General features: G+C 48.7%; 5 protein-coding genes, 2 long non-coding RNA genes, 1 other non-coding gene and 1 pseudogene across 33 annotated transcripts; 5 read left to right on the plus strand and 4 right to left on the minus strand.

The window, feature by feature from the left end:
- Nucleotides 1-3,623: 3,623 nt before the first annotated feature.
- LOC102547047 (uncharacterized) lies at nt 3,624-27,193 on the minus strand. Of its 16 annotated transcripts, none has more exons than XM_006247223.5 (4): nt 21,201-22,514; nt 20,829-20,909; nt 10,777-10,970; nt 3,624-5,919 (listed from the first exon to the last, which is right to left on the minus strand). In XM_006247223.5, exons 3-4 carry the CDS (start codon nt 10,829-10,831, stop codon nt 5,186-5,188), a joined length of 789 nt encoding a protein of 262 aa, XP_006247285.1. In that variant the 5' UTR covers nt 10,832-10,970; nt 20,829-20,909; nt 21,201-22,514; the 3' UTR covers nt 3,624-5,185. The 16 variants fall into 16 exon arrangements, 12 of the variants coding, with proteins under 12 accessions (XP_006247285.1, XP_038943320.1, XP_006247283.1 ...); XM_039087392.2 differs by lacking the exons at nt 20,829-20,909; nt 21,201-22,514 and adding exons at nt 17,040-17,103; nt 17,657-19,403; XM_006247221.3 differs by lacking the exons at nt 20,829-20,909; nt 21,201-22,514 and adding exons at nt 16,747-16,948; nt 17,040-17,570.
- A 9,643-nt stretch (nt 27,194-36,836) lies between these two features.
- Phospho1 (phosphoethanolamine/phosphocholine phosphatase 1) lies at nt 36,837-44,372 on the plus strand. Of its 2 annotated transcripts, none has more exons than NM_001105833.1 (3): nt 36,837-37,051; nt 40,881-40,992; nt 42,700-44,371. In NM_001105833.1, the coding sequence occupies exon 3, from the start codon at nt 42,707-42,709 to the stop codon at nt 43,574-43,576; it is 870 nt and encodes a 289-aa protein (NP_001099303.1). In that variant the 5' UTR covers nt 36,837-37,051; nt 40,881-40,992; nt 42,700-42,706; the 3' UTR covers nt 43,577-44,371. The 2 variants fall into 2 exon arrangements, with proteins under 2 accessions (NP_001099303.1, XP_006247246.1); XM_006247184.5 differs by having other exon boundaries at nt 37,023-37,051; nt 42,818-44,372.
- Nucleotides 44,373-44,597: 225 nt separating this feature from the next.
- Abi3 (ABI family, member 3) lies at nt 44,598-55,588 on the minus strand. 3 transcript variants are annotated; one of them, NM_001013118.1, is made up of 8 exons: nt 55,179-55,588; nt 49,775-49,942; nt 48,123-48,299; nt 46,736-46,821; nt 46,421-46,516; nt 46,055-46,215; nt 45,432-45,557; nt 44,598-45,056 (listed from the first exon to the last, which is right to left on the minus strand). In NM_001013118.1, exons 1-8 carry the CDS (start codon nt 55,302-55,304, stop codon nt 44,893-44,895), a joined length of 1,104 nt encoding a protein of 367 aa, NP_001013136.1. In that variant the 5' UTR covers nt 55,305-55,588; the 3' UTR covers nt 44,598-44,892. The 3 variants fall into 3 exon arrangements, with proteins under 3 accessions (NP_001013136.1, XP_038941999.1, XP_063125183.1); XM_039086071.2 differs by having other exon boundaries at nt 44,600-45,056; nt 46,055-46,212; nt 55,179-55,310; XM_063269113.1 differs by lacking the exons at nt 46,736-46,821; nt 49,775-49,942; nt 55,179-55,588 and having other exon boundaries at nt 44,600-45,056.
- Gngt2 (G protein subunit gamma transducin 2) lies at nt 49,943-59,007 on the plus strand. Of its 8 annotated transcripts, none has more exons than XM_039086881.2 (4): nt 49,943-54,951; nt 56,983-57,065; nt 58,302-58,386; nt 58,738-59,007. In XM_039086881.2, exons 3-4 carry the CDS (start codon nt 58,303-58,305, stop codon nt 58,861-58,863), a joined length of 210 nt encoding a protein of 69 aa, XP_038942809.1. In that variant the 5' UTR covers nt 49,943-54,951; nt 56,983-57,065; nt 58,302; the 3' UTR covers nt 58,864-59,007. The 8 variants fall into 8 exon arrangements, with proteins under 8 accessions (XP_038942809.1, XP_006247270.1, XP_006247271.1 ...); XM_006247208.5 differs by having other exon boundaries at nt 49,949-54,951; nt 58,297-58,386; XM_006247209.2 differs by lacking the exon at nt 49,943-54,951 and adding an exon at nt 55,455-55,584 and having other exon boundaries at nt 58,297-58,386.
- A 12,397-nt stretch (nt 59,008-71,404) lies between these two features.
- On the plus strand, nt 71,405-74,265 carry LOC134480858 (uncharacterized). The gene is made up of 2 exons (XR_010055752.1): nt 71,405-72,366; nt 73,248-74,265. It is a non-coding gene; the product is annotated as an uncharacterized LOC134480858 (long non-coding RNA).
- Nucleotides 72,455-72,526, minus strand: Trnaq-uug1 (transfer RNA glutamine (anticodon UUG) 1). The gene has a single exon. It is a non-coding gene; the product is annotated as a tRNA-Gln (tRNA).
- Nucleotides 74,266-76,364: 2,099 nt separating the features above from the next.
- On the minus strand, nt 76,365-102,765 carry B4galnt2 (beta-1,4-N-acetyl-galactosaminyl transferase 2). The gene is made up of 11 exons (XM_039087862.2): nt 102,744-102,765; nt 102,308-102,563; nt 101,558-101,695; nt 99,295-99,401; nt 93,816-93,853; nt 88,356-88,536; nt 86,140-86,226; nt 81,288-81,475; nt 80,309-80,449; nt 79,158-79,377; nt 76,365-78,654 (listed from the first exon to the last, which is right to left on the minus strand). Exons 1-11 carry the CDS (start codon nt 102,763-102,765, stop codon nt 78,449-78,451), a joined length of 1,584 nt encoding a protein of 527 aa, XP_038943790.1. The 3' UTR covers nt 76,365-78,448.
- A 2,340-nt stretch (nt 102,766-105,105) lies between these two features.
- Rpl15-ps8 (ribosomal protein L15, pseudogene 8) lies at nt 105,106-105,835 on the plus strand (annotated as a pseudogene).
- Nucleotides 105,836-120,408: 14,573 nt separating this feature from the next.
- On the plus strand, nt 120,409-133,841 carry LOC120095180 (uncharacterized). Its single transcript, XR_005490440.2, has 4 exons — nt 120,409-120,993; nt 124,914-125,044; nt 131,754-131,934; nt 132,286-133,841. It is a non-coding gene; the product is annotated as an uncharacterized LOC120095180 (long non-coding RNA).
- Nucleotides 133,842-136,355: the final 2,514 nt, after the last annotated feature.

The following is a 136,355-nucleotide window of genomic DNA, read 5'->3' on the forward strand; positions in this document are numbered from 1 at the left end:
GTGCCCAGGCTATACTTCTCAGGAAGCCACCCAACATGTGTCATATCTCCTTCGTGTTGGTACCTCTCTTGTTCTGTTCTCCAGAGAACATTAAAAAAAACCCTCGCCTGTCCCTCTCACAGGGACTGAACCGACATGAGAGGAAATGGTTCCAAACGCCTTTTTAGTGCCAGTCATCATCCCATAATTGCATGGTGAATGCAACACCTTCTCTCCCAAGCGGGGACTGCCTTGTGCTAAGACGCTGGTTTCCTCTGAGCACCCCCTGCCAGATGGCAGGAACCACAAGTCTGGAAAGTGCTTTCTCTGCCCATGAGTGAGCCACACACAGTCAGGAAGCAAATGTTCAGATTGGCCAGGCTACAGTTCTGGCGCCTACAGACGGAGAATTAGATGGAAGCCGTCCCTCCTCTCCTCAACTGGGACAAATGGAGCAACCAGACCTCCAACAGCACGGCTTCCATCAGACTGTGCCAAGGCTGAAAGAACTCGCATTGTCCCACCAGTGCCTTTGAAGACTCTCCACCCTAGCATCCTCAGAAAGCCATCTCAAGGTGTGAGGAAAAGACTATGTCTTGGTAGGGTTTCTATGGCTGGAATAAAACACCCTGACCAAAAAGTAAGCGGAAGGGGAAAGAAAGGATTTATTAGGCTTACACTTCCATATCACTGTTCGTCATAAAAAAAAAAAAGTCAGGACAGGAACTCACACAGGGCAGGAACCTGGAAGCAGGAGCTGATGCAGAGGCCATGAGGGATGCTGCTTACTGGCTTGCTCCTTACAGCTTGCTCGGCCTGCTTTCTTATAGAACCATGACTGCCAGTCCAGGGGTAGCACTACACACAATGGGCTGTGCCTGCCCCCATCAATTGCTAATTAAGAGAATGCCTTACAGGCTTCCCTGCAGCCCGATCTTATGGAGGTTCCCTCCTCTGTGGTGACTCTAGCTTGTGTCCAACTGACATAAATCTAGCCAGCACAGACCAGGTGCTGAAGGAATAGCAGCCTGGAAACTGGGGCTTTCATGCTGCATCCCACCTCACCTCTCTAGGTCAACAATTCATCCTTCTGCACTCAGCTCAAGGACTGGATGATTCTTTCCCAAGCAGAGACGGCCCCTCCTCTGCCACCCCACACTCAATATAATAATTGTCACAGCTTTGTGCAAGTTGTCTGTTTTGAGACAGTAGTCCCAGTTGGCTTCGAACTCCTGATCCTCCTGCTTCTGCCTCCTAAGGGCTGGGATTCCAGGTGTGTTCTACCACAGCCAGTTTAACTCTCACAATCCTAACCCAGCCTATCATAACTAGTGGCAAACTCATCTGTCCCCTAGTCCTGTGAGCTCCTTGGAGAAAGAAAGTTATCTCCAGTCTCTCAGTCTAGCCAGAGCATGACAGTAGGTACGCAAATGAGCACTTAAGGAGACTCTCCAATTGGGCTAGGCAAGTTATTGTAGTCACAGAGGTACATGACCATCCAGAAAGAATTTAGAAGTCAAACGCACCTCTCTCTTGCTCCTCTATGGGCATAGATCAAACACCTAAGGACACTCTGGGACCTGTCACTCTGGACCCCCTGAGGGGTCTCTGCTGTCAGGGACTGAGGATATTGGTGTTTTGAGATGAACACTCAATATTGTCCAGACAGGCCTGACATTTAATCTTTAGATCAGGCTAACCTGGAACTTGTAACAACACTCCACTTGCCTCAGATTTCCAAGGGAACTAAGTCATCTTGAAGATCTCTTTCTTAACGCAACAGTCCATGATGAAGCCAGGAGTGGTGGCTTCTGCCTGTGGTGTGAATACTCAGGATGCCCAAGAGGGAGGATTGGCTTCCTGTCCTGGGCTAGCCTAAGCTGCAAGAGTAAGACCCTGTCTCAAAGAAAATGACAGTCATGAAGAAGATTCAGTGGTGATTCCCAGTCACACTTCATGACTGGGCTGTCATGCCTAGGGGGTGGTCATGGAAGACCTAGAATTTCTAAGCCCTCAAACCAACCTTGCTTAACCCAAGCATCCTAACTTAGTAGTCCTTGCTCGCCAGAACTTAAAGAAACTACAACTGCACATCACATATAGAGGTACATGACCGTCCAGAAAGAACTTAGAAGTTGAGCACACCTCTCTCTCCTCTGTGGGCATGGATCAGACGCCTAGTGGCACTCTGGGACCTGTCACATTGGGCCCCCTGAGGTGGTATTTCTCTGCTGGCTGGGACTGTGAGGGTATGGCTCGGTTGACAGAGTGCTTGTCAAGCATGCACACTAAGCCCTCAATTTTCTTTTTCCTTTCTTTGTCTTTTTGAGACAGAGTCTCACTATGTAGCCCTGGCTGCCTGCCTCTGCCTCCTGAGTGCTGGGTTAAAGGCATGTGCCGCCATGTCCATTTCAAGCTCCCGATTCTGGAGAAAGTGGGAAAGCTGGTCTTGAAAAACTCAAAAGGAGGGGAGGTATTCATATCTATTTTATGTGTATGAAGGTATTACCTGTGTGGATGTCTGTACGCCATGCACATGCCTGGTGCCCTTGGAGTTCTGAAGAGGGTATTCCCTGGAACTGGAGTTGCAGACGGTTGGGGATCACTACGTGGATTCTGAGAACCCAACCCGGGTCCTCTGGAAGAGCTGTAAGAATAACAAGCACCTTTGACCACTAAGCCATCACTCCAGCCTCTCAGTCCTCGATTTAATCTTCTATACTGTGTAAATCTGAACGCAGCGCTCACACCTACAATCCCAACACAGGGAGGTGGAAGGAAATTGTTTATGATCCCCCTTGGCTACATAGAGTTCGAGGCCAGAGTGGCTTCTCTGAGACTCTGCTCCCCCTCCCCCACGCCCCAAAATAGATCAAGCAAAGAGTAAGAGCGACCAATAGCTCAGTCAGGCTCACATATTTAGAGAAAGACCTCAAGCCCTCCCCTGGTACCCCAGCTTCTTTCTAGGTCACCCTAAGTACCTACCCTGGGGTTTGCAGTTAGCCACGGCAAGAGCGAGTGGCCCTTCCCATGGGACACCGTTTGCGGGCAGAGCAGGGATGGAGAAAGAGCTACTTTTGATGTGTGCCATCGAAGCAGAGGATCCTCCTTGGTGTGGTTTGAAGCACTGCCACGGTGTGTTTGGATACTGTCTGAATTAGCCCCTCCAAAGAGACTGGAAGTGAAGCCACATCTAAATATAACCACGGAGAACCTTTGCAGTGGACACAGGAGCAAGATGGCAATTCCAGGTCATAGGACGAAATGGGCTCAATTCTGCCAAAGAAAATGGCGGCCACACCCTGCTTTGCAAAAGTAAAAACCATCCATGTGAGAGAATGATACTGGAAAGGCCCCTGGTGCAGACAATGTCTGTGCCTTCAGCCTGCACCACACACAACCGACGTGCATGAGGCAAAAGAGAGAAATAACAAATCAGCCCATGGGACAGCCCAGAGCCATCAGTGGCTAAATAAGGAAGCTTGGCAGGCTGGAGAGACAGCCTAGTGGTTGAGAGCGTGTACGGGTACTGGTCTTGCAGAGGACCTCGGTTTGATTCCCAGCACCCACAGCAGGCAACTCACAACTGCCTGGGACTCCTCCAGGCTCTTCAGGCACTTGTACATAGCCACAATTAAATCTCCCTTTTTTCAAATATTTATTTATTTATTCTATATGAGTACACTGTTGCTATCTTCAGACACACCAGAAGAGAGCCTCAGATCTCATGACAGATGGTTGCGAGCCACCGTGTGGTTGCTGGGGTTTGAACTCAGGACCTCTGGAAGAACAGTCAGTGCTCTTAACCACTGAGCCATCTCTCCAGCCCCACAGTTAAATCTTAAAACAAGAAAGAAGGAAAGAAAGGAAGTCATCTAGAGGCATGAGACAGTAAGGAAAAACAGTAACATCACCCCTTCTCGTCTCTACCTTCCAACACGGGGCATTTCAGATTTAATTAAATTAATTAATGTGTGTGTGTGTGTGTGTGTGTGTGTGTGTGTGTGTGTGTGTGTGTGATACCATATGCACATGGAAATCAGAGGACAACTTATAGGACTCATGTCTCTCCTTCCATTCTGTGGGGGCATCTCCACATGGTAAGCATCTCTTGTAAGGGAGAGGAAAAACATGGCTGTTGCAAGTTGAGTGTTAGGATTTTCTTTTGAAGTGGGGTTTGGTTGTCTTTGCTTTTGTGTTTTGTTTTACTTTGACAGAGTTTCCCTGTGTAGCCTTGACTGTCCTGGAACTCAATCTGAAAACCAGGCAGGCCTCAGACTCAGAGATGTGCCTGCCTCTGCCTCCCAAGTGCTGGGATCAAAGGCCTGTGCCACCATTACCCTGGAGTAGGCAGCAGGATTCTTGTAAGCCGTGATGAAGAGATGTTTTGGGCTTCGGCCAAAAAAGAGGTTAATAATGGGACTAGGGATGTAGTTCAGTTGAGCTAGTGCTCCCCTAACACAAACAAAGCCTTGGGCTCAAACCCCAGCATCCCATAAACGGGGCATGGTGTCGCTTGAGAAGTGAAGGGGTTCATGGTCGTCCTTGAGTACACAGGGAATTTAAAGCCAGCCTTGGCTACAGGAGACCCCGTCTCTAAGGGGCTAGAGGGTGAGGAAAGGCTCTGTGGCTCGACACAAGAGCACAGTCGCCTGCCTGAAGACCCTCATAATGTAGCACGGATGAATGGCCCTTAGGAGTGGGTCCTCTTGGCGACACCAAGTCTGTCAGGAGATACCACAGGGGCCTCCCGAGCTGGTTCGGTGCAGCTATTCTGAGAACAGAAAGAAGGGCCCTACTGGAGTAAGGTCACATCAGGTCCCTGGGCATTTCTTCCTCTGGACGCCAAAGAAAGTGTCATTGTGTGTATGGACGGAGCTGCCAAGCTGCAAATGTCAAGCAAGGTTGTGCAGGTGAGAGGGGGTGTCAGCGGGCAAGCTGGCCCAAGAGGATGGCTTTTATTAGAAACCTTTGGTGGTTTTTTTTTTTTTCAGACTTTTTTTCTAATTTAGTCTTGGCAAAGTCTGGGTGTCCTCAGCCTCAGGGCACTTCTGATTTAATGCAAGGTGGGCTATGGAGTGTAAGAAAGGAGACAGCAATTCAAGACAAAGGCAGGAGGACACTAATCGAAACATGTTAGTTACACTAAAGACTCGAATAAATCAGCGCCCCACCCCCACCCCCAGTCGGGGCCTCAGTTTCCTCATCAGCGAGACACAATGAATTGGTCCAGCCGTAGGCTCTGTGTACCCCTGGACAGAATGCCAGGATCAAGCATTCCACGTCCTATCCTCTTGAGACAGGAGAATAAGCCAGCCTCCAGAAACCCTTTAGAACAGACCCAGTTCTGTGCAGAAGACTGTAGTTGAGGTTGCTGGGTTCTGGGATCCCTCCACCCCTCAATGCACGCCCGCCTCGTTGCCAACTCATAGTTGATCAAGTGTCTGGGGGTCTTCATGTAGGTCCCACAGTAAGTTGTCACACTCATGAGCAGACAGACCTCTGCGGTAGGGGGCGCAGGGCTCAGAGGTCCTGGTCCCCGCCCCATCCAGCTCCAAACTCCGGCGCTCTGGCAGCCGCAGTGGACCCTTGAGGGCGTCGGGCCCTGACGCGCCCGGCTGAGACCTGGCGCCTTCCGAGGCGTGACCGGGGCTGGGCGGTGGCGCTGCCCAAGGGACGAGGGTCCCCGCCACGGATCCAGGGCCCTTCTCGGACATGCCAAGCTCAGCATTCGCCCGCCTTTTGAGGCCATCACGGGAACTCCCCGGGAAGCCGCGGCACGTGCAGCGGGGCCGGGGCCATGGCAACCCTGGTGCGCACCGCCCGGCCCCCGCGCCACCCCCGCGTCTGCCGCTGTCTCGGCGGAGCTCCGCGTCGGGGCTGCTGATTGTTCACCCGAGACTGGCTGGCTCTGCTCAATTTCCAGACGCCTCCATGGTCCTGGGGGAGGAGAGGAGGAATCTGTGCTTAGAAAAAACCAGGCATAATAACCTGCTGCTCTTTGGATGCAAGTGTGGCAGGAGCAGCCCCATTTCACAGATGGCAAAGCTTGGGGCTCACAGCAGGCGGTCCCGGGAGGCCCTCCGCCCTCTGGATTATAGGGCCAATTCTCTTCACCTACCTGGCTGTGGCCCCTGAGGAGGAGAGGGCAGTCTTCAAGGGTCTCTGACCCCTGTTGGAGCATACTAAAGAGGCTTGGGATCCCCTTTAGGAAAGACCCCACCTCCCTGGCTCCCCCCATACTTCTCAGAGCCCATAGTTTAGCTACAAAACACGTGGTATGTGGTGGTGGACATCCATAGCTTACTGTAAGACCTAGGTCTTAGTTTCCCCTTTCATTCCACCAGAATTGGAAGCCAAGGACCAAATTCCCTGTCTTCTCCTTCCTAAGTCCAATTAGAAACTATTTGAATGCCTCCGAGTGTGTTACTTGAGCGAGCCCCTTCTCTCTTGTGGGTTCCTTTTGTTTTGTTTTTGGTGCTTACATGTTCCCAACCACCCGATGTATTTTATATTTTAGGCCTCAATTTCCCTATCTATTTAGGGACTAAATTAACCCCTAAGATGCCTCCCAACGGTGTTATTCCAAGATACTAGCATTCACTAATTTTCTTCGCAGGCCTAAGCAAGGGGTTTCTTTTCATTTTTGCTCTTTCACGATTGGGTTCACCTCCCCAGCACTGTGTACCTATCGCACTCAATAAGAGATTGGGAGGTGGGGGAGCTCAGCAAATAAAGGCCAGGACACCAAAGCTGATTGATGGGCTGAGCTGCAGTCTCAGGACTCAGTGGTATAAGAAATGAGCCAACTCCCTCAAGATTTCCTCTGATCTCCATCCATGACATGACCTGTACACACACAGAGGGGGGGGAGAGGGAGGGGGGAGGGAAAGAGAGAGATGAGACAGGGAGGGGGAGGGGAAGGAAGAGAGGGGGAGGGGAGGGGAAGGAAGAGAAAGAGAGACAGGGAGGGGGAGGGGAAGAGGGAGGGGAGGGGGGAAATATTTGGCTGGGCAGAGGTGGCACACACCTTTGATCCCAGCACTTGGGAGGCAAAGGCAAATCTCTGAGTTCGAGACCAGTCTGGTCTACAGAGTAAGTTCCAGGACAGCCAGGGCTAAACAGAGAAACCCTGACCCCCTGTTGGGGGTGGGGGGAGAGAAAAGATTAGGGGCCCGGAGATAGCTCAATCTGGATTAGTTTGCTAAATAAGTACAAACAAAGCCTGTGTAAAATAGACAAGCATCACCGTATATACTTGTACACTTTTGTCTTTTAAAAAAATATTTACTTTGTAATTTCCTTCTGTGTGTGTGCCTGAGTGTATGTCTCTGTGTGTGCCTGAGTGTGTGTCTGTGTGTGTGCCTGAGTGTGTGTCTGTGTGTGTGCCTGAGTGTGTGTCTGTGTGTGTGTCTGAGTGTGTGCCTGAGTGTGTGTCTGTGTGTGTCTGTGTGTGTGTCTGTGTGTGTGCCTGAGTGTGTGTCTGTGTGTGTCTGTGTGTGAGCCTGAGTGTGTGTCTGTGTGTGAGCCTGAGTGTGTGTCTGTGTGTGTGCCTGAGTGTGTGCCTGAGTGTGTGTCTGTGTGTGTGCCTGAGTGTGTCTGTGTGTGTGTCTGAGTGTCTGTGTGTGTCTGTGTGTGTCTGTGTGTGTGCCTGAGTGTGTGCCTGAGTGTGTGTCTGTGTGTGCCTGAGTGTGTGTCTGTGTGTGTGCCTGAGTGTGTGTCTGAGTATGTGTCTCTGTGTGTGCCTGAGTGTGTGTCTGTGTGTATGCCTGAGTGTGTGTCTGTGTGTGTGCCTGAGTGTGTGTCTGTGTGTGTGCCTGAGTGTGTGTCTGTGTGTGTGTCTGAGTGTGTCTGTGTGTGTCTGAGTGTGTGTCTGTGTGTGTGCCTGAGTGTGTGTCTGTGTGTGTGTCTGTGTGTGTGTCTGAGTGTGTCTGTGTGTGCCTGAGTGTGTGTCTGTCTGAGTGTGTGTCTGTGTGTGCCTGAGTGTGTGTCTGTGTGTGCCTGAGTGTGTGTTTGTGTGTCTGAGTGTGTGTCTGTGTGTGTGCCTGAGTGTGTGTCTGAGTGTGTGCCTGAGTGTGTGTCTGTGTGTGTGCCTGAGTGTGTATCTGTGTGTGTGCCTGAGTGTGTGTCTGTGTGTGTGTCTGAGTGTGTGTCTGAGTGTGCACCTGAGTGTGCACCTGAGTGTGTGTCTGTGTGTGTGCCTGAGTGTAAGTCCGTGTACCACACATGGTGTGCAGGAGTCCGAGGAGGTCGGAGGACATGTTAGATTACTTGGAGCTAAGCAGTTGTGAGCCACCCACCACGTGGCCATGAGAAAATAAACCTGGTTCCCCTGCATGAGCAATTAAGTATTCTTAACCAGGAGTCATGACAACCTGCCTCTTAGGCAGGGTCTCACCATATAGCCCTTGCTGGCTGGGAACTCACTAAACTGGCCCACAATTTACAGAGATCTGCTGACCTGTGACTACAGAGTGCTGGGATTAAAGGCCTGCACCACCATCCCTGGCTAACATTTGTAATCCCAGTACTGCTGAGGGAGAGACAGTTGGATTCCTGGAGCTTGCTGGTTTATCAGACAGTTTAGCATGCTTAGTGAGTTCCAGACAGGGGCATAGCCTTTGTCAAAAAAAAAAAAAAAAAAAAAAATCCGTAAGGAGCTGGAGAGATGGCTCAGTGGTTAAGAGCACCTGTTGCTCTTGCAAAGAACCTGGGTTTGGTTACCAAAACACACATGACATCTTACAACTATCAGTTCCAGGAAATTAGAAACCATCTTCTGGGGGGTTGGGGATTTAGCTCAGTGGTAGAGCGCTTGCCTAGCAAGGGCAAGGCCCTGGGTTCGGTCCCCAGCTCCGAAAAAAAAACAAAAAACAAAAAAAAAAAACAAAAAAAAAAAGAAACCATCTTCTGACCTTATAGGTACATGAAAGCAAAATACTCCTAAGAAACCAGTCGGTGGTGGTGCATGCCTTTAATCCCAGCACTCAGGAGGCAGGGGCAGGGGCAGGGGCAGGGGCAGGGGCAGGGGCAGGGGCAGGGGCAGGGGCAGGGGCAGGGGCAGGGGCAGGGGCAGGGGCAGAGCAGGGGCAGGGGTAGGGGCAGGGGCAGAGGCAGGTGGATCTCTGAGTTTGAGGCCAGCCTGGTTTACAGAGCAAGCCAGGGCTACACAAAGAAACCCTATCTCAAAAAAACAAAACAAAACAAAAAAACAAAAACAAAAAAAACAAAAAACAGGTTGGGGATTTAGCTCAGTGGTAGAGCGCTTGCCTAGCGAGCGCAAGGCCCTGGGTTCGGTCCCCAGCTCTGAAAAAGAAAAAAAAAAAAAACAAAAAAACAAAAAAACAAAAAACACCACCACTCATATGCATTAAATAAATCAATCTAAAAAATAAGTACATAAATAAGTAATAAAAGTGGTGGGCGCCCAAGGATTACCACCAAAGATCATCCTTTGCCCGCCATGTGTAGTGTGACCATGTGTTGTACATGTGACCCACATGTACAACTTAGGGTGCTGGGGTTTGGACCCAAACTTTGTGCCTACGAGGCAAGTACATGCATCCCGAGTGCTTTTTGTATTTTTAAAAATATTTTGTCATTGCGTTCCTTACTTATTTATCTGGATTTGTTATTGTTGTTTGTTTGAGACAGGCTCTCACTTGTTTTGTAGCCCTGGCAACACTGAGATTCATTGTGTAGAGTGGGCTGGTTTCAAATCCACATTGCCTCTGCCTGGGAAGTCCTGGGATTGAAGGAGTTGGGGCCACCGCCACACCCAATGTGTGTAGATGTTTTGTTTGCTTGTATATCTGTGCACACCTGGGTCTGTGGAGGCCAGAGGAGAGCATCGGGTCCCACAGAACTGAAGTTACAAAGGTTGTGAGCTGCGGTGTGGGTGTTGGGACTGGAACCTGGGTCTCTGGAAGAGCAATTAGTGCTCTTAAGCACTGAACCATCTCTCTAGCTACCACTCCCCCAGCCCCGGGTGCTTGTGTGTGTGTGTGTGTGTGTGTGTGTGTGTGTGTGTGTGTGTATGCTAGTGCATGTGCCTGTGTGTTTTTCTTTTCAAGACAAGGTCTCACCACTAAGTTTTCCAGATCAGCCCATTGTCTTTCCATTCTTTTGCCTTAGCTTTCTGAATAGCTGGGATTACAGCCCTGTACCACAAGACCCAGCTTCAATGAAGACCAAAGGTACCTTGGGCCACCCCTTTTCTGTTAGCACATTTCTAGAGATGACCAAAACCAAGATGGCGCACACCTTCCATCCCAGCACTTGGGAAGCAGAGGCAGGCAGATCTCTGTGAGTTTGAGGCCAGCCTGGTCTCCATAATGAGTCCTAGGCCAGCCAGGCTACAAAGTGAGGCATCCCCCCAACACACACACATACACACACACACACACACACACACACACACACACACAAAGGAAAAAGAACAGGTTTATTTTTTTTCAACTCTTTTTTTTTGTTTTGTTTTGTTTTGTTTTGTTGTTTTTTCCAGAGCTGAGGATTGAACCCAGGGCAAGCCTCTACCACTGAGCTAAATCCCCAACTCCAAAGAACAGGTTTATTAACCATATGAAAGACCTGAGAGTCTCTGGGGGTTGAGGGGGGAAGGGGTGGAGACTCAGGGGAATGGAGGGCTCCTGAGGCTGGTGGGCAGCGATAGAATCTCTCTGTTCCTTTTTCATTGGCTCTTGTCACTCGAAATCCTGGTTCTTTATCGTCCCGATTTGTTGAGAACAAGGCCGAGAAACAATGGCTTATGTCTGATAGATAAGGAAATTTAAGTACCTGACTTGGCTAAGAGCACGCCACAAGATAGGATACAAGGTACTAACAGCCCCATCAGGGCTCACCGTGTGCCGAGACAGCAGCCAACTGGGTGACACCCCAGCTCCTTCTCCTTGTGTGGTAGGATGACTCTGCACGACTCAGGCCAAGTCTTGGGAGCACGTCACTGGCTCTCCTGTCGTCAGTCTCTTTATCTGTGTACGAAGGTTTAAAACCGTGAATAGGTACAGCAGCCTCTGGGAGTACATAGAGAGCTTTGGACTGGGACAAGGTTTCAGATGAGATCAGTGTGCTGGTGCACACCTATAATCCCTGTACTCTAGAGTCTCAGGCAGGAGGATTGCTATGAGTTTGAGGCCAGCCTGAGTTATATAGTAAGTTTCAAGCCAGCCTGGACTAAATAGTAAGACCAACCGATTTAACAAACTTTAAAAACCGAGACAAGGCTGCTGGACACGGTGCGTGGCGCATGCCTTAATCCCCAGCACTTGGGAGGCAGAGGCAGTGGGTCTCTGTTTTGAAGCCAGCCTGGTCTGTGTAGTAAGTTCCAAGCTAGCCAAAGCTACACAATGAGACCCTGTCTCAAAAATAAAATATATATTTTTTAAAATGGGGTTGGGTGGGGATTTGGGAATGTAGATCATTGGCAGAATGTTTGCCTATCTTGGATGGGGATCTGGGTTGGATTGTGTAAGCCAGATAAAATGTTGTAGACCCATGATCCCAAAACTTGGATGGCGAAGGTGAGAGGATGCTACTACATAGCAAATTTGCAGTCACCTAGTCATTTGATATCCTATTTTTTAAAAAAAAAGTTTCACCAGCAAAACAGTTCAGTGGATAAAGGGATCTGCCACGCAAAGCCGATGACCTTCAAACCTTCAAACCCCTGGAATGCCCTGTGGAAGAAAACAACCAATACCTAGAACTTGCTCTGTGACTGCCACACACACACACGCACGCACGCACACACACACACACACACACACACGCACGCACGCATGAACACATACACATGCATGCACACATATACACACACATGCATGCACACACACATACACACATACACACGTGCACACACACGTATGAACACATGTACACACATACACACACACGCATGAACACATACACACACATGCATGCACACACATACACACACACATGAACACACACGCACGCACACACATACACACATGCACACGAGTTTTCACACTGATAGCAAATAATCTGTTTTATTGATTTGTGTGTGTGCAGGTGTGCACATGTCATGCCACAGTGGGTATTTGGAAGTTAAAGGACAATTTTCAGGAATCAGCTCCCTTCTTCTACCCTGTGAGTCCCTGGGATTGAGCTCAGGTCACATCGGGCTGGGTGACAAGTGCCCTTACCTGCTGAGCCATCTCACCAGTCCATTAAATAAATATCTATTTTAAAGTTTCAAATTTACAATTGAGATAAATTTACAACGACAAAGGTTTATTTCTTTGCTGTGTTAATGCCCGTGCACCATGTTTGAGCATTGCCTGGGGAGGCCAGAAGAAGACGTCAGATCCCCTTAGAGCTGCAGTTACAGGCACTTGTGAGCTGCCTAGTGTGGGCGTTGGGAACCAAACCAGGGGCCTCTGGAAGAGCAAGTGTTCTTAACTGCCCATCAATCTTTCCAGTCCTAAATATACAGTGTTAGTAATGGCAACAGATTGAGGTATGTGAGACAGAACTCTGCAAGTACAAAGGATAAATACTCTGAAAGTAAACTCTTCTCAGCCTCCGGGTGCCACTCCGACCAGAAGAGGGCATCAGATCCCATTACAGATGGTTGTGAGCCACCATGTGGGTGCTGGGATTTGAACTCAGGACCGTGGGAAGAGCAGTCAGTGCTCTTAACCACTGAGCCATCTCTCCAGCCCTCTTACTGGTTTCTTAAATGTCCCGCAGAATCCAAAATGCTCGCTTTTAGAGATTTTGTTTTTTAAGTTTTAAAAATGACATTTATTTTGCGTGTGTGTACACATAACACACAGCATACTTGTGAGAATCAGATGACAGTTTCTGGAATTGGTCCTCTCCTATCCTGTGGGTCCGAGGTGTTCCAGGCTTAGTGGCAGGTACATTTAACCCCCCAGGCCATCTCACTGGCCCTCTTTAGAGCAATGTATATCAAGATTTGGTTGACAGGGCACCAGTCAGAATCAACTATATCACAAACACTAGAAGGGGAGAGACTGCTTTAAAGAACTTGCCAACTGTGTTTTTCCACAGTAGAGGAGAGAGGAGGAGACTTCTGAAGGTCCCCCACTTCTACATAGGGAGGGAGACTGAAGCTATGCCTGTTCAGATTCATGCTTGGTCTAGAACCCAGGCTACTGGCACTTTGCACCTGACCAGTGTGGTTGTTTGAATAAAAATGGCCACCATAGACTCACAGGAATGGTATTATTGGAGGCGGGGCCATGTCATGTCACAAGGGGTGGGCTTTGAGGTTTCAGACGCTCAAGCCAGGCCCATCGTCTCTCTCCTCCTGCTGCTTTCTGATATGATGTAGAACTCTCAGCTACCTCTCCAGTACCGTGTCTTTCTGCGTGCCACCATACTTCCCACCACAGTGATAATAGACTAAACCTCTGAATCATAAGCCAGCCCCCCAAGTAAATGTCTTCCTTTATAAGTGTTGCCATGGTCGTGGTGTCTCTTTCAATTAATCTTTTTTTTTAAGATTTATTTATTCATTTTGCATGAGTACACTGTAGCTGCCTTCAGACACACCAGAAGGGGGCATCGGATCCCATTACAGATGGTTGTGAGCCACCATGTGGTTGCTGGGAGTTGAACTCGGGACCTCTGGAAGAGCAGTCAGTGCTCTTAACCACTGAGCCATCTCTCCAGCCCCGTGGTGTCTCTTTACAACAATAAAAATTCTAAGACATCCAGTATTGTGTAGCCTCCATGTGTGTGCCTGTGTGCCTGCCTTTGTGGGGGTCCTTATTAACAAGCACCTCTTCCAAATAGAGGTTACATGTGACCTGGTAACACACATGTGAAATAAAGCGGAGTCCCTTCTGTTCCAGTGACCAGGGTGGACAAGGGTGTCGCAGCACCTCCCTTCCCCCACACTTCATCATGAAGAAGCTTAAAAGTAGTTCCTCCAGTTGGCAGGATATTTGAACCTGTCTCCAGTTAGGGCATGGCACAGCCCTTAGCACACACTTTTAATCCCTCTGGCTGAAATACAGACACAGGTAGAAGAGAGTACAGCCCAGGAATACAGTTCATAGAGAGCAGGGCAGTAGAGTTGAGAGGGAGGGCAGAGCAGCACAGAGAGGAAGGAGGAGAGTTTTATCAGGAGAGTTCTACAGAGACGGACTGAAGAAAGACACAGGTGAACACAGAACACACAAGAGAATGAGAAGGAGCCAGATTAGAAAAGATTGCTAGAGTTAGTTTGAAGCCAAGCAGAGCGACTCCGAAGCCAAGAGAAAAGCTTGATTGAATCAGTCACCTGGAGAGGAGTTTGAACCAGAACAGCTGAGTTGAACCAGCCAGCCAGAGTCAAGAACGAACCAGAAAGGGTGAGCTTATTCAGCAGCAAGTCTCGGAGGCTGAAAGCATTCTGTGCCTAGATTAGCTTATACAGAGGCTGGAAGCTTCCAGGCCTAGGCCTAGGTGAGCAGTGAGAGGCAATAAGCTTCAGAGATGATGAATGATACAGGAGAATAAAGGCGCCATTTGCATCCTCCCCTCAGTTCAGCTGGAGAGAGAAGAGCTACAAGGTAGTGACCTTTGTTGGGTGTGAGAACAGGGCCAAAGAGAGGTGGGAGCAGGTGAGTGGTCTCTGATGCCCCCACAGAAGAGGAGACATGAGGACAGAGAAGATATGACCCAGCCCCTTTGGGCCCCAGATTGGAGTCCGAGCCCTTGCCCCAGCTCAACACTTCTAACTGGTTTGAGGGGCAAGGGTCAGAGTTCACAATAACGTCACACCAAAACTTTCAGTCCATCATCCATCAGCTCTATGCTTCCTCTATGTGATAACCCCATCCTTCCCATGGCTCCCTGTGATCCAGGTTGAGTCCCCATGGCTCTTGAACACCCCTGGTGGGGGGCATTCCTGCCTCAGCCCTTGTACTTCCCTTTGCGGAAAGCCACTTCCCTTCATTTCTGCAAGGCTGCACCCACTTCTCCCCTGTGCTCAGCATCCTGTCAGCGTGGGCACTTCTACTTCTCTATAGGTAAGGGTCACCTGCCCTTGGTTGCTTCATGTTCCCACAGTAACTGTGATATCCACACACTTCCCTTTGGGCAGGAGCTCTCTGGTGTCCAGGGTAGAACCAGTTACAGGTGGTTCACTCAGAGCATTGGCTCCTGAATAACATAATTGACTCCCCTTTAAACTGCCCCCTCGCCAAGAGACTCTTCCTGAGCACTCCGGTGTCCAGGAGCTTGGTCACATGACCCGGGCATTCCTGGCGTATGTTACTGAGCCACAGGCAGTTAGAACGGCACAAGGGTAAATCTCGCAGGACAGTGTCGGGTGCCTGGTTGAAACAGCTCACCGTGGGGCTGATAGGGAACCTAGTGGGAGGGGGAAGGAAGTCCTATTGCAGAAAGGGAGTGCCACAGGGCTCCTGAGGAGCAGGTAGAGAGAGGGTGTGGTCCCTGCCCTCTGCCAGCTCACAGCACACGCCAAGCTGGAGATTAGAGAACAGCTGTCAAAACCCAGCGTCTGCAAAACTTCAGACCTGGTATCCCCTCCCGTTTCCGGGCTCCGTGCCCTTAACCTGCCCTTGCTTCCCCCAGATGAATCAGCAGGTTCCAGCCCCTAGGGTTCCTTGCAGCACATCCCTAGGGGAAGTTGAGAGGCTCAGGCGTGACGTTAAGAAATACACATCGGAGGGCAGGAGGCTCTAAAACCATCAGCAGCCTGGCTGAGGGTTACCCAGGGCCCAGTCTGTGCCCGTGAAGCCTCCAGTCTAGGAAACAAGCAAAGCTCAGCTGAAAACCAGCAGCTTGGCTGGGAGGCAGTTTGAAGGACAACAACAACAACAACAACAACAACAACAACAACAACAACAAGAATGAAAGCAGGTGTGTACCCTGCTTGAAACTACCTCTTCGATGAAAACCAAAATATAAAAGGGAAGAGGACAGCGAGATGGTGTAGTGGGTAAAGGTGCTTGCTGCCAAACCCTGACAGCCTGAGTTCAATCCCTGGCACCCACACAGTGGAAGGAGTGAAGTAACTTCCATCTAGAGACTGCACCATGGTCCGTTTGCATACATATAAACACACACACACACACACACACACACACACACACACACACACTAAATAAATACATAAACGAAATAATAAAAATGTTAAAAAAAGATACACAAAGGCAATACTTCCTCATTTTAAAGATGCTGCTTGGGACCTAGGTGAGCTCCCCTGGCAAGTTGGGCATCACTGCCCCTCTTAATACTCAACCTCCATGGGTAGAGGGATGGCTCCACAGTTAAGAGCACTGACCGCTCTTCCAGAGGACCAGGGTCTGATTCCCAGCACCAATATGGTAGCTCTCAACCATTTTCAACTCTAGTTTGAGGGGATCTGATGTCCTCTTCTGGTCTCCATAGGCACCAAGCACATAGGTGGTGCACATGCAGACGACACACCCATACTCAGGAAACAATAAGTCTAAAATATCTGCCTTCCTCATAAGTTGCATTATGGCTAGATCTACCCTCAAAGATTTGAGTACCTTGGCTAAGGGTGTAGCTCAGTTGACACAGTGCTTGCCTGGCAGGTTCAAAGCCTTTGGTTCAAGCCCCAGCCCAGCATAAACCAGGTGTAGTGGTCCATACTTGTAATCCCAGCACTCTGAGATACAGCAGAAGGATTGAGAGTCCAAGGTTTTCCTCCACTATATAATAAATTTGAAGCTACCCTGGGGCTACATGAGACTGTCTCAAAACAAACAGCAAAGCACTTACATAGTTAAAGCATGCATGACATCAGACTCCCAGAGGATCCTATGAAGACCCACAATTCCTTCAGCTTACAATAGGGAAACAGGCTCAGACTGGATAAGATGCATCTTAGACTACTGTTAGGACTTGAAGCCCTCCAGAACTTGCTACTGTCCTGGCGTGGCCACAGCTCTGGAAGGCCAATGCTTCAGTCGTTGTTCGATTGCTATGAAGAAACACCATGAGCATAATGACTCTTATAAAGGAAAGCATTTAACTGGGGGCTTGCTTACTGTTTCAGAGGCCCAGTCCATTACCATCATGGTGAAGAGCACGGCGGCAATCTTGATCTGGAGCAGTAGTTGAGAGCTACACCCTGATCTGCAAGCAGAGAGACTCTGGGCCCAGCACAGGCTTATGAAAACTCAAAGCTCACCCTCCCAGTGACACACTTCCTGCAGACCACACCGCCCAATCCTTCTAATCCTTTCAAATAGTTCTACTATGCGGTTAACTAAGCACTCATATATATGAGCCTATGGGGCCATCCCCATCCAAACCACCAAGGCCAGTTTGAGGAAAGTGACCATGAGCCTATGAGACAGCAGAAGGTTGAGACCCGGCATGGTAACCAGCTGTCACACCTGGGCGGGGTCTGAGTTACCATGTTAGGTCACATGATACGTTTTTTTTTATTTCTAGGGCTTTGCTTTCCATGTTTGTGACTGAGGATAAGAATACTCACATCAGGTAGCACTGGAGAGGAGCTGTGATGTGTGTCACCTCTGAGAGCAGCCTGACACACGTCTGCTACTAGTCTGCCTGTCATTCTGCTATTCTCAGAGGATCTCACACTTCGATGAAATATCCACAGGGACATTTAAGGGACAGTCTGCTCCCCTCCCAGGGGCATCCTAGACCTTCCCTCACTCACCTGGCAGGTCTCTCTCTACCCTTACGAGAATCCCTGCCATGACCTGGCTGGCTGGGCTGGACAGATCTTCATACACACCACAAGTCCATCATGTGGTCACTGGACTCGGCTCCAGTAGTGGCTGGAGCCCAGACATGCCAGGCAGGCTGCCAGGACTTCCTTAGTAGGAGGCCCCGGCCACTCCCTGTGGGCCCCTCTATTCTGGGAGCTGTAATTTACACATGCTTCCCCACCCTACTTGCTATCTGTAGCCACAGTCACAGCTCCCAAGGGCCCTGCCCATCCCCAACTAACTGGCCTTTCATAAACAGCTTTCAAGCTGCCCTGCTATCTTAGACACTAGGGCGCTGGGAGGGGGCCTGCCACCCTGGGAGGATCTCAGGGAGAAGCTGGTCTAGTGTGGGCTGCATAGAGGAGTCCTTAGCCACAAGAGACAGGGATAGCATCTACCAAGCCAGACCCCAATGTCTGCTGAGCTGGGTGGGGTGCAGAGCAATTGAGAGCCTGTCATTACCTGCCCCCAACCCCTACCCCAGCACACACATACACCCTGTACCCTAGGAACTGGGTTCCTGCCCGTGTTCTAGAGTTCCAGTTTGCTCAGCCATGGGGTCATGGAGAGAGAGAGAGAGAGAGAGAGAGAGAGAGAGAGAGAGAGAGAATTTGTGTGTGTGTGAATGTGTAATGTATGATGGATATGATATATGCGTGTGTGTGTGAATGTGTGTGAATAAGTGAGTACATGTGCGTATGTGTGTAAAAGGTATATGTGTGAGTCTGAGTGTGTATGAATGAGTGTGTGATGGGTATGTGTGTGAAAGTATATATGAATGAGTATGTGACAGGTGTGTGTGTCTGACATGTGTGTGAATGTGTGTGACATGTATGTGTGAGAGTGAGCATGTGTGTATAAATGTGTGTGAGAATGTATATGAGTGAATGTTTATGTGAGTGTGAGTGTGTGACAGGTGTGTGTGTATGAATGAGTGTGTGATTGGTATGTGTGAGTGTGTAAGTGTATGTGTGAATTAGTGTGTGGGACATGTGTAAATGAGTGTGTGGGAAATGTGTGTGAGTGTGAGCATATGATGTATGAATGTGATGAGTGTATGTGAGTGTGTGTGACAGGTGTGTGTGACATGTATGTTTGTGAGAGTGAGCATATGTGTGTATGAGTATGTGATAGGTATGTATGTGAGTATGTGTGTGTGTGACAGATATGTGTATGTGTGACAAGTGTGTGAATGAGTAAACGGGTGTATGAGTATGTAAACAGGTATGTTTGTGAGAGTGAGCATATGTGTGTATGAGTGTGTGTGTGAATGAGTATATGTGTGAGTGTTATGTATATGTGTGTAAGTGTGAATGAGTGTGTGTGTATGTGTGACAAGTGTGTGAATGAGTAAACGGGTGTGTGAGTGTGTAAACAGGTATGTTTGTGAGAGTGAGCATATGTGTGTATGAGTGTGTGTGTGAATGAGTATATGTGTGAGTGTATGGATATGTGTGTAAGTGTGAATGAGTGTGTGTGTGTGAATGTGTGTGTCCTTCTCTACCACCTCTGTCACCTCAGGACCCTTCCCAAGCTCTCCCTCCCCTCAGCACTCTTCCCTCATCTGTCTCCCTCTTGCTCTCTGGGTCTCAGCTTAGAGGCTGCTTCTCATGACGTCACAGCACATGCACACATCTATCCTGACTGGGATGGGCATCGCGTCTCAGCTCCCCAGAGGCACAGTGTTCTCATCTGTGCCCTCCCTGGGCAACTAGGAACAAGCCCGGATGGTTCCTCTTTTGGGTTTCATTTGTTTCCCTAGCACTTGGCATACAACAGGCCTTCAAGGAACGTCTTGAAAGAAGATGTATAAATAAATAGATAACCGAGTGCTCTGGCCACTCTGGGGATGGGGACTTGGGATGGCTCTTGGTTACCTTGTACCCTCCATTTTCTAGGAAAGCCTAAGTTTCAATGGTCGTGTCTTCCCGTTTGCTCCATGAGATAGGGTCTCGTTTAGCTCAGGCTACCCTCAAATTTGCTTTTCCACAAAAAAAAATAATGATCTGTAATAAATCCTCCTGCATCCACCTGTGTGCTAGGACTGCAGGTGTACACCTCTATGCTCCAGTTTGTGTGCTGACAGAAATCCCACGGATGTGCTAAGTGTTCTCCCTACCACCGGGCTACATTTCTAGTCTCACTCCTCATGTCCTTCTGACTTCAGTGTTCTGTCCTCCTGTCCTAGAACTACAACTGCGGGCTCGCCACACTCTGTCTATCCTGACCTGCAAAACACAGTTACTCGGGCCATGGGCTTGCCCAAGGGAACCCCAGAGTTCCTGAGAAGTTGCTACAAACAGACAGGCATTTCTAGATTGAGAGGGGGGCAGGTAGAAAGGGGACCAGGAGTCACCAACAGGAAACCCATCCTCATGTCAGCTTGGATGCCCAACTGACATCACACCATGTTCTACTGCAGCTTCCTGGAAATGGACTCTCCTCTGGGGCTGGAAAATGGCGTCTTCAGCAGCTTCCAGCATTGGAGACCATGACACCCACTCCTGGGAGTGAAGTCAAGGAGCCAAGATGTAGGGCTCCAGCCTTTTAAGGAGACAGCACAAGAGCAGCGAGGTCTCTGTACAACACTTTCCTCCCACTTCTGCTGGGAGATGTTCAGAGTTAAGCCCAGTGAGGACAACAGAGTTGACGGCAAAATACATAAGGCGAGAACAGCCCTGTGACCAGGCTGTGTCCGCATCTCAGGACCTCCGCATGCTCAACACCAGCATGCTCCTCCCCTGACCATGCTTTTCTCCGCCCCCTTTTCCTCCTCCCTCCTTTGTGTGTGTGTGTGTGTGTGTGTGTGTGTGTGTGTGTGTATGTGTGTGTGTGTTTGTCTTTCAAGACACAGTTTCTTTGTGTAGCCCTTTCTTTCTTTCTTTTCTTTTTTTATTTCCCTCCTCTCTCCTTATTCTTTCTGTTTGACTGGGTCTTTTTATGTTGCCCCCAAGCAACTAGGTTCAGGGATCCCACAGCCTCAGCTTCTGGATGCTGGGACTCCAGGCACATGGCACTGATTTTGTTATCAATCGTTCTACTATTTCAAGTGTTCATCAACTAAGTTATGCCATCACCCTTCCATGCATGTTATATCTGTGTGTATGAGTGCAGACTCACCAGGCTATGGGATACGTGAGGGTCAGGGGACAGCTCCCAGGGTCAGTTCTTTCCTTCCACTATGGCTTCCGGGAATTGAACCTATGTAAGCAGACCTACCGTGAGACAAAGACTGTAACCGGATGAGCCATCTTGCTGGGCCCAAGTCTTTGTTTAAATGGTCCCTGTTAAGTCAGGTCTTCCTTGATCACTCCACTTTAAGTCATCATCCCTGCCTCATGTAAGTGTGTGTGAGACAGGTCTCACACATGCAGCCCAGGCTAGACTTAGACTCATCTTACTTCATACTACCTACTAAGTGATAGACTCACAGGCATATACCCCCACCATTAAATCGAATCCCCACCCCTCCACCTCCCCCCTGCTTCTCACCAGGCCTTTTCCACGATGCTTGCCGCTGACTGGCACACTGGGTTGACCTTAAGGATGAGTGTTCTTGCAAGTCATCTATCTCCTTTTCGGTTCCTCTCAGAGCTCAGTCAATTCCGTCCAGACGGAACTCTGATGTAGCTTTCCATTACCGTGTTACAAATCCAACCCCAAATTTCGCAGCTCGCACAAGCAAGTATTTATCTCTAAGGCGTGTGAGTCCCCCTAGGACTGTGGCCCTCTCAAGGACAGCTTGGGTGGAGATGTGTCCAAGTTTATTCATGAAGAACCAGCAATCCATGGCCCTCTCTGACGAGGTCCTCTCCCAGGACTGTAGGGTTCAGCAGCTGTTTGCTGGCCAGGGCAGAGCTGCAGCCTTGTAACTCAGCTTTGGGAGCCATGGCCCTTCACTTCATGCTGGAATGGACACCAGAGGGTGAGCACGTCAGGGCGTCTGGGAGACTGTCAACTCTGTCAGCAGCAGCATGAGGCATAGAGAAGGCTCCCAGGAAACAGGGGTAGAAAGAGAATGAAAAAAAAAAAAAAAGGGAGCTGTCACTGGAACTCATGTCTGTGATCCCTGGATTCAGAAGGCTGAGGCAGGAGAATGAAGAAGTGTCTGGCTTGCATTGAGAATTTGTGGTCAGCTATGGACATACACACACACACACACACACACACACACACACACACACACACAGAGAGAGAGAGAGAGAGAGGGAGAGAGAGAGAGAGAGAGAGAGAGAAAGAGAGAGACAGAGAGAGAGACAAAAAGAGAGAGAGAGACAGAGAGAGAGAAACAGACAGAGAGGCATTTTAGCATTGTCATGTGGCATTTAATTTTTAGTTCTCTTGGGGATTTAGCAGCCGTGACCATTAACTTATCCCAAAGGACCTTAAAGCACCCAGTGTTCTCCCCACCACCCCCTCCATGCTCTTATAGTCCACCCCACCCCAGCAAGTGAGTGACTGTGGGCACATTCCGAAACACACTGGCCTATTGTGTAGACGGAAATACACACAGATGTAAACAAGAACCACAGTGCAGGGCACACCCACCCCCAGACGGAACCATGGTGCACAGTCGTGTGTGTTCACACCCTGGAGATGACCCACACAGCTCCCTGATATCACAGCATTTGTGGGTCACATGGAGTGACCGAGTGCCCATGGCCAGTATCCTAGAGTGTTGCTTAGCCTAACCAGAGAAGCCACCCTGGGGTGGCACCGCCTAGCTGGGTCACATGGCCTAGATATCAGGTTTATCATTTGGGCCAGAGATAGTCATATGCTTCAGGACCTTGCAGGCAGGGGACAAGACACAGGGGCTGTTTTCTGTTTACTATAGAACCTGTATTACCCAGCAGGGTGGTGTGTGTGTGTGTGTGTGTGTGTGTGTGTGTGTGTGTTTTCAAACCTGACTTATCTATCAGCTTTCAAACTTTCTGCAGTGAAGAAAATTGACAAGAAAATTGATTTGCTGGCTGGGTAAGGTAGTGCACACCAATCCTTGCACTTGGAAAGGAGAGGGTAGAGGCTGAGGAGTTCAAGGCCAGCCTCAGCTATATGAGAACCTGTCTCCAAATATATATGTATATTCTTTATACACTAGTAACAAAACTATATACACATATATAGATTTTATATATGCATATATATTTTATACATATAGTTTTATTATACATACAACACACACACCCCGTCTTAGTAGTTAGGGTTTTATTGCTGTGAACAGACACCATGACCAAGACAAGTCTTATAAGGATAACATTTAATTGGGGCCGGCTTACTGGTTCAGAAGTTCAGTCCATTATCATCATAGTGGGAGCAGGGCAGCGTCCAGATAGGCAGGCACAGTGGCAAACTCTACACACCTCCATGTCTGATGTCAAAGTGGTCTTCAGATTTCCAACTCCCTTTTCATCTTTGTTGATTTCAACAAAGTTCTACTGGGCTGGTTCTACTCTCTGTTAGCAGCTTTGCTCCGCAGACAGCCCACAGTGCTGGCATCTCCAATATCTTGGGGTCTCTGGGGCAACTTCAATGTTATGGCTTCTTGTTTCAATGCCTGGGATTCACACACGAGCTGGGCTCCTCCAAAGGAGCTGGCATTGCTTCTGCAGCTCTGCCCTCTATAGCGCTCTAAGCTCAGGTGGATCCACTCCACTGCCACTGCTGTTCTTGGTGATCATCCCATGGTGCTGGCCTCTCCAGTCTTCTGTTGCAACTAGGCTTCACCAATAGCCTCTCACAGGCTCTCTTCATGGTGCCAAGCCTCGAATCCTTTGCATGACCTCTTCTGTCCTGGGCCATCAACTACAACTGAGGCTGCACCTTCACCGAGGGCCTTCCATGCTCTCTCACAGCACCAGGCCTCAGCTGTGCTTCATGACCCTTTCATGTTTTCACAACCAGTACCACCTGGGTGACTCTCAGCCATTAGCAAGTACAGCTGCAGCATAAGGTACAACCTTGGCTAACACTGAAACACAGCTTCTTTGTTCTCTTAGGAAACACTTCCCAGAAGATTCCGACTCAGTAATGCTGGTCTCTCCTTAACCTCTCCTAATTTCTTAGCTCCCTCTGACCAGCATCAATTGTCCCAGTCGTTCCTTTCATTTTTCACTCTAAAGTCAGGGCCACATGGCCGAAGCTGCTGAGTTCTGCTGCTTGCTAGGGCTGGAACATGGCCCCCTTGTTCTATTACATTATCACCAGAGCTTTCTGTTGTCCAACCCCTTCACCACCTAAGCTTGGCTGTCCTCGAACTTGCTCTGTTGACTAACTTTGAACTCTGAGGTCTGCATGCCTGTCTCCTGGGATTACAGGTATGTACCACCATGCCTGGACTTAAGCTTTTTTTCACCTAGAACTTGTTCTGTCCCAGGCTGGCCTTGAACTCAGAGATTGGCTTGGCTTTGTCTCCTGGAATTAAAGGTGTGTGCCACCATGCCTGGATCTAAATTTAGTTGGGTAGGATCCTGCTCCAAAGCCCCTCTCCCTTTATCTGTCATCTCCTAGAACACAGGATTCAGCTCCGTTTCACTTCCTGGTGCCCCTTTAATATATGAACCAAATATTTTATATTTTTCCTTTCTAAGCTTGCTATGCACATTCAAAATGCTCTCCATGGGGCTGGGGATTTAGCTCAGTGGTAGAGCGCTTACCTAGGAAGCGCAAGGCCCTGGGTTCGGTCCCCAGCTCCGGAAAAAAAAAAAAAAAAAAAAAAAGAACCAAAATGCTCTCCATGAGGAAAAATGTCTCTGTTTGGGCTTTTTTTTTTTTTTTTTTTTTTTTTTTAAGAATTATTTATGAGTACACTGTAGCTGTCTTCAGACACACCAGAAGAGGGCATTGGATTCTATTACAGATGGTTGTGAACCATGTGGTTGCTGGGAATTGAACTCAGGACCTCTGGAAGAGCACACAATGCTCTAAACCGCTGAGCCATCTCTCCAGCCCCTATCTGGGCTTTTTTTTTTTTTTTTTTTTTTTTTTTTTGAGAGTTCCTTTGTCAATGCAATTAATACAAATCTATCTTAGCCTCAGGTAGACTCCTCAGACAAGGGCAAAAAGCAGCCACATTTTCACCAAAATATCACAAAAACAGTCTCTCGGCTAAGCATTACTACAATCCTTCTCCTCTGAAACCTCTAGAACCAGGTTTCCACAGTTCAAATCACCCTCAGCAACAAAGTCTTCCACATTCCTACTAGCATGCCTATCTTAAAGCACTCCACTTAAAGCATTCCATGGCTTTCCAAATCCACATTCTTCCAAACAAAAGCATAAGCAGGCCTACCTCAGCAATACCCCAGTCCCTCGTGCCAACTTCTTAGTTAGGGTTTTACTGCTGTGAGCAGACACCATGACCAAGGCAACTCTTATAAAGGACAACGTTTGATTGGGGCTGGCTTACAGGTTCTGAGGTTCAGTCCATTATCATCAAGGTGGGAGCATAGCAGCATCCAGGTAGGCATGGTGCAGGAGGAGCTGAGAGTTCTATGTCTTCATCTGAAGGCTGCTAGTGGATGACTGACTTCCAGGCAGCTAGGATGAGGGTCTTAAGCCCACACCCACAGTGACACACCCACTCCAACAAGGCCACACCCCCTAATAGTGCCACTCCCTGGGCCAAGCATATACAAACCATCAAATACATATATTACAACACACACACGCACACACACACACACACACACACACACACACACACACAATTTCAAAGGATTTGTTTACTTGTATGTGCATGGGTGTTTTATCTACATATATGTTTATGTGTCACTGGTGTGCTGGGTGCCTGCAGTTACAGATGATTGTTAGCCACTGTGTGGGTGCTAGGAATTGAACCTGGATCCTCTGAAAGGGCAGCCAGTACTTCTGTCCTCTAGACATCTCACCGGCCCTAGAAAGATTTTTTTTTTAAGTTTCATTTATGTGTGGCTGAGTGGGTTTTATGTGCACCATGTGCAACTCAGGTGCCAAAGAGGCCGTGAGAGAGCATCGGTTCCCCTGAAATGGGAGTTACAGGCAGATGCGAGCCATTTAGTTGGATGCTGGGAACCAAACTTGGGTCCTCAGCGTGATCAATACCACTTTGTTTTTGTGACTTTTGTTCAGTTGGTTTCTTTGTATATCCCTCGCTTGCTGTCTTGGAACTAGTTCTGTAGACCAGGCTGGCTTCTGCCTCTACGTCCTGAGTGCTGGGATTAACGGTGTGCAACATCACTGACAGCACATTGGGTACTTTTCTATTACCCTAACAAAACACCTTGACCAAGGCAGTTTCAGAGGGCGAGCCCATCCATGCCTAGATGCTGCCATGGTGCCAAGTTGAGAGCTTATATCTTAATCCACAGTGAGGAGGGGAGGAAGGGCAGAGGGGGGAAGGGGAGGGGGAAGGGGGAATAGGAGAGGGAGAGGGAGAGGGAGAGAGACTGAGCTGGGCTTGGTGTATGCTTTTGAAGCCTCAAAGCCCATCCTCAGTGAGACACCTCCAACAGTAGCACACCTCCTAATCCTTACCAAATAGTTCCACAGCAGACGGGGGGGGGGGGCACCAAGCATTTAAGTATATCAGCCCATGGGGGTCACCTTCATTCAAACCACCACATGTTCTTAACCACTGAATAATGTCCTCAGCCCCTGCATTGTCTTCTTTTTCTTTGAGACATCTCATGTGGCCAAGTATGTTCCCGAACTCCTGATTCTTCGGCCTCCAACTCTCGAGTATCGTGATTATGAGTGAGTACCACTGCCCCTGGCTTCAGCACAAAGTCTCCAAAAGGAATCTCCAACACCCTCAAGCCCTTTCCAAGCCTCAGAGTCAATGCTAATATGAAGACAATGGCTGGAACCTGTGTCTCATGAATGAATGAATGAGAACAAAGGAGAAAGTAATACAAGGCCAGAATCCTTGCTAACCGGCACATCCCTTTTCTTGTATCGCCGCTTCCAGAATACCAGCTGACTTCAAGAGCCCTCACCCCAGCCGAACCTTGTGCTACTTCCTCACTCTCATGACCTTAGACTCATCACTGCCTCTCAGCCACATGCTCCCCATCATGTGTGTTCTGTAGCAACAAGGCTCCCAGAATACAAAAGGCTCTTATTCTGGATGAACTCTTATTTTGGTGGGTGTATCTGGGGAATCAGGTCCATGGAACTGAAGGTTCAGAGCCACCGGTGCTGCTGGCTCCCGGTTATCATCAACATCAGCTCTGCCCTGCCCCGGAGAGGGGAGCTTCTTGGAGAAGCACCTAGCTCAGGGGAAAGTATGAAATGTCTCAGCCACCCCTTCCTTTGTTAGTGCCAGCCACCCCAGTCAGACTGCTGGGTGTGACCTGACGGAGGCCAGCAGTCTCTTTCCGCATCACTCACGCTGTAGAAATGGAACCAATGAGTCTTCCAGTCATTCGGGCAACAGTTTTTAATATTCGAACAAGAAAATTTTAATTCTTTTTTTTTAAAGATTTTACTTATTTACTTCATGTGAGTACACTGTTGCTGTCTTCAGACACACCAGAAGAGGGCATCAGACCTCATTACAGATGGTTGTGAGCCACCATGTGGTTGCTGGGAATTGAACTCAGGACCTCTGGAAGAGCAGTCAGTGCTCTTAACCGCTGAGCCATCTCTCCAGCCCCTTTAATTCTTTTTTATTGATTAATTCTGTTATTTGACAATTTCATGTGTGTATATAACTTATTTTATTTTGTTGTTTGTTTTTTGAAACCGTGTCTCGCAGTGTAGCCTTGGCTGGCTTGGAGCTCTGTAGACAAGGCTAGTCTTAAACTCACCGACCATCTCTGCCTCCTGTCCCAACTATTTAATGTATGAGCATGTGGAGGTCAGAGGGCAATTTGTGGGAATCAGTTCTCTCCTGCTCTGGGTTCAGGGGGATGGAACTCAGGTTGCCAGACTTTTCAGTGAGTATCTTTACCACTGAGCCATCCATCTTACTGGCCCAACATTTATTGATCAGCTCTTCTAGATCAGGACTCTGATGAGAGTAAAACCAAGAAGGTCTCTGCATGCTGTGGGGTAGGTAGTCTAGGAGTGAGGGATGACTCATCAGGAGAAAGACAGGGGCCTGGGGAGATACGTATGAGGCCCTGCTCTTGGGAGTCAGCAGGATAAGCAACATTACAGACATCTTACGTGAAGAGCTGAGTCCTAACCCCAGGCAGAGGCTACAGCACATGCAAAGGAATGGGAGTAAGAACCTTAAAGTAATTGAAAGAAGACAAATGTGGTTGTGACTTCCACTTATGTATGGAATTACAAAGCATTGCAGACACCTCAAGGAACACATGCACGGGAGAGGGCAGTGGAAACCAGCTCCCTTAGAGGGGACACTTCTCAGGCAAGAGCTGGGAGGGTGTGAAGGCTTCTAGGCATGCGTGGAAAGAAACACATGTGTGTTAGTCAGGGTTCTCAAAGGAACGTGACAGACAGAATGAACTAATAAATGTATTAAAAAGGGATTTATGGTGCTGGAGAGATGGCTCAGTGGTTAAGAGCACTGGCTGCTCTTCCAGGAGTCCTGGCTTCCATTCCCAGCACCCACATGGTGGCTCACAACTGTCTGTAGCTCCAGTTCCACAGGATTTGACACCTTCACACAGATGCACATGCAGACAAGACACAAAGGCACATATAGCAATAATAATAATAATAATAATAATAATAATAATAATAATAAAAACATTTAGAAAAAAGAAGAAAGAAAGAAAAGCCAGGGGGCTGGAGAGATGGCTCAGTGGTTAAGAGCACTGACTGCTCTTCCAGAGGTCCTGAGTTCAATTCCCAGCAACCACATGGTGGCTCACAACCATCTGTAATGAAATCTGATGCCCTCCTCTGGTGTGTCTGAGGACAGCGACAGTGTACTCATTTATATATAATAAATAAATAAATATTTTTAAAAAGCCAGGTGGTGGGTTGGGGATTTAGCTCAGTGGTAGAGCGCTTGCCTAGCAAGCACAAGGCCCTGGGTTCGGTCCTCAGCTCCAAAAAAAAAAAAAAAAAAAAAAAAAAAAAAAAAAAGCCAGGTGGTGGTGGCACACATGTCTTTAATCCCAGGAGGCAGAGGCAGGCAGATCTCTGAGTTTGAGGTCAGCAGAGTTCCAGGACAGCCAGGGCTACAGAGAGAAATTCTGTAAGGGGGAGAAGAGGGGTAGAAAAAAAAGAAAGAAGAAAGAAAATGACCTTTTTAAAGATATTTCTGAAAAATATGTTGTTTAATTTCCCAGTGTACCTCTAGCCCTTGCCTGTAGGTCAGCCCCTGAGAGACAAACTGTTTGGTTTCAGACTCCAGGCCCAGCTGCATATTTTACATATCAAACAAGACCTCTAGGATCTCCCAGCATCCCTCAGTCCCTGGCTTCCCTGTCCCCAGCCCTGAACTTTCCAGCCCAAGTTCCCCCAGAGGCTCTTCCCTATATAATCCATTTTGGTCTCCTCTTCTTTTTCTGCCAGTTTGTTCTCTCTCTGTCTCTCTCTCCCTCCCTCCCTCCCTCCCTCTCTCTTCCTTCCCACATCGACTCACCCAAGAGCAGCTTCCCAGTAAACCTGCATTTAATACAACCTAATCTGACTTGAATTGGCTCACTTCTCCAGCGGAGACATAACTTATCACAAACCACTACATTAACGTCAGGAAACCACGTGAAATTCTGTAGTGGAGAGTGTGTGCACAAGCAGTGTTCCCTTAGCATCGCTGCTCCAGAGAAAGATGTGGGACTGTTAGATGCAATGTTCCCTCCTTCCACACTAGTTCTCCCACCTCATCTTACTGTCTACTGGAAAGCGTGCAGGGCAGCAGCAGACCCGTTTAACAGCAAGCAGTACACAGTTTCCACCTGAAGCCCAGAGAGAGAAAAGATCAAATGTTCAGCTAAGGCAGCCCAGCCAGTGGGGAATGCCAATCCCTGGACCTGCCTGCCTGCCTGCCTGCCTGCCTGCCTGCCTGCCTGCCTGCCTGCCTGCCTGCCTGCCTGCCTTCCCTGGACCTGCCCTGCCTGCCAGCCTGCCTGCCTGCCTGCCTGCCTGCCTTCCCTGGACCTGCCTGCCTTCCCTGGACCTGCCTGCCTTCCCTGGACCTGCCCTGCCTGCCTTCCCTGGACCTGCCTGCCTTCCCTGGACCTGCCCTGCCTGCCTTCCCTGGACCTGCCCTGCCTCCCGCCCTGCTTATTCTCCCCCCTCTCCACCACCTATCCTGAGGAATGATCCAGGGGGTTTAAGATAGGAGAAGGAGCTGAAGAGGCTGGGACAGGGAAGGCAGGCAGGGAGGGAGGGACACAAATAAACATTAGGCAGAAGGTTCTCCTAGAGTGACTCTAGGCTGCCAGGGGAGGTGAGAAGAGAGATGGAGATGGAGACGGAGACGGAGACGGAGACGGAGACGGAGACGGAGACGGAGACGGAGACGGAGACGGAGACGGAGAGGGAGAGGGAGAGGGAGAGGGAGAGGGAGAGGGAGAGGGAGAGGGAGAGGGAGAGGGAGAGGGAGAGGGAGAGGGAGAGGGAGAGGGAGAGGGAGAGGGAGAGGGAGAGGGAGAGGGAGAGGGAGAGAGCCATTTGCAGCAAAGTACAAGAGTTCAATGGGGCAGAAGTGGAATGGTCAGGATGGGACTTCTCAGGGAACCCACAGCCTGAGTGATGGCTCTCCCTTTTCTGCTGGAGGGAGGGCCCTCAGGTACCAGTTGTTGGACCTGCTGAGACACAGATGACATAGACATCCCCAGGGGGGCAGCAGCAGCCCAGCTAGCTGTTGAGCTTCAGTGCCAGATCATAGGTCCCCACACGTGCTGGATAAGTACTTTACCTTTGAGCCGTCCTCAGTGCAGCCTTCTTCCCTGTTTTAAGACAGTCTCATGGATGAAGCCCACGTCTAGCCAAGCTGACCTCAAACTCATTAAGTAGCTGTCAATGACTTTGACCTTAGTTATTATTATTAAAAATTATGAGCCTAGGACGGTGATGCATGCCTTATTTACTTATTTATTTATTGTTATTCTGGGAGAGAGTTAAGACAGGGTTTCTTTGTGTATGCCTGGCTGTCCTGAAATTCTCTATGTAGACCAGGCTGGGCTTGACTCAGAGGTGCTCAGGTGAAACCCATGTGCCACCACCGCCTGGCCTTGATGCAGGCCTTTAGTCTCAGCACCCAGGAAACAGAGGCAAACAGATCTCTGTGAATTCGAGGCCAGCTTGGTCTACATAGTGAGACCTTGTCTCAAAAACTGAATGAATGAATGAATGAATGAATGAATGAATGAATGAATGAATGAATAGAAAGAAAAGTTTGATCAAACTATCTGACAAATGACAAACTTCTGTCCCTCTACTTCCCAAGGGCTGGGATTAGAGACCTGCTTATCTAGTTCCCCAGACCTTTCAAGTTTAGTTTTTATTTTGAAACGGGATCTTACTAAGTTACCCAGACCAGTCTTAGGCTCACTCTACAGCCCAGGCAGGCCTTGAACTTGCCATCCTCCTGCTTCAGTCTTACAGAACTGTGCTACTAGGCCTGGCTCTCCCTGACACTCTTTTTTTTTTTTTTTTTTTTTGGTTCTTTTTTCGGAGCTGGGGACCGAACCCAGGGCCTTGCGCTTCCTAGGCAAGTGCTCTACCACTGAGCTAAATCCCCAACCCCTCTCCCTGACACTCTTAAAAGGCCTAATTTTTTTTGCCCAGTCTCCTTCAGACTGTGAGCTAACCTAGGACAGGGTTTACACCCTATTGAATATCCTCTCCCAGTGCCCTCCCCAGTAAACATTTGCCTAATTTATTTTTATGAGTATGGATATTTGGCCTGCATGTGTATCTGTGCACCAGGGCATGCCTGGTGCTCTGAAAACCAGAACTGGAGTTACAGAGGATTATGGAGCCACCATGTGGGTGCTGGGAATCGAACCCAGGTCCCCTGAAAGGGCAGGCAGTGCTCTTAACGACTAACCACTGAGCCACAGACCCAACCCCTGAGTTTTTGTTAAAAAAATAAAAGAGAGATCACAAACAAACAAGCCTAGAATGGTTGGGATACATGGCTGGCCAGAGAATGCACACTGTTCCCAGCTTCTGAAGGATCTGGCTTTGAAGATCTGAGCCCTGGCCTACGCTATGTTGTTGTCCAATTCCCTCTGTGGACCAGTAGGCATGGGACAGCCTATGTGGATCCACAGAGGGGCAATTCAAAATCAGACAGGTTCCCGTAGTTTAATGAGAATTGCTCAGTACAGAAGCCTGTGAAAGCCACAGCCAGAGGATGACGATTCAGAGTCTTCTCCTCGGGGATTGGGGTGGGGGCAGATTTAAGCAACGCTCCACGTGCCACCAGGCAGCCACCAGCCACAGGCTTCTGCATGTTTGGGTGAGCCCAGGGACTCAAGCCAGAATATTTCAAAAATGCTCCTGGCCATGCCCTCCTGAGGTGGCAGACCCAGGTGACTAGGCAGGCTGGTGCCTGTGCAGAAAAGGGTACCCCACCCACCCAACCCTGCTCTGCTCCTAACCATGCCCTCTGGACCTGGCTGGGATCCGAGGGTTCCAGGGTAAGAGGAGGAACACGTAAGACTCGATCTCTGGTCTCCATTAAATAACAGCCAGCCCTTAAAACCTGCAAGATCCTGATAATCTGCCCTAGTCAGGAAAACAAAGTCCAAAGGGACCTGATGTCATGAGAGTTCAAAAGCAGATGTCCTCGTTCCTAGTCAAAGTGTTCCAGAGGCTGGAACTTAGGGGATGTTCAACCTCTTAAGGTAATACATAGTAACTCTAGAGGCAGAGAGGCTGATCTCCGAGTTCTGGGCCAGCCTGGTCTACACACTGAATTCTAGCACAGCCAGGGCTCTGTAGAGAGACCTTGTCTCAAAACAAAAGCAAAACTAAAGCAGACTGTAGTGGTACACACCTTCAAGCCCAGCTCTAAAGAGGCAGAAGTAGAGAGATCTCTGAGCTTGAGGCCAGCTTCATCTACAGAGAGTTCCCAGACAGCTAGAGCGAAACAGAGAAACCCTGTCTCAAAAATCCAACCAAACGAACAAACAAAACTAATAGGCCCAAGTGTGCTCAGAAAAGAAAGTATTTAACTCAAGAATATGAGCTTCTTGCCAGACCTGGTACTGTAATCCCCAGTGTGGGGTGTGGGTACATGGAGGGAGGATCGGGGGTTCTAGGTTAACCTCAGCAACAGGTAAACTAGGGTCAGGCTTGGCCTGCAAGAGACCCTGTTTCTAAACACATACACACAGACACATGCGTGAGCGCGCACGCACGCACACATGCACGCACACACATACACACGCACACGCATGCACACATGCACACATGTACACGCACACATGCACACATGTACATGCACACACACACATATGCACAGAGAGAGAGAGAGAGAGAGAGAGAGAGAGAGAGAGAGAGAGAGAGAGGTCAGCCAGGGCAATTTTGAGACCCTGACTCTGAAAAAGAAAAACAAAAAACAAAAAACAAAAAAAAGAAATAAACATGCCTCTATATCATCTTCCTATCCTCTAGGGCCAGCACCTTTTTCTTGACCATAGTGGACATTTCCTTCTCATTAAGTGCAGCTGGAGAGATGGCTCAGTGGTTAAGAGCACTGGCTGCTCTTCCAGAGGCCCCAGGTTCAATTCCTAGCACCCACATGAAGCTCACAACTGTCTGTAACTTCAATTCCAGAGGACCCAACATTCTTACATAGACATACATACAGGCAAAATACCAATGCACATAGAGTAAAACTAAATAAGTCACTTTAAACCTGCAGTTGAGGTTGGGGGTGGGGGCAGGACTAAGGATGTGGCTCAGCTGAAAGTGGAGCTGTTTAACATGCACAAAGTCACACCCCCAGCACTACATAACCAGATGTGGCAGGGCACACCACTCCTATGGACTAGACAGGATGTTTTCAGTCCTGGTAACAACTTCTAGCACACTGCTTTCCAACTGAAATGCCTCGATGGAACACTTGGCCACATCTCCCGCCTCTCTGTCCTCTCTGGCTTCACCAGGAGTCCAGATCTGCATCTGACCACCTACGACTGGTACATCGTGCCTTCAGGCAAGGTACTTTCTCAATGTCCCTGGGTTTCTGCCTCTGTAAAACCGGAACAACTAAAGCCCCCTGCAGAAGCAGTTGTCCAGATCACATGACCAAGACCCAGCTGTTCCTGGAGAGGTTAGTGGGCTTCCTCCCTCAGGTGGGCCATGTCAACCGAACCATTCCTTCCTTCCTAAGAGCTGGTCGTGACCTTGGATTCCTGGCTTCTTGACTTTACCACTGGAACCTTGGGCAAGTGACTCAGCCTCTCTGTGAGGACCAGTTGGAGAGTCCGACTCCGGCCACCTGAGTCAAGGGTCACCAGAGACTTGAGCAAGCTCTGTCACCTCCGATGACTCTTCACCCCACAAGCTCTCTGCCAAGTCAAGAGACCCAAGTGCTAAAGTGAACGTTTGACCCTGTGCTGAGCACATGTCTCTGTCCTCTGGACTGGGGCTCATTCTTCCCTTCCATTTCTGTCATCTTTAGACACAAGGCTGATCGTCCATCCGTTCACTCTCTGACAGTTAAAAGGGAAAGTAAAGAAAATGGAAAGACAGAACGTTTTACCCCAGGGAGAACAGAGCTGGGGTGGAGAGACGCCTTAGCAGTTGAGAGCGCTTTATGGAGCTCACAGAGTACCAGAGTTCAGTTTCCCGTACCCATAGAGGGCAGCTCACCTCTATTACAGTCACTGCCTGAATCTCCAACTACTGAAGCAACTGCCGCCATGGCTTCCGTGGGTACCTGCAGGCTCGTGCACGCACCCACACCATACACACATAGTTGAGAATAAAATAAACCTCTATATTTAGGCCTGAGAACATGTCAGAGGTAGGGCAGTTGCCTAGCATGCCCAACGCCACCCTCCAACGCTGCTACACTTCTTTCTGAGGTCCTTTGCAGGAGGCAAAAGTGAGCATCCCTATGATGGGGCTAGAAGGAAGAAGAGGGGAGGGAAAACTCATCAGTGGGGGCCAAAGGTCATCTGCTAGAACTCCTCAACCGTATCAGTGAATTTGGAAATGAGGCTGAAATTGCACCAGAGATTTCGGATTTTTTTTTTCCAAGACAGGGACGTAGCTCTGAGTGTCCTGGAATTCATTCTGTAGACCAGACTGACCCTGATCTCAGAGATCTGACTGCCTGCTTCCCAAGTGCTGAGATTGAAGGTGTGTGCCACCAGACCCAGGAGAACCTAAGGCCTATAGCTATCCAGATTATATCCTGGGTCCGAGTCACAGTGTCAAATAAAACAGACATGAATTGGGTGGTGGTGGCTCACATCTTTAATCCCAGCACTCCAGAGGCAGAGGCAGACTGATTTCTGAGTTCAAAGCCAGCCTCATCTACAGTGAGTTCTAGGACAGCCAGAGCTACCTGGCCTTCTGGAAAACAACAAAGTCAAGCATGGTCTCTGCCCCCAATTTACTTAAAAGAGAGCAAAAGTGACAAGGAAGAAGCACAGTAGGAGGCCATAGGTAAGCAACTGGGTTGGAACCCCAGCACTCCCATCCCTCTTGGATAGCCCTGTGCAAGCTCATTAGCTCTTCCTGATTCAATTTCCTCAGAGCCTTGCTGGCATCGTTTTGGAAGGAGAGTAAGGGTCAGCGCATGGATCCAGACATTCAAATCTGTTTAGTCACTTACCCACTGCCCTACAAGTACACCCAGGACTGGTCTAAGGGCATAGTGACACATGCCTTTAATCCCAGCGCTCAGAAGGTGGAGACTCAGGAATTGACGGTCATTCTGAACTACACAGTAAGGCCCATACTAGCCTGGGCCACATGAAACCGTCTCAAAGGGTCGGAGGAGGGGGGCATTGCAGGGCTGAGGACAGATGCAACACAGACGCTGAAGACTGTGTGAGCCTGTCTTAGGGGAGGGTGTGGAGACCAAACTGCTTCTGCAAGGGGAAGGATTGCAGGGTTTGGCGTGGCGACTCAGGCCTTTAATCCATCAGACGGAACAAGGAGGCAGGAGATTTAGGAGCTCAGGGCCAGACCTAGAATAGGTAGGAACAAACTATAAGAGGCCCACCCTCCCATCCCCGACTCAAGATTAAAAGCCAAGCTGAGCACCACTAGGTAGAAGCAGCCCAGGTACCTGGCAGTTGCTCTCCGACTTCAGCGAGGTAAGAGGTGAAGGGGCGCTGTCATAGAGAGGGAGCTGGGGCAATGGAGAAGTCGCCCTCAAAGGTTTGGGTGGGTGGTCCATCAGGTTGGCAATTTTTCTGCCTATCCGCCTTTTGCTGGTGAAAGCACGGAGCACTGGTATCAAAGCTAGAGGACTTTGGGAGAGTTGAAGTTAGACCCAGGCCTGGGTGCATCTCCTCACAGATTCTGTTCTGTGACTGAAGTGAGATGTTCTTGTGTTTGAACTCTTGGACAAGTCTTTTCTCCTGGGTTCGTCGCACCGGCTCAGAAAGTCCAGGTTTCACCCCTTCTCTCTTAATCATAACCTAGTGTCCTAAGGGTTGGGAAGCAAGGGGAAGCTCTCCAGAGGGGAATAGCGGCGGATGGGGGTCCAGGAGCGCACTCCCAGCACTTGGGAGAGAGCGGGATTTTTTTTATTTGCACCACTGTATTCCCGAGTTTGGGCGGATTGGGAGAGTTCTTCCACCGGCAAGCCCGAGTACCCGGTAATCTAGGGACAGGGTTCCGAGGACTCGGCAGGATGCCGTGACTCCTCCCGGAAGGGCAGAGGGCACCGGGCTTGGCGCACGTGGAGGGAGTGCTGCTCGGCGGGCCGGTCACCCGGCTGTCCGGTGGCGCTCCAGAGCCAGGACTGCGGGGCGGTGGAGTGGCAGCCTGAAGATTCCTCGCGCCGAGCCCAGCGGGAGGCGGGCAGTGTGACACTGACTCACGCACGTGCCCACGCGCACGCAGAGGGTGCCCCGCACCCACGCTCCTCGGACGGGACGCGCCACGCTCCACCCGTCCCGCCCGCCCAGTCTCCCCGCCACTCGCGCGGCCTCCGGGACAGCCCGGAGGCGTGGCTCGCTGGCAGCCCGCCCCTTTGATGTGCGCCGGCGCCGCCGTGATTGGCTGGGCGCTTGTGACGTGCGGGGACTGCGGTGGGCCCGGGTGCTGCGGCTGCCGCAGCGCCCGCCGCGGCTCGGGCTCTGGCTCCCCGGCATTTAAAGGGGACGCGGCGGCGGCCCCGGGGATGGGGGGCAGGTGGAAGGGACGGAGCAGAAGCACATCATCCACGGTCCCTCGGGGCTGGAGGGACGCGTGAGCCGGAGCTCAGAAATCCGGGGGTGGATAAGACCGCGTCCCCCCCAATTCCCGTAAGCACCCCTTGCTCCATCCTGTCCCCAAATCCCTTAACTAGCCCCCTTCCCACTACTTCCACTCCAAACTCAGCTGGGACAGACAGCGCGACCGCCGCTGCCCCGCATGAGTCCTGGGCTCCGGGAGGACCGCGATCTCAATGTTGGGGTGGGGGCCGTGTGGAGTTTGAGGGTGTTTCATGCGCTTGATGGTGGGGTAATCCCCTGGGGCAGAGAACCGAACCCTCTTCCCCCCTTTTTCCCAGGTTCATGGTGCCCAGTGTCCCTTCATCTCTGGGGACTGTCATAGCTCCCCGCCACCCACAAGTCCTTCCTTCTCCCCGAGCTGCGCACCCCCCGCCCGCATTAGAGCGAAGCGCCCGCCAGCTGGGGGTGTGCCAGAGTGCCTGCTTTCCAGTCACCTCTAAAAATATCTCTCCTGCTACCCCATCGGCAGCTGCCATCTCCCTGCCCCTACCCAGGAAGAATCACCTCTGCTTGTCCACTCCAGGCAGGAACCCCCAGAGGTGATGCCTAGTCCCAGATTCCTCTCTAGCACCAGCGCACAGACCATTACTCCCTAGGACCGGGAAAATTACAGAGCCTCCGGAGCAACGGAGAGTTCAGCTAGTTTAAAAGGCAGTAGAGACCCCTGAGTTTTAATCCTATTTCTGGTGCTGTGTGATGCCCAGGATGCAAGCTGGACCACTCTGCCATCAACACCCCTTCCCCATTAAGGGTTAATGAACAAGTAAGGAGTTTGTAAAGTTGGGACTGTTAGGGGCAGGAATCCTAGCTTAATTGTCAGATCTAATTTCTAGTGATGGACATACTTATTCTTGGGGCAAGGAAGGCTTGACATTTTTGAAGTCCTCACCCCCATTCTCAGCCTGTATGTTTCTTGTGAAAAACTCCCCAAACTTTCCTATGGGCTCTACCCTCTCCCCATTAGGAGAATTTCAAGCTTAGAGCTTCACACACACACACACACACACACACACACACACACACACACACACACACACACACGAACTCCTACCCCACCTTCCCACAGATTTTTTTTTTCTTTTTTTCGGAGCTGGGGATCGAACCCAGGGCCTTGCGCTTGCTAGGCAAGCGCTCTACCGCTGAGCTAAATCCCCAACCCCACCTTCCCACAGATTTAACCTAAAAGTATTTGTATCAAAGGAGAGAGGGAGCAGGCAGAGGCTGTGATATAAAAAATTAGGGCCACAAACATTATCTTAGGTGGAACTAGAGAAGGACTTCCCTCGGCCCCAGAAAATTTGCCTGCTCTAGCATGTTGGAGAGTCCCATTCTCCACAAGGGACTCTGGTGGTCACACAGAATTTTTTTTTGTTGTTTTGTTTTTCTAGACAGGGTTGCTCTGTGTAGCCCTGGCTGTCCTGAAACTCACTCTGTAGACCAGGCTGGTCTCAAACTCAGTTCTACCTGCCTCTGCCGGGATTAAAGGCAGCGTCCTGCACTGCACAGGACTTTATCATTCATCACCTGCCGGAAGTGAGTGACGTTTGGGATGGTTTTTATGGTGGTTGTTTTGAAGCCGGAGGAATTTTCATGTAGTTCAGGCTGGCCTCAAACTCAGATTCTCCTGCTCCCCACTCCCTACATCACCAGGCCAGACAGTTGCCACTGGCCTTTTCCAACACTATAAAGCCAGAAAATAACCAGGGATGAGTCGGGCAAGGACCAGGTGTCTGTGAGGCTGCCTCAGTTTCTGGGAAGAAACCCAGGGTGCCTGGCTTTCTGCAGAGAAAAACAGACAAGATCACCAGAGTGGTGGCTCTGGACTTTAATCCCAGCATTTAGGAGGCAAAGGCAGGAGGATCTCAGTTCAAAGCCAGCCTGGTCTACAGAGAGAGTTGCAGGCCAGCCAAGGTTAGGTAGGGAGACCCTGTCTCACAACAATGGAAAAGATTTCCATAAACACTGGTATTAGTTAAGAACATAATTGTGTCTATCTACTTCTATGAGCCATGAGAAGCTGTCAGCATTGGGACTGATACAATTCTTTCAAAGGAACACAGGCAAGTAGTTGACCCGACACCCCACCCACCCTGCCCCAAGAGATGAAAATTGATCTTGTCAAGAGTATATATTATGTGCCTGGAATCTCTGAACTCAGGAGGCTGTCCAGGTTGGGCCACCCTGCCTCAAAATTAAAAACAAAATACTGGGTTAAGGGTATGCTGTATTGTACCTCTAAAGCTCTGGGGTCAGGCATGACTGGAAGGAAGGAAGGGAGGGAGGCGGGAAGCAGAGGAAGAGAAGAGAAAGTTGGTCTGTGTGGTTGCTGGTGACCCATCTGTATCTTTGTGTCTGTCACTCGCTTCCCTCCTGGCCTGACACTTAATCCCTCTTCGAGATTGCTTTTATAATGGGTGTGGCACCCTCTGACCTTTCACCTTTAACTCTCAACTTGGGACAAAGGTTATATCAGAAGGGATTCCAACAGTGACAGTTCCCCCCAATATCCCTTGCTTGCAGTTCCCTTGCCTACCATCCCTGCCCCCTTTTCTCTCACAAGCTTGACAATGTTGGGCTTCCCAGAGCACTGCTAATTTTTTTTTTTTGTTTCTTTTTTTCGGAGCTGGGGACCGAAGCCAGGGCCTTGCGCTTCCTAGGTAAACGCTCTACCACTGAGCTAAATCCCCAACCCCGTAATTTTTGCTAGTGAGTTTTAACCTCTTTCCAATTACTAGCAATAAGTTCTTTGGGAGTGGGGGACACCAAAAGCTACTTCCTATTCCTACTGATAAGCTTTGCTGTGAGGAAGGGAGGGTGATCTGGATACCTCTCTATAAAGAGGGTTCCAGAGCCTGTGTCCTCTTGGTCCTACCCTAGTCTACTCTGGAGGCATTGGCTTTGCTGCCTTGGGATGGTCAGGGAGTGTCACCTTGAGAGTAAAGAGTTTACGGTGCCACCCATTGCTACCACTAGAGGGCAGCAGCCAGCTAGATTTTTTTTTTTTTTTTTTTTTTTTTTTGGCTATCTCTGCTCTGGTATCTTTCCAATTCTAAGAGGTTGGCCTCTGGTCTCATAGCCTGGGGGTGGAGGGCTGAGGGAGTAGGGAGGCACTCAAAGCTGTAGGTGGTATCTGTGTAGATGCACTAATGAAGGCCCTAACCAAAAGATCATGACCCATGACCCGATCACCTAAACTCCTGCAGAGAGTTCTACCTGCCCCGTTGGTGAGAATAGATTGGTGCCAGAGTCTCCTATATCCTGAAGGGCCCAGGGCTCTCAGTCTCTAGAGGGTAGGGAAGTGTTTATGAACCAGCTGCCACCCTGCTTAAACAATACAGCCTGAAGGAAGTGAGTTAATCTCTCTGTTCTGTCTTCATGGGTGTGACGAACCATGAATGAGATCAGGAATAAAGGTGATTGGTAAACTGTGTTGCGCCCTACTACTCGTGTGTGGGCAGAAGGCCTTGCCAGACCAGCCTCTGAGAGCTGAAAAATCTCAGACACTTTGAGTGTGTGGCCTTTAGGTGAGTCCCTTACTTAATCTGTCTTCGTCTACGATAGCGCCCTCTGTAAACCCTCGGGTAGGCCAGAGCACTGGCCAAAATGCTGTTAACAAGGAACATGGACTCAGTGTACACGTGAGAACCAGGGAGGGGCTCATGGGCTTGATGGAAGAGATCCACAGTCCGGCAGGATGAATATGGACAGGAAGGCCAGTGAGCAGGCTGTCCTTGAACTCACTCCATAGACCAGGCTGGCCTCAAACTCACAGAGATCCACCTGCCTCTGCCTCTCAAGTGCTGGGACTAAAGTGCTCCAAATAAACAGGTATGGACTTTTGTGTTTTCCCCCTTCCCAGGAGCTCTGGATGACAACTGGAGACCAACCAAGTTTCTAAAGGTGGAACTCAGGATAATACACTGACAATGAGTGGGTGCTTTCCGGTTGTTGGATTGCGATGCCTGTCTAGGGTAAGTGGTGCCCTTCAGGATGAGGCCTCAAGCCCCTACTTTTCCACCCTGGTGTAGGAGAAGATTTGCCCTCTCCACTGGAGCTTTATGAATCCCCTGAAAATTTCTCTGCTGTAGATAGATCCTAGTGTGGCATATAATAACAAGGCAAGTCAGAGATTCCTCAGGCTGGTGCCAAATCCCCAGGGTGACTCCTGCAGGGAGAACGTGGAGAAGACAGTCCTCTGGGGGAGACAGGTAGCCAGGCTCCAATACAAACTCTGAAGTGAGCTTGAACTTTTGTTTTACAAAGTTGTGCCAGGCCATCAGCGCCCCAGAGATAATAAGGGTAGGGGTGAGGTCTTGGGGATGTCGCTCGGTTGTTCTGTTAATGCCAGCACTGGGAAGGTGGACCGGGAGGTTCAGGAGTTCATCTTCATCCACACAGCAAGTTTGAGGTCAGCCTGAGCTATAGAGGACCCATTCTTTAAAAAGCAAGAAGCAGGTGTGTGGCGGAGAAACCAGGTTCTGTGTTGGATATTTCCTGCATGGGCTAGGTAGTGCATGCTGGGAGACAGAAAGGCAAGGTGTGTGATGCGTGTTCTAGGATTTACAGGATCTGTCTCTCTGCCCCTCTCCTATAGCTGCTGGCAAACAAAGGTGGCAGGGACACGCAGATGGGGGACCCCACTGTGTCCGTGTGCTCGCTTTTCTTTTGTGTCCCAGTCCTCCCATTGTATCCCCATCTCCCAAGCTGTTCCTCCTTTGCCAACTTCCCAAAAGATGACTCTGACCCAAAGTCTCACTACCTACAGCACCCCCACTGCGATCCAGCAGCCTACTCTACCCTCCCTGCCTGACTTCACCTCAGACATCCCCTCCCCTCACACCCTCTCACATAGCTGCCCACCCCTGCCTCCCTCTGCCCTTTTAGCCACTGCCGCTCTCTTCCCTCCCCCCCACCTGTCTCCCAGGTATGCCGTGGCCTGGTGAGAGGGGCTCCCACCACCTCCTTAAGCCCCATTGCTTCTCCTGCTGCCTGCTTGCTTCGGACTCTGGCAGAAACCCCACCTGCTGGCACGTGCTTCCCAGGGAATTGGCAAGTGATTAGCATAGGCAGAAGCACAGGGCCCCTCCCACAGCTCCAAAAGAGCCTCCCTGGGTCTTGTGTGGTCTGCATATCTGTAATTTCAAGGGCTAAAATCTAGTTCTCTGGCCAGGCAGGGGCACTTGGCTTCTAGGCCTGGCACTTCTTGATATCCAGGTCCAGGAAAGACCTGACACTCATCGACCACCTGCCTTGGTGATGCTAATGACTTCCGCTGGAGCCTGTCTCCTCCATTAATCCTTGATCCCACAAAGATCACAGGGAAAAGGAAACTGCTCCCAGCCCTGGGCACATGAATCTTCTGTCCACTCTGCTGTGTCAGAGCAAAGGATGTGGGTTTGCCTACTATTGTCTAAACACCAGCAGAAGTCTCCAACCAGTGGAGGAGTCTCAAGGAGTGACCCTTGATAAGTCATCCCTTCTCCCAAGTTGACCGTTGCTAAGCCCCCAGAGATCCTATGAGAGCAGCAGAAACTGAAGCCAAGGAAGCCTTTGGCTTCAAGACTAGCACGGCCCCTTTGCGTCGACCCCAGTACGATTGAGAGACAGGCAAGGGATGGCGGGATGTGGGTAACACATTGGTTCCATCTCCAGCTTAACCAGCCTTGGGTCCTCCTCAGGTCTTGGATGTGCCAGCGACCCTGGCTGTGGCCCGCTAATCAGCCTCTCCCTGGCCGGCTCCCGCCGCGCCGCCTCTCGCTTGCCCCCTCCTCCTGCTCCTCTTCCCCCTGCTCCCAGGACGGCAGGATGGCCGCGCCGGGCGCGCCTCGCTTCCTCCTGACCTTCGACTTCGATGAGACCATTGTGGATGAGAACAGCGACGACTCGATCGTGCGTGCTGCGCCAGGCCAGCAACTGCCCGAGAGCCTGCGTGCCACCTATCGGGAGGGCTACTACAATGAGTACATGCAACGCGTCTTCAAGTACCTGGGTGAGCAGGGAGTACGGCCCCGGGACCTGCGCGCTGTCTACGAGACCATCCCCCTGTCGCCAGGCATGGGCGATTTGTTGCAGTTCATAGCCAAACAGGGCTCCTGCTTCGAGGTTATTCTCATTTCGGATGCCAACACCTTCGGTGTGGAGAGTGCCCTGCGTGCCGCTGGCCACCACAGTTTATTCCGCCGCATCCTCAGCAACCCGTCGGGGCCCGATGCGCGGGGACTGCTGACGCTGCGGCCCTTCCACACGCACAGCTGCTCGCGCTGCCCCGCCAACATGTGCAAGCACAAGGTGCTCAGCGAATACCTGCGTGAGCGGGCCCGCGACGGCGTGCACTTCGAGCGCCTCTTCTATGTGGGTGATGGTGCAAATGACTTCTGCCCCATGGGGCTGCTAGCGGGCGGGGATGTAGCCTTCCCACGCCGCGGCTACCCCATGCACCGCCTCATCCAAGAGGCACAGAAGGCTGAGCCCAGTTCCTTCCGCGCCCACGTGGTGCCCTGGGAAACGGCCGCCGACGTGCGCCAACATCTGCAACAGGTGCTGAAGATGTGCTGAAGACCATCGCCTGCAAGGGGTGCCCGGGACAACCAGCGGAGGAGGGGCGGGACTGGGAATTGGTTAGGACCACCTAGTTTTACTACCCTCCCTCTTTCCTTTCCGCTTTGCTGTGCTCCTCTGGTCGGTTCTGAAATTCGGTCCGCTTGTGGCTGGGAGCTGGGGCTTCAGAGCCGTCCCTGTCTCTGCAGTTAACACAGCTCAGCTGCCTTCCCTCCAGGGAGGTGAGCACCCCTTGGAAGGCAGGCAGTGTCCCTCGAACTGAGAGGAACGGGCTCCTAGAAGTTGGGAGAAAAAACATCTCCCACTTACTTTAGCTGCTGCATAACCTCCTCTGCCCAGCCTTTCAAACGGACTCAGGATCCCCCAATCCGCATGCCAGCACCAGATTTCCTCGCGGCAGACCTATGATGCTCTCAGAAGACAACTCTAGGTCTCTCGGTCTTGCTTCAGCCAACGCAACCCTATACTGCCGCTGCGCTGGCTGCGCCTTGTTTCCTTCCCACCCCCCCACCTCACCCCCGCCAGACACACACACCCCCCCCCAAGGAAGAAAAAGCCAGAAGGAACAACCGCCTCTTGCTGGTGGAACGAGGTAAAGCCAACCAATGACCTCGGAGAGTGTGATGACAAATCCTCGCACTCCGGCAAGAGACCAGGGACTTCACCAAAGTCGTCCCCGCCTCATCCCCCTCCACCCCTATGGAACAGAAAGCCATGTTTTTAAGCAGAGCCAGGGAAACCCAAGCCCCTCCCCTCTCTGGAGTTTCAGACCAATAAAGGAGGTGAAGGGGGACACAGGGACTCATTCTCTCTCGAGCCAAGGTGCGGGGGGAGGGGGGAGAGGTGCCTCTGCTCTCAGGGAGCCCCATTTAAGTAGTGGGGACATGAGGCACCCAGAGAATGGCTGCTTGTGATTGTCAGAGGCCTAGATGGAGAGTCTTGGGGCGGTTTGCAGGGCTCAAGCCTGTTCCTTTTCCATCACTCCCTGTCAGGCCCTCTAGCCCTTTGGGGCAACTACCAGGAGGTCAACAGTTTTATTCAATGCTGGCGATCGGTGCATGAGCTAGGGGGTCCTCTGGGCAAGGTGCTTAAACTTAACTTCTTGGTTTGTTTTGTTTTGTTCTTGCCATCTGGAGCAATCGTCCTCAGTACCACCACTCTCTAGCCCATCCCATACCCCTTCCTACTGCTGTGTGGGACTGAACACAGTTCACAGCCCAAGAGGTAGACAGGTCCTTAGTCCAGCTTTGAGTGGAAGGTGGCTTCTTGGGGCTCAAGAGGCCCACCAAAGAGGCAGGGACAGATCTGGGCTGTCAGCAGCTGGGCTCCACATAGTTCCCTGGGAAGAATCCAGTGCCCTCTGAGCTGACACCCTCACACCAGCCATCTGAGTAGCGTCGAGTGACACAGATGACGGTTCCTTCAGAAAAGGAGAGCTCATTGTCCTTCTGCCGGGTGTATGGGTACAGCGTCACCACTGCGGGGGCAGGGAAAGAACCTTGTGAGGTGTCCCCTCTGTCACACACACCCACCCACAATGAAACAGGAACTATAATACTAGGCTCCAGGGAGAATGTGGGGAGGAGGCTGCATGGGGACTTTCAGAACGGTCACACCTCTCCCAGGTACTACTCAGTACCAGGCCTCCCCGCTCTTTCCTACCCGGCTTCAGAACTCAGATCATCAGAAAAGGAGGGGATGGAGAACAAAATAGGGTCACTGAGGCAGGGAAGCGGATGCCTCTGGGATGGGGAGTGAAGGTCAAAGTATCGTTAACCAGAAACCTGCCGTTAACCAGAAACCCGCTGCCGTTGGATTCTGGTGCCTTTCAGTCCTGAGAGTACAAAGGTACCTTTCTCCAAGTAGGCAGCAGGGACCCAGCTGGGCTCATCCGGTCCAAAACCTGGTGGAGGCGGAGGCAGCAGCCCCAGTTCATCCCCCTGTAGAGCCGGAGGAGGAGGCAGGGGCAACTCTGTTTCTGGGAAGAAGATGAAACATGTAAAGGTGCCCTGGGTCACCCTGCAGTGTCCTTAATATTCCTGTCATCACTCACAATGTGCTAGCCCACTGCTGGTGGACAGTCAGTCCCTAGGCTTAAGCTATAAAGGTCCTATTGGGTTTTTAAAGAATTATTTTTTCAATATATATATATATTCAATATATATATTGGAAAAAATATATATGCTTATATATATATATATAATGAAAGCTGCTTTCAGACCTACCAGAAGAGGGCATCAGATCCCACTACAGATGATTGTGAGCCACCACATGGTTGCTGGGACTTGAACTCAGAACCTCTGGAAGAGCAGTCAGTGCCCTTAACACTGAGTCAGCCCCCAAAGGGGCCTGTTAAATGAGAAGCTTTGAACATAGTGCAAAATAGTCTTGGTTCACTGCTTCCCAGGGGTTCCTGAAGGGCACAGAGCTGGATGAGAGACTCAAGAGGAGTTATTAAGAAGATGGGACACTTACCCGGAGGGGGCTGGGACTCCTCCATCGGAGGGGGCAGCAAGAAGATCTCAGCAGGCAATGGTGGAGGAGGTGGAGTTACAGGCGCTATAGGTGGAGGAGGCGGGGTTGCAGGTGCTACCTGTCCCTTGGACTGGGGGATCCCACTGGCACCTTCTGCACTGCTAAAAGACCAGACCATATACTGATGAGGAATGCCTTCTAGCCCAGCAGCCCGGAGGGTCCCCACCCTTCCTAGCAAAATCTAGCCTAAAATTATTTTCCCCAGCCAGTGGTCCTTAGTTTTCTCAACCAGAAGTCTGGGTGGAGATCTCCTCTCAAGATCCACCTACTGTCTACCCACCCACAAGGCTAGACTCAAGCGCTCACCCTGCGGAGGCCAAGGAAGACACAGAGGAGGCAGCGGAGAGCTTGCCGTCTGGCACCGCTGGGAGCTGCACCGGCTCAGGGATCCGGGGTGGTCTCCTGCGGGGGTGGAGTAGGGTGGCATGAGGAGGGAGGGGTCTCTGCTTTACAGGGTTTAGGATTGAGGAAGGGCGACTCGCGGAGGGAGAAAGAAGCTGGGCGCGAGGCGCCGGAGCATCAAGGCGCCAGGTGCTGGGGGAGGGAGAGGGGGAGTGGGGGAAGCAGTTGAGAACCACGAGTGGCTGGGCAGGGCTGGTTGGCATGGCCTTGAGGCCTCACCCCAGCGTGGCAGAGGCAGGTGTAGCGGGCGCCTTTATGCTCTTGCGAGACAGGGTCCCGGTCCGTGACAGCTGTGTGCTCAAGTCCTGAAGGGAGAAGGATCGGGTTGACATCTGGGACAAGGGGAACCATTCTCACCCTAATCCCTGGGAGGAAATGGGGGAGGGGAGGGCGAGAACTGGGAGGGCTAGCCAGACTCAGCAAGTTCCTACTTCCACTTCTCAGCGCTCCTCCCGCCCTACCCCTACCCCTACCTCCACCCCTACCCCTTAAGCCTGCAGCAGGTCCCTCAGAGCCATCCCACAGAAATAAACCCACAGTACAGACGCGTCTGAGAGCCACTTCCTCTGCATAGCCACAGTGAGTGAGTTGGCCTTTTGCACCCCCACACCTTCTCAAATTCCCAGGGGGCTGGGTGACTTGGTGGCCCTTAGTTCTTATTAGGTTTGTGCTCTGGCACGAGCTGAGGAGCGGACAGAGACAGGACACAGGAAACTCATCATTTTCTATAAACCTCCCACATTCACGGCATAGGCATGGCAGAACCCAAGACACTTAGGAGTGACAGGGTGCAACTCCTGAGGCAAGAGACACCTCGGTAGCTTTGGGACTTCCCGCAGCATGAGCACCTGAGGCTCATGCTCTCTGTCACCCTGCCCCACTAGAGATAAGACTGGGACAGCGGAATAAAGGGTAAGTTAGAGGCTGGGCATAAAGCTCAGGGGTGGAGCTTCTGCTGAGTTTGTAGAAGGTATGGGTTTCATCCACTGCCCCAGCAAAAGAAAAACAAAAGATAAGACAGCTAGACAGGAAAAAAGGAACGTATAGGGACCTGGGGACTGAAGGAAAGAGCTATTTTCTCTTCTGGGGTCTGACATGACATCAAGGGGTTAAGACCCAGGAAAGCTTCTAATCTAATCTGACATGAACCAGTGGGGACAAAAACGTGATAAGCCCCTCCACCAACTCTCCTTTCTGTTGCTACCTCCTGTCCCTACCACCAGCATCCTGGAGTGACTTTTTAGAGCAATGACCTCAAACCCCCAGACAGAGGAAGTTGCTGTTCTCATGTGGTTGAGGAGTGGTTCTCATGCACGCCCTGATTCCCTTCCCCCTCTTCCCCTTCACACACACACACACACACACACACACACCACACACACCACGACCCATTCGGGGGGTTGGGGCAGGAACAGCTCATGATCTTCCAGGAGCAATGTCGGAGTGCAGGGTAGTTAAGAACTTTGAGAGAGCATGGAGTTTAGGCCATGCGTCCTGGAGTGTGAGAGAGGAAAGGGGGCTGTGAGGTAGTACAAAAGCTCGGGAAGAGGGAGGGAGCTACATGGCAGACAGGGTGGGCAGCGGGGAAGAGCAGAGTTCTCCTTACCTTGACTCCATGGCCAACATCATCCAAGCAGGCAAAGTTGAGGGGTTTTCTGCAGTAGGGAGTGAGGGGAGGCAGGCTCTCAGGAGGGATGACCTTCTGGCTAGGGGGCAGCCGCACGACAGTGGCCAACGTGCCAATCTCCCTTCTGGCTACTTTCTCCAGGTGCATGTTCACCATCTACACGACAAAATTGGGAGGGGGAAGGGGACCATGAGAAACAGCCTGTACCTCACCATTTCCTTTAAGAGAAGGAGACTGCTCCAGAGGCAGAGGCAGGTAGGTAAATCTCTGGGAGTTTGAGTCCAACCTGTTCTACATGATGGGTTCTAGACTAGCCAGTGAGACCCTGTCTCAAAAGAGGGGAGGAAGAAAGCATGGGGACTGTGGGGGGACAGGGAATCCCAAGAATTCCTAAAGAATCCCAAGGCCATACAGTAACTGGAGAAAGAGTAGCAGGGAAGGATGAAGCCACTTTGGAGCAACTTCCTGAGAGACGAGAATAAGGGTTATTATTAGCCATGCAGGAACCAGAAGAGAAGGGAGAAAAAAAAAAAACCCTAGGGTTGCTGGGAAGGGCTTGAAGGACAGCCCAGGCTTTGGTGCAGAAGGGCGTACTGTGGAGGTGACAGAGAAAGGTAACTAAATCAGCTCTCCCCTTTAGTGGACTAGTGTGTGAATTAACTTCCTCTTGGAATGTTCCCTCCGGCCTTGAGGGGTGGGACCTTGGGCCTCTTCAGGAAGAAGAGGAAAACACACCCCACACACTGACACCCTCCCCCTTGGGAACATAACGGTCAGGCCAAAAGTCTAACTCTCATATGCCTTGTGGGGTCAAGGATCCAGGAAGGAAGGCTGAAAGTATTTATGAACCAAGGGTAGGTATTTATGAGCCAAGGGGTAGGGACTCTGTACATTGTTAGCAGGGACTCCTGTGGGGCCAAAGATGGGCTGGTCTACTTGCCTAGCCTGAGTGGAGGGCATTTACTAATCATTGAATATATTCCAATGAAGACAGGATGGCCTGTGGTCTCTCCTGTTCTCTGCAGGTATTATGAACAGCAAACAATTAGACATTCAGAATCACATTCAGAGAGAGGAGAGAGATGGGGGGGGAGGGAGAGAGAGAGAGAGAGAGAGAGAGAGAGAGAGAGAGAGAGAGGAAGAGAGGGAGAGAGAAAGAAAGGGAGAGAGAGAGAGGGAGAGAGAGAGGAAGAGAGGGAGAGAGGGAGAGAGAGGGAAGGAAAGGGAGAGGGAGAGAGAGAGGGAGAGGGAGAGAGAGGGAAAGAGAGGGAGAGAGAGAGGGAGAGAGAAAGAGAGAGGGAAGGAGGAGGAGAGAGGGAGAGGGAGGAAGAGAGAGGGAGTGAGAGAGGGAGGGAGAGAGAAGGAGAGAGAGAGGGAGAGAGAAAGAGAGAGGGAAGGAGAGGGAGAGAGAGAGGGAGAGTCTACTTTCAGAGAACCTTGTATCTAATGGGGTAGCAAGAACCCCACTAAGACATAGCCATAATAGACATCTCCAAAGTTCAGAACGTGACAACCTTCTGTAGTCAAATTGACCAGGCAGACACGGAGAAAATCAAGGGACCTTTGTCACAGAGGCTATCTGAGTTAGAGGAAGAGCAGGATGGAAAGGGGACGCCTTCCCACGTCCTTACCTGGCCCAGTGTGCTCATCTTGGCTTCCACCTGCCGCAGGGCAGCACCCTGTAGATCCAGCATTCGAAGCGTGTGCCCCGCCAGGTTACCCACTTGATAGGCTACACTGGCCAGGGCCTGGGTGGTGAAAGCCATCGTCTCTTCCAGCGCCTTCCGCTTGTCTGTGGCCTGAAATACACACAGCCTTGGCCCGAGGCCAGCACATACCACTGCTTCCTTAGCAGAGTAGGACGGAGCCAGAAGAGAATCTAAGGAAGGCGGAGCTGAACTCGGAGAAAGCCGAGGTCCTTGGATGCCAGAGGTAGCTTCCGGAAGGATGATGTTGTAGTGAGAAGGACATGGGAGGACGGTGCAAGGAACGTTGGGAAAGCAAATCACAGCCTGAGAGAACTGGAGGTGGGGGTCGGGGCAGGAATCCTGTCCTCCAGTAGTGGAGCTGAGGACAGAGTTGAGAGGACCCTACTGCCTTCCTCAGCAAATGTCTCCTGGCAGGCTGGCTGGTGAGGGGAAGGTGAAGCTGGCTGGAGGAGACATCCCCCACTTAAAAACCAACCAGCCAATAGCAGGGTTTTACTTATAAACCAAAGTCCCCAAACCAAAGGGAGGCCAGAAGTGACAGCCCCTGTTGACCTTACTTCCTTAGCCCCAACCCTCAGGAAGGTGTGTGGGAACCGAGAGAGGGGCACTGTGTCCTCTCATTCCCTCTGACAGATTCCTAACATGCTTCTCTTCTTCTCTTTCTTCCTCTGTTTCTTTTCCTTCTTTCTTTCTTTCTTTTTTCTTTTTCCATTTTTGGAACAGGGTCTCGTGTATTATAGGCCTCAAACTCTTGTATAACCAAGGCTGGCCTTGAACTCCTGATCCTCCTGCCTCCAGCTCCTAAGTACTAGGATTGCAGGTGTGTGCCAGTGCAGCTGGTTCTATCATCATCATCATCATTGATGTTGTTGTTGTTGTTATTGTTATTATTATTACTATTATGTTTTTTGAGACAGGGTTTCTCTGCGTAGCCTTGGCTGTCCTGGAACTCACTCTGTAGACCAGGCTGGCCTTGAACTCAGAGATCCACCTGCCTCTGCCTCCTGAATGCTGGGATCAAAGGCATGAGACATCCTCATCTGCCCGTGAACCGTTGGCTTTAAAATACCATCCTTCCCCTTACACACATCCCTCCCTTCTCTCCAGCCACACTGGCTACTGATGTTCTAATCCCTGGCAAGCGGGATTGTTCCTACCTCTGGGCCTTCGCACCTACGGTTCTTAGAGCTCTTTTAACCTGAGGTTCCAGCTTCTCCATTTCTCTCTGCGCCCTAAGCTTTTACCCAGCTCTCCTTTATGACATACCATACTTGCCCTGTTCTTTTTTTATTTCTTGTCACCCCTTCCCCCATCCAAAGACAAATACCATGAAGACAGAAAGCCAATCCATCCTGTTCTGCATCCTATGCTGACATAGTCCCTGACACACAGAAGATAGTCAATCAATGTGCATTGGTAGGATGATTGACAGGTCAAAGGGGAACCAAACGTTAGCTGGATAGCTTCCTACTGCTTGCCAGACACTGACCAGTGCCACACTGCCAGTCACTGGGAAAGGGGTGGCCAGTGAGTGGCTAAAGACAAAAATGGACTCTCTCTCTTTTTTTTTTTTTTTTTTTTTTTTCGGTCCCAGACCAGACCTTCAGGGCTGGGTAAACTTGCTTCACCAAGCAGCTTCCCCCTTCCCCATCAACCATGGGCTTGCTGCACTGAAGCCTGTCCTTTTGGGCGGTGGTGGGAGGCAGAGGGGAACCCAAGGCAATTTGGAGCGGCAGTGATCTGACGGACAAGGCTGCACACCCATGGCTTGGAACTTTGTGTACTCCATAGGACCTATCACTGGTGCTATCAGAGCTGTGTCCTCTGTGAGATTTCTCTGTATTCCTCTCACACGATCAGAACTAGAACCTTCTGGAAAACCAGCACCGCGGTCCTTCCCTTCCCCACTTTTCTGTTCTGACAGCAGGAGAGCGATGTTCATTTGTGTGCTGATTTACATGTCATCTGCAAATGCGATACATTTCTCATCCCATCAGCTATGCCACCCAGAGCACTGGCTAGGCAAGAGGCTAGAGAGGACTGCAGGCTGCGCTCTAGGTCTTTGTTCTATAGGTGAGAAAGCAGCCCCCTGTGCCTGTTACCCAGCCCTACCCAGCCTGGCACATGGACTTTGCAACCCAAACAAGAAACGTGTCTGTTTGGGCCCAGCTCTGGGTTCTTCTAGCCCAGATGTCTCTAACCTCTAGCTTTAATCTTGGTCCAAAGTCAGGTCTGGAGGAACAAGAGACTGGGATCCTTCACCTAAGCTGTCATGCAAATGAGTCTGTTTTTACACTCAGTCAACCCTGACTGAGAACCCTGCACAGACCCATTTGTCACCTGCATGGGTTTCTGACACTCAGTTGGAGAAAGATGGGACAGAGGCCTTCTTAAAGACATCACCCAAAAATTTTCCTCTGTGATAACATTTGAAATGTAGATAAATATCTCTAAAAAACAGGGGTTGGGGATTTAGCTCAGTGGTAGAGCACTTGCCTAGCAAGCACAAGGCCCTGGGTTCGGTCCCCAGCTCCGAAAAAAAGAAAAGAAAAGAAAAGAAAAAACAAAACAAAACAAAAAAAAACAGCTGCTACGTTTATTCTGCCCTTCTTAAAGGATGATGGGCCCTGGGTAACCGGTTCTACACATTGTTCCGATTCATACTTGCAACCAGCTTGGAGAAGGTATAGAGTTTAAAAGGAACCTCATCCCACCCCCAAATTGTGGCACAGTCCTGTCATTCATTTGAGTCTTCTGGAGGGGCGGAGGGGGGGGAGGTCGTAGTGAGGCAGACAGGCCCTAAATTCAAGACCAGTCTGAGCTACAGAGAGGCAATATTGGAAGGAAGGAAAAAAGAAAAACAGAAACAAAGAAAAGAAGAAAGAAAGACCATGCAATGGGAGACTCGCCACACCTTCCTACGTTAAGTGGCAGACCTGGTGACTCAGCTTTGTGGCTTCAGGTCCCGTGTGCACACCAATTGTACACATGGGATTGCACCCACTAGCAGCACTGTGAGGGATGGGACGACATCATGGAACACAAAAGGCTGTCTCCTTCCCCGCCAGGGGAGCCTGCCTACGTGCTAGCAGGCAGGATAGGTATATAAGCCACATGGCAGATCATCTATCTACAGACTGTCACTCGGTGTCTCTGTCTGTCTCTGTGTCTGTCTGTCTGTCTCTATTTGTCTCTGTGTATATGTCGGTCTCTCTGTGTCTGTCTGTCTCTATTTGTCTCTGTGTGTATGTCGGTCTCTCTGTCTGTCTGTCTGTCTGTCTGTCTCTCTCTCTCTCTCTCACACACACACACACACACACACTCACACACACCAGAATGACACTCAAGGTAGCACTGTGGCTTGAAGGGTTAAGAACTGGGCCCAAGAGTCAGAATCCTGGTCGTTCTTTTATTTGGGATTTCCATTTGCTGTTTTTGATCTATTAGAGGGAGTGTCCTGCTATGCAATCCTGACTAACGTGGACTCTCTATGTAGACTAGAACATAGGTAGAACGTTCTAAGATCCTCCTGCCGTAGTCTCCCAAGAACTGGCATCAGGAGTATGGGCCACCACAGCCAGCCAGCATTCCAAGTTGGAATCCTGTCTCGGTGACTACCTTGGAGGCCTCTGGAGACGGAGTCTAACCCTTTCCAAACCTCAGCTTTCTCACTGGGAAGTGTGCACAGCGCTCACCTGGAAGGACTGAGGAAGGCTGTGGGAGGGTACGTTGAGAACTTGGCCATCATTGCCTCTTCGCTCTGCCATTTCCCATAGGCCTTTGGTTCTTTTTTCTCCCCAGCCCCCTCATAACAGGAGGAGGCCCCTGGTGTTATCTCACCGTCTGGCTAGGTGTAAGAGGTTGCAGACTTGGCCTGTCACTCTTAATGTTGGCCATTGTTTTTAAAGATTTATATATGTATATGAGTACACCGTAGCTGTCTTCAGACACACCAGAAGAGAGCATTGGATCCCATTACAGATGGCTATGAACCACCATGTGCTTGCTGGGAATTGAACTCAGGTCCTCTGGAAGAACAGTCAGTGCTTTTAACCGCTGAGCCATCTCTCCAGTCCAGCCTGTCGCTCTTAATGGAGCAGAGGAAACCGAGGACAAGGAGTGCAGATAAGCTTTCCCAAGCCAGCCATACACCGTGTCAGACATGTGGACAGATGGAGAGAAAGGGGCTCAGGTGAGAAGGCAGGGCAGCCATGCTTGGCTCTGTGATGCAGAGCTGGGTGACTCCGGAGAAGCCACCTCTACACACACACACACACACACACACACACACACACACACACACACACACACGCTTTACGCTACCGTTTTCACATTCATAAAACAAGAATTATAGTCTTTGTCTCACATGGTGGCTGTGAGGATTGACAAAGGAGTAGGCGGATAGTCATGAAGTCCTCTCTGCCTCTCTTCTCTCCCCAGGAATCAATGTTATGTGAACAAGACTGACTACTCCAGGGTGAAGTGAGGCTTAGCTCAGCAGAAGAGCTCTTCCCAGACAGCCCTGGGCTCCCCTCCCAATACCTTAAGAAACTGTAACAAGGGGCTGGGGATTTAGCTCAGTGGTAGAGCGCTTAATTAGGACGCGCAAGGCCCTGGGTTCGGTCCCCAGCTCCGAAAAAAAAGAACCAAAAAAAAAAAAAAAAAAAGAAAAAGAAAGAAAGAAACTGTAACAAAACATCTGTCCCAAACAATGGCCAGGAGAGGTGGTAGAAGCCTGTAATCCCAGCACTAAGGGAAGGCTGACACAAGAGGACGGTAGATCTGAGGCCAGCCTGGGCTACAGAGAACTCAAGGTCAGCCTGGGCTACAGTGAACTCAAGGCCAGCCTAGGCCATACAATGATACCACATCTCAAAAACCATCTGAAGCTGCTCTACAGTGCCTCATTTCCCAGCAGCCAGACTGTAAGCCCCCTGCCTCTGCAGTACACCGGTTCTCTCATCAGGATCTGCTCTGACTCTCCTCTGTTCTCTTTCAAAACGTCAAGGAACAAACCCCCTTCCCGTGTGTGGGAAGTTTTTGACTGCCATAGACCAACTTGAAGACAGTACCAGCACCTGTGAGAAGGATGATCTGTGGTAAGGTGGGAGAATCGATTACAGATACAGTGATATTCACGTATCCTCTACCTCTGAGGCTGTGTCCCGGGAACAAGGGTTGTGGCGCTTTGGAAGCACTGAGATGGCGCTGATGCCTAAAGATTGCTCAGCCAAGGTGGGAACAGATACCTGTCAGATGACCCTGCCAGAGGGACTGTGCTGCGGTCCCCTCGAGGTATATCCTGGCACGAGCCCTCTCCACTTACCTGCAAGTAGTTATCCTCACAGTAGTTGGCCACCCGTAGCAGGGCGCTGTGGTTGCCCCGCAGAGCCTCCCGGCCCGTGGGGATATCGAACTCCTGCAACTGCTGCAGCTGCTGCAGCTCCGCCATGGCTCGGCCTCGGTGGGGTTCCCTGGGGAGCCTGCTGGGTTTTGAGCCTCACCCTGCCCCTGATTGGCCGCTCTGCCTTCCCTCCCTCTGCTTTTGGTTTCCTCTGAGTGAGAGACCCAAACCTGCCTGCAAAGGGGTAGGCATGCTCATTCCGGGACAAGAGGAAGTCAGGCCCTGGGCCCTGGGCCTGGGCCTCTCTGTCCCCTGCTCAGGAGAAGGGGGAAGCCAGGGGCCTGTTGGGGCCTCAGCCTCCCAATCTCACCAGGCAAAGGAAGCCAAGGTCGGGGCATCTGTGATTGCTCCCTGGTCCTGGAGAGGAAGCTAGTTGATGGGGGGATGGGGTAGTAGAGACAGGAGGAAGGGGCTGGCCTGCCACGGGAGTGGATTTTCCACTCATGGAAGAGGGGAGGAAAGAGCAGAGGGTGGGGGCTTCCTTGGGATGAGTCACCACGGGATTGGGAAGAGGAGGGTGGATAGGATATGGAGATAAGTCATACTGGGGGCGGGGCCAGGCTGGCAGCACAACTACAATGGTAAACAGCCCTCGCAGCAGCAAGAAGAATCAGGGTTAGACACCAGGAAGACACAGCTAGAATTCCTGAACAACTGTGGGCAAGCTTGTGAAGGGCCGAGTAGGAAGTCCTGTGACCAGTACTTTGTGCCTAATGAAGGTAGGAGAAGATGATATGGACCAAATAACTAGTATGAGCACTCAGACCAGCAACAGGAAGGCCTTTGATGTGAGATAACACCATTCCACATGGATGTATGGGCAGCACTGGCGGACAGAGCGCTGAGCAGGGCTCATGCATTAACCGAAAGTTGGAAGGGCGATGGTTCTGTCCTAAACTTGAGTTCAGGGAGCTCCCAGATGTGAGTGGGATTTGATCCTGCATCTGGGATGGCTTTGCAGAGCCCCTCCCCCTCCCCGTCTGCCATCCCTCCTGGCAGAAGAGGAACCTCACTTAACCACACTGGTTCCTTAACATTTCCTCAAGAATGTCCCTCGCTATTGGACAAATGTCTGTCAGAGCAGGAGCTCAGCTCTGCTAAATGTCATAGTGGTGTCAGGTGGTCCTGGGAGAGGCAAAGGGAAGAAGCAGACTGTAGGCGAGCATTGGGGATTGAAGAGAGGGGAGTTCCACACTCCGGGGAGGGCACGGAGGCCAAGAAGCAAAGGTTACACAGCATTAGGACGGACACAGCCACTGGGTACTAACTGTTGAGTGTTGGAACTGAGGGTGTGTCTTTATGGAGTGAATGAAGATCGAGACCCTTGTACCGTGAAATTGTGGAATCCGATAATGGAACCATTTTGGGGGGGGAGTTGGGGGAAGAACCTTTGGGGGGGCTTAGCGGAGGGGGGAGCTGTGAGCTAGTTGGCATGGGAGGAACAGGCTTTGTAATGGAGAAAGACAGGCAAGCGGTACAATAGGCTAGAGGGAAGCTGTGGGGCCAGGGAAAAGGGGCGTGGTCATGAAAGGAGAGAGGCTGATGTGTGCTCCCGGGCCCACAATGGAGGTGGCCTGTTTTTGACTTTGCGGGGAGAATGTTAGTGTCTGCTGTGGAGGAGTGAAGGGCTGGGAGGCTCAGCTGGGATCAGGACTTACGACCCTGAGCTCATGATCAGCTTAGGCAACAGAGATTTGGCTTTGCCAACCATCTGCTTTGTCTGAAGATTTTCAGCCGATGAAGCTCTAGGAAGTTCAAACACCATTGTGTCCTGCTCCCGGACTGGTGACTTGGAGAGAGCTCTAACAGGTAAGGGGGCTCTGGGGCACCGGGCTGGGATCTAGTCTTAGCACTACTAAGTTTAAGTGCCGGGCTGGCTCTCCTCTCTTTACCTGGAGTTTTGATGTTAATAATGTAATTGTTAGGGGCTGGAGAGATGGCTCAGCTGTTAAAGGCTAAGCTCACAACCAAAAATAATGTAATTGTTAGAAATAAGAAGAGGAAGAAGAAGAAATGTACCCTGGCCATTATGTACGAATGATTCCCGTATGTTATTGTCTTTTTTTATATCATATGTATGAATGTTTGACTTGCACAGATAAACTGTACCACATGTGTTTCCTGGTTCTCACAGAGGTCAGGAGAGGGCATTGAATCCTCTGGAACTGGGGGTTATAGGTAGTTGTGAGCCATGAGGAGGATGCTGGGACTCGAATCCTCGTCCTCTGCAAGGGCAATGAGTGTTCTACAAGTCATCTCTCCAGCAACCTCAAGCATTACGTTTTTAGTTCTCATAATAATAATGGGATTAGGGATGTAGACGAATTGACAGAATGCTTGCCCAATATCCTCAGTGTCCATTTCCAGGAGCACATGAACTAGGTATTGTGGTACATCCCTGTAACTCCAGAACTTAGGAGGAGGCAGAAGGGTCAGGAGTTCAAAGTCATCCTCAGCTACATACAGAGTCTGAGGCCAGTCTGGGCTATATGAGAAGTCTCAAAAACCACAAACAATGCTACTGTTGTTGCACTCGTTTGCTGATGGGGAAACTGAGGCCCGAAGAAGCTGTGTGACTTGTCTAAAGCCACACAGGAGGAAGCAGCAGGGTTGGGGGTCACTGTTGGACTCTGGCTCCCTCCAAAGCACCTAGTCTTAACACTGGGCATACTGTCCGCTGCAGGACGTAGACACAAGACACTCTCCTGAATCATCGCATAGAGCAGTCATTCTTTGTACCAAATTTTCCAGGTTTAAACTCTGTTTCCCCTTCCTTTTCTATTTCCTCTGTAAAGAGGTTCTTATTTAAGGGCAAATATTGTCCCACTCCCATCTCACTGGTCCCTTCTAGTCCTTCTAAACCATTGCTCATGATAGAGCAAGGGGTGGAGGGTACGGTTGGGTGGAGGGACAGACACATTTGCAGGAATGTTAACCAAAGAGGGACCTTGATTGGGGGGCTAAGGCCAGGAAAAGTGTAGAATTGGAGGGGAAGTGCTCATGGCTGTGGGATCCTGTCAGAACCCAAGTCTCCCTCTAGGGCAGGATGGCCCAGGATCTCAGTGAGAAGGAGCTGCTGAGGATGGAGGTGGAGCAGTTGAAGAAGGAAGTAAAGAACCCACGTGATCCGGTAAGCCTGCCGTCACTCTTCTCGGCCTCTGTATCTCTTCCGATTCAAAACTGAGAGGAGACACTAGGCACAGAATGTATCTCAGGGCTGGGCTGGGCTGGGCTGGGCTATAGAAGATAGTTGGTGTCCACCTCATGTTCCTGGGCACTGAGAACTGTCTCCAGGCTGGGCTGGCATGATCCCATGAGATGTTTGAGGGTTAGTTCAAGGGTCTCAGCCTCTTGCCTGCCTCTTTCTCTACCTCCTTCCTCTTTAACCCCATTCCTACCCTGCCCATCTTCCTCCCATTGCCAAATCATGGATTCTGAAAAAAACAAACAAGAGCTGTGACCACGTTTTGTCGTCTTACAGATTTCCAAGACAGGAAAGGAAATCAAGGATTATGTAGAGGCCCAATCAGGGACCGACCCTCTTCTGAAAGGCATCCCAGAAGACAAGAATCCCTTCAAGGAGAAAGGCACTTGTGTGATAAGCTGATGGCCTACCCTCAAGACCCTCACCCTTTCTCTGTCCCTCCTCAGTCTCACCAGTGTACTGGGATACCTAGGGATACCAAGTGTATTAGGGATCAATGTTTACTTCCTCTTAGACAAAAGTAAAGATGCTGAGAGAAAAACAACAGCCATGGAGTGGATTCTCAATCCTGTTCTCCAACATCTTCTTCTACTGCCTGCCGTTGCCTGTGATGCAGCCATGGGAGGACACAGGAAGGGAGTGTTAACCAGAGAGGGAGGGACTCTGCTGGGGGAATGTGGCAGGGAAGAATGAATGTAGAATTGAAGGCACAGAGAGAGTCGGGCAGCTGAGCAGGTGGCACATGTCCTCCAGAAGTGCCTGTGATGCTCCAAAGCCCTGGAGGACAGTCCTAGGGAATATTCACTCCTCCTAGAATAGCCCCACACCCTTCTTTTCTTCTCCCACTGGGATGTGTGTGTGTGTGTGTGTGTGTGTGTGTGTGTGTGTGTGTGTGTGTGGTTTGAGCTAGAGGCTGGGATGAGGGCTGTCCGTCTCATGCCCTATCCTGATAGCCTCTTCCTAGATCACAGTGTAGGGGGGAGAAGCTCAGTTAGCAGTGTGCTTGCCTGGCATGCAGGAGGCCCAGGGTTCCATTCCTAGCACCGCATGAAGGTGGGAATAGTGGCTCTTGCCTAAAGTGCCAGCCCTGGAGAGTTAGAAACAGGAAGCTCAGAAATACACAGGAAGTTGGATACCAACCCCGGCTATGTAAGACCCTGTTTCAATGAAACAAAACAAAATAAGAAGAAAAGCAGAAGAACGCCTTAGCCAGGACAATCTGAAGACAAGAGGGAAGGAAGGAGGCGGGGGAGGGGTAGGGGGGAGAGAAGGAGAGAGAAGGAGGAGGAGGAGGAGGAAGAGGAGGAGGAGGAGAAGAAGAAGAAGGAGAAGAAGAAGAAGAAGAAGAAGAAGAAGAAGAAGAAGAAGAAGAAGAAGAAGAAGAAGAAGAAGAAGAAGAAGAAGAAGAAGAAGAAGATGGTCTGTAGGGTTAGAATTTAATTGTTTACAATTTATGCAATGTATTGAGTGTGTGTTATGCATAGGGCAGTATAGCCAGAAGCATGAGAAAGACTAACTGGTTCTTATTTTCTTGGAATTTGGTAGAGAAAAACCTAAAAAAAGAAAAATCTGCAGTGAAGTCAATAGAGGTCACAGTCTAGAAAGTCAAGGGTGGTGGAGAGGCGCACAACACCTTTAGGGCAATGAACAAGGTCAAGGTGAACACCAGCATAAGGGCACGGTGTGAGGAGGGTGATGCACAGAGGGAGAGCCAGGGAAAGTCTTGAAGGATCTTTCTGTGACCAAATTATGAGTTTTCTTCATGAGGGGCTGGAGAGAGAGCTCAGTGGTTACGAGCGAGTGCTGCACTCGCGGAGGACCCACTTTGTGTCCCAGCACCTACACTGGGAAGCTCACAACCACTTGTAACCCCAGGCTCAGGGGATGTGACATACCTGGGCTCTAAGAGTGTACACGCACTAATGCTCACGCACACACACGCACATACACAATAAAAATAATGCCATTGGAAACAAATAAGAAAAATATAGGGGTTGGGGATTTAGCTCAGTGGTAGAGCGCTTGCCTAGCAAGCGGAAGGCCCTGGGTTCGGTCCCCAGCTCTGAAAAAAAGAAAAAAGAAAAAGAAAAAAAAAAGAAAAATATAAATTACAAGTTGTAAAGAATTGTTTTATGATGTGGGTGTAATAGAACATGCCTTCGATGCCTAGACTCGGGAGACAGAGGGAAGAAGATGACAAACTCAAGCCCAGCCTGGGCTACACGGTGTGTTCCAGGCTAGCCCGGTCTACTCAGGGAAACCCTGTCTAAAAAGAGAGGAACTTTCTTCTTTACCGTAAGGGCAAACGGAAACAGAGAAAGCAGCTAAGGGACCCGGCTCAGTTAGGTCTTGAGTTCATAGTTAATAGATGAGTCAGGTCCTGCTCAACACTGGGGATATAACCACAGACACAGCTCTGAGGCTTTGTCAGCCAGGGGTGACTGTTTGAAAGAAGCGTAGACAAACGTCCATGGTACAGAGTGCTCCCTGAAATATCAGAGAGGTCAGTGGGATGTCAGGGACTCCTAGGAAGGCTACCTGATAGAGCAGAAAGGGCACACTGCGTCCCTGGAGAGAGGATAGACAAGGTCTCCAGAGAGATATAATTCCTAGGAGAACTGAGTGCAAATGGCTTATGTTGTGAATAGCTGGGAGAGGACACTCCTGGGTGAAAAGACATTGCGAACAGAGGCACAGAAAGGAGAGGAAGAAGAACCATGGTTTGCTGTCTGACGTGATGGAAGGTGTCTTAGGGTTTTATTGCTGCTAACAGACACCATGACCAAGGCAAGTCTTATAAAGGACAGTATTTCATCGGGGCTGACTTAAAGGTTCAGAGGTTCAGTCCATGATCATCAAGGCAGGAACATGGCAGCATCCAGGCAGGCATGGTGCAGGCAGAGCTAAGAGTTCTATATCTTCATCTGAAGGCTACTAGAAGAAGACTCACTTCCAGGCAGCTAGGACAAGGGTATTAAAAGTCCACACCCAAAGTGACACACCTACTCCAACATGGCCACATCTCCTAATAGTGCCATTCCCTGGGCGGAGCCTATGCAAAACCATCACAGCACACAATCCGAGCATTGGGGAAATTGAGTTTTGAGACCAGCTCAGGATACCTAGTGAGACTCTATCTCAAAAAAAAATATATATATATATCGTCTTAGTCACTGTTCTCTTGCTGTGAAAAGACACCAGGGCCAAGGAAGCGCTTATTTTAAAAAAGCGTTTAGTTGGGGGTTTACTTATGTTTCAGAGGTTAATCCATGGTGGGGGTGTAGCTGCATACCTGGTGCTTGAGCAGTAGCTGACAATGATCCACAGGCAGCAGGCAGAGAGCGCCTGGGTCTGCTGTGGGCTTTTGAAACCTCAAAGACCACCCCCAGTGGCACACTTCCTCCAACAAGGCCACACCTCTTAATCCTTCTAATCCTTTCAAATAGTTCTACTCTCTGGTCATTAAGCATTCAAATGTATGAGCCTATATAGCTATTCTCATTCAAACTTTTTTGTTATTGCTATTTGGCTTTTTTTTTTTTTGAGACAGGGTTTCACTAGGTAGCTCTAGAGGGCCTAGAACTTGCTATTTAGACCCCTGAGAGCTAGGTCTAAAGATGTGTGCATCCCTGTGCCCAGCTTGAATTGTATCTTAATGTTTTTGCCTTCTGAGATTTGTTTTATGTAAATGAGCATTTTGCATGCTTGTATGTATGTGTGCCCCATGAATGCCTATTTCCCTCAGAGGTCAGAAGAGGGAATCAGATTCCCTGGAACTGGAGTTACAGACAGTTGTGAGCCACTGTGTTGGTACTGGGAACCAAACAGAGTCCTCCGGAAGAGCAGCCAATGCTTTTTTCTGCTGCACCGTCTCTCCAACCCCAAGAACTGTATTTTAAATGGAACAGAAGTCAGGTTGGAACTGAATGTCCAGAAGAAGTCCTAGGTCCTTGGGATGCTCCTACGGGTGGATTGGATGGTCAGAGGGTCTTGCTTGTTGGGTTACCCAGCTTTATCTGCTGGGAATGACTTACCGATGTTCCTGGGTTTGTTTGTTTTGTTCTGTTTGCTTACTAGCTTGCTTATTTGTAATAGAATCTCATGCAGTACCCCAGGCTGACCTTGAACTCACAGCAGCACTTCTGCCTCCAGCTCCCCAGCACTGAATGATAGGTATGAATCACACCACACCTAGTGGGAATTTGTTCTTGACAAGACTGCAAATGGAAAGAGAAGGCTGGAGAGGAAGCTAAGAAGTGATGGTTCCTGGGCGGAGAGGCAAGACAAACAGCAAAGTAGTATGGCCAGGATGGCTTGAAGAGTTTCCTTGGGAAGTAAAGTTTACTGATCTTGACATCTGATTGGTGGGGAGGAGAGCATGTATTCACGAATGACAGCTGTATTAGTCAGAGTGGGCTAAAGGAACTGCACTGATAGACTGCGTACAAAGGGGATTTGCTAGCTGGCTTATAGGATAAGGGTTGGGTATTCCTGGAGTGTCCGTCTGTATGTCAGAGAGGCTGATAACACGGCAGCTATTCCGTCCTCAAAGCTGGATGCCTCATTGTAGGAAGACTTGGAAGCTCCCTGGAGAGCAGCCAGTTTTCAGTTAGTCCACATAGGAAGGCTGGAGAAGCTGGAGCCCAGTACCTGCAGTGGGTGACACTGTCAGAAGGGAGGCAACTATCGCTGCTTTGTCCTTAGATATCTTTATGGCTCCGCCACCATTTAGAAGGTGTTAATGGCTAATCATCTCCCTGTAGTTAATCCTTTATGGAAACTGCCAGAAACACTTAAAGTTGTGCCTCAGAAGCGATTCTAAATCCCGCCAAGCTAAAAGTCAAGAACAAACAACAGCAACCTTTACTCCCAGTACTGGGGAGTCAGAGACAGGCAGACCTCTGTGAGTTCAAGGCCAGCCTGATCTATAAGTGAGTTTTAGAACAGCCAGTATTCACGATGTAGACCCGTGCTGGTCTTGAACTCAGAGATCTACTCTGCTTCCTCAGTGTTGGGACTAAAGGGATGTGCCACCATGCCTAGCAATGATTCTTGTGAGTACACTGCACCAGAAGAGGGCATCAAATGCCCATTACAGATGGTTGTGAGCCACCATGTGGTTGCTGGGGATTGAACCCAGGACTTCAGGAAGAGCAGTCAGTGCTCTCACCCACTGAGCCATCTCTCCAGCCCCTGGCATCCTTGAGAGCTAGGATTTCTGTCCCGTATAGTATCCCAATCAAGCAACTCTTCCCTTCTTGGCTAGGGCCCGCAGTCAGAGAAGCCTTTTCTTTAGCTCACCTTCACTCTCTGTTGTGTGCCTCATGCTCTCTGAAAGTGAGCTTTCCTAGCTGCTCAGAGGCACAATAAAAGTCACAAGATCCTCAGAGCTTCGAGCTCAGTCATTGGTCCAACATTCTTTTCTCTCTGGGGTATCTGTTTGTGTGTTTTGCTGAGATAGTCTCACTAGGTAGCTGTCTTAGTCAGGGTTTCTATTCCTGCACAAAACATTATGACCCAAGAAGCAAGTTGGGGAGGAAAGGGTTTATTCAGCTTACACTTCCACATTGCTGTTCATCACCAAAGGAAGTCAGGACTGGAACTCAAGCAGGCCAGGAAGTAGGAACTGATGCAGAGGCCTTGGAGGGATGGTATTTGCTGGCTTGCTTCCCCTGCTTGCTCAGCTTGCTTTCTTATAGAACCCAGGACTACCAGTCCAGGAATGGCACCACCCACAATAGGCCCTCCCCTCCTTGATCACTAACTGAGAAAATGCCTTACAGCTGGATCTTATGGAGGCATTTCCTCAAGGAAGGCTCCTTCCTCTATGATGATCCTAGCTTGTGTGAAGTTGACACACAAAACCAGCCAGTACAGAAGCTAAGGGTATGCTTAAATACCAGATCCTCCTGCCCCAGCTTCTTAAATGTGGAATTGACTAAAGTGTACACACTATACAAGTGTACACACAACTTCTGTTTCCCTAGTACCATAAACAATGCCAGCTATCTGAGCATAGAGCGAATGGGGGATGGTGAGATGGCTTATCAGTAAAGTGTTGTCCTTGCAAGTGCAAAGCCAAGTCTTTAAAAAGGCAGTGGCCTGTGGCAGCACGGTGGTACACGCCTTTGATTCCAGCACTCAGGAGGCAGAAGCAGGCAGATCTCTGTAAGTTGGGGGCCTGCATATGGAGTTCCAGGACAAAGACAGACAAAGGAAGGCAGGAAGCTGGGCACAGTAGCGAACATTTGTAATTCCAGTGCTGGGGAAGCAGAGATATATGGAATGCTGGGGCTTCCTGCACAGCCTGGCTGACTTGCCAATTGATGAATTCTAAACCAGTGTCTGAGAAACCGAGTCTCAGAAAGGAAAGGAAAAAAAGCATGTGACCAGCATTTGAAGAAAGACTGAAAGACGTATTACCCTCTGGCTTACACATGCATGTGCAAGCACTGGCGTGCACACCTCCCATACACACATTCATAGGTGCACTTGCACACACTCAATGCACACAGGCACACACACAAAGAGAAGGTGCATGATCGTTCTGAGAGTGGGTCCCTGGTAGCATCCAAGCCACCCTTTCTGTCCTGATTTCATGGATCTCTGAGGGTTTGAGCCCTGAGAGGTGGGTGCCATTGGTTCCTCAGAGCACACCAGGCAGTTCTTCCAATGGCACCTAGCCTGGGCACAGTGGTGTCACCCAGCAAAGCTGGGACACTCACTGGGTCTGTCCCAAGTCAGCCCACCATGCTACAAATGCCACTGCTTGCAGATTCTGATCACTCGATGGGGCCATCAAATCCTACTACCATTATTTATTTGTTTATTTATTTGTTTGTTTTGTTTTATTTAGTTTTTGTTGTAGTTTTGTCTTGTTTCTACGACATTCTCACAGCAGTTCCTTCCCCTCCACTCCTTCCAGACCCCACCCTGCTCAGTGGTCTTATTTTGAAATATTTTTAGATTTACAGCAAAATTTGCAGAATTGCAAACTAACAGAATTCCCCTCTGCCCTTTCCCAAGCTGCCTAGTGGTGACCTCTTGTACGACCATGACATTTATTAAAATAAAGAAGTTAAGAAACAGGCGTGATAGTACACGCCTGTAATCCTGGCACGTGGGGGAAAGAGGCAGAAGTCAGCAAGTTCTACATTGTGAGTGTCAGGCCGGCCCGGGGCTACACAGTGAGACACTGCCTCAAAAGAGCAATGGGGGGGGGGTGCTGGGGAAACACCTCACTGCTGCCAAGCTTGGCAACCTGACTTGGATCTCCACAAGGTACAAGAAGGGAATCTACCCTTGAGAGTTTTGCTCTGACATCACAGAGAGGCCCTGAGATATTGACATGGACACAGGAGTGGATGAATGCATACCAAGAAAATGAACAAACAAAACCAAGAAACTAACATCAGTACAATGCTATTCATTAAACTCAAGGCTTTGGATTTCTCTGGGTTTTTCACTAATGTAATTTCTCTGCTCCAGGATTCATCTCAAGTATCTTGCGACTCATTTTATTTTATTTTATTTTATTTTATTTTATTTTTTTTTTTGGTTCTTTTTTTCGGAGCTGGGGACCGAACCCAGGGCCTCGTGCTTCCTAGGTAAGCGCTCTACCACTGAGCTAAATCCCCAGCCCCTTATTTTTTTACTGGGGAGAGTTTTTTTGGTTAAAGACAACATAGTCTAAGACATTCATGGCTAGAAGACACTCCATGGTCCACAGATGTTGGAGACTACAACACTAACTCCTAAATCACTATTTCAGTAGGGTAACCCACAGTTCCCTTTGTGACCTGCCTCTAGAAAACTGAGTACTGTTTGCAGTCTCTGGATTCACCCCCCGAAGGGTCTAGCCTCAGCATCTTCCTGGATCTCTTTCTCTTCAGCTCCTTAGTTATGCCTTTGGCCACCTGACCAGAACCTTTAAAACTTCCCAGGAAGTGGAAATGGCTTTCAGGGCCGCCCTGAGAGCAGCAGTTTCCAGAAAAAGGGGAAGCAGTGTAACTCAGCCAGCCTCCCAGATGTGGTTAGGAGAAGGAGCGGAGTGGAGTAGAGGAATAGGGTAAAAGACAGACAGAGGAAAGTACCCAGGATGCTTCCTTCAACTTTATCATGGTCCTTGGATGATGAGTGAACGGTGATGTCACAGGTACAGACATCCTCCATCTCTCTCCTTACCCCCAACCCCATCCCCACCCTCCATGCACCCCAACCCATCCCACCCTCCAACTCACCCAACCCATTCAAACCATCCCTCCATCCATACACCCCCATCTCTCCCACACGCACTTTCCCAGAGATTCCCTTACATTCTTCCTCTGTGCCCTACTCCAAATCACTGGCAAATGGTAGCTGATCTTCCAAGAGTGACGGAGATTACTCGAAAGATTGCTCGAGAAGGCTGTGCATGTTTGAGAGAAAAAGGCCAGAAATAGAGCTTGGAGGAACCCCAGCAATTCAGGGCAGCCTGAGGAGGAAGGGCAGTGAAGGGGACTGAGAGCCCTTGGGTCAGAGAAGCAGAGACTGCCCAACAGAGGCCAGGCGATTGTCATTCAGGAGGCTCCTCAGCTGGGGAGGGGCCGTGCTCTTCAGTTTCTCCAAGTCCTGTTCAGGTAATATTGGGCTAAGTTATTTTCAGGTTTCAAATGCTTGTTTTCTTTTTGAGAGGGGGCCTAATGAGAAAGGCTGAGCTTCTAACACGCTAGGCAGCGGAGAACGGCCTTGGGTTTGATCATGTTGGCCCTCGTCGCTCAACTCCTCAGGTGTTGGGACTACAGGCTTATACCTGCTGTGGGGTGCACTAATTCCTAGCTACACTAATTCTCCATAACTGTAAAGCTCTCAAACACTCATCTCTAAAGGCCTTATTCTCTCCCTCTGCCCCAGCCTTAGTTAAAGGCCCCACAGCTTCCTGGGGAGTTTCCTCCTGCCCAGGGCTTTCTCTGTCTCCAGTTCATTCTCTCTCTAGGAGTTTGTCCTCACTTAAGCCTGTCTTGTTTATTTTGGCTTTTTGTTGTTTGTTTGTTTGTTTGCTTTTATTTTTGTTTTTGTTTTGTTTCTAGACAGGGTTTCTCTGTGTAGCCCTGACTGTCATGGAACTCAGAGGAACTCTAGAGTCCTTCCAAGTACTGGAATTAAAGGCATGGGCTGCCATGTCCATCTCCTTTTGGCTTTGAGACAGGTTTTTAGTACTTATCCCAGGTTGGCCTGCAACTTCTTATACAGTCTAACTGGTCTCTATGTCCTCACCTCAGCTTTCCAGGGGTCAGGATTAGGGGTTCGATTTTAATATTTTCATCAATATTTCATCAGCAAATAAAAGTGGTTGCTGCACGGGCCTGATACCCCAAGTTCCAGCCCGAGAATGCACAGTAGGAGAGAACGGACTCCTGAAAGTTGTCCTCTGACCTCTTTCTTACGAGGACCCCTTCCATGCACATGCACGCCGACAAGCATGTGCACACATTATCCCCCCACAAAATAACAACTATGAGTGTTTTTGCTTATTATATGCACTAGGTACACGGCCAGTGCCTGAGGAAGTCAGAAGAGGGCGTTGGATTCTCCGGAACTAAAGTTACAGATGGTTGTGACCTGTTATGTGGGTGCTGGGAATCGAACCTGGTTCCTCTGCCAGAGCAGCAAGCTCTCTTAACCACTGAGCTCTCTCTCCAGTTCCAATTTCTTTTTAAGGATTTCAGGCTCCTGGAGGGCAGAGGTCAAGGCTTGCTTTATCTCATTGACCCTAAGATTGCTAGGCAGTGGGTGTGAAAGGAGTCTGTGCTCGGCAATTCCCAGGCTACTGTGTGATAAGTGGTACTCAAGCATTATCTTACCTGCACGTGGAAATCAAGAGAAGGAACAGACAGCCTCAGGAAGTAGGAGCCAAACGCAACTTTGCTTGTGTCAGCGTGCTGCCCTCTGCTGGTGACTTAGACTGGGACAACATATTACGGAAGGTATTCTCTAGTACATGCCAGAAAATTGTCATTGTCCCTTCTTGGGAAGAAAACCATGAGAAGGGACTTCTCAGACTGTTGTGAGAAAAGAGAGGTTTCCCCTAAAGCTTCAGGGGACAGGAAGAGGGGACGATAAGACTAGAGAACCTGGAGCTGGATGAAGAACAGAGAGATAATGCTAGTAAATAAGTTTGGCTTTTGGAGACAGGGTTTCTCTGTGTAACCAACCCTGGATGTCCTGGAACTCATCTATAGTTCAGGCTAGCCTTGAACTCAGAGATCCTCCTGCCGTTGGCTCCCAAGGGCTGGGATAAAAAGGGTGCACCATCAACAGCACCCACACACCAGGAGGTCAGAAGAAGACATCGCATTCTCCAGGAACTGAAGTTACAGATGGTTGTGAACCAGAGGGTGCTGGGAATCGAACCCAGACACTCTGCAAGGGGAACGGGAGGTCTTACGCTCTTAACTACTGAACCATGTTTCCAGCCCAGATCATGTTTCTTAAACTTATATTTCAGGTGTGTGTGTGTGTGTGTGTGTGTGTAGCAAAGTATTTCTTTTTAAATTTTTATTTATTTATTATATGAGTACACTGTAGCTGTCACCAGAAGAGGGCATCAGATCTCATTACAGATGGTTGTGAGCCACCATATGGTTGCTGGGATTTGAACTCAGGACCGTGGGAAGAGCAGTCGGTGCTCTTAACCACTGAGCTATCTCTCCAGCCCCTTACCAAAATATTTTATCTCACCATCTTAACCAATGAATAAACAAAACAAACCAACAAAAACAAAAGGGGGAAACTCCCAGAAAACTGATTTGAAAACATAGCAAAGCTCTGAGCTGGAAGTGGGGATTCCCTGATAACAGAAGCAGAGAAGGCCTAGCGTTGTGTGTGGTGCCCAGGCTCCTCCCAAGCGCAGACACCTCTGACAGCAAGGCAGACAGAACACTAGTAGGCACCAGGAGCTCTGTCTCTCGGGGCTATTCCATTGATGAACAGCAAAATCATCAGAGCCCTCTTCCTGATCGCCCCTTGAACTTACACCCATAAGTTCTCATCGCCAATGTCGCAACTTAGGAGCAACTTATCTAAGTGTATGAGTGCTTTGCCTGTGGTGTGTGTGTGTGTGTGTGTGTGTGTGTGTGTGTGTGTGTGTGCCTGAGAAGAGAGCATTGGGTCCCCTGGAACGGGAGTGAGAGACAGTTGTGAGTATCATGTAGGTCCCAGGAATCAAACCCAGATCCTCTGGAAGATCAGCCAGGGCTCTTAGTTTTTGAGCCTTGACAATTAGTATGATGCCTAAGCTGGTCTGAGACCTGTGGGGTCTCAGGCATTCACCCATAATCATCTTAAGTAATTTAAAAGCTCTATTTATCATTTATTCTATATGTATTAGTATTTTGCCTTATATCTGTGTACCACATGTATGCTAGATGCCCCCGAAGGCTGGAAGAAGACATCGGGTTGCCTGAAACTGGGGTTACAGAGTGTTGTAAGCTGCCATGTGGGTGCTGGGGATTGAACTCTAGTCTTCTGGAGGAAATGCTGTAAACCAGTGAGTCGTCTCTCTAACCTCTGGATAAGTAACTTTTGAGCAGTTAACAGTCCGTGGGGAATACATTACATATGCAGAACAATGTGGGTCAAAACAGGTTACATTCCCAGGCCCGGGAAACAACTCCTATCCTGCTTCCTCAGGCGTTTCACGTTTTTCTGTAAACATGTTTGAATGGAAAGAGAGAAGTTGCAGATTATCTGACCAGACACACGAGTTGTAAATGTATTGGCTGTCAGGGCTTAAATTGACTAAGTGCAGCTTGTCTGCCCCTTATCATTCTGAATTCGTGCCAGAAGTCCAGGAGGGGACCTGGCTGGATTGAGGACCCTGAAGCCAGGTGATCTGAATAAAGAAAGTCACTTGCTCGACTCCTGTGTCAAAATATGACTGGAAAATGCTACAGCCATCTCTGCTCTTCCTCACTTTGGGGTTCCAGCCTTTTAAAATGCTGTACAGTTTCTCTTAGGGATCGCAGTTCAGTTCTAGAGTGTGTTTGGCAGCCCTGATCAATCTGTAGTGGCCCAACTACAGTAAGATTTTGGCATCTGCTTAAATACTTACTAAGACGAATGGTCAAAGACATAGTCGGAAGGCTGGAGAGATGGCTCCGTGGTTAGGAGCACTGGCTGTTCTTCCATGAGGCCCTGAGTTCAATTCCCAACAACCAATGGGCTTACAAAGACACAGTCAAGAGTCTGTGCTGTTGTTCCTGACTGGCCTGTTTTTTGCTGCCTAATCAAATAAAGATCTTGCTCTGCTGGACTCTTGTGACTGCTTGGGTTGTTTTGGTTTTTCGGACCCCCCAACACCGGGTACTGGCATTATAGGGATGTCCCATGATGCTTAGCAGTTCCTGTGGGGTTTGTCCTATGTTAGTGCACGTGCCGGCAGGCAGTTTTCTTACAGCTTTTTAGAAGTTATTTAGATTTATTTGCAATGTATGCATTACACATGTATATCCCTAGTCTGTGGCTCTGAGCCCCTTGCAGTTTACTGAACAACACACCCAAACACGTTCCCTCTCCTACTGGTATCTTTGGATAAGAGCATGGAGTGGCACACCCAACGTTTGGGCGTTTTATTCAGGCTTTGTTTAAACTGAGGTGTAGGTATTCCCCTATGTCGTCAGCCAAAGCGCACTGCTCCTGTCACTTTCAGGTCAACAATTCTCATGAGATTTTCTGCTGTGCTTGGTGTAGTCAGGAATCCGATTTTATAATTTTTTTTCCCTGTAAATGCACAGCCCAACGTCAAATAGGTCCTTTCTCCTAACCCTGTTGTGTTACCTTTTATTATTAATTTTTTTGTGACACCTTTGTTATTATAAACTGTCCATAAAGGAGGGGCTGGTTCTTGCTCCCCTATTCTGTTCCATCGGTATGTATACCCATCCAGACATTATCTTAATTTCTTTAATGTGCAGTTAACAAGTAGCTTTATTCTCTGATAGCACAAGTGTGACTCCTCTCACGTCTTATGATGGCTCATTCAAACGGATCCATTCAGGTGTTTTAAAGAGTGCGTGGGTCGTGTCTGCAAGAGGCATGCTTAGAGAATTAATTGGAGAGTCGAGAGAGGCTCCTTTTTGTTTCCATGGTATCCTCCCAAGGGTGAGAGACCTATAGCCACCGTGCCAATCACTCTGTAGGGAGATCATAATGCGTCAGCAGGCTCGCTCGTCATTTATCCCACAGGGACAAACACGGCTCAAATCCCAGACATGAATCCAAAGAAGATTTAATACCCCCTGTACATATTTTCCACCCAGTGGTAGAGGTAAGCCTTTTCCCGCGGGTCCCAAGCACACGCGCTCAATGCTGCTGGAGGAACCCTCAGCGATTCTTGCCCTTCGCTCGGACAAACACCCCCACGGACGGCGAGAAACAGTACTGACCAACCGTCGGCTGACTCAGGGACTGTTTCTAATTGAAACACAACCTCGCTGCGTGAGCAACGCAGAACCAAGACCAAAACACAGGTTTCTGACCCCTAAACGCACAAGCCTCCGGGAACCACTGGCTTGTATCCAATCAGAGGTCCCCTGGCACCACTTGCCCGCCCCCTGGCCCTGTCCGGCCACTTCATTCGCGGCTCACAAAGCAATCCCGCCGCGCTTTCTTCACAACACCCAATCAGAGAATAGGAGGCGGGGACTCCCTGACGCGGCGAGAGCAGCGGTACTCAGACAGGCGAGCCTCGGGATCTTTCGGGTTCTTTCGCTTTCCCTCCAGGGTAAAGTTATGTTCAGTCTTCCATCAACACGTTTATTTTTCCTTCCGACGCGGCGCGCGTGCGCAGTGCCTCCCAGCCCAGGCTGTTCCTGAAATGTAAGCCTGTTGAGACTCAGGGAGGGAAGCTGATCGTCCATCCTACAGGTCAGTGCAATCCCAGCAAAGGCTCGGGTTGGTTACTACTTCCTACAGGCCCCAAAACAGAGATTCTAGGGCCAAAAAAGGTTCAGTGAGGTCCCACCGAGATTTGAACTCGGATCGCTGGATTCAAAGTCCAGAGTGCTAACCATTACACCATGGGACCTGCTGGCGGCTTTAGGCGCCCGGCAGCCTTCTCAAGCCACATGACGTCGGGCAACCTTTTCTAAGCTTCGCTACACTTGGCTTGGGCCCGTGACTGGTGTCCGCGATGGCGACAGACACGGAACCACGGAGATTCCCATGTCCTTACGAATTCCAAACGTTCCTGGACCCCAAGGTGTCACCTCTTCTGGTGCTCCTCCAGGGGTCCCGGCTCTTAACTCCAAGTCCCGGGGGCGGCGGGTTGTCGGGTCGGACCAAGTCCGGAGAAAGCTGGTCCCCGACTCCCGGTAGGAGGTTCGGCGCACGCAGCCTGGGCTTTCTACTTGTTTTCTGCATTTATGTTAGGAGGGCTATAGCGAGGACGCTTTGGCCCAGCGGGGAAGGACGCGGACTGGCACGTGGTGGCACAGCCGTTCAAACCCCGGACGAACCTGGGGTGCAAACGGGGATGCTGGAGAGTGCCCCCCACCTGGATGCTGCAGGCCCCCCGCCCCGCGCTATGCAAATTATATGTAGGGAGATTGGCGCTTCCAGTTCTGCACTTCCGCCCGCGCTTCTGAAGGCCGGATTACCGAAACTTCTAGCATTCCCATCCTTAGAAAAACCCAGTCAGAATTTTAAACGCACACGCACACGCACACGCACACGCGCACACACGGCAAACAAACAAACAACCTTCTGCGCTGTCTGGTGTTTCATTTTCTCTGAATGTGTTTCTGCAGGTCAGTCAACAATTTGACTCAGCAGTTTACCTTCGGGGCGTTATTCTACTGCAGATCCATTTGTGCCACGAGGCTGGACATCCATCTGTGTCACGGGGCTGCTTCAAGGAAGCTCTTGACCTTTTAACTATATATTGTTCATTATAATACAGTGAGAATTGGCCCCAAAATGATGGCTATTGTGGAAGTGCTCTCCAAGAGTTTAAGAAATAACCTGTGTGCAAGGCACAGAAGTTCTTTTGCTCAGAAATAAGCACTAAGGAAACCGGGAACGTTAAATACACAGGAATGTCTCTTCAGTGAGAGAGATGTGTAACTGTCTTCTGCCCAGAGGGCTGGGAGTGGATGTGGTTGGTAGCCTGTGACCTGAGACTGATAGGCTGAGACCTCACCAGTTCCTCCCCAGATCCTTTTCTGAGCATGGTTTTTCTCAGTCTGTAGAAACTATCTTGGTGGAAGATGTCACATATACAAACTCTTTACAAAGAGTTTCAGTGCAGTCATGCCTTAAGCTTTGCTGGGCACAGGCAATTGGTTAATTATCACCAGGAAAGTTTTCACCAAATAAACTACTTGGGGTCAGACTCACCAAGTTTGGACCAACTTTGGCTACTTAACTGTGTTGAACTGAACAACCTTCTTGGCTCCTCCAGAACGTTACTCTGCTGACCTTAGTGACCTCAGACACTTCCCCAACCCCAAACTTGTACCGAGACAAGACAAACCAGTCAACTCTGCTTCTTACTTCTTAGGCGTCAGATGCCATTCACAAGCAAACGGAGGAGCTACACACTAGTGCAATCTATTTGCTGTATGACATTGTATTAGTCAGGGTTCTATAGGGTAGCAACTTATAGAATGAATATATATATAACATTAATAGACTATTATATATAATATAAATATTTCTGTATATAAGTAATTGTATAAATATATATTAATATAGAATATATAATAAAGACCCAAGGTCTGGGCTCGAAGTGAATCTTCCTACTTAAGATTGTGCAAAAGTCCCTCACAGGTGTGTCCTTTATTTCCCAACTTTAATCTCAGATGTAGTCAAAGTGACATCCAAAACTAGCAGTCACGGGCGAGTCTCACTTTCTTGAGAAACCCAATGTTTTTGCAAGTCTGGGGGACACTAGACCGTGTCCAAGGTAGATGCACTTCTTCCCCAGGCTCCGTGTGTGTGTGTGTGTGTGTGTGTGTGTGTGTGTGTGTGTGTGTGTGTGTGTGCCAGATGTCTGCCTGACTATCTTTAGCTTGTCCAGACTGACACCCAGGAGCCAGGGAATTTAGAACGGGATCCAGTTCTGGTGGTGCGTCCAACACCATTGACCTCAGTGACATGTGAGCAACTGGTCTTGCTGCGTCCCTGGTTCCCTCAGTTCCTGGATTCTTGGCCACTTTCCCGAACTTGCTTTGCCCACCCCCTTCTAGTGTTATGAGCCATCCGCTATCCTGACAATTTCCTCTTCTGTATGATCCATGATGTCCTTTACCTGCGCATGCAGTCAAGAACGTGGTTAGTTCAAGTCCAAAAAGCCTCAGCTGGAGAGAGTTTGACAGTTTGTCTCTGAGTGAATGGATAAGAACTTTAATAGTGTGTGTGTGGGGGGGGGGGGTGTGCACACTCTTTAATCCCAGCACTCCAGGCAGGCAGGTGAGTTCGAGTCCAACCTGGTCTACAGAGTAAGTTTCGGGTCAGCCAGGGCTGGCCTACACAGGGAAACCCTGTCTCCAAAAAATAAGAAGAGAAAAATGGTTTGTAACTCTTGCAGAAGAAAGTAACATTGAGCTTCTTGATAGGTTATCTCCACAGATAAAATAAGCCAACTCAAGCCAAGTTCAAGTAGGCAGCAGGTTTCCTGGGGGTAGGGGTTGGCCTGGTTCACCAGGCCCAAGGAACGAGACCAGGGAAGTCACAATGCAGACGAGACAGAGGGGACGGGGAAGAGAAATGCAGAGGGGACTTGGGAGACAAGATATCCAGACAGAAACTGGATTATATAGTGAAGAGCCTCTGAGGGAGAAGCCCAACCTCTGCGATGGAAAGTTCAGGTAGGGACTGAGGGATGCTGGGAGAACCTGGAGACCGGGTCTGCTTTGGTATGTAAAATAAGCACCTTGGCCTCCGGTCCAAAGTCTGAATCCCAACACTTCTTTTAGGCCTTACCTTCCGTCAAGGCTGAACCTGAACAGTAGGCTTTTCTAGATCTCATTATTTTCTGCTTATTTCATTCTTACAAAGGCCCTGTGAGTTGGGCACGGTGGCACATGCCTTTAATTCCAGGACTTTACGGGCACAGGCGGCTCATCTCTTGAGTTGTAGGACAGCTGGGGCTACATAGAGACACCTACTCCCACCCTCCCAAAGGGTCCCATGACTGTACAGGACACATTGGCTCGTGCTCTCTCTCTCTCTCTCTCTCTCTCTCTCTCTCTCTCTCTCTCCCCCCCTCCCTCCCTCCCCATCCTCCCTTCCTCCCTCCTCCCTCCCCCCTCCCTCCCTCTCTCCCTTCTCTGCTCTCCAGGATTCACTATGTAGTTCCCCTGCCCTACAACTGGCCCGGTGTGGGTTCTCAAGAGGATTGTATCCCTTACAGCATATAGATGTGTGTTTATACAGGTGACAGTGACTGCCCTTATGTCCCCACTTCTCCCTGCTCAGGTTTGTCCTGGGCATTCCCCCACCTTCTTAATCTCACTGACTGGCACCCTCACTGAACCCTTCCTTGTGCTCCTTGGGTGACATTAAAGGATTGCTTCCCTGTCCTTGCTTACTACAGTATGAGTTAACAGGAAAAGGGGGTCATATTTTTTGGTGGGGGGTTAAACCTGCCCTCTCCCCTTGCTATGGCTGGCAGTTCTCGAGAGCAGGCCTTGGGGCTCCCTAGTCTTTAAATGTGGCTAGTGTCTTAACAGACTTGATCACTGAACCACTTGCTCTGGGACACAGGAAGACCTAAAGGAAGAAATGTTCCAGTTTTGTGCTCAGAGACTCTTAATATCACACTGGCATGTGACACTAACCTTGGGAAAATGGGGATGAACATCTACTCACTCCAATCAGGAACCAACGACAGATCAAAATAAGGACACTGCCCAAGTCCAATGTAGCAGACTGATGAGTTTTATTGGGGTTACATGCAGAAGTATGGGTGAGGGATTATCACAGGAGCAAGAATGACTCAAAAGACAGCTGCAACAGGAGAGCTCACAACATCACAAAAGCTGTAAACTTGGAACCCTCTGTACAACTTGCAGACAGCTCAACAGGTTGGATAATGTTTCAGGCAGCTCAACTCGTCTGAGAGTGTCTCTCAGCAGTCCTTACAGCTAATATACTTAGGAAGGAGAGGGCCTAGTGTGTCTGGTGGTTTTCAGGGACTTCCTGAACCCTTTGAATTGAATGGACTATTTCACATCCTTTTGGAACATCCTGTGTTCCTGGGAAAGAAGTATTACTGGATCATAGGAAACTCTCTCTCTCAAAGCCACATCTCGACTATTTCTTTTTCCTGGAGAGATGACTCTAGATCTTGAAGTAGAGAAAAGACCACTTGAGCATGCTAATGACAACCCTGTCAAACTGGAGGATGTTACATTTGCTATGAGAATGCCCAGGGTTACAGACTTGCAGCCACACCTTACTTTGTATTCTGGGGATCTGAACTCAAGTTTTCATGCTTGGGTAGTAAGCACTTCACCTTCTGAGCCATTTCCTCTGAGCTCACTGTACAGCCCTGGCTGGAGGATCTCTGAATTCAAGACTGGAATTAAAAGCCCACACCACACCCAGTTGGTGTGTCATTCCCTGTCTCCGTACCCACTCCAAGCTGGTGCTTGACTTTCTATAGTCCAACAATAACTACCTGGGGAAGTAAAAAAAAAAAAGTGTGTTCAGAGTGTTGAAATTTGCATAAAGAGTAAATTGGAGTAAATGTAAGTTTTAAAATTAGTGTTACTTTTCATGATTTTAAAAGTCATTTTTATTCTAGAATATTCTATCATTTTAACATCTAGTTTAATAACCCATTAAATTAAAATATAAAAGTTACAATGAACAAGTACCATATTTAAAATCAAAGTTTCAAAGTTTAAAAATCAAGCCAGAAGGCTGGAGAGATGGCTCAGAGGTTAAGAGCACTGTGTTTCCAGAAGTCCTGAGTTCAATTCCCAGCAACCACATGGTGGCTCACAACTATCACAAGGGATCCGATGCCCTCTTCTGGTGTGTCTGAAGACAGCTACAATGTACTCATATATATTAAAATAAATAATTCTTAAGAAAAAAAAATCAAGCCAGAAACCGTGGTTCAGACCTCATATCTCAGCACTGTGAGGTAGAGACAGGAAGATCGCTATGAGTTTGAGGTCAGACTGTTCTACACAGAGTTCTAGGCCAGGCAGTCTTAACACAATAAAAGCAGAATTAGCTGGTTAATGTTTAGCCATTCACTGTTCCTTCATTTATTTTAAATTTATTGTGTGCCTGAGTGTATGTATGTACCATTTGTACGCAGGAGCTTTGGAGGTAAGAAGACGCTTCCAGAAACTGTAATTATGAAGAGAGTTACAGACAGCTGGGACTGATCATGTGGGTCCTGGGAACCAATCTAGGTACGAGTACTAATCACTCTTAAGCACTGAACTCTTTCCAGCCCCCCTATTTAAAGATAGGCGTTCACATAGCTCATGCTGGCCTTGAACTCTTCTTAATCTGCTACTTCAGCTCTGGGGTTACAACACTACACCAACCATAACATCTGGCTTTGAATAACATTATTTTAAATTAACTTTTTGTTTGTTTGTTTTTCCAGACAGGGTTTCTCTATGTAGCCCTAGCTGTCCTGGAACTCACTCTGAAGACCAGACTGGTCTCAAACTCACTGAGATCCGCCTGTTTCTGCCTCCGGAGTGCTGGAATTAAAGGTGTAAACCACCACTGGCCAGCCCCTGTCTTTGTCTCTTATTCTGTGCCCTTTACCCCTCGGGGGCAGAAAATCTCTGTTCTGAGAACTTAGTCTTTGGGGCATCTTGAGCCGACTTCAGGGTCCCTACACTGGCTCCAACTTCCAGCTACTTCGCTCTCTGTTCCCCTTGTTAGGAGTCTGCTTTTAGCACACCTAATGTCCAGTCCTACTATTTTTTTGTTGTCCACAGCTAATCTGCGTATTGCACTTCCGGCTCTTTGCCTTTTAAGTGGCGCAGTAGAGATGGTTCTTGAAGTAGTGGAGCGCTAACTTGAACTGGACCTGAGAATTGGTGTTGGTCCGGTATTTGGCGTAAGACATCTCCAAGGCAGCCAGCTTTGGATCCTTCGATGGTGTTCGTGTTTGGTGGTCTACAGTCACCCCCGGACACGAGCCCACCAACAGGCTCCCCAGCCCATCAATAAAAAATTCTGTAAAGAGAAACAGGAGACAAAGGGAACTAAAGACAGACCGCCGTGGTCCCCCACCCACACCTGAGGAGAACCTGGTTCCTAGCCACCGGAAAATGCAGCCACACCCTTGGTTCCAGGGAGTCCTGGAGCTGGAAGGAAAGAAACAGAAAGCCTCGGTTTCTCAGATTGAAGAGTGGGCATCCACTGGGTTCCACTAAACAGTACTGTGGGTTCTGGAGAGCAAGGGGTGAAGGGGAGAGGGATAGGGCGGTCCCTAGGTGCAGTTTTAGATGGAAAAGACTTCCCGAAAGAAGACGGAAGCAGAGAAAGATAAAGGACTGAGCTGCGGGGAAGGAAGGAGGAGCACGTCTCAAGTGGACTGAGGCAGCGTGGGGAGACGAGGGCGGCAAGAGGGACTGTGAGCTCTATAGGCTGGGGTGACAGGAGACCCCTGGGAGATCAAGAAGGGGTTTCCAAGGAGGACCTTCCTCATTTCCTGCCTCACCCTCCAAGCTTCTCACCTCGGTGAGCAACTCTTTGCAGGGCCGGATCAAAACCGACTCTTCGGAGCTGTTCTGTGTGAGCCAAGAAGAAGTTCGTGACGCCACTGGCCAGCGTGCATCCGGGGAAGCCATCGAGGGCCTGGAATGATCCCCACCTCTGGTGAAGACAGTCCCCATTCTCGCTCCGTTCCAACAGCAGCCTGAACTGGAAAGTGTTTCCCTGCACGCTGCCGCCCACCTAGTCAGCAAACAGAAACCAGGGTCTGAGCAGGATCCGTGTTTATTCCCTCCAGGAAGCCTCCTTGGACCGCACCTCTTAAGAGAGTAAACACTACTCTGTGGCTCTAGCCTCGAAAGGACCCTCAGTGGCTCCACCCTGTGGCCACAGCCCTTCCCACACTGCCACTCGGTCACTGAATCCCTATCTCCACATGTAGGCACACACATACAAATGTGTATACACATACATACACACTTGCTTTGTAGCTGAGGCTGGCCTTGAACTCCCATCAGCCGCTTCCACAGGTATGCACCACCATACACAGTATTACTTTAGGGGATTGCTTTTGTTGTCTTTGAGATAAGGGCTTACTCTGTAGACCAGGTTGGCCTTGAACTCACAAGAGATTCTCCTGCTTTTGCCTCCCCAGTGCTGGAATTAAAGGTGTCCAACTATATTTTCATATTTAAAATAAATGTGAGGGCTGGTGGGTGCAGAGATGGCTCAGTGGTTCTTGCAGAGGACCTGAGTTCTGTTCCCATCCAATACTCATGTGTCAGCTCACACCCATCTGTAATTCTAGTTCCAGGGGGTCCAACACCCTCCTCTGGCCTCTGTAGGTACAGATATATATGCAGACAGAACAACTATACACATAAAATAAAAGGAAATAAATCTAACCAATTAATTTTAAACGTGACTGAACAAGGACACAGTTCTCTTAAACCTCATATAGTCCAAGAAAATAATTAGAAATGTGGTATAAATATGCTCTTTTAAGAATAGAACAATTGTAAACTTTTTTTGGTATGGCGTATAAAATTTGCTCAAAACAGAGCACGCTCTGCAGCCAAGCTGTGAGCCCCTCATCCCCTCAGCTCCCCCCTCGGACACCAACATTCCTTTCTCCACCCTTCCTCGTGATTACAGATCGGTCATTGTCTCTTACCACATCCAGTTCAGTTTTCTCCAGGACATCCACCAGTACCTCAATCTTGGTCTTGTTGCTGAAGAGAAAGTCATCGTCCACCCAGAGGACGTATTTAGTAGTCACCTGTGAGATGGCCAGGTTCCTACCAGCAAACCAGCCCTGCAGGCAGCATGGGGTTGGAACAGCAATTGTCACCAGGGGGAGCTTTCCTGGAGTGGCCAGACCGCCTCCCACCATGGGTGAACTTGGAGTCTGTGGGATTCTATAGTTCAGACAAGGCTCACAACTACCGGGTCAAAGGAGTCTGCCTCAGAGAAACATGGCAGGGACAGGGACTTTCTGGATCAGAGACTGAGACAAAGATTGGAAAGTCCCTCCTTGGTCCAGTGGCCTCTGTGAATAGACTGGAGTCCTTTCTCATCTTCCAGTTGCCTTCTATTCCCTGGGAGATGTTGGTTTGGGGAACATCTGCTATCAGTAATATCCTTCCCTTTTTTAGGCGAGATGAGGTGGGGAGGGAGGGAGAGCCTCGCTTGGGCACAGTCACAGGGAACAAAAGGTTGCTGTGGCCCCACACGTCACAATCAGATGTCAGATCCACCTATAAGAACCTCTGTCAAGGGCTGGAGAGATGGCTCAGTGGTTAAGAGCACTGACTGCTCTTCCCGAGGTCCTGAGTTTAAATCCCAGCAACCACATGGTGGCTCACAACCATCTGTAATGGGATCTGATGCCCTCTATATAATAAATAAATAAATAAATCTTAAAAAAAGAAGAACCTCTGTCAATTTCCACATCAAATAGGAGGAGGATAGAATAAACTAGCACTTCATTCATGTGGGATGAGATCGAGCCAGTTTCCCTCTGCATCTGAACAAGAGAAACCCTGAACCCTCTTACCACAGGACTCTGCTCCCTAGAGAAGACCATGGGTACAGCTGAATCTGGGGCACTCTTGTTCTGGGAGCTAGATGCCCCCGGTCTGAGGGGGATATACCTTCCCAAAGGGCATGGGGTAATACTCCACGTAGTCATCTTTAATTTCCAGGGGCTCCTTGCTGTCATCAGTCACAATCACGGTTAAGTCTGGGTAATACTTTCGAATACTTTGAAGCAGGATCTTAAACTTGTGGGGACGGAGAAAAGTCTTCGTGGCGATGGTCACCAGGTTTCTGAGCTTCCTCTCTAGAGAAAAATGTAGAAGTGAATGCTAGAACCTCTGTCCAGAGTTGCTTTGTTCAGATGGGTTTCCTACCAGGCTGGGGATTCGAACCTAGGGTCTCACTCATGCTGAGCAATTCTGCCAACTAAGTTACACTCCCATTATCTGGTGGCCTCTTTATCCTCTAACTTGCCAGTGTTAGGGACCTCATGCCTTCTGTACACAGGAGGTGTTTAATCAGAGTTTTTCAGTGGCACTGGGAAATAAAGACATTTTAAGGTTACCCAATTTGGTGAAATCTTTGTCCCTGGCTGCTTTTGCTGTGCCATTTTCCTGCTGCCTGGATTCTTCCTTTCTGGCTTGCCTGTTAGCAAACCCTTGTGTCCTTTATCCATGTTAACTACTAGAAGTTGAGTTGCCCAGAGCCCGAGAAGAGAAGAAAAGGTCTAAAGGCCCCATGGCCTACCTTTGCCATCAGTTCTGAGGAGAACATCATGGAAATTTCCTGCCTCTATCTCAGGAAGGCCTGGTTAGGAAGAAGTCTACTTGAGGACCAGAGGACCTGGACCAGACTGTGTAGGATGTCACACAGGTGAAGGCAGGCACAAGATAGACCGAGGCCTGTCATTGGATGGGAAGGAAGGATGGGCAGGAGAAAAGTTTTAGAGAAGAGGAGACCGGAGGAGGTGAGGAGAAGCAGCAGAGAGAACATGGAGGCCGATGCTAAGACTCCTCTCTGCACATTTACAGGTTGTTATGATGGATGTGTACAGGACTTTGTATGTCTAGGTGGGTAATTATATCTTATTGGATCAGAGGTTATTGTGTTGTGTGTTCTTTCTTGTGGCGATTTAAGTGTAAGAGAGTATGTGGCGGCTGGAGACACTGGGCTGCCACGGAATTGGGATGTGTATGTCTGGCATGGTGGCAGCCTGCCTTGGGAACTGGATGGGCAGAGACATTGGTGCCAGGCTCAGAGAGAAGCCATCGGCAGTGTGATATGGGATGGAGCAGAGCAGGTGAGAAGCTTTGCTGACTGAGATGAAGATATCTACCAGATATCTTGGGGCACTACAATGCGGGGTAAAAGACAGCATTTTTTATAATTTTACAGCAACAAGACTGTTCACCATAAAGCACATGACTTGTAAAAACAAACAAGAAACCCACAAGACTTGGAGAGGCCGGGGAGATGCCCAGTGGTTGAAACATCTGCCATTCAAATGTGCAGTTTCCCAAGTTCCCATCCCAAGAACCCACAGAAGTGCTGGGAGGGGTGGCAGCATGCCTATAGTTCTAGCTTCAGAAGACGGATTCAGGGGATCCCCAGCTGTCCAGGGAGACTAGCTGTATTATCAAGCTCTGGCTTTGACTCAGACCCCATTTCAGTGAACCGGCCGGAAGTGCCATTGCAGAGGATTCCAGGTGGTAACCGTGGGTCTCCACGTGGTTCATGGGCACCATCCATACACAAGCAGATGTGTCTATACATAAGCACAACAATGTATGCATAAACACACAACATATGTATGCATAAACATGGGGAAGGGTAAAAACAAAAGACTTGGAAAAGAGAAAAGGGTCAGCTCGTTCACGGGAAAGACACCAAGGTACAGACACTGGAGCACTAAGCAGCAGCTGCTCTTGCAGAAGACATGGGTTCACAGCACCCACCTGGTGGCTCCCTAACGACTGAAACTGCAGTTCCAGGGGCTCTGACGCCCTCGTCTGGCCTCCACAGGCACTGAGTGAGCACCTGGTACACACACACACACACACACACACACACACACAGACACACACACACAAATATATATTGATCTTAAAAAGATTTGACATCCACTAATAGTAAAGCTGGGGACCAAACCCAGGGCCTTGCACTTCCTAGGTAAGCGCTCTACCACTGAGCTAAATCCCCAGCCCCAATAGTAAAAATTCTTAGACAGGAAACGGAAGAAGAGAGGTTTCTTACCCTGAAACGCCTGCCACATGGCAACATGAATGGCATCGTGCTAGAATTTTCTTCTTAAAGTCAGGAGCAAACAAAACTGCCTGCTGCTGTTATTCAACACCATGGTGGAGATTGTAGCCAAATATAACGTGACGAGTACCTTTAGTTACTGCTCTACTGCTGTGAAGAGACACTGTGACCAAGGCAGCTTATAAAGGAAAGCATTTAACTGAGGGCTCACTTCTAGTTTCAGAGGGTTTGCTCATAACCATCATGGCTGGAAGTATGTTTGCAGACAGGCAAGCATGACACTGACGCAGTAGCTGAGAACCTGCATCCTGATCCATATGCTGTAAGCAGAGAGAGAGAGAGAGAGAGAGAGAGAGAGAGAGAGAGAGAGAGAGGAAGAGAAGAAGAGAAAGAAGAAAGGGAGGGAGGAAGGGAGGGAGGGAGAGAGGGAGGGAGGAAGGAAAGAGAGAAGATTCCTAGTATGCACAGTGCGCCAGCTGCCTCACACTCCTACTGACAGACTTCCTTGCTGTGATGGGCAGGTCCCTCAATACATGAGCCAAATGAACCCCTTCTCCAGTGAGCTGCTTCTGTATTCATACAGCAATGAGAAAAATGACCTTCAGAACCATTAGTCAAAATAAATCTTTCATTTTGAGGATGAGAGAGAGAGAGAGAGAGAGAGAGAGAGAGAGAGAGAGGAGAAGAGAAGAGGAGAGGAAAGAGAGCGAGAGCAAGAGTGAGAGGGAGGAAGGGGGAGAGGAAAGGAGGGAGGGAGGGAGAGAGAGAGAGAGGGAGAGAGAGGGAGAGAGAGAGGAGAAGAGAAGAGGAGAGGAAAGAGAGCGAGAGCAAGAGTGAGAGGGAGGGAGGGAGGGAGGGAGAGAGAGAGAGAGGGAGAGAGACGGAGAGAGAGAGGAGAAGAGAAGAGGAGAGGAAAGAGAGCGAGAGCAAGAGTGAGAGGGAGGGAGGGAGGGAGAGAGAGAGAGAGAGAGAGAGAGAGAGGGAGAGATCAAGCACTAGGTATACAGGCCCACACCTGTAATCCCAGTGCTTGGGAGGCCGAGGCTGCAGGATGGTGAAGACCAGCCTAGGCTGTGTAACAACACCCAACCTCAAAAGACAAAAAGAAAAAAATCACTAAAAGAACATTTATAGATTCGACATCAAAAAGAAAACGCACTTGGGACCAGGAAGATGGCTTGGTGGGTAAAGTATCCCCTGTACGAACACAAGGATCTAAGTTCAAACCCTCAGCGCCCACGTAAAGCCAGGCTCTACAGCCGTAACTAACCCCAGTGGAACAGAAGGAGGAGACAGGAGTCTCTGGAAGGTCTAGGACCGGGTACCTTGGTATATGCAGTAGCAAACACTAAAAGGAGACCTTGCCTCACCTAAGATGGAGGGAAGGCGAGGACCACACCTGAGGCCGTCCTCTGACTTCACATCCCCAGTGTAGCAGGAGTGCTTGCTGGCTCGCCCACCCACACAGGCATACGCACTGGCACACACACACAAATGCACAGGAGTGTGCACGCGCACACATCACTAGATGCTGTAATCTCACCACTAACAAGGCCGAGGCCAGAGGATCTCTAGTCTACCCTGGAATAGGGAAGCCATGGAAGTCTAACTGTCGGCAGAGTGCCTGCCTAACATACCCGAAGCCCTAGGTTTGATCCCTACCAACTGAGCTTGCTGGTGCTTGCATGAAATTCCGGCCCTGGGGGAAATGAGGCAGGATGCTTGGGAGTTTGATAATCTCAACTATATACATGGTTTGAGCTCACCTTGGTACAGATGAGACCTTGTCTCAAAAGGGACTGAGGGGACTGGGGTCTTGACAGTTTAGAGCATGTGCTGGTCTTGCTGAGGACCAAAGCTTGGTTACCAGCACCCATATCAGGTGGCTCACAACCACCTAGAACTCCAGGCGTAGGAAGAATTTTGGCCTTTGTGGACACCCATACACAAGGGCGCGTATGTATACGTGAGCATGTGTGCGCTCATGTGCGCGCACGCGTGCGCGCGCACACACACACACACACACACACACACACGCACACACACACACACACACAATTAAAAAGAATAAAAATGGGGCTGGAGAGATGGCTCAGTGGTTAAGAGCACTGACTGCTCTTCCAGAGGTCCTGAGTTCAAATCCCAGCAACCACATGGTGGCTCACAACCATCTGTAATGAGATCTGATTCCCTCTTCTGGTGTGTCTGAAGGCAGCTACAGTGTACTCATATACAATAAAATAAAATCTTTAAAAAAAAAGAATAAAAATGAATCTTAGAGAAAAAGTGCTCTCTCTGTCTTAGTTACTTTTCTACTGCTGTGAAGAGACACCACGACCAAGGCGGCTTATACATAAATCACGTGAGTGGGAGCTTGCTTACAGTTTCAGAAGGTGGGTCCATGGCCATCATGGCTAGGAGAAAAGCAGCAAGCAGGTAGAAGTAGCTGAGAGCTTACATCTTATTCACAAGTTGGAGGCAGAAAGAAAGCGAAGCTCCCCCAGTGACACGGCTCCTCCAACGGGGCCACACCTCCGACACGCCTCCTCCACACCGTCTACTCCTTCCCAAACAGTTCCACTGACTGTAGACTGAGCATTCAAATATACGAGTGGGGCGGGAGGAGGCGGAGCTTGTCATTCAAACCACCTTGCACTCTGACTTCCACCAGGCCTGATGCCTGAGCCTCAGGGATGAGAGCCTTACCAGGTCCAGGGTCATACAACTTGGGTACAGTCTGATGTTTGATAGTCACTGGAAACTTGGCCACTGATGACTTGGATTCCATACTCACTGGAAAAAGAAGAGAGGTCAGAGCCCAGGCAGTGTCAGATGCGATCAGACTCTGACACCCTGAGGAAGCCAAGGAGGCCAGCAGCTGCAGGGCGAGTCCTGCCTGCGAGGAGGCTGAGGGACCATGCACACTGGAGCGTACATGGTGGCATCCTGACTCCTGACTTGCTGTGCCTTCCTGAGGCAATGTGCTGTAAGGATGGGCTGCTAGAAGGGGCTGGAGATTCGAGGATCTGGATTACTATGCCATGACCCTCCGTCCTGTCTCCAATGACAAGACCAGGACAGTCATATCCAATGCATCTTAGAACACAGGGTCATTTTCTGAAGGGAGATGCTTTAAAATCTGAAGGTGGGGAGGATGCTTACTACAGCCATGAAGGAGAACCTAGTACCTCTAGCCTTCCTGATTCCACCTCCCAAGTGCTAGGGTCTTAGGCATAGCACTCCCATGCCCAGTTTCATATGATGCTGGGCCTCGAACCCAGGGCTCTGGGCATGCTAAGCAAGCGCTCTACCAACAAGCGGAACTTTCATTTGTAAAATGTGTTACATTCTTTCCCCCTTTTGCTGTGTTCAAAAGGGAAAAGGATACTTTTAACAAAAGTATGCAGACAAAAACTGAGGCTGCCCTGTGGGTGGCCAGATTTGTTTTCCTGGGAGTTTCTGTAATGGGTGTGTGTGGTGTGTGTGTGGGGAGAAAAACAAGGTCGTATCCTTGGAACTGGCCACATTCTCTCTCTGCCAGAGTGCTCACAAGATAGTGATATGCAGGCTGGTTAGGCGAGTTACCTCCTGGGCAGAAGCTGTGGCAGCTTTTAAAGTTCCAGAGACTCCCAGAAGTGGCTCCGCAGGTAACCAGGTAACGGCACGGGCTGCTAAACCCAATGACCTGAGTTCGATCCCTGGGGTTCATTTGGTAGAAGGAGAGAAGCAACTCCTACAAGGTGTCTTCTGACCTCCGTATGGCCACTGTGATATGCTCATGCCCCCAATAAAGAAGTGGAAATTAATCAAATAAATAGCTTCAGAGAACAGTTAACAGGGCCAGATAAGGCCAGCCACGCATAGTGCTGTATGGCTGTAATTTCAGCCATACATACGGAGTCTGAGGCATAGGAACAAAGAATTTGAGGCCAGTCCGAGATACACCACAAGACCCTACCTCAACAAATGGACAAACAAGTAAATAATTAAAACAACAACAAAAAAAAAAAAAAACCAAAAACAAAAAACCAAGCAGAGTGTGTGGGCATACACACCTGTAAACCCAAAGCTTGGGAGATGAAGAGAGGGGGACCTGGAGCTCAAGACCAGCCAGCCACAGCTACGTAAGAGAGTTTGGAAAATCCTGGGTTACACAAGAGCCTATCTCAAGCTACTAGGGATGTAACTGGGTTGGTAGAGTGGCTGTCTACCACACAGGAGTGCCTGGCTTTGATTCTCGGCACTGCACAAACCATTCTAAGGGGTGCATTGCCTATAATCCCGCATACAGGGGGTAGAAACCGTAGGCACACAGGTTCAGAGTCTGAAGTTAGCTCGGGCTATCTATGATCCTGTATCAAGTAAAACAAAACTCCATCACTAACAGAATTAGATGGTGCTGTGGTTTGGATCAGTGTTCCCAAAGGTCCCCATGGTATAGGTATAAACCACTGTTGTGACATTGGGATTTGGAGCCCTTAGAAACTACGGTATGATGGGAGGTGTTCAGGTCCCTGTGGGCATGCCTTTCAGGTGACAGTAGGAGCAGCTGCTTTCTAGCTGTGAGGTGAGAGTCTCTGTCATACAGTTCAACCATACTATGCTCCCTCGCCACAAGGGCCCATTCGCCACGGACCGGAGCCTCCAAGCCTGTGAGTCAGAGCTTTCTTTTTCTGTGTTGTCTCAGGAATTAGCCACAGTGACAGGACTTGGTGTCCACTGTACAAGGCAAGCAGTGTCAATGACCTTTCTCAAGTCACGCTGTGGGGGTCAGTGGCAGCAGGGGACTCTATTGGGTGCAGTAAATAGGAGGGTCATTGTCTAGGCTCAGAAACTGGCACACAGGAAGAGTCCTGGAGGAAGGTTTTGAGAGGGCTTGGTGCCCTTTTCCAGCATTTTGCGATCAGAAGACAGACTCTCACCTATGTCCACCTTGTGGAGATGGTACACGGTGCTGGTGTATGTCACATGCTGGAGGATGAAGTTCAGGACCTTCCGGTGTCTGGTGGAAATGCTCAGCTGCCTCTGGCCTCTGCCCTGCACCTCATTGTCTGAGACATCAGCAAGGGTGTTCAGTGTCCCCAGAGAAGCTTTCAAGGTGACCTAGGGGTGACATTAGAAGTACTCATATTATTATACACCTGTCAGTCACCCCTGTCCATCTCTAGAGACCCTTTATCCTATCCAATAAAAGGGTATTCCCACCTCAGTGTGACTCCTTAGTCTCCCATCCTCTAGAAAAAGCCATTCACGGGAAAGGCAAGTACCCAGAATGGCCAGCAGGGGGCAGAGCACCCATGGTAGAGAGACCCATCAGGAGCTAGGACAGGTTAATGTTGGTTGTAAAGGGAATAGATTCTACGACTAACTCCTTCCCCCTCCCCCTTTCCCCTCAAGACCTAAAGACTCATGGGTTTAAATGACTCATTCCCATAAACATCTCTTTGTTTTTATGGAACATTGTTCATTCAGGACTTTTTCTAGAGCCAGGCAGTGGTGGCACACACCTTTAATCCTAGTACTCAGGAGGCAGAAGCAGGCACTCTGTGAGTTCCAGGCCAGCCTGGTCTACAGAGAGAGTTCCAAAACAGTCAAGACTACACAGAGAAACTCTTATTAAAAAAAAAAAGTCGGGGGGCTGGTGAGACGGCTCAGTGGTTAAGAGCACTGGCTGTTCTTCCAAAGGTCCTGAGTTCAATTCCCCACAACCACATGGTGGCTCATAACCATCTATAGGGAGATCTGATGCCCTCTTCTTCTTCTTCTTCTTCTTCTTCTTCTTCTTCTTCTTCTTCTTCTTCTTCTTCTTCTTCTTCTTCTTCTTCTTCTTCTTCTTCCTCTTCCTCTTCCTCTTCCTCCTCTTCCTCTTCCTCCTCTTCCTCTTCCTCTTCCTCTTCCTCCTCTTCCTCTTCCTCCTCCTCCTCTTCCTCTTCCTCCTCTTCCTCTTTCTCCTCCTCCTCTTCCTCTTTCTCTTCCTCCTCTTCCTCTTTCTCCTCCTCCTCCTCCTTCCTCCCTCCCCCCTCCTCCATCCCCTTCTCCTTCCCCTCCTCCTCCTTCAATAAGGTCCTGAGGTCTCACTATGTTGCCCAGAGCAGCCTTGAACCCCAGAGCTCAAGAGATCTTTCTGCGTCCTGCTGTCACCACCCTAATAGCTGGCACAGCCCATAGGGGCCACTTTGCCTCGCTTCCTGCTGCAGTTGCTACCGACTTCTGTCTGTCAGTCACTCCTGGTCCTCTACCCTCTGATATCCGAGGGGAGTTTTCCAGGGTTTGGTTCTGGGTCTTTTTCTCCTACTGTAGCACAACTCCCGGCAGAGGATTTTACCCATCATCGATTAGGTACCATCAGGTTTCAAGTGGTTTCAAGGTGTTTATTATATCCCGGCTTGGTGACACATGTCTTTATTCCCAGCTCTCTGCCACCTGAGTTTGAAGTTAGTTTAGTTTACACAGAGAATTCTAGGCCTGTCAGGGTGCAGTGGTGAGACCTTGTCTCAAAAAAATAGACAAACAAAATGTTTGTCTCTGACTCACCCCACTGCCTTCACCATTGGCCCTGTGTGGTGTTTGAATGAAAACACCCCTCAAAGGCTTATATGTTTGAATACTTAGTCTACAGTTGGTGGAACTGTTTGGGAAGGATTTGGAGGTGTAGCCTTGTTGGAGGAGGTGTGTAACTAGGGCAGGCTTTGAGGCTTCAAAAGTTCCATACCTTCCCCAGTGTACTCTCTGCCTCTTGCTTTTTTTTTCATGATTTATTTGTTTATTTTATATATGAGTACACTGTAGCTGTCCTCGGACACACACCAGAAGAGGGCATCGGATCCCATTACAAATGGTTGTGAGCCACCATGTGGTTGCTGGGATTTGAACTCAGGACCTTTGGAAGAGCAGTCAGTGTTCTTAACCACTGAGCCATCACTCCAACCCATCTGCCTTTTTTTTTTTTTTTTTTGGAGCTGAGGACCGAACCCAGGGCCTTGCACTTGCTAGGCAAGCACTCTACCACTGAGCTAAATCCCCAACCCCCTGCCTCTTGCTTTTAAGATGCAACTTTCAGCTGTTCCTACCACCATGCCTTTGCTCTGCCACTGTGGGCTCTAATCTTCCGTATCTGTAATCACAATGAAATACTTTTATAAGTTGCCTTGGTCATAGTGTTTTTATCACAGCCATAGAAAGTTAACCAAGACAGAAATTGGTTTCATATTCGTGGGATATGACATACCTGACCGTATTTGTGACGTTTGGGGACATTTGTGATTTGGGGACATTGAACTAGGAAAGTGGCTGAACGCTGTATGCAGAGCCTAACGGGCCAACCTACTGGGAGCCTGGAAGACAGTGGTGCTGGAAACTATGGGGATGGTGGCTCAAGAGGTTTAGGGGGAAACAATATGAGCAACTGGGCTAGAGACTGTCCTTGTGATGACAAGGACAAGTCTGCTTTCTGCCCTTATTCTAAGAACTTGCTTGAAGCAAAGTTAAAAGCAAAGGACTAATTTCTTCCACAGAGGAAATTTCAAGACAGCTTAATACTGACTCTGTCACATGGTTATTATTAACCACTCTTCAGCAGGTCTATAATGAAAAAGAACAAATGGGCAAAGAGAAATACAAAGTGTACAGTCTGAAGAAGAAAAGAGCAAGCCGGTAAGCAGCATACTTCCATGACTTCCACTGGGGTTTCTGCTTCCAAGGTCCTGCTTTCAGTTCCTGCCTTGACTTTGATGAACTATTGTGATGGTTTGTATATGCTTGGCCCAGGGAGTGGCACTATTAGGAGGTGTGGCCTTGTTGGAGTAGGTGTGTCACTGGGGGTGTGGGCTTAAGACCTTCATTCTAGCTGCCCGGAAATCAGTCTTCTGAGGAAGATGTAGAACTCTCAGCTCCTCCTGCACCTTGCCTGCCTGGATGCTGCCATGCTCCCACCTTGATGATAATGGACTGAACCTCTGAACCTGTAAGCCAGCCCCAATTAGATGTTGTCCTTATTAGAGTTGCCTTGGTCATGGTGTCTGCTCACAGCAGTAAAACCCTAAGACAACTGTGATGTGAAACTCTAGGCTGAAATAAACCCTTTGTTCCCCAAGATGCTTTTGGTCGTGGTGTTTAGCACAGCAATAGACCCTTCCTGCTAGGAAGTCTTGCACTCAAAGTTAGAGTTAAAAAAAATAAATCACTGGAGAGATGGCTCAGCTGTGCGACCACAGGAGCCAGAACACAGAGCTCGGCACCCACAGAAGCTGGGCATTCTGCAGAAGCCTGTTGTGTCGCTTTAATTCTTCAGATGAGGTGATGAGATGGGCGCTGTACCCAAGCTGTGCAAATACCCGCTCAGGCTGAGTCCAGAACATTTCTCTGTTCTAACTACACCTAGGCCTCGGCCTATAAGCACCTAGCCTCCGTACGATCTAATCTTCCAAGCCGACTGGTTCAATCAGCCTTACTCAGCTTCTACCTAGATCTCTTTGCCTGGCCTTGTATTAACTTTGGCAATAGGTTCTAATCTTCTGGTTCCTTCTCATTCTCTGGCTTTTCTGCTTTCGCTCTGTCTGCTTGTTCTCTGGACAACTTGTCTCTGTAAAATCGTCCTTGTAAAACTGCCATACACACACACCTCACCGCACCACCTCCCTCTCTTCCTCTTCCTGTCCCTCTCTCCTTCTCTCCCTCTCCCTCTCCCCCCCTCTCATAACCTCTCTTCCCTGTGCTGTTCTCCTATCCTATCCTATCCTTGGGCATATCCTATCTCTGATTGATCCTGCCAAATCTTCCTCTGATTCATCACTTTGTCTGCCCCTCAATTAGATATCACTTTCAAATATGGCTGCTTTCTTCTACAAACTCACCTTACCTTCACTGTTAGGGATTGAAGGTGTATACAAAGGGCGTGTCTGTTATCCAGCCAGATCATTCTGTAATCAAAGACATGTCTGTATTTGGTCTAAACCATATTTTTTGGATGTGAGAGCAGCCATGTTGCTGGGTTAAAATTTCTCTACAGCCTGTAACTTCAGCTCTGAGAGACCAGATAGCTCTTCTGGCCTTTGTGCCTGGTGGCCTGAGTTCAATCCTCAGTATCAATCAATCAATCAATCAATCAATCAATCAATCAAACCTGCTAAAATCAGTTCGTTACTACTAGACACTGCTGATGTAAGCCCATCAACCCCTCTCACCCAAGTCCTCTCACGACATGTAAAGACTACTTTCTTCCATTCCATCTCTCGGATGCCCAAAATGTGGCCATTAATTCTACCTGAAGATGCAGCTGTGTGCAGGCTTCTCTCCATTCCCACCGCTCTAAAGGCTACCCTTCCTTTGGTCGTCTGCAATAGTTAGGCATCTTTGTGGGAAGTCAACTGGGTTAGCTCACTCCTACTGAAGTCGCAGGCCAATCAGCAGACAGAGATCTCTGATTAGCAAGCCCTTAGGCAGACAAGGAGGAGTAGCAGACAGCCACACCCACACGGTAAGGAGGCATAAGCACCTAATGAAAGGACCTAGAGGCTTGGCTCAGGGGTAGAGTGTTTGCCCAGAATGTATGAAGGCCTGGATTCCATCCCTAGTACCATTATAAAGAAATAAATCATAGTTATAGAAAGATGACAGACAGGGATAGGATGGGAGGGTTTGTGTGGGTGACTGAGGAGCCCTCTGAGGACATAGAGCAGCCTATGCACCCCCACTCCACCCTCTATTCAGCCTGTGGGGGGGGGGGTGATGGGTGTAGACCTCATTTCTGAGCTGAGGAGATGCCCACAGTGGGTAAGAATATGTCTTGTGTTGCATAAGTAGCAGAACCTGAATTTGAATGCCCAGCTCCCACATCAAAAAGTCAGGCAACCCCCATCACCAAAGGTGGATAACAAGACAGGAGGTTGCTGGCTGTCAGCCTCGCCAAAACCCAGTGAGCTCCCCAGTGTCTCAACGAGTCAGGTGGGAGAGCCATAGAGGAAGACACACCTCCAGACTCCTCCCTCTGCAGGTACATCTGCACGCACCCCAAGTCCCGATTCTCAGGGCCCTTTTGCAGGTTCTGAATGAGATTGCACCTCACCCTCAGACATCCCTTCCTAAGACCCCAACCCAGAGCTGTGTAATGAGGGGAGGACAATGGGACATCTCATCCTTTTGTTGTCAGAGGTCACATGTGGCAACTGCTTGCCCCTAGAGCAAACACAGCCATGTAGGTGGCTTTGGAAGTTCTCCCTGCAGTGGCTCCAAAGGCCAGAGAACTGTGCAAAATGCCCCCATGTCCCACTTGTATCCGTGTGGGGTTTGAGTTGGATTAATGACAGGGGCTGGTTAAAGGCTGAGATGAGCCATAGGTGTGGAAGGGAAAACAGTGCTAAAAATGCTGAGATGGGGACTCTTACCTCATAGACTGGGGCATCTGGCCCTTCATATTGGAGGCCTAGAAGACACAGGAAAGGGGAAAAAGTGTCTGAGTGGACACCAAAGCTCCCTCATACACCTCCCTGCCTCCGACTCCTACATATCTGAGAGCCCCACCAAGTGCCATTGCCTATCAGATGGTTGGCCTACACAGTCCTCATTCCCGGACTGTGAGAAGGTCCCATGTTCTCAAACCCACAAGGGTCTAAGACTTCCAGTGTTCACCTTCAGCTTTGGGTTCTGTGAACTCACACAGCCCCTTCCAGATGGTCCTGTTACTGAAGGCAAAGAAATAATGGTGACGTAATGAATACTGAATGATCCTCGAATGAACCTCGGAATAGTCAGACTCTCAGAAATAGAATAAAACTTGCCAGGGGGTGGGAGGGAGGATGTGATAGTTACTGTTAATTACGAACATGACAAAATTTAGAATTGCCTGGGAGAAGGGCATCTGGGCATGTCTCTGGAGTAATGGGAAGACCCACTCACTGTGGGTGGCTCCATTCCCTAGGCAGGGGATCCTGGCCTGTGTGAATGGATAATGAGCTGGAGCTAATGTGCATGAATCCATGGCCCCCTTCTACTGACTTGATTGCATACATAGTACGGCGAACTGCTTCATGTTCCTGAACCTTGACTTCCACCATGATAGCCAGTAAGCTGGAACTATGAGGTAAACAAACCATTCTCCCTTAAATTGCTTTTGTCGGAGTATTTTATTATGGCAACAGGAAAATAAACCAAGACAAGGGAGTTCTTGGTAAGTGAGAATAAACTTTCAGTGTGTGTGTGTGTGTGTGTGTGTGTGTGTGTGTGTGTGTATGTGTGTATGTGTGTGCATGTATGTGTGTATATGTGTGTATGTATGTGTGTATGTATGTGTATGTGTGTATGTGTATGTGTGTATGTGTGTGTATGTATGTATGTGTATGTATGTATGTGTGTCTGTATGTGTGTATGTGTGTATGTATGTGTATGTGTGTATGTGTGTATATGTGTGTATATGTGTGTGTCTGTATGTGTGTGTATGTGTATGTATGTATGTGTGTGTCTGTGTGTATGTACGTATGTGTATGTGTGTATGTGTTTGTATGTGTGTTTTTGTGTATGTATGTGTATGTGTGTGTATGTGTGTGTCTGTATGTGTGTGTATGTGTATGTATGTATGTGTCTGTCTGTATGTGTGTATGTATATATATATATGTGTGTATGTGTGTATATGTGTGTATATGTGTGTATGTATGTGTATGTGTGTGTGTGTATATGTGTGCATGTGCGTGTGTGTGTGGTATGTGTGTGTATGCATGCAGCATATATACATGTGTATGGAGGCCAGAGGTTGACTTCCTTTATTTTATTTTATGTTTATGGGCGTTTTGCCTGCATGTATGTCTGTGTACCGTGGGCCTGTTGCTCATGGAGGTCAGAGGCCTCAGATCCTCAGGAACTAAAGTTATGACACTGGGAATCCCCATGTGAGCCAAAATAAATTCTTTCTGAGTTGTTTTTGTCAGGATATTTTATCAGAGTAACAGGAAAAAGCAAACTATAAAACAAGCAAGACACCCTCCAAGGTTTTTCAAATTATTTGTGATGATACTTCTTGAAACTATTAAAAGGATTAAACAATTTAAAGTTATTTTGTTAAAAATAAAAGAAAAAACACAGTGTTGGAGAGATGGTTCAGAGGTTAAGAGCACTGGCTGCTCTCCATAGACCCTGAATTCAGTCCCCAGCCACCATATAATGACTCATGCCCATCTACAATGGTACCCTCCTCTGCTTGAATAATTATAAATAAATAAATAAATAAATAAGGGGCTGGGGATTTAGCTCAGTGGTAGAGCGCTTACCTAGGAAGCGCAAGGCCCTGGGTTCGGTCCCCAGCTCCGAAAAAAAAAAAAAAGAACCAAAAAAATAAATAAATAAATAAATAAATAAATAAATAAATAAAGCACCAGGCATGATGGTACAGGCCTTTAATCCTAGCACTTGGGAAGCAGAGGCAGATGGATCTCTGTGCTTTTGAGGCCAGCCTGGTCTACAGAGTGAGTTCCAGGACAACCAAGGCTGTTACACAGAGACCCCCGTCTCACAAAATCTAACTTGAATAAATAAAAACCACAGAACAAACATGTTGGAGATGCTTTGAGTCTGTGTGTCCAGAAGCTGAAGGTCCTTGTCCTCAGTTGTTTTTTTTTAAATATTTTATTTATTTATTATATATGAGTACACTGTAGCTGTCTTCAGACACACCAGAAGGGAGGCATCGGATCCTATTACAGATGGCTATGAGCCACCATGTGGGTGCTGGGATTTGAACTCAGGTCCTCTGGAAGAGCAGTCGGTGCTCTTAACCGCTGAGCCGTCTCTCCAGCCCCCTCAGTTGGTTTTTTGATCTATCAATAAAGATGCCAATAGCCAATGGCTGGGACATTGAGAGTTGTGTGGGTAGGACACAGAGAAAATCAACAGGGCAGGAGATAAAGCCAACCAGCCATGTAAGTTTTCAGATAAGTAGCTACTGGTCACTTTTTTCTATTGGGCTTGGGGTGGCAGGTGGCAGGAGGAAGATTTAGGAGTGCCCAGCCTTTGAGGTAGTCAAGACATTTTAAAATTAACTGGTGCACCTCTCTCTCTCTCTCTCTCTCTCTCTCTCTCTCTCTCTCTCTCTGTGTGTGTGTGTCTGTGTGTGTGTGTCTGTGTGTGTGTGTCTGTGTGTGTCTGTGTGTGTCTGTGTGTGTGTCTGTGTCTGTGTCTGTGTGTGTCTGTGTGTCTGTGTCTGTGTGTTGTCCATTTGCGGATCTGAGATAGCTCCTGGGCGGGTGCTTGATTTTCGCCTGCCGGGAGCACAAAGTGGTGCAGCCAAAAACTCACCACAACACAATTAGGCTGGAGAACTGTCTCAGAAGAACACTGTTCAAGCATAAGTATCCGAATTCAGATCCCAGCACCTTAATATCAATGTGGGTATAGCTGTTACCCTATCCCTGATGGGTGTCCTACACACCTGTTACCCTATCCCTGATGGGTATACTGCACACCTGTTACCCTATCCCTGATGGGTGTCCTACACACCTGTTACCCTATCCCTGATGGGTGCCCTGCACACCTGTTACCCTATCCCTGATGGGTGCCCTGCACACCTGTTACCCTATCCCTGATGGGTGCCCTGCACACCTGTTACCCTATCCCTGATGGGTGTCCTGTACACCTGTTACCCTATCCCTGATGGGTGTTCTGCATACCTGTTACCTATCCCTGATGGGTGTCCTACACACCTGTTACCCTATCCCTGATGGGTGCAGAGATAGAAGGATTGCTAGGATCTGCTGACTTCCAGCCTTGCAGGGAAAACACGAGCCCCAGAAAACCTACCTCCAAAGGAGAAGCCTGACGTAATAGAGAGCACCTGACACAGTCTTCTGGCCTCCACACATATCTACATGCATGGAAGCATGTATATATACAGACACACATATGTGCATATATAAATAAATATTTTAAATAAACAAACAAAATAATCAAATAAACAGATCTTTTTTTTAAATAATTAAGTTACCCAAAATGTAAGATCATTTTTAAACGACTACTCAAAATCATTATCAGGGTTAAGGGTCGGTCACATTGGCACAGCTCTTGTCTGAAGTCTTGGGTTCAATCAGTCGTTCTCTCCCTCCAGGCAAAATACATCAGTCATCTCTCAGGACTTAACCAAGCATGACTTCAGCCAGAAAGGAATGCAGAAGTGAGGAGGCTTAGCTGCTACTGGGCCTAGGAGGGCCAGTTTCTCCTTCTGGTTCCATCCAGAAGGCTCCCAGCAGATTTGGCACCTACATGCCTTCTGTCTATCCCGGGCACTCACTCTCCACCTGTTTGCAGTGTGGGTTTGCATAACTTGGGTCTTGCTCACGGAGACTTGCTGGATCCTGAGTGCCACTGTCACCCAGCTACACTCAGGTCTTTTCCATGACTCATTGGGGGTGGGGGTGGGGGTCTGTTTGCCTCCAGATGCCAAGAGCCCATAGTAGGGCAAGAATCCACCAGAAGGTCCAGAGTCCATCTACCACCTCTGTGAGGGAAAACACCTCAGCCTCCTGCATTTGGCTTTCAGAAAGATGGTAATGTTGAGCCAGAGGGGTCCGTAAAGACCCCATGAAGAGCTATTTTTGTCTTTGTTTTGTCTTCATTGTTTTATTTTAGTTGCTTAATTTGGAGCGTTTGGTATTGGGGTGTGGGATTAAAACAGTCTCATTGTGTAGCTGAGACTGATCTCAAATTCCTGATCCTCCTGCCTCAGTCTCCTGACTGCTGTGTGGTTACAGATGAGTTGTACCTCATTGGGCTTGGAAAAGGATTTGTTATTTTAATTTATATTAAAATGCTTTATTTTTCACACATGGATGTGTGTGTGGCAGAGGGTGGGGGTGGGAGGGTACACGCATGCCACAGCTCACATAGGGGCGATCCTGAGGAAGCTGACTCTGCCGTATATCTCCTGAGTACAGACCTCAGGTGTCAGCGTGGCACAGACCCCTCTACCTGCCAAGCCAGGCTTCCTACTTAGAAGGGAGCTGCGCTGACAGCATTCTTCTCAAAATGCCTTCCTTGAAGATGGGGGTCATCGAAGTGCTCCTGATGATGTAAGTCCTTTGAAAACCAATTTTTCTCTGAGATTCCCAGAGGCCCACAGAATCCCAACTTCTGTATTAGCCCAGAGCCTCGGGGAAGCCATGGCTGGAGATCCCGAGTTGTGTTTGGGAAGCTTTTGGTGCCGCTTGGCAAAATATTGGCAAAAATATTTACATTGGGCTAAAACAAGGAAGTCGGCTCAGGCAAGAATTTGACATTGGGCTAGGACAAGGCTCAAGATGAATACGGCAGAGGGACTTGATCTTTGTATATTTTTTATTTTTTTTCTTCTTTTTCTTTTTTCTTTTTTTCGGAGCTGGGGACCGAACTCAGGGCCTTGCGCTTGCTAAGCAAGCGCTCTACCACTGAGCTAAATCCCCAACCCCTGATCTTTGTATCTTGATCATCTTATGAAGTCCCTGAATACAGTGGCCCTGGGAACTTTGTTTATGCCTTGTTTGTTCCTTGACTACGTTGTCTTTAAGCTAGAACTGACCCTATTCTTCACACGTACCTAGAATGGGATAGAAGCAGACTAGAAATAGTGAACCTGCCTCAGCATTTGCTGGGGTCCTACTATAAAGTCATCTAATCCTCCTTTTCTTTTTTCTTTAATCCTCACTCCCTCCCTCAAAACCCTCTGACTGACTGAGTGGGCTTGCTCAGTTGTGGAGGCAGGGACTCTAACACAGACAGAAATCCAGCCAAGCTTCCTGAGCTGTGCACATAGACACCCAGTGAACCGCAAGCTCCTGATTTGTCCTTTCGTTTAAGGAGAACGGAGAGAGTGTTGCCGGCTGCCCCTAAGGATACAGATGTACCTACCTGGGATGAGAATCGTGTGCAGGGGCATCACCTCCACACCATGGACCGGGTATCCGAAGGGGAGATTGGGTGAAGCCAGCAGAGGTGGTGGGCGAGGCAGCCCTTCTCTTCAGGAGAAAGCAAGCATGAGAGTCGGTGCACAGCAAAATGCATTTTAGCGGTTAAGAGCACTGACTGCTCGTCCAGAGGTCCTGAGTTCAATTCCCAGAAACCACATGGTGGCTCACAACCATCTGTAATGGGATCCGATGCCCTCTTCTAGTGTGTCTGAAGAGAGTGACACTGTACTCACATATATAAAATACATAAGTAAATCTTTTTGAAAACACATTTTAAAAAACACCCTCATAATCAACAAGAACAAGTGAAATTATTACCCGCACACACGCATACATATGATTTAAAACATAGATCAGACAGACAGATCAGACAGCTGTGTCTATGTGCACAGCTCAGGAAGCTTGGCGGGATTTCTGTCTGTGATTAAAAACATAGATCTGTCTTTGCTGCTTGTTTTGTTGAGGCAGGATTTCTCTGTGTAGCCCTACACCAGGCTGGCCTCCACCTCACAGAGGTCCTCCTGCCTCTGCTTCCCAAGGGCTGGGATTAAAAGCGTGTGTCACCACCACCCAACTAAAAAGCAAATCTTTTTTTCTTTTTTTTTTTTTTCCCGGAGCTGGGGACCGAACCCAGGGCCTTGCGCTTCCTAGGCAAGCGCTCTAAGCACTGAGCTAAATCCCCAACCCCTAAAAAGCAAATCTTAATGAAAGAGTATCCCCATCCCTGACCAACCCTTTCTACATGCCTGCTTACCGCGGCGATGAATTTCTATATCTGAAACAAGTCATATATATAGACAACGTGAGAAGGAGGCAAGGTTCACGTTCAGTTAGAGCCAGCCGGACCCGCATAGGAGCATTTTCTCTAAAGCATCAGTTCTCAGCCTGTGGGTCAAACAACCCTTTCCCAGGGGTCGCCTAAGACCATCGGAAAACACAGATATTTACATTATGATTCACAACAGTAGCAAAAATACAGTTATGACGTAGCAACGAAAATGTTATGGATGGGGTCACCATAACATGAGGAAACATGTTAAAGGGCCTCAGCATTAGGAAGCTTGAGAGCCTCTCTGCTCTGAGTTACTTTTAAAGGGGCTGTCACAAGTAACTCTATCTTGTTGGTTAGAGGCAAGATCTTGACATGAAATCTACGCTGGCCTTTAACTTACAATCCTCCTGCTTCAGCCTCCCACGTGCTGGAATTACTGGCAAGTGCCCAGCATATACAAATCCCTTTTAATAAAAGCCAGCCAGAACCTGTTTTAATTCCCCTCTTCAACCAACGACTTTGGTATCCACCCTTTGTAATTGAAAATGTGGGGGGGGGGGGGGGCTGGGGATTTAGCTCAGTGGTAGAGCGCTTGCCTAGGAAGCGCAAGGCCCTGGGTTCGGTCCCCAGCTCCGAAAAAAAAAAAAAAAAGAACCAAAAAAGAAAAAAAAAGAAAATGTGGGGAGGACTGGGGCTGTAACTCAGTGGTAAAGCATTTGCTCAGTACATTGCAAGGATCTGGGTTTGATTCCGAGCACCACAAGAGAAGAACTGAGGCAGGGGCATAAAGGAGTAGAGCTCAGTGGTGGAGTGAGACCTGAAGTTCAGTCTCCAGCACGGTCAAAGGCAAAGTGACATTCTGCACGTCTGCACATGGTGGCACTTGACAGAATGTTCCTGGTACATAGAATCACCTTCTGTGCTGGCCTGGGCACATGGCAGCTGTAGCACACTGTCACTGAGCAGTGCCAAGCTCTCTGGTCCTTTTTCTCTGTCAGTTTTATTGAAATGTTTTGTTTTTGTGTTTAAAGATTATTTGTTTATTATAAAGATTTATTTATTTTTTTTTAGTATGTGTACAGCATTCTGCCTGCACATACACGTGTAAGCCAGAAGAGGGCACTAGATCCCATTACAGATGGTTGTGAACCACCATGTGGTCATGGGAATTGAACTCAGGACTTCCAGAAGTGCTCTTAACCTCTGAACCATCTCTCCAGCCCATCACTGAAATGTTTTGTGACATGAAACCCTGCGAATCTTCCTTGGAGAATGCTATTATCCATTGTCTTCCTCTGCTCATTCCCCATAGTTCCTCCCAGGGGCCCCTCAGGAGTTCGAGGTCCAGACTTTTCTCAGGGTTCCTCACTCTCTCGAGCACTTGAGTGTTTGCTGCTCCCAGAAACCCAAGAGCCCCCACAGCCTCCCTCACCTCCTCTGGAAGTGCTCAAATTCTGCCTGTCTTCTGGCGTTCACAGCCGGAAGGTCCTTCTGGTTATAGGCGTTCTGATACTTGTATTTCATTTGCTGTTTGCCAGACTCACAGTCGCATTGATTTTTGGGGAAGAGCCTAGAACAAGGGAGAAAAGGTTATAAACATGGACAACTGCTGGGAGGGCAGGATCTTAGCCTGAAACTTTGTGTCACTCACACTGTCCTAACTGGGTTGATATCCAGCAAACACCCAACAGTCCCCCCCCCCTCCAACCCCTCAGAGTCAGGATGAGGGGTAGGGATGAAGGGGGCGGGGACTAAAGAGCATTCCCCTTTTCCTTTCTTTCTTCTTTTCCTTTTCTTTTTTGAAACGAGATCTTGTCTACGTGGCCCAGGCTGGCCTCAAACTCATGGTAACCCCTGCCTCAGCCTCCTGCGTGAATCACCAGGCCCAACAGACTCTAGAATTATCCCTTCCATCTTGCTTCTTTAAGACCAACAGGCCCTTCAGTTGGCAGCTAGTCCCACTAGGGCCGAAGGCAGGCAGCAGCATCCTCCCAATGAGGTTGCAAGGTTACCGGGTGCTGTAGGAAACCGAGACTGGATCCCACAGACTGCACCTCTTTGAGACTCACTTTAGTAACCAGCACCCATTCTGAATTGTCTGTAATGTCTAAGGCTCACGGAGAAGCAGGGAAGAGACATCAAGGGAGAGACAACAGAGGGGCCAGAGCACTCAGAGTCTCACCAGATGTCACTGTAGGTAAAGAGTGTCCTCAGGTGCTCCTCGGATAGAAGTTTCAGCACTGGGTCAACCGGCCCAGGCTTTGGGAACGCTGGCTTGAAGGTGCCAAACTCTGCTGTAAGGGCCAAACTTCTGAACATAAACACAACAGTGGCAAGTCCTAGGATCATGACTAACGTCTTGAGGAGCCATGGGAACCTGGAGCTGGCAAAAGACACAGGGAAAAAGCAAAAGGCATTAGAATTTTTGATCTCGAGAGCTGGGGAGATAAGAGTTCGGTCTCGGGGTTGGGGATTTAGCTCAGTGGTAGAGCGCTTGCCTAGGAAGCGCAAGGCCCTGGGTTCGGTCCCCAGCTCCAAAAAAAAAAAAAAAAAAAGAGTTCGGTCTCCAGCACCCACGTAAAAATCTGGATGTGGTTCGGTGAGCAAGAACACCTCACTGTGCAAACCTGAGGACTTCATTTGGGAACCCAGGGTGCAAGAACAGGACCAAGTTCCACAAGTTGTCCTCTGACACCCACACCCAAGCCATGGCATTTGCTGGTGAACATTCATGCACTCAATAATCATCATCATCATCATCATCATCATCATCTTCGTTTGTTTTACTTTTTTGTTTTGTTTGAGACAGGTTCCACCATATCACCTGGCTGGTCTGTAACTCACTGTGTAGATCATGCTGGCCATGAATTCCGCCTGCCTCTGCCTCTCGTGCTCAGATTAAAGGCACGTGCCACCATTATTAGATTACTTTTTTTTTTAAAGAATTACTCATTTATTTTATGTATATGAGTACACTTTTGCTGTCTTCACACACACCAGAAGAGGGTATCAAATCCCATTACAGATGGCTGTGAGACACCATGTGGTTGCTGGGAATTGAACTCAGGACCTCTGGAAGAGCAGTCAGTGCTCTTAACTGCTGAGCCATCTCTCCAGCCCTCTCTTTCTTTCTTTCTTTCTTTCTTTCTTTCTTTCTTTCTTGTCACTGTTTTCTGAGACAAGGTTTCTCTGTGTAACCTGTGTGACAGTCCCCGGGTGTCCTGGAACTGGCACTATAGACCAGGCTGAACCCAAACTCACAGAGACCTTCCTGCCTCTTCCTCCAAGTGCTGACATTAAAGGCATGCACCACCACCACCACCACCACCACCACCACCACCACCACCACCAGGCAGAGACTCTGCCTTAAAGAAGGTGAAAAACATTTCTTAGGACAACTCAAAAACAGAGAAGAAAAGAATCAACTGACAAAAGGACCAAGAAAGATCCCAAATGAAGGGATGGTGATGGGGAGGGGGGTGCTGAGAGGGAGAGGTGGAGGGGGAGCTAATGGGACGAGGGATGGGGGGGCTGGTAGAGAGAGAGAAGGGGGAGCTGATGGGGAGTGGGGAGGGGGAGCTTGTGGGAAGAGAGGGAAGGGTAGCTGATGGGGAGAGAGGGAGGGGGAGCTGATGGAAAGAAGGAGAGGGGGACCTGATGGGGAGGGGGAGCTGATGGGGAGAGGTGGGGGGAGAGCTGACACATCTGAAGTCAGAACTCACTGCACTGTCATTGCAGCCGGCTTCAGACACATCAGAAGAGGGCATCAGATGCCATTACAGATGGTTTAAGAAGTTTAGTCAGTCATCACAAAGAAGGCACCCAAGGGGGTTCCTCAGGTCAAAGCAAAACAGGAAGTTGGGAGAGTGGAATTCCAGCCCTAGGGACAGTGCTAACTACACTCTGGGTGGGTCTTTCTTTCTGTTCCTTCTTATCAGGGAGCCGACAACAAACGCTTGTTCATTCTAGATAGAGACCACAGCCCAACATCATGATTTTACCAAAACCAACTTGGTGAAGCAATGAACTGATTGGGAATCTGGGTGAGAGGTTTCTTACAGGAGAAGGACACGCCAAAGGCAGCGGCATCACCAAAAGCTGATGCACAACACAGCTCTGGAAAGCTGCAACCCTGAGCTCACTGCAGAACTCGCCAGGCTTCTCTCTCTCCAAGCAGCTCTGTGACTGGGAAAAGCATTGTCTTCTAGCAGCTGCTTACAGTCTTCATAGTCTTAGCCCCCGCCCCCCATAGCTCCTTAGTTGTTTGTTTACATTTTGAGTGTGCCCTCTGCCTTCCTCGAAGGAATATTGTCACTCAAAACTTCCTGAGCCTTAACAGGTCAAGTCACCCATTTAATCCTCTCTGGAAATGCTTTTACAGACTGTCCCCCGTTAGGATTTTATTGCTGTGAAGAAACACCACAACCAGGGCAGGAAGCCCTATAAAGGAAAACATGTCATCGAGGCTGGCTTATAGCTCAGAAGTTTAATCCATTATTGTCATAGCAGGCAGCATAGCAGAACACAGATGGACTTGGTATTAGAGAGCTAGCTGAGAGTTCTACATCAGGATCTGAAGGCAGCAAGAAGAGAGAGTGGCACCGGGCCTGGCTTGAGCTTCTGAATCTCAAAGCCCGCCCCCAGTGACACACTTCCTCCCACATGGCCACACCCCCTAATACTGCCACTCCCTATGGGCCTTTGGGAGCTCATGTTCATTCGGTCCACTGCATTTCACTCCCTGTAGGTTTATAGCCATAGCCTGATGCAAAATGAACTTAGTCCTCCTCCAAAAGTCCCCATAGTCTACTGCAGTCTCAACAATGTTTAAAAGTCCAAAGTCTCTGATACTCATGGCAATCTCTTAAGCATTACCTCCCGTAAAATTAAAAAAAAAAAAAAAAAAAAAAAAAAAAGCCCATCCGGGCAAACTCTAAACTCTGCATCTCCAAATCTGATGTAAAAGTGCTCTTCAAGGCTTCTTCCTTTCCTCTAGTGGCAGCCATCAGGTGAGCCAAGATGGGTGCATACAAATACATCCAGGAGCTGTGGAGGAAGAAGCAGTCCGACGTGATGCGCTTCCTTCTAAGGGTTGGCTGCTGGCTTTACCGCCAGCTCTGTGCGCTGCACAGGGCTCCCCGCCCCACCCGGCCTGATAAGGAGCGAAGGCTGGGATACAAGGCTAAGCAAGGTTATGTCATTTACAGGATCCGTGTCCGCCGCGGTGGTCACAAGCGCCCAGTTCCTAAGGGTGCAACCTACGGCAAGCCTGTCCACCACGGTGTTAACCAGCTGAAATTTGCCCGAAGCCTTCAGTCTGTTGCTGAGGAGAGAGCTGGGCGCCATTGTGGAGCTTTGAGAGTCCTGAATTCCTACTGGGTGAAGATTCCACATATAAATTTTTTGAGGTTATCCTCATTGATCCATTCCATAAAGCTATCAGAAGAAATCCCGACACCCAATGGATCACCAAACCAGTCCACAAGCACAAGGAGATGCGTGGGCTGACATCTGCTGGCCGCAAGAGCCGCGGCCTTGGAAAGGGCCACAAGTTCCACCACACCATTGGTGGATCTCGCCGTGCAGCCTGGAGAAGGCGCAACACTCTTCAGCTCCACCGTTACCGCTAATCCACGTAATATTTGTAAAATTCATATCCAATAAACAACTTAGCACAGTCAAAAAAAAAAAAAGTGCTCTTCAGATCTCCAACTCCTTTCAGCTTTGTTGACTGGAACATATTTTCTCTTGGGCTGGTTCCATCCCCTGTTAGCAGCTTTTCTCTGCAGAAATCCCATGACTCTGTTACCTCCAGCATCTTGGGGTCTCCAAGGCAATCCAGGCTTCACTTTCACAATTTCACACTATGGCCTCTCTGGGCCTCTATGAAGGAACACTCCTGAGACATGCTGGGCTCAAAGGCTTTCCCTAGTCATAGAGGAGATTCCATGACCTCTTTCTCGTATAGTTGACTCTAAAGTTAGAACCACATGGCTGAAGCTGCCAAGTTTTGCTACTTGTTGGGGTGGAACATGGCCCCCCTCATTCAAATAGATTCCTACCAGATTTCTGTTTTTTGGTTTGTTTGGTTTTTGGGTTTGTTAGTTTGTTTTTTATTTTATTTTGAGACACTGTTTCTCAACAAACAGCACTGGCTGTCCTGGAATTTACTCTGCAGACCACTCTGGCCTCAGATTCAGAGATCTGCCTGCCTTTGCCTCCCTGGGATTAAAGATGTGCTCTGCCATGCCTAGCCTTAAGCTTTTCTTTACTTCCTTTTCCCAAGTTGAAAGTTTAGTTAGGTGAAGCCATGTTCTGAGGCCATTGGTCCGTTAACTCCATTTGGGATCAGGCTTTTCTTCAAACGTTCCCCTGCTGCTCCTTTTCTCCTCAAACTGCACACTTTGTGTTTTCCTTGCTTATCTTGCTCCGTTTCATTATAGATCAGTGTAAGAACAGCCACTTTTAACCACATGACACAGTCAACACTAGGTGGTTTTGAAATTTCCTTTGCCAAAACTGTTAATACATAACTCTTCAATTTAGCCTCAGGCAGATGTTTTGGACAGGGGCAGAAAGCAGCTACTGTTAGGGTCTATGAATCATTAAAGAACAATACCCTATCCTCAAACAGTATGCAAAAAACCAAAGAGCATTTATTCTTGCATATAGGGGACCGATTTCATTGGGATGGAAGGACTTCTGCTGATCTCTGGGGGTCAGACCAAGTATTCTTGCTTTGTGCCAAGGAAGAGTAAGTAGCTCCTGACCTCTTGGCTGCACGCTTGGCTAACTTAACCTTATATATGGTTGGAGAGACACCTAGTTATCACCGGTTTTAAGGGTTAATTTGGTCAAGGCCTCCTTCAGGATCCGATTCATCCTCTCTACCTGACCTGAACTGTGGGGTCTGTAGTACAATGTAATTTTCGATTATTTCCCAAGGCTTGCACTAAAGATTGGGTTTCCTGAGAGATGAGTGCTGGTCCATTGCCTGACCCAAGCAGGATGGGCAGGCCACGCCTTTGTATGATTTCTTTCAAAATCTTCTTTGTCATTACATCGGCAGTCTCCTTCTTTGTTGGGTAGACTTCTGCCCATCCTGAAAAGATATCTATAAAGACTAGCAGACATTTATACCCGTATTTTCCTGATTTTATCTCTGTGTAATCTATTTCCCAATTGGCTCCAGCTTTTGGTCTCTGATTCGAGTTCCTGGAGCTTCTTGGCTGGGGTTGGAAGGATCCATGGCCTGGCAGATGGGGCAATTTGAGATTGCCAAGTGTCCGATATCGAATATTTCGTATTCTGCACATCTTAGCAAATTTTTTTTTTTGTTTTCAGCGGTCCAAATGTGAGGCTTGGTGGACTTGGTGGATGGGCTGTCTGGCAAACTCCTTGGGTCGGATGCCGTGACCTTCATTGGTATCTTATAGATCCCTTTTCATTTAGCCTGACCCGTTTTGCTCTGTGCAGTACAGTCAGTCACAGTCAGGAGTGCAGGGGTGGCGAGACTACCAGAACATGAGCAGTCAGAGTCATGCTGGCTTCCCAGGCAGCCCTGTCAGCCATGCTCTTCCCCCTGGCTGTCTCCGATGGTCCCTCTTGAGGCCCTGGGAAATGGATTCTAGCCATCTTGAGCCATAGCTCTGACAGTAGAGCCAATATCTCTTTTTTTATTTTTAATTGTTTTCCTGTCTGCAGCCAATAATCCCCTCTTTTGGTATATGGACCCATGCACAGTATATTAGCAAAGGGACATCTGTATCAGTGTCGACATCGACCTCGGTGTCTTTTGTCAGCCTTAGAACCTGAGTCAAGGATATCAGCTCAACTTTTTGAGGGGACCAATGTTCCTGGTGGCAGAGCAAATGCCCAAGCAACAGAATCTCATGTCAAGTCCATTACTGCTGCCCCTGGATACTTGGAACAAAACTGCTCCCATCCATAAAGTAGATGCATTCAACATCTGCCCAGGATATGTCAGTCAGGTCCGGGCTAATGTTCAGGACATACCTCAAAACTACGGAGTAGTCATGTTATGTATCTGAGGATGGGTCAGGTAGCAGGGCTGCAGGGTTGCAGGGCAGATGACAGGTTATACCTTATGTGAGGAGGGTTTAGGAGCAGAGCTTAAAGCATGTCAGTCTGGCATTGGACAGCCAGCGACTGGGTGGATTCTCCAGGGTCCCCTCAATAGTATGAAGGGTGGTGAGAATAAGATCTTGCCTCGTGGTTATCTTGTCAGTGGCCTTAACCAGCAGGGCTGTGGCCACTTTCCTCAGACAGGCTGGCAATCCTTGAGCCATTGAATTTAGCTTCTTGGATAGATGGTCCATAGGTTTTCTCCATGGGCCTACTGTTTGAGTGAGCATTTTCTTTGTTATGCTTTTTTTAAAATTCACATATAGGTAGAAGGGTTTGTGAAGTCCAGGAGGGCAGGGCCAGTGCCTCTAACAAGACCTTCTTCAAAGTCTTAAAGACCATGCCCATCCTTGTTTGTCTTCTTGCCCCCTAGTAGTCTCATATAAGGACAGGATACCTCAGTAAATCCTGGCACTCAGAGTTTATAAAACCCAGCAAATCCCCAAAATTCCCATACTTGCCTTCAAGTAGATGGGATGGGGCTGCTGAAGATGGTCTATTTCTGGGCATCTGACAACATTCGTTGACCCCCTTTGAGTTTGTACTCCTGACAGGTGACCTCAGGTTGTCAGAGCTGGGTCTTTTCAGCAGACACTCAGTAGCCCAGCGGACTCAGTTCTTGTAGCAGATCCTGTGTTGCTTCTTGGCAGTTCTCCATGTCAGAGCCGCTATTAGGAGATCATCTACATATTGGAATAGAGTTATTTGAGGGATGGGCCCTCTAGTACTCACCCAAGGCCTCATCAAAAATGGTGGGTGAGTTCTTGAATCCCTTGAATCCCAAGTCGTTTGTCTGTGGAAGTCCTTTTCCAATTTCCAGCTCTTGCCATTTAAAGGTGAATAGGGGCTGGCTTCGGGTGTCAAGGGCAGGCTGAAGAAGGCATCCTTCAGGTTGAGCACAGTGTATGTAGTGTGCCCAGGAGGGAGGTTTCTCAGCAGGGTGTAAGAGTTTGGAACTGTGGGGTGACTATGCTCCCTCCCTCCGCTTGTTTGCTTTCCTCAAATCCTGCACAGGTTGGTTGTCATGGTAATGAGGCTTCTTGACTAGAAGAAGGGGTATGATCCCTGCTGATGGCAAGGGACCAGGATCCCAGCTTCTCAGAGCCGGTTGGTGTGTGAGGTTATTCCCATCCAGGCCTCTCTTGGCATTGGATATCGCCTGGTGTGAATTGGGGTAGCCAACTGAACTATTATGATCGGGTCCCTATGAGGGGCCAGTCCGATTGGATTTCTCTTTGCCCAAACTTTGGGGACCTCAGTCAGGAATGTCTAGAGCAGTGGGCTTGTTGAGGGAACTGGCTGAGGGAACAACTTGTTCCCTAGGGTCAGGTCAAAACACGGGTAGGGTCGTTCTTATCCAGCATTTCCATTTTCTCTCAGCCAAAATGGATTTTGGCTCCCATTTTGGTGAGGATATCTCTCCCCAGCAGAAGGTATGGGCATCCTGGGATGACCGTTGAAGAGTGAGTTACCCATCTCATTCCCAAGTCCACCTTTCGGGGCTGGAGAGATGGCTCAGCGGTTAAGAGCACTCACTGGCTGCTCTTCCAGAGGTTCTGAGTTCAATTCCCAGGAACCAAGTCCACCTTTCTTCAGGTTGTCCACGGATAGGGCTTGATGCCTGTTACCCCTTGTACCCGTGTTTTTCAATCTGACAATGGCCCCAGTGATTGTTTTAAAATGGAAGGTGTGTACCAGTGTCCACCGGAAAAATCTATTAGTTTTCCCTCTACCTTCAGAGTTACCCAGGGTGCACAGAGGCGGTTGAGTCTCGTGGCCCTCAGTCACCGATTCCTCTAATTCCAGGGCTGTGGGTTTTCTGTTAGGGCATTCATTTTTCCAATGGCCCATTTCTTTACAGCAGGTACATGGGTCTTTCTTCAGTGTCACTGAGACAGTGCGTTGATGGGGACAGTGAGTTTTCTGAGCCACTGCCTCTCAGGTCCCTGTTATCCTTGGGGTCTCTGTTGGTGGCAGCTAGTGTATTTTGACCAGTTCCTGTTTTGTTGCTCCTGGTCTCTCTAATGTTATAGACTTTCTCTGCTATAGCTACTAGCTCTGTCAGTTGTTTACCTTAAACCCCTCCAAGTCAGAGTTTCCGCCAACTGTCAGGGGCTGCCTGGTTAACAAAAGCCATGTTTATCCAATTGTCAGGGGCTGCCTGGTTAACAAAAGCCATGTTTATAGCTGATTGGTTTTCTCTAGGGGGTATAGGTTCTGGAGCTCTCATCCTTTCCTTAGGTAACCTTGCTTACCCTGGATAAATTTGTAGGCCGCCTGGCAGCCTCACGGAGGACGCCCCCCCCCCCAATTAGGCCCAGTGTCTCTCCTTACCTCTGACAGTGTTGTAATCCAAGTCAGGTCTAATCAAAGGAAAAGCTACGTCAATATTAGTCTGAACCTGGGTGGGGGTCCGGTTTGCCCCCCTCCCCCGTGCCGTGAACCAACCAATATCCAGGCAGCAAATCCTCTCCCTGGGTCCTGTGGTGAAGAGGATCTGCAGCAGTTGCTGAGAGTCACCCAAGGTGGGCCGCTGAGTCAGCACGACTGAGTCTAGAAGAGCCCTGAGAGCTGGCGGCCTTTCTGAAAATGGGGCATTTTGCATCTTTCAGTTTTAGAGGTCATTACTGGCAAAAGGCAAATAGGTCATAAACAGACTCCCCAGTGGATCTGGGGGTCCTGTGGCCCTGAGAGGTAGGGCGGTGGTTGAGTCAGCCTGATGAGAAGCTGAGTCAGCTCTCTGGGCGGTTGGAGCCCCGAGTATGGGGCAGACACCAGGAACTTCCTCTTTTTCTGCCTGCATCTGCTGGACAGGAGCTACAACAGCGATATAAGGAGTGGGGCAAAGAACCTCCTCTGGGTCGGAAGGAGGAAGTAAGGCTGACCACCACGGCAGAGGAAGAACAGCAGCGGGTGGTGCAGCCGGTAGCAAAAAGGGTTCCATCCAAACGGGGGTCTTTCCACAATATGGCGATATAAGGCACCTGGCCCGGGGGACCCGAGGCCCCATAGACCACAGTTTTTGCCCAGTAAATGATGAGGATCAGTCCCCTCCTTGGGGCAGGCAACTTTAAAAGTGAGCTGTTTATTCCTGCAGAAGGAACAATCAGCCCTGAATCCTCCATAATCTGGTGGAAGTCCCTAAAACGGCCCAGAACCAGACTCAGAGGGGTGCTCTGTGCCTGTCACATTTTAAAAATCAAGATATTAAAAAAAAATCAAGATATTCCCAAAAACCGATACAGAATGACAATGGTCACAGAGTACACAGCAGCGAGCAGAAATGAAAGCAAAACAGGGAACAGCCTTTCAAGAAGTCTCTCCCTGGGTGCACGAGAGTAGAGGAAGACCCATGGTGTGGTTCAGAAACCAAGGGAAAATAGTCAGATTCTCCAGAAACCCCGTGAGAACTCCCAGGTTCCCCAGATGGCATGTGAAGGCATTCAGGGCTCTCATGGTGGGATTTGAGGGGCGTCCTCCTTATTCCTGGGCCGCTGAGTGGCAAAATATGCAGCCACTTTGCCCCTCCTGGCCTCTGATTGGTGGAGAGAGAAGCTCCTCTAAAATGTTCAACTATTTGAGTCCGGGGTCTCCAGCGATTCCCAGCCAATGCACTAAATGTTAGGGTCTGTGAATCGCTGAAAAATAATTGTCCAGATTCCATCAGGATAGAAAGACCCCGAGTGAATTCACAGATTCAGTTTTAAAACCAAAAAGAGCAACTTAGGGAGGGATAGGCGATCTGTATCTTAATTGGTGGGTTCTATCTCTGGGGGTCTGGGTGATGCTATTTCTTGCTTCATGCCAAGAAAGGGTAGCTCTTGACCTCTAGGCTGCAAGCTTGGCTAACTGTCCTTTCCCAAGTTTGGGGTGGGGACCTCTTGATCTCTTGACCTAAGCCTGCAGTTGTTCCAGTACATTATAGCCAATTGTGAGCCACCTGATATGGGGGCTGGAAACTGAACTCGGGTTTCCTTCCAGGAGTAGCAAGTTCTATTAACCACTTAGCCTTCTGTGCTGCCACACCCATTCAATTCTTAACAGATCAAATTTTATAAACAGATCAAAATATATAAAGCAGACTTGGGGTTAGTTCTGTGGTAGAGTGCTTGTCTGGAATTCTCAGAGCTCTGGATGCTACCCTTGGCACCATTAATAATAAAGTAACAAGGCAGTTGAAGAGATGGCTCAGCAGTGAAGAGCATGGACTGCTCTTCCAGAGGTCCTGAGTTCAAATCCCAGCAACCACATGGTGGCTCACAACCATTTGTAATGAGATCTGATGCCCTCTTCTGGTGTGCTTGAAGAGAGTGACTATATATATATATATATATATATATATATATATATATATATATATATATTCAAATAATCGACAAAAACAGCAAGCAGGTGTGGTTCTTGACAGCTCCAATCCCAGCCCTTGCTTCCTGTGACAGATAAGTGTGTGCTCTTAACAGTTCTACAGCCCTAATGCAGAACTATCACTGTTACTATCACTACTGTTACCATTTCTATTTTTAAAGACAAGGTCTCGGGCTAGAGAGATAGCTCAGTGGTTAAGAGCACTGACTGCTCTTCCAGAGGTCCTGAGTTCAATTCCCAGCAACCACATGGTGGCTCACAACCATTTGTAATGGGATTTGATGCCCTCTTCTGGTGTACCTGATGACAGCTACAGTATAGCTATATATAATAAATAAATAAATCTTTTTTTTTTAAAAAAAGGGGGGTCTCACTAGCCTGGACTTCCTATGTAGACCAAACTGGCCTTGAACTCTGCCTCGTGAGTGGAGCATCTTCTGAATCAAGCACATAAGAGCAAGAATATATGCATAACTTTAGACCACAGGCTAGGAGATGTAAGTAACTTGCCAAGGTGCTTGGTGCCCTGGTTTCAATTCCCAGCACCACATACACTAAGTGTGATGGCGTATGCCTATAGCTCTAGCCCTGGGATGGTGGAAGCAGAAAGATCAGAAGTTCAACAGCAGCCTCAGCTACACTGGGAATTTAAGGCTAACCTGGGCTTCATGATGTTGGGGCCACAGAGGTCCTTGTGCTCACAGAGAAGAACTAAGAGAAGCAGGAATGTTAATCACACGGGGGTGTCTCCTCAATGGAGGAGATTAAATCCAATAAATACCTGCATTCCATCTAGAAAGCCAAAAGTGGATTTTACTAACAATCTGGTGACTTTTCGGCTGTGAAAGCAGACCTCACTCACCTTTTGCTGTAGCGGGCAGACTTCACCCTATTCCCCCAGAATGATAATCTCAGACTCTTCCCCTCCCTAGACTATCTTTAGGGGAGATATCACATGTACTTTACAGCCTGCTGAATGATATACTGTTCCTCAGAGACCACAATGGACTCTAGGCCTTCTAGCCATAGAACCCACCCTCACGGGCACATGTACTTTGTAACAGAGTTTCTAAGTAGTCACACCTTAAGCTTTATTGGGAACCTTCGATTGGACTGATTGGACTGATGGTTGCCTGGAAACCTTTCCCCAAATTGTACTGTGTTTTAAATATGCCAACAATGAACTACCACCAGGGATTACACTTCCTGAAGTCTGATCCAGGTTGACAAGCCAGTCTGCACAAAGTTTCTGTCTTAGCTCTTCGTGTGGTTCCCTTCCCGGTCTGATACCTGCAGGAACCAGCCACACGCACCCCCATTATCTCCATCTTGTCAATGTTCTAATTCTCTGAAGAGATACAATGACCAAGGCAGCTCTTATAAGAGAACATATTTAATTGGGGCTGGCTGACAGTGTTAGGGGTTCAATCCACTATCACGGCAGGAACCATGGTGGCATGTAGGAAGAAATGGTGCTGGAAAAGTAGCTGAAAGCTATATCCTGATTCACTGGCAGAGAGGCTCTGGGCTTTGCGTGGGCTTTTGAAACCTCAAAGCCCACACCACCAGTGACACATTTCCTCCAACAAGTCCATACCTCCTAATCCTTTGAAAGAGTGACACTAGAGTAACCAAGCATTCAAATCACTACACACTTCAAAACAAATAAATAAATGCAGAACCCATTACACTAGGAAACACGCTAGAACTATATACTGAGAGGAAATGTTAAATTTTAAGTATACACTTTTTTAAAAATCGTTTTTGAGGCAGTTTCTCTGTACAGCTCTGGCTGTCCCAGAACTCACTCTGTAGACCAGGCTGACCTTGTACTCACAGAGACCCACTGCCTCTGCCTCTGTAGCGTTGGGATTAAAGGCACCACCGCCGCCCACTTTTAATGCACACTTTCGATCACAAAAATATAAAATTAATAAAGTAAGCATAGACCGAACCAGCTGTAGTATGGGGCTTGGAGAGGTGCTCAGTGGTTTAAAGGCACCCAATGCCCTTGCAGAGGAGAGAGCTTCAGTTCCCAGAACTCAAAAGGCAGCTCACAGGTACAACTCCAGGTCAGGAAGATGTGACCCGACACCCTCATGTGACCTCCTTGGGCACCTGTGCACGTGTGGTGCACATAGAGGTGCTCATAGCACATACATCCGCACACCTGTAATCCCAGCATTTAGGAGGCAGAGGCAGGTAGGTCTCTGGATTCGAGGCCAGCCCGGTCTACAGACACCTGGGGCTACAGAGAGAAACCCTGTCTTGAAAAACAAAGCAACAACAGCCCCCCCTCCACGAAAACTGAACAAAAAGATAAAAGGAAAAAATGAGGGGCCCTTGTTATGGATGCCTGTTAACATTTGAACTTTGTAAAATGATATCAAGAACACATTCATTTAAACTAATCAAGTTTCAGAAGCACTAGCAGTAGACTTTTATTTTCATGAGCTCCTAAGACCCTTAAAAACCGTTCGTTTATTTATTTAGTGTTGGGGGGCGTATATCAACGTGCGTGTTCCCTGGCACACACATGGAGGTTGAAAGACAGCTTTTGGGAGTGAGTTCTCTTTCCCTACCATATGAGACTCAGGGGTTGAATGCAGTCTGTCTGTCCTGGAGGCAAAAACCTTTATATGCCGAGTCACCTCCGTGACCCTTGGACTTTTTAATAAAAACCAAAAGAAAACACACAGGCTGACCACAATTTCACTGTCTGGCCAAAGATAACCTTGGCTTCCTGCTCCTTCTGCCCCAGGGACTCTCTGTTCTATCTGATTCTACCCCTAGTCCAAGGGCCAGTGTTTAATACTGCGGTAGATGTCAACCCCTGGACTTGTACTTTTTGCTAATGCTACCGGTTGATCTCACGGCCCTCTGTACACCCAGCAAACCATCTCCCACTGAGTTATACCTTCAGCCCCATGTTCTTGTGGCTTCCCAAACCTGGCTCCAGCTAGGATAACACCCTACGGTATAATCCTTATCAGAGATTGTTCTGATAGGAGATTATTAGTTAAGGTTTAATTTTTACTGGATAAGTAAAAGATGTAATCCTGTTAAAAGGACACGGTTTATGTGCTTTCATGGAGGCTGAACTACGCCTAAGAAACATCCAAGAAAGATCCACTGTGCGCCTTATAAAGTCCTTGGAAAAATAAAGACTCAGGGTAGTCATCCGAGTCCGTAGTTAGCATTGTGTCCCTTCCAACTCCCATGCCATTCACAGGGTTTGCTTTTGAAATGAGCAGAAATGGGAACAGCTGAAGCCTGATCTTTCTCCTGTTCCCACACAGGAAAAGGTAATTGATGATGGTGATGGTGGTGGTGGTGGTGATGCTGATGGTATTTTTAAAGATTTGGAATTTGCTTTAGAATCTCATTTTTTTAAAAGATTTATTCATTTATTATATATAAGTACACTATAGCTGTTTTCAGACACACCAGAAGAGGGCACCGGATCTCTTTACAGATGGTTGTGAGCCACCATGTGGTTGCTGGGAATTGCACTCAGGACCTCTGGAAGAGCAGTCGGTGCTCTTTACCACTGAGCCATCTCTCCAGCCTGAATCTCATTTTTTTAAAAAGACTTATTTCATTTGGGGCTGGGGAGATGGCTCAGTGGTTAAGAGCATTGGCTGCTCTTCCAGAGGTCCTGAGTTCAATTCCTAGTACCTACCTACAGCAGATCACAACTGTCCATAACTCTAGTTCCAGGGGATCTGACATCCTCACACCAATGCACATAAAATAAAATCAAATTGGTTATCTTTAAGAAAGACTTATTTTATTTTTAACTGTGTGCATCTGTATAGGTGAGCGCAAGAGCCCGTGGAGTCCATATGAGCTCACTGGCTCTCCTGGAGCTGACGTTAGCAGCCCTTTCAAGCCACCCACCATGAGTAGTGGGGACTGAACTCAGGTCTTCCACACAACCAGCATGGGCTCTTAATCTCTATCTCTCCTGTCCCCAACTCATTATTTCTGGCACTTTGCCCACCAACCTCTCATGAGTCATGGCCACTGACTACACAGAAACTGTAGGGGAAGAGTCAGGATATTTAAATATTTATCCGAGCTTTTAAAAATACCTGCATAGTGAGAAAACATTTCTGAAATAAAGCTGGTGTCCTAGTTAGGGTTACTACTGCTCTGATGAAACCCTATGACCAAAAGCATGTTGGGAGGGGAGGGAGGGGAGGGGTTACTTGGTTACACTTCCACGTCACTGTGCATTGTTGAAGAAAGCCAGGACAGGAACTCACACGGGGCAGGGACCTGCAGGCAGGAGCTGATGCAGAGGCCATGGAGGAATGCTGCTTACTGGCTTGCTCATCCCGCTTTCTTTCTTTTTTTTTTTTTTTTTTTGGTTCTTTTTTTCCGGAGCTGGGGACCGAACCCAGGGCCTTGCGCTTCCTAAGCAATCGCTCTACCACTGAGCTAAATCCCCAGCCCCTCATCCCGCTTTCTTGAGGAACCCAGGACCATCCCATCAGGGATGGCCACACACACACAATGGGCTGGGCCCTCCGCCATCAGTCTCTTAAGAAAACACCTTACAGCCAGATCTTATGGAAGCATTTTCTTAGTTGAGAATCCTTCCTCTTAGATGACTTTGGTTTGTGTCAAGTTGGCATAAAAACGATTCACGCTGCTCGCTAATAACTTACTAAACGACTGAAACTTGTCCTGGGAAAGGTTAAGAACAGAGCTATGGGGTGTAGCTCAGCTGTAGAGTGTTTGGCTAACACGCACCACAAGGGAACAGGGCAGAAGGGAGTGCTACTATAGGTCCATAATCCAAGTACTTGGTAGACAGAAGAAGGATTATTGCTGGAAGTTCAAGGCCAGCCTGGGCCACAGGGTAAGTTACAGGCCAGCCTAGGCTATCAGTAAAAATAAAATACTTTGGGAAGACTGGAGAGATAGTTTAGTGCTTAAGAGCACATTTTGCTCTTGCAAAGGATCAGTTTCAGTTCCTAGCACTCACAACCATCCTTAACTCCAGTTCCAGGGGTTCTGATACCCTTGTCTAGCTTCTGTGGGCAATGTATGCACATGGTACACAGACACACACACACACACACACACACACACACACACACACATTATATAATATATAATATATAATGAGTAAATGAAAATATATTCAAATAATAAACCAGGCATATTATACATGTCCTTAATCCCAGCACTTGGGAGGCAGAGGCATGAGGATCTATCTGAGCCTGAGGCCAGCCTGGTCTACAGAGTGGGTTTCAGGACAACCAGAGCTATATACAGTGAGACAGACCCTGTCTCACACAAACAAGCAAACAAAACTTAAATAAATAAAATATTCTTGGGGCTGGGGATTTAGCTCAGTGGTAGAGCGCTTACCTAGGAAGCGCAAGGCCCTGGATTCGGTCCCCAGCTCCGAAAAAAAGAACCAAAAAAAAATATATCTTGAAGTCATACTCTAGTAAATTAAAAATCAAAAGCATATGGTGAGTTTTTAAGTAAAAGTGACATGCACTGGCTTCAGGTATGAGAGCTGAGGAAGTTTGTGTCAAGTAACAGAAACATACTCAAATTAAAAATATCAGCTAGGTGTGTAATACTAACACTTGCTTTCAGATCCATCCAGGAGGCTTCAGGGGTGTCTGTGGGTTTGTTTCCAGAGAGGATTCACTGAGAGGGAAGACCCACCCTTCATGTCATGGACTGGGGTCCTGGACTGAATAAAAAGGAAAACGAGCTTGAGATAGCTCAACAGCTGCAGGATGTACCAGGTGATCAAGAGAATGGGAGCTGAGGTCCCCAGGGTTCACCTAAATGCTGGGTGAATGTGGCGGTCTGCCTGAAATTCCTTAGAAGGTAGAGACATGGGATCCTCAGAGCAAGCTCTCAATGGGATGCTAGCTACATCTCCAGATTCTGAGTTTGGATAAGAGACCCTGCCTCAAAGAGTGAGGTGGGTGAATGATTGAGGACAATCCTCTCTCTCTCTCTCTCTCTCTCTCTCTCTCTCTCTCTCTCTCTCTCTCTCTCTCTCTCTTTCTTTTAGAATTATTTACTTATTTACTGTAGCTATCTTTAGACACACCAGAAGATGGCACCGGATTCCACTACAGATAGTTGTGAGCAACCATGTGGGTACTGGGAATTGAACTCAGGACCTCCGGAAGAGCAGTCAGTGCTCTTAACCACTGAGCCATCTCCCCGGCCCCAGGACAATTCTCGACACGGACCTTGGACCTGCTGCGTCCTGTAAATGCGCCTACACAAGGCTCTTCACATACTCATCATCGAAAGCCTTTTTAAAACTTAGATTAAAAAGAAGAAAGTGCCTTAAGTAGTGGCACTCATCTCTCTGCTTCCTGACCGGAAGTACGAGTTGACCAGCCGCCGCAGCTTCCTGCCACCACCCCTTTCCGGTGACGGAGGGGCATAGCCTGGAATTGTGAGCAGGAGAAACCAGTCTGTCCTTAAATTGTCCTTCTCTAACATATTTCATAACGATGAGAAAAGTAACTAATGTGCCCACCCTTACAGTGACTCCTGCACAGTGGGAAATAAAAACATATTAAACATTACATAATATAGGTGTGGTGGTACGTGCATTTATTCCCAACACTCCCAAGGCAGAGGCAGAAAGATCTCTGTAAGTTCCTGGCCAACTCAGCTGAATTAGTGAGACCCCCCACCTCAAAAAAATTTTTTTCAAAGGCTGTTTTGTTTGTTTGTTTGTTTGTTTGTTTGTTTTGTTTTGTTTTGTTTTTGAGAGTGTTTCCCTATGTAGCCCTGACTGACCTGGAACTCTGTAGATCACAGCTGGCCTTGAACTGAGAGCTGAGCGATCAGCCTGCTTCTGCCTCTTGAGTGCTGGGATTAAAAGTGCATGCTACCGGGTTGGGGATTTAGCTCAGTGGTAGAGCGCTTGCCTAGCAAGCACAAGGCCCTGGGTTCGGTCCCCAGCTCCGGGAGAAAAAAAAAAAGTGCATGCTACCATGCTGAGGACCTGTCTATAAAACTGTCCCCATCTTCAAGGATATTGCAAGGTCACTCCTTTCCTCCAGGCATTTTTTGGAGTGGAGAGTCTTTGGCTGACAGCCATGGCTACTAATTAAATAAGACTGAGGCCTCCAGGTCTCTGGTAATGGTTTCCCTGGTTACAGTTGCTAGTTGGAAGTAGAAGGGAGGGTCACAGGATTATCTGCGGGGCTGCCACCATTGTGCCTTCTGTCCTTCCAGCTGCATGTGATTGTGGGAGATGCTAGCGTGCATAGGAAGTAGAAGGTTGGCTAGAAACGGGACTCCACAGTGTGGCTCCCACGAGGTCACCATCCACACTGGAGTGCAACTTTGTACTGATGTCATCCATTTCCTGTAAATAACCGCTCCCTTATGCTCTGTCTGTAAGTCCTCACAGCTCATTGGCTTGTTAGGTTGGGCTTTGGTGGGGTCATACTCAGGTCTGTCATTGGTGCTCTATCTGAGGTGAATAGACATTTGCTCACATCCTCCCAGAAGTTAACGAAGAGGCTTACCACGAAAACCGCCAAGTATCTGAAAGAAGCAATGAGAGCCTTTCAAGAGTTAAAGCGGTAACAAGAGTGGCAGAGGCGACAGACCAAACAGTGGTGCTAGGCAGAGGGTCCAAAATGAGTGCTGTTTTGTTTTGTTTTTTTTCCCCCTGCAGTTATTGGGTGGCTGGACAGAATTGGCAGGGTTGAAGGCCAATCAAGATGGACCCTTCTCTCATGATCAGCTTTGGATCCACTTCCCATTCCTCTGGAAACACTAGAAAGGGAAGAATCAGCTTTGTCCCCATTTGTAGCTTTTGTTTTCCTGTTAATTACTGTCTCCGGCCGCTTACTGCTTTTGTCTGCTAACCTAGGACTAGTCCTGGAAGCTTCTAGCTTCTACACAATCTAATCTAGGCTGAGAGACTTCTCTCTGCACAAACTGATTCAATCTGCTCGCTCTCTCTCTCTCTCTCTCTCTCTCTCTCTCTCTCTCTCTCTTTCTCTCTCCCTCCCCCCCCCTCTCCCCTCCCCCCCATATCGGCTTCTCAATTGCTCTGCTCTACCTCCGGCTCGTTCTGTCCTCACCTGTGTCTAGCTTGTTCTCTCTCTGCAGCTGTCTCTGTACAGCTGCCCCAGTAAAACTGTTTCTCTTTCTCCACACTGCCCTTTCTTCTTTTAGGTTGATGCCATTACGCAGGTGAAGGCGGACACAAGATAACACAAGGCCTGTCACTGGACAAGAAGGGAGGGAGTCGGGAACAGAAGGAGAGGGAGAAGTAGAAGAGAGAAGAAGCGACCTGGAGGCAGACGTAAACGATCCTCATCATGCGTCCCTGCATAGATACAGGTTGTTATGAATATTTCTTGAGGGATAGATTTCTATAGTTCGATTTATCTTATCTAGGTGGGCAGTTTATATCTTTTTTGATTGGTTGCGAGGTTATTGTGTGGATGTATTATGGATTGTGAATTTAACGTGTAAATCTGATTGTTGAGTTACAGTTTACTGAGTCATGATTTCACTGGGTAGTTGGGAGTTTATACCTTAATTACCAGGAGGCTGTTGTTGGGAGTGTGAGCAGAGTTCGTGGCAGGGAGCCACGGTAGGCCAGCCCACGCTGGACTTCTAGAGACCTGATTTTACTGGGTAGCTGGAACCAGAGAGGCTAGCAGAGAGCCACCAGGAGAGATACTAACCAGAGATTAAATGATGGTTAGTTCCATATGGCCTTCCGGTGCCAGAACTAACTCTTGGGACCAGTGTGGCAAGGTGCCATGCTGGAACAGCTTGCAGGTTGCCTGAGTCTGAGAGTACTTGGGGGCAGCATGGAGTCGATGAGATAAAAGTACCCCGCAGTGCCATGTGGCCCTATGGGTGCTAGCATGGGATAAAAGGTTTAGCGATTTTTTAATATGTACCACAATATTTAATTTTTATATTTACCTTAATAATTTAATATTTACCTTCTCCTGAGAGTTGGCAGATCCTGTTCTAGGAGATCTTTCTCTGATTCATCATGTTGTCTGCCACTCAGACATCGCTTTCAAATATGGCTGCTTCCCATTTTCTTCTACAAACTAACTTTACCTTCATTTCAAGGGATTAAATTTCAGGGCCTGTCTGTATTCCAGCCAGGAGTATTAAAGGTGTGTGCTAAGGGCTGGTCTATATCACAATTAGAAACAAGATTTTCAGTAAATAACACAATCTCGGGGTTCACAATGTGACCAAATATCCTGCATCCCTGACTTAAAATTTAAACCACCAAATAAAAGGAAGTGCAGGGCTGGAGAGATGGCTCAGCAGTTAAGAGCACTGACTGCTCTTCCAGAGGTCCTGAGTTCAAATCCCAGCAACCACATGGTGGCTCACAACCATCTGTAATGGGATCCGATGCCCTCTTCTAGTGTGTCTGAAGACAGCTACAGTGTACTCATATACAAAATAAATAAATAAATCTTAAAAAAAAAAAAAAAGGAAGTGCAAATCAGGACTCCACTGAGCCCCACTAAGTAAAGTTACTCCCTCCTAGAATGAAATCTGAACTCTTTCTTTGGCCTTGCCTGGAGACCTGGTGTTCTGATCTACCAGAACATTATATACCATTGTTCCTTTCCCTAATGTTAACACAACAGGAACTACCTGTCAATCACCTGGCTAGGAGACTCCCACACCACGGAGCTTGCTTCATCCGAAGACACGTTACAAAATGGAAAGAATAATTATTCCTTTTGTGATATCATGTACTCTTAGGTCTAGAAGCCTTCCCTCAAGGCAGATCTTCACTTATGCCTGTGCATTTTCCAACTTGTTTCTTTGTCTTTGTCTTGCATGGGGAAAGGTAGCCAACTTGCTTCAACCCATGTGTGAGGTCAGAGTCAGTTCTCTCCTTCCACCGTGTGGTTTCCAGAGACTGATCTCAGATCATCAGGCATAGGGCAAGTGCCTTTACCCCCTGAGCTATCTTGCGGGTCCCTCTTCTAAGTTTTAACTTTTCCTTTTTACTCCTGTCTCTTTGGGGGCCAGCCATAACCTAAACCCACTTGTCCAGACACCCCAGACTCTCTCTGAGCATCCCAGCACCCAATAGCAGCTGCTTACCAACCTCTGTTGCTGAACATGCCCGCTTTCCTGGATGTGGCTTTCCTGGATCCCACATCCGTAGGCCTTCTCTCTTCCTACCGAGCGCGCTCTTCCTCACAGTCACTAACTAAGGTTTATTTACTCTTTCCTGCCCTGTAGATTTTTCTCTCAAACGCTAATAAAACAAGCCTTCTGTTTCCTTCTAAATCTGCTTTAAAATTCTTTTATGAGCAAGACTAAGAACCTACCAACAGAAACTGCAATTCCTGGTTACAGCAGATAGTTAAGAATGTAGATTAGGGGCTGGAGAGATGGCGGTTAGTGGTTAAGAGCACTGACTGCTCTTCCAGAGGTCCTGAGTTAAAATCCCAGCAACCACACAGTGGGTCACAACCATCTGTAATGGGATCTGATGCCCTCTTCTGGTGTGTGTCTGAAGACAGCTACAGTGTACTTATATGTGATAAATAAATCTTAAGGGGAAAAAAAAGAAAGCATATAAGAATGCAGATTAGGGTTTGGGAGTGGGGATGGGGGACTGGTTCATTGGTTAAGAGCACATACTGCTCTTGTAGAGGACCTAGGCTTGAGTCCTAGCGTCCAATCACTTGTGACTCCAGCTCTAAAGACCTAGTGCCTCCTCTGGACTCCTTGGGTAACTACACAGACCTGCTTATACCTAGACACAGGCACACACACACACACACACACACACACACACACACACACACACACACGAATCCAGAGGCTGTTAAGATGTTAAGATGGCTTCCTGGTTAGAGCTTTTGTTGTTCCCACAGAGGACTCATCTTCATTCCTGAGTTATCAGTGCCTCAGAACTGTCTAGAACCCCAATCTAAGTTCTTCAGCATCAACTGTAACCAGAGAACTGGAGTTCCTTTTGATGGGTTCCTGGTCTTGCTACTGAAAGAATTTTAGATTCATTGGTGTTTGAGAGAAAAATCAACAGGGCAGGAAAGTGTAAACCTTAGTTATCGGCTGTGAGGAAGAGGGCGCTGGGTAGGAAGAGAGGAGCCCAGGCCTGTGGATGTGGGATCCAGGAAAGTGGGCATGTTGAGCAACAGAGGTTGGTAGGCAGGGGATCCAACACCCTCTTCTGACCTCCTCAGTCATACATGGGGTTCACATACATATATACAGGCAAGCAAAACCTGCCCACACCCATAAACATAAATAAATCTTTAAGAATATGGACAATACAACTGCACTTCAAGGTTGGGTATAGATTCTCTGGACAGTGAACATATCCAAGTGCCCAAGCTGGTTGTTCTACTGTTGAAATCACAAACAGAATGACACACACAGGAGCTCCCCTGCCTCATGTAGATGATCCTCACTGTCCTAAACCAGAAGATATCGCACAGAGGAAACGATGCCCTCAAAGAAATGAAAATATATAATGTTGGATTGAATTCAGCCTAAAATGGTCGAACCGAATAAAACTACTGTTCAAATCACAAAAGATGCAAAAAATAATTCGGGGTGACTCCTTCTTGGGAAGTCCATACTGACCCTTGAGGATGTCTAATCTTTTCTCCGAGACCCCGTGTTTAAATCCATGTCATTTCCCTAATAAATTCCACCAACCCTGCTTTGGAAATGACTCCTACAGGGTCCCAAGTAAAAGTGTTTGCTCTGCAAGCCCAATAACTTGAGCTCAACCCCCGGAGACCAGGTTAAAAGCCACCCTGTCCAGTTGTCTGGAGTTTACAGATGAGGGGTGGGGGATGGGGGGAGGCTGAGGTGCATATTTTACAAAAAGAAGCAGCCCTGGCCTCCAGGTTCTCCCAGCATCCCTTAGTCCCTACCTGGTATACCCTGCCCCCAACTGTGAATTTTCCAGCCCAGATGCTGTGCTACCCTTCCCCTGGAGGCTCTTCACTATGTAATGCAGACATTTTGGCCTCCTGGCCCTTCTCTCTCTTTTTCTGAGAGCATGCTTTCTCTTTCTCTTCCCCCTCCCCTTCCCACGGTGTCTTCCCTGATCTCGGGGCCAGTGAACTGGTCCAAGAGCAGCTTTCTATTGAACCTAAGTTTAATATAATCTGATCTGGTTTGAATGGATTCCTTTCACGGGTGGAGAAGTAACTTGTCACAAAGCAGGAAGGGACTGACGATCAACACACTGTGAGCAGTCTGCGTGTGCTTTTCTTGGGAACCAGGATGTCTTCAGCTGTGTGGTTATCAAGTAGTTGCAAAAGGCAAGCTGTCAGCCCAGCCTCAGAAACCTGGATGGTCAAATCACAAGACTTCGTTTTGACCGCGTGGGAGACAAACACCTCGGCTCACTATGGTAACTGTGTAGTCCTTTCTCACACTGGCTTTTGCAGTCAGCAAACACGCACCTAACTTTTGTAGTTTCTGCAATTAATAATAATATTTATGTTGGCTTTTGGCGTTCTCGAATGATTTACTAAGGAGGAAGTTGCTAAGTCTCAAACCCCAGATGAACTGCTGAAGTGCTTACTTAACATTGTCAGAGCAAAACGCTGGGCTAAACTTCTCCAGCCCAGGGGCTGGGCTGCTCTTCCCCTATCGGCCCTTCCTAACCGTTTTCATTACCTGGCCCTTTCATATATACTTTACCCTCCTGGCCTTGATCTAGGTCCTGGCTCCTCTCCCCTCCCATCTCTCCTTTCATGACCTGACTCAATCTACTCATGTCCAATTTAGACTCTCCCAGATGGCTCTATTTCTGGGTATGTTCTCCCTTTATCTACAATAAACTTTCTCTTCCACCACACCTAGGAGCAATCATGTTCTCTCTCTCTCTCTCTCTCTCTCTCTCTCTCTCTCTCTTTCTCTCTCTCTCTCTCTCTTTCAGAAGCTAGTTTCCATGGTGAGTTGGCAGAGTTTCACCTGAAGAAAATCTACAACCTCTAAGCAAAGGGCACAGCACGGAGCTAGGAAGTGGATACTGCAGCTTTAGACTAACTATAGCTATGTGTTTATGAAAATATGTTCAAACCTGAGCATGACAGGGGAAACCAGTCATCTCAGAACTCAAGAGACTGAGGGTGAGGATAGAAAGCAAACTTGAGGCTAGCTTAGGCTACATAGCAAGCCTTTAACATAAATAAACTAATTAATTTGGGATAACACCTAGTACAGTTATGATTGACTGATTAATTTTATTGACTGTGGTGTTAGAGCTCTAACCCCACTCCCAGCCGCTGTCACTTTTAATGAATTCTTAAGCATCTTTAAATGGTCTCAGCTTCAGTTCACAACTTGTCAAGCAGTGGGTTTGTTGTTGTTGCTTTGTTCATTTGTTAATTTTTGTTTTGAAAACAAAACAGCTCTGGCTACCCTAAAACTCGAGATGTAGACCGGGCTGGCCTTATACTCACAGTGATCTGCCTATCTCTACCTCCAGAATGTTGGGATTAAAGAGGTGAGCCACCATGCCCCTCTTGGTATGTGTGTGTCTGTGTCTGTGTGTGGTGTGCTACGGTGTGGTGTGTGTGTCTGTGTGTGGTTGTGGTGTGTGTGTGTATGTGGTATGGTGTGTGTGTATGTGTGTGGTGTGTGTGTCTGTGTGTGTAGTGTGTGTGGTGTGTGTGCTTCTGTGTGTGTATGTATATGGTGTGTGTGGTGTGTTTGTGTGTGTATGGTGTGTGTGTATGGTGTATGTGTGTGTGTGTGATGTGTGTGTGATGTGTGTGTATGTATATGGTGTGTGTGCTATGTGTTTGTGTGTGTATGGTGTGTGTGCTATGTGTTTGTGTGTGTGTATGGTGTGTGTGCTATGTGTTTGTGTGTGTGTATGTGTGTGGTGTGTGTGTATGTGTGTGGTGTGTGTGTATGTGTGTATAGTGTGTGTGGTGTGTGTGGTTCTGTGTGTGTATGTATATGGTGTGTGTGGTGTGTTTGTGTGTGTATGTGTGTGTGCTATGTGTTTGTGTGTGTGTTTATGGTGTGTGTGTATGGTGTGTGTGTGTGATGTGTGTGCTTCTGTGTGTATGTATATGGTGTGTGTGCTATGTGTGTGTGTGTATGGTGTGTATGTGTGACGTGTGTCTGTGTGTGTGTGAGATGTGTGTGTCTCTGTGTGTGTGTGTATGGTGTGTGTGCTATGTGTTTGTGTGTGTGTGTGTATGGTGTGTGTGTATGGTGTATATGTGTGTGTGTGATGTGTGTGCTTCTGTGTGTATGTATATGGTGTGTGTGCTATGTGTGTGTGTGTGTATGGTGTGTGTGTGTGACGTGTGTCTGTGTGTGTGTGAGATGTGTGTGTCTCTGTGTGTGTGTGTATGGTGTGTGTGCTATGTGTGTGTGTGTGTGTGTGTATGGTGTGTGTGTGTGACGTGTGTCTGTGTGTGTGTGAGATCTGTGTGTCTCTGTGTGTGTGTGTGTATGGTGTAATGTGTCTGCCAGCTTGTGTGCTCAGGTGCACCAGACACAGGGTGGGGCACACATACCATGCAAATGTGGGACATCAGAGGACAACTTTATGCAGTTGGTTCTCATTTTTCCCCTTTCCTACACGAGGTCCCAGGGGTCACTCTCAGGTCTGTGCTGCACCAAGGCCTTCACCCACAGAGCCATCTGGCCTGCCCTTTCGTTGTAATTGATTTTGGGAATTTTTCATTTTTGCAGAGTATTTCATCCCTGAGAAAGAGGAGGCCCTCCCATCTTCCCTTCTGCACAGCTGCTTTCTGCTGTGTTTTAAGGATTTGTGGGAGCCCCAGCCAAGCACTGCATCTTTAGGGTTTTTTCCCTTAGTGAGGAATTTAATCTGAAGAACTCATAGTTGGCTAATGGCTCCCAGCATTCACCTGGTTCTCAGTGTTGGGTCTCCGGCTGTCCAAAGAGCCAGAAATGAGCTCGTCCTGGATTCTGGTGGTTAGATAAAAGCCAGACTTCCTTCAGGACTTGTGAAGCCTGTTCCCATCTGCCCAAAGGAGTCATTCCCTTCTCTCTAGCAGAAGGGACCACCTACCTGGGCCACTTCAGCATATCGAAGGCCATGTGGCCCTGCTGATATCACAAATAAGTGTTAGACATCTCAGAGGCCAAGCCGGCATCTTGGCTCTTCTTACTTTTTCTACCCTAAGCTCCCTCTAGCTCATAGACTTCCCTCCCCTCAGCTAGTCACCCTTCTTATAACCTGCCTGGCCATTCCCACAATTCTCTCTGTTACTTCCTCTCTCTAGCTCTGCCCCATTCTCTATCTCTCTGTGTCCATTGTTCTCTCCCACTTCCCTAGTCCTGGCCATGTTCAGTCTACTTCTTTCTATGTCTGTCCTCTAGATTCTTCCAGATGCCTTTGACTGTTCTCCCCGCCCCCTCTCTCTTGTATCTATAATAAAAATCTTAACCATAGCCTGAAGTAGTCATGTCAGCAGTTTCTTTACTGCACCCTCTCACAGACAGCCACCCAGATTCTTTATAAGAACAAGCTGACAAGTGAACAAATTTCATAACATACAGAATCTCTCTAGCTGTTTTAGGGAGTAGAATTTTGTTCCTCGACATTCAACCTGTATTGTTTTGTTTCCTTTGAAACAGGGTTTCTCTAGCCCTCTAGCCGAAGCTGACCTCTAACCTATAGGTTAGGACACTGTCTCATATCATTTTAGATGCTTCCTCTAAGCTGATGTGAGACAGTGATTGAGGGTTTTTTTTTTATTTGTTTGTTTGTTTGTTTTGTTTTTGAAATCAGATTCTTTTGTGTAGCCCTGTTATCCTAGAATTTGCTTTGTAGAGGAGGCTGGCCTTGAACCCAGAGATCTGCCTGCCTCTGCCTCCCAAGTGCTGGGGTTAAAGGTTTGTGCCACCGCTGCCTTGTGGGAAAACTCTGCTAATTAAAGTAGAAGCCCACGGTGACCAGATAGCCTCTAGGCTTGGTGCAATATGGAAGGTTCCTTACTTTAGTAGATTTTCTTCCTTTTTTGACCTTGTCTGGGGTATTCTAAACCCCCATACTTTACCTGAGTAATGGCATGTAGCCTCAATTAGATTATAGGACCGATTTCTTTCTCCTGACAAAACCTGTTTAGCTAGCACCTGAGATTTCTGAAATGCTTCCCCATGCTAATGAGGCATTCTGATACCCTAAGCTCCCAGCCAATGACATTTGCCCATCCGTGATGTCCTTACCCTCAGTCCCCCAAAACTTTATAAGCCTTCAGTCACCTTGCACACCCACAGGGCTTCTGAATATCCTGCTGTATGTCTCTGCTTCCCCTCCACTTCCCTTGTAGACTCAGATCCATGAGAATGGGGAAACCCACACTGCTTGTCTTGGGAAGTGTAATCTTTTATTAAGTATGAATTACACATCTTAGCTCCGTAAATTGAAAAACAAAAGACACAAGAAAATGATTACTGCCTATTCATCAGTTACCAAGATAATTCTATTCCAAAGAGGAAGAGGGTGTTAAAACGGCCCAGAGTGGGGGCTGGGGATTTAGCTCAGTGGTAGAGCGCTTACCTAGGAAGCGCAAGGTCCCCAGCTCCAAAAAAAACCAAAAAAAAAAAAAAAAAAAAAAAAAAACGGCCCAGAGTGGACATGTTTTTGATCCTAGTACTGTGGAGGTCGAGGGGGGAAATCCCGAGTTCAAGGTCATCTTTTTGGCTACATATTGCATTCAAAGCCAACCTAGGCTACATGAAAATCCATCTCTGAGTCAGAAAGAAAGGAAGAAAAGGGGGAGGGAGGGGAAACTGAAAAGCTGGCAGGATATCTAGCAGGTCCAAATTTAAAGAAGCTTGCTGTTAGCGTTTCTCCTAGGTTTCACCTGGCAACAGCCAGGTAGGCTAGGTTTACTGTAAAGACGAATGTTTGACCCCTTGCTCCTTTATTCTTTCTGACTCTCTTCCTTCCCTGACCCCTTGCTCCCTCCCCCCACACCACCTCCACCCCCAACCCCCTGCCTCGGGTTCCTGGCTGGCTTTTTCTCTCTCTCTCCCCCACACCGGTCCCCTCCCCCCTCCTCTCTCTGTCCTTCTCCGTCTCTACTCCCTGCTCAACTCCCCTTCCCATGTCCTAAATAAACTCTATTCTGTATGGTGCCTCAGGGGGAAGGGATGTCTCAGCATGGGTTCACCTGAGGCCACCCTCTCACCTATCCATTCCTGGTTCTATTAAACATATTCCTGGCTCCTCCCCCTCCTCTTTTATAAAATGCAACACTTGCTACCCTGAACACGTGACTTTGACCCCCTGCAACTAACAAGGCAGAAGAAAAGTTGTCCTCTGACTTTCTGCATGCAAGCCTTGCAGACAAAAGCAGGCTTCAGTAATGTTCAACTTCACTGAAGGTAATTTGAGGTCATTTAAAGAAAAGTGAAGGTGTTCAAGGTCCAAGGGAGGAGAATGTAATGTTGCAGTGAAAGCCTTTGCCCAGGACATCTGTTTGGTTGCTGGTGTCAAATACATTACAGTTGCCGCTTCTCCAAGAAGTTAGGACTTTTGTATTTCCAGGGCCTAGTAAGATAACCAGCACATAGTAGGGACCATCCAATGTCTGGCTTTTTTTTTTTTTTTTAATTTTTTTTAAGTGAGTGTGTGAGAATGAGGCAGTGGGGGGAAGGGAGAGAGAGAGAGAGAGAGAGAGAGAGAGAGAGAGAGAGAGAGAGAGAGAAAGTGCCCCCAACACTTGTTAAATCAAATTCTAGTAAACAAGCAATCAAAACCCAAAGGACTGAGCTCCAATCCCATCAGCTTCTTCCAGCATGGTTCTCAGACAACCTCCTCCTCCCTCCATTTCCCCAGCTGTAAGATCTGGGTAGTATACTCTCCATGGCAGTTGTGAGGAAGGCTGCTGGGAGAATGCAGAACACATCCGGTACACCCTAAATTCATGCTGCCTAGGAGTAAACGAATCTTTCTTGGTCTCCCCTTTTCCTTCGCGGAGCTTTTCTGTCCCCTTTACAGAGACACAATCCTGGAGCACACTCCTAAGTGCTCCACAGGGTACAAGACGAATTAAACTTTTCCCACCTTCGGAGTCAAGGTCTCATTTAGCCCAGGCTGGCCTCAAACTCACAATGTAGCAAAAGATGACCTTGAGTCATCACAACAGACACACCACCACACTGGCTTTTGAAATGCGTGTAATAATTAATATATAGTCAGTTTAGTTCATAGGACAAAAATCTCTTCTTGGATTTTTGTTTTGTTTTGGGGGTTGTTTGTTTTTGTTTGTTTGTTTGTTTTTGAGGGGGAACTGTCCCGTTCCGGAAGTAGAAAGTCAGAGGTTAGAAGAGATGTTCCCCCCAGGACACACTGGCCAGCACTCTGTAGTCGAATCAGGAAAATATCAAGCTGCGTGGATTAAAATCGTAGATCTAAAGGTACAATTCTACCTCTTTATAAGTGAAGGGAAAACAAAGTTTGCCCCAAAATGTGCCAGCCTTAAATTCATTAGCATCATTCATGTTCGTTGAGCCTATTAAACTTGAGTTCCAGCTCCCACCTCCTCCCCCTCCTTCCCTTCTCCGTGCAGGAAGCAGGAAGCTAGAAAGAATATTGAAGGACCCAGGGGTTCCTGAAGCGCTTAGCAATGCACAACGGGACACGCAATATCTGCCTTCCCCCTCTCTCTCGCTGCATCCTTTGTGGGTCAAATGTGTGCTTTGAAAGCAAACAAAACAAAACAAAACAAAACAAAACAAAACAAAACAAAAACCAGGTGCCGGTGCATAGCCTGCAAGCGCTATACCACTGAGCAACTCCCTCAGGCCATTTGAAAGTTCTGAGCTTGGATGTCCATTAGTCTCAGGACTGTGGGCCTCTGCCTTCCAAGTTGTTAAGTAGTTGTGATTGGCTTTCTGAGTGTCAGGCAAGCACTTCACCAACTGAGCTGCATGCCCCTTAACTGCATTTGTATTTGAAAAAAAAAAAAATCAGAGAAATTAACCTGAGGGGTGGGGCGGGGGGCGGGTAACACACAAAACTGATTTCTAACTCACACACTTCATTTCTGGTCCTTCTGAATACTTTAAAACTTAAACGAATACGCCCAAGTACATTTTTTTTTTCATATTCATTATAGGCAACCTCTGAGCCTCTTCAGCGTTCAGTACAGTGCGGTGTGAGGTCCAGCGTCTTACTCCTGACCCGACGTTCTGAACTCTTTGGCTCTGAGAGGGCTGCTGTGAAACCCTTTGGAAAGGACTCAAGGATCCAGGCTCTGGCACTTGCCTAAGCTCACATCCTATGGGTCCCAGACTCAGGTAGGCGCCCGGTCCCCGCTCAGCGCGTTGGGGCTACAAGTTGGGTACTCGACGTCCCCAAGGCGCTACCCCATGCTCCGACTTGCCCCCCACCCCCACCCCGGGTTTGTTCCTGGCAGTCGAACAACCTCCAGGTCAGATTTTCCCTGGGAGAACCGGTTTCGGGTTTGAGCCGCCGCAGCGGTTGAGACAGGAGATGAGAGGGGGATGTCTAGCCAGGAGGACACGCGCAGTGCCGGGAGATCGTTGTCACCCGCGAAGACTCCCGGGGCTCCACGGGCCAGCAGCCCGCTGTCTGAGCACTGCCGGTTGCCGCCCTACACCTGTCCCTCCCCAACTCTTCGTGCCCAGGGACACTCACTACCTGGAAGTCATCGCAGCTCGCTCCAGCCACCTCAGCAGACTGCCCACCGCAGGTCGGGACGCGAGCCGGAATGAACTGCGAGTCCCAGGGGCCGCGCCCGCCTACATCTCACAGCCTCCGCCCCGGCGCTAGACCTTGCCTCGCGTCCAGTCTGTGCTCCAGTGTTTTTGTCTTTATTTGAGTTAGTCCATTGTGACTGTGCGGTGCCAGGAGCCTACGCCCCGGGTACTACATGGTTCCTTCAGTGACCACTGCTCCAGCTTTTCCTTCTAGACGAGTTACCATCAGGTCCTAACGCTTAATTTATTTGTAGAAACTATAACAGTCCCAACGACAGTTCTGAGGCTTGCTTTTCAGATGAGGAAAATCTAGGCAAGTTGGGGATAATCAAACACTAAGCAGCGTAACCCCATCTCAACCCACTTTGGTGCACTTTTTTGTCTCTTGGGCTCTGCTTAACCCCCGCCCCAGGTCAGCCCACTATATTTTTTTGGTGGGCAGATCTTTCCGGAGGGAGATAGAGTGGCTTCAGAGTTTAACCCAAACTTCAGGATGAACTGGCGCTAGATGAAGCAGGAGAAAGTATGATCCGGTGCCAGGGCTTTCCCCATCCCGGGCAAATGGCGTTACGCTCCATCTATTCTCGCTCCAGCGCGGTCCTCCCGGGCTTCAAGGCGGGTCCTACCACAGCCTGGGTAACCTGGGCACTCACTGCCAGAGTTCCGCAACCCGGCCCCTGTGCTTCTTTTCAAATTGGCTCTCTTTCTCTGCCTGCACGAGTCCTCAAGCTTTTCTGTGCACCCTAGAGAGAAACACAGTTTCGGAGCCCATTCCTAGATTTCCCTGTTCTCTCCGCCCCTGCTTGCCCTTCTTTAACAGCTCAAATTTCAGTTCCCTCTAATTCAGCCTTTGACCTTACTTTTCCCCCAACATCCACCGCAAATTGTCCAAGAAAATAAGGCTACATCCATAGGCCAGTCCCTCTTACAAGGACCTATCTGACCGCATGATGCCTTTTTGCTGGGACGTGGGAAGAAAGCGATTTTCACACGAAGCTGTTCCTTCCGCATTTGCTTTTGTGAAACCTTCGAAAGGTGTTGGGGGTGGTTTTCCGGGGGGGGGGCGGCTCTTCTCTAATGGGATTGTACTGTTTGTTCTGATCCTGCCAAATTGCGTGCATAAGGTTAGCTCCAGGTAGACAGAGGATCGCGTCCAATCGTCTGATTACACACTTTATACCTTGCTGTGTCCCCAAAAGAAAGTACGGTTAGAAACAAGTAATCGGGGGTTGGGGATTTAGCTCAGCGGTAGAGCGCTTGCCTAGCAAGCACAAGGCCCTGGGTTCGGTCCCCAGCTCCGAAAACAAGTAATCCTCACCGAGGCAGGAGGATCAGAATTCAAGGTCACCCTTAGTTACATTCGAGTTAGATGAATTTACAAACCCACAGAATGGTTATCTTTGCCAGTTGTACACCTGACTGGATTACCATAGAATATATAAGTAGCTAAAAAAGAAAGAATAAACCTATTTTTTCCAACTCCATCGTAAGTCCGGTCTCCCTTCCTCTTTTCTTTTCTTTCTTTTTTTTTTTTTTTTTTTTTTTTTTTTTTTTGTGTGTGTGTGGGGGGGGAGTAATGGGAAGGGGGTTGGGAAGGGAGTAGAGGCAGAAAAAGACAAAGAGAGACAAACACAGAGCAAACGAGCGAGCGAGCGAGCGAGCGAGAGAGCAAGAGAGAGAGAGAGAGAGAGAGAGAGAGAGAGAGAGAGAGAGAGAGAAAGAGAGAGAAAGGGAGGTAGGGAGAGGGAAACAGAGGCCAGAGGGGTGTCATGGTGGATGCTGACCTCCAGGCTTTCTAAGTTTTACAACCACCTGTGGTTGCTTTTCTTACCCCACTCCCTACCCTAAATGTTTCCAGCCTATGAGGGTCCCTTCCTCAATTTCTCATTCCTTCAACCCCACCCCTACCCCCAAACCCCACCCCCACCCCCATTTCAGCTGTGTACTCTTTTTCTTTTTCTTTTTTTTTTTTCAGAGCTGGGGGCCGAACCCAGGGCCTTGCACTTGCTAGGCAAGTGCTCTACCACTGAGCTAAATCCCCAACCCCTCTGCTGTGCACTCTTGATTGCTCTCCTTAGTCTTCCCCTCTCTCCTGCTCCCCTCCATGAGCTCCTTCCCCTCCTCTCTTGCTTCCTGCCTTCCCATAGCCAAGTTCAGTCTGTGGGCCATGAGCAATCTACTAATCTACGTTGTCTCTATGCTCTAGACTCTTCCAGATGCTTCTGACTATACCCTCCCTCACATCTGCAATAGAAACCATGCCCCCAACCATTCCTTGGGGTGATCATGCCCTCACCTTACACATCTGATGCTGAAACCTCCCAGTGGAGCATAAAAAAATATCTCTCTGGACCAGTTTCCAACGGGCCTGGCTTCCTAACAGACGCAAGGTGCTGATTTCATTCCACTAAGGTATATATGGGTTTATGGATCGTTTGTTTCTGCTGGCTTCTGTCGTCCACCATATTTGCTTCCAAATTCTGGGGTCTGCCTCTTCAACCACTTATTGTCCTCATCCCCACTGTAATTCAGGGCATCTCTCAGTCTCTCTGGCTCCTGGAGCCTTCTATGCCCTCCTGGGAGTCCATTGTGTACAAAGGTTCAATCTCTCCCTCCACCTACTCTCTTCTCATCTGCTGGGTAAGTGTCACCCTGGAGCTGCCTACTTAGTCTCTGTTGGCTCGAAGGAGCCTACTATTAATATAAAAGTCACACCCATATGCCAGGATATTCCTTCACCCTCCTGGGCTCCCAACACTCAGAAAAGGATCCACTCCTCATATTTATTCGGGATATTTCTCTCTGACAAGTCTCTTGATCTGCTTGGAAATGTCCCAAATTGAAATTGTCACAAGGACCACCTGTTCTCATCTTCACGGAGCTTCCTCACCTTCCCCAGGAGAGGGGATAGCCTATGCTATCTCTTCCTTATGCCCTCCTGGGTCTCTACAATCCTGGAATCCTGCTGGTGGGATCCCTGCTCATGACCCCTGTCCCCACTGTCTCTCAGCTCCCTTCTGGGGGCTCCCCGGAACTGAGAGGCCAAACCTACTCTGTCTTGGGACGGGTCTCCATCTTAAGAGAAATTTGACCTATAGCTGAACCCAAGCTGCACCCCAAGTACCAGGAAGGACTCACTGGCTTATCTTTGACCCATATCCCAGAATCACTCCCTAGCTACTTCCTAGCAACAGTCAGTCAAAGACTACTCTGATTGTTTCAGATGTGCTTTCAGATTGTGTGTGATTATTCATGGATTTGGTTCAGAGCACCCGCCTGTCAGTTTACAATAGCCATAAATTAGATGCTTTTTGGGCTGAAACCTCCTGGCTTGCTCACCGTTTCCTATAAAGCCTTGTACCTCTGAGAGCTCCAGGCTACACCCTCCTGCTCTGCATTGCCAGGGAGACTGTGGTGTTGCTCAAGCTTCAGCTTGAATAAAGACCCCAGTGCAATCGCTCGCTTACGTCAGCTCCTTGGTGGTCTTTTGGGGCTCTTGGTGGAGGCTCCTCCTCTGGGGGAGTTCTGCTTGCAATCCTTTCTCTTTCTATCCTCAGACTCAGAGATTGCATTAAAGCTCAGTATTCTCCCAAAAAATGACTTGGCCCCAGGACAGATCCACGGCCACAGAATGACAATGTTCAGATTCTCAGACTGTAATGACCTCTGCCACCACACAAGCAACTGATCCCAAAGGTTTCTCATCTATGAGCTCTTTGCTACTTATCCATTCTTTTAAAAAAAAAAAAAATCTCTTGTCTTTCTGATTTCTTTATGTAAACTCTTTATCTCTAGATTTGTAAATTCACTAAGTGTGATTTGAAAATCTGTAAAATCTGCTCTGGGTGTAGTTATGCATGCCTTTAATCCCAGCATTCGGGAGACAGAGGCAGCTAGACCTCTGTGAGTTCAAAGCCAACGTGGTCTACAGGGTAAGTTCCAGGACAGCCAGAGCTACACAGAGAGAAACCTGTTTCAAAAATCCAGGAAAGAAAAGG

The sequence above is a fragment of the Rattus norvegicus genome, chromosome 10 (genome assembly GCF_036323735.1).
Source record: "Rattus norvegicus strain BN/NHsdMcwi chromosome 10, GRCr8, whole genome shotgun sequence".
Lineage (NCBI taxonomy): Eukaryota > Metazoa > Chordata > Mammalia > Rodentia > Muridae > Rattus > Rattus norvegicus.

What these genes read in the sequence shown, in the direction of transcription:
- Phospho1 (NM_001105833.1), top strand. Translation starts at nt 42,707, where the DNA reads ATGTGCCAGCGACCCTGGCTGTGGCCCGCTAATCAGCCTCTCCCTGGC.
- B4galnt2 (XM_039087862.2), bottom strand. Translation starts at nt 102,765, where the DNA reads ATGAAGTCCTCAGGTTTGCACA. An exon ending in CAGATGCCCCAGTCTATGAG is followed by an intron (nt 88,537 to 93,815) that starts GTAAGAGTCCCC and finishes TGTCACCCCTAG; the next exon opens with GTCACCTTGAAAGCTTCTCT. An exon ending in ACCCCATGCCCTTTGGGAAG is followed by an intron (nt 80,450 to 81,287) that starts GTATATCCCCCT and finishes TGCTGCCTGCAG; the next exon opens with GGCTGGTTTGCTGGTAGGAA.
- Abi3 (NM_001013118.1), bottom strand. Translation starts at nt 55,304, where the DNA reads ATGGCGGAGCTGCAGCAGCTGCAGCAGTTGCAGGAGTTCGATATCCCC. An exon ending in CCTGCCTCTGCCACGCTGGG is followed by an intron (nt 46,517 to 46,735) that starts GTGAGGCCTCAA and finishes CCACCCCCGCAG; the next exon opens with GAGACCACCCCGGATCCCTG. An exon ending in TCTTCCTTGGCCTCCGCAGG is followed by an intron (nt 46,216 to 46,420) that starts GTGAGCGCTTGA and finishes CTGGTCTTTTAG; the next exon opens with CAGTGCAGAAGGTGCCAGTG.
- LOC102547047 (XM_063270141.1), bottom strand. Translation starts at nt 25,177, where the DNA reads ATGCCTACCTGGATGCTGCTATGCTCCCACCTTGATGATAATGGACTG. An exon ending in TGGACTGAACCTCAGAACCT is followed by an intron (nt 10,971 to 25,116) that starts GTAAGCCAGCCC and finishes CTTCGTACACAG; the next exon opens with ATAAAGAGACTGACGACAGG. An exon ending in GGCTGCTGTCTCGGCACACG is followed by an intron (nt 5,920 to 10,841) that starts GTGAGCCCTGAT and finishes CTCCTCCCCCAG; the next exon opens with GACCATGGAGGCGTCTGGAA.
- Gngt2 (XM_039086881.2), top strand. Translation starts at nt 58,303, where the DNA reads ATGGCCCAGGATCTCAGTGAGAAGGAGCTGCTGAGGATGGAGGTGGAG. An exon ending in TAAAGAACCCACGTGATCCG is followed by an intron (nt 58,387 to 58,737) that starts GTAAGCCTGCCG and finishes GTCGTCTTACAG; the next exon opens with ATTTCCAAGACAGGAAAGGA.